The 142,967-nt window shown below is 46.9% G+C and overlaps 6 protein-coding genes across 19 annotated transcripts in view; 3 read left to right on the top strand and 3 right to left on the bottom strand.

Moving 5' to 3' along the window:
* The window catches only part of LOC120541282, a 10,720-nt gene extending 2,910 nt beyond the window's left edge, over window positions 1–7,810 (top strand). The window contains exons 6-12 of the mRNA XM_039772769.1: window positions 1–64; window positions 155–288; window positions 596–654; window positions 6,199–6,344; window positions 6,437–6,540; window positions 7,174–7,263; window positions 7,455–7,810. The exon at window positions 1–64 is cut by the window's left edge and continues 76 nt beyond it. Coding sequence (XP_039628703.1) covers window positions 1–64; window positions 155–288; window positions 596–654; window positions 6,199–6,344; window positions 6,437–6,540; window positions 7,174–7,263; window positions 7,455–7,463 — 606 coding nt within the window. The 3' untranslated portion in view covers window positions 7,464–7,810. The remainder of the gene's footprint in view (window positions 65–154; window positions 289–595; window positions 655–6,198; window positions 6,345–6,436; window positions 6,541–7,173; window positions 7,264–7,454) is intronic.
* A 20,847-nt stretch (window positions 7,811–28,657) lies between these two features.
* LOC120541087 (probable GPI-anchored adhesin-like protein PGA55) lies at window positions 28,658–46,086 on the top strand. Of its 4 annotated transcripts, XM_039772388.1 has the most exons (17): window positions 28,658–28,735; window positions 32,804–32,877; window positions 33,310–33,658; window positions 36,165–36,358; window positions 37,881–38,340; window positions 39,046–40,378; window positions 40,552–40,616; window positions 41,728–41,882; window positions 42,369–42,496; window positions 42,582–42,646; window positions 42,721–42,863; window positions 43,922–44,046; window positions 44,124–44,182; window positions 44,653–44,798; window positions 45,087–45,181; window positions 45,298–45,375; window positions 45,720–46,086. In XM_039772388.1, the coding sequence occupies exons 2-17, from the start codon at window positions 32,838–32,840 to the stop codon at window positions 45,729–45,731; spliced, it is 3,447 nt and encodes a 1,148-aa protein (XP_039628322.1). In that variant the 5' UTR covers window positions 28,658–28,735; window positions 32,804–32,837; the 3' UTR covers window positions 45,732–46,086. The 4 variants fall into 4 exon arrangements, with proteins under 4 accessions (XP_039628322.1, XP_039628319.1, XP_039628321.1 ...); XM_039772385.1 differs by lacking the exons at window positions 36,165–36,358; window positions 37,881–38,340 and adding an exon at window positions 34,026–34,324 and having other exon boundaries at window positions 33,310–33,728; window positions 38,395–40,378; XM_039772387.1 differs by lacking the exons at window positions 36,165–36,358; window positions 37,881–38,340 and adding an exon at window positions 34,463–34,489 and having other exon boundaries at window positions 33,310–33,967; window positions 38,395–40,378.
* Window positions 46,087–55,336: 9,250 nt separating this feature from the next.
* LOC120541086 (uncharacterized protein PB18E9.04c-like) lies at window positions 55,337–82,291 on the top strand. 7 transcript variants are annotated; one of them, XM_039772382.1, is made up of 25 exons: window positions 55,337–55,489; window positions 61,170–61,231; window positions 64,135–64,233; window positions 66,606–67,126; window positions 67,619–68,371; window positions 69,204–69,268; window positions 70,178–70,329; window positions 70,476–70,585; window positions 70,748–70,809; window positions 72,684–72,820; window positions 74,304–74,428; window positions 74,508–74,566; window positions 74,641–74,786; window positions 75,089–76,098; window positions 76,431–76,495; window positions 77,658–77,806; window positions 78,055–78,158; window positions 78,236–78,297; window positions 78,385–78,524; window positions 79,832–79,962; window positions 80,050–80,108; window positions 80,182–80,327; window positions 80,502–80,599; window positions 80,915–81,004; window positions 81,092–82,291. In XM_039772382.1, the coding sequence occupies exons 2-25, from the start codon at window positions 61,192–61,194 to the stop codon at window positions 81,095–81,097; spliced, it is 4,329 nt and encodes a 1,442-aa protein (XP_039628316.1). In that variant the 5' UTR covers window positions 55,337–55,489; window positions 61,170–61,191; the 3' UTR covers window positions 81,098–82,291. The 7 variants fall into 7 exon arrangements, with proteins under 7 accessions (XP_039628316.1, XP_039628312.1, XP_039628318.1 ...); XM_039772378.1 differs by having other exon boundaries at window positions 55,338–55,489; window positions 66,606–66,724; window positions 66,803–68,371; XM_039772384.1 differs by having other exon boundaries at window positions 55,338–55,489; window positions 66,606–67,011; window positions 67,864–68,371.
* A 41,898-nt stretch (window positions 82,292–124,189) lies between these two features.
* On the bottom strand, window positions 124,190–128,785 carry c12h15orf39 (chromosome 12 C15orf39 homolog). The gene is made up of 2 exons (XM_039772374.1): window positions 128,050–128,785; window positions 124,190–125,243 (listed from the first exon to the last, which is right to left on the bottom strand). The coding sequence occupies exons 1-2, from the start codon at window positions 128,576–128,578 to the stop codon at window positions 124,303–124,305; spliced, it is 1,470 nt and encodes a 489-aa protein (XP_039628308.1). The 5' UTR covers window positions 128,579–128,785; the 3' UTR covers window positions 124,190–124,302.
* Window positions 128,766–136,100, bottom strand: LOC120541083 (uncharacterized protein C15orf39 homolog). Of its 4 annotated transcripts, XM_039772372.1 has the most exons (3): window positions 135,962–136,100; window positions 135,045–135,356; window positions 128,766–131,057 (listed from the first exon to the last, which is right to left on the bottom strand). In XM_039772372.1, exons 2-3 carry the CDS (start codon window positions 135,148–135,150, stop codon window positions 128,785–128,787), a joined length of 2,379 nt encoding a protein of 792 aa, XP_039628306.1. In that variant the 5' UTR covers window positions 135,151–135,356; window positions 135,962–136,100; the 3' UTR covers window positions 128,766–128,784. The 4 variants fall into 4 exon arrangements, with proteins under 4 accessions (XP_039628306.1, XP_039628307.1, XP_039628304.1 ...); XM_039772373.1 differs by lacking the exon at window positions 135,045–135,356 and having other exon boundaries at window positions 135,962–136,099; XM_039772370.1 differs by lacking the exon at window positions 135,962–136,100 and having other exon boundaries at window positions 135,045–135,923.
* A 5,356-nt stretch (window positions 136,101–141,456) lies between these two features.
* ppcdc (phosphopantothenoylcysteine decarboxylase) overlaps window positions 141,457–142,967 on the bottom strand; it is a 9,415-nt gene continuing 7,904 nt past the window's right edge. For both annotated transcript variants that reach the window (XM_039772376.1, XM_039772375.1), the window contains 2 exons: window positions 142,281–142,348; window positions 141,457–141,923 (listed from right to left, as the gene is read on the bottom strand). In XM_039772376.1, the coding sequence (XP_039628310.1) occupies window positions 141,885–141,923; window positions 142,281–142,348 (107 nt within the window). In that variant the 3' untranslated portion in view covers window positions 141,457–141,884. The remainder of the gene's footprint in view (window positions 141,924–142,280; window positions 142,349–142,967) is intronic.

Below are 142,967 nucleotides of genomic sequence, written 5' to 3'. Positions count from 1 at the left end.
ATCAACAACATCCTGCAGAGCAGCAGTCCGGTCCCACTGGTCAAGTACACGCTGACCGTCAATGGTACGTACCTGGAATTGCTTTGTGTCCCCCTCAGTGTAATTCTCAATATGAGCTCCGAGATTTCTTATGGCGTTCTCTCATCTTCCTCAGCCATGCCAGCTGTGCCACTCGCTTACAACATCTTCACCTACAATCTGAGGATTCTTAACAAGCAGTTCTCTAGTGACATGAGTAACCGGTCATCAGCGGCGTTTGCTGAGCTCAGCACTCAACTGAAACAAGCGGTAAGAAGTTCTTTGATTGCATGGACACCTCGCTAACGGACCCCCTGTTATGTTATAGAGCACCTTTCATAATCGCTGAACAAGACGATCTCCAAACAAGAGGGTCTCCACTCCTGCCCCTGCAGTCGTATCAATGTCATGTATGTAGAGTGTTTGGCTGTGTGCCTACTGAGAGTGTAAGGAGCTCTAAAAGAGGAAGGAGCCACTGCAGGGCACAAAGTGCAGCTTTCTAGCACCCGATTCTTTGTCTGCGGCCGCACGTCCGCCCTCAAGTTGCTAACCCGCTGTCTCCTTTTATTTTTGGCAGCTCCTAACGCTCTTCCAAATCAAGAATGGCTTCACTGACCTCTACGTCACGGACATGAAGTAAGTGACCGCCTCGTGCTGACCTCTTCCTCCATGGCTTGCACTCACGCCAGAGCCCACCCATCACACCAGGGGCCTCATGCATAACGGCATGTGTACGGACAAAAGCAGAAATGTTCGTATGCACAAAAAAATCCAGATGCATAAATCTGTGAGAACAGCAACATCCACGTTTCTTCTTCTTCTTCTTTCAGCTGTTCCCTTTAGGGGTTGCCACAGCAGATCATCTTCTTCCATATCTTTCTGTCCTCATCATCTTGTTTTGTCACACCTATCACCTGCATGTCCTTTCTCAGCACATCCATAAACCTTCTCTTAGGCCTTCCTCTTCTCCTGTTCCCTGATAGCTCTATCCTTAGCATTCTTCTCCCAATATACCAAGCATCTCTTCTCTGCACATGTCCAAACCAACACAATCTCGCCTCTCTGTCTTTCTCTCCCAACTATCCAACTTGAGCCGACCCTCTAATGTCCTCATTTCTAATCCTGTCCATCCTCCTCACCTCCAAAGCAAATCTTAGCATCTTTAACTCTGCCACCTTCAGCTCTGTCTCCTGCTTTCTGGTCAGTGCCACCATCTCCAACCCACATAACACAGCTGGTCTCACTACCATTCTGTAGACTTTCCCTGTCACTCTTGCTGATACCCGTCTGTCACAAATCACTCCTGACACTCTTCTCCACCCATTCCACCCTGCTGGCACTCTGTTTTTCACCTCTCTTCCACAATTCAATTAATCTGTACTGTAGATCCTAAGTATTTAAACTCATCTACCTTTGCCAATTCTACTCCCTCATCCTCACCATTCCACTGACCTCCCTCTGATTTACACACATGTATTCTGTCTTGTTCCTACTGACCTTCATTTCTCTCCTCTCTAGAGCATATCTCTACCTCTCCACCCTACTATCGCTACAGATCACAATGTCATCAGCAGACATTATAGTCTACAGGGACTCCTGTCTATTCTTGACTGTCAACCTGTCCATCACCATTGCTAATAAGAAAGGGCTCAGAGCCAATCCCTGATGTAATCCCACCTCCGTGACTTCTACTGCAGACCTCACCACCATCACACTTCCTTCGTTCATATCCTGTGCCATTCTTATGTACTTCTCTGCCACTCCCGACTTGTCATTTGCTTTCTCCAGGTCCACAAAGACGCAATGCAACTCCTTCTGGCCTTCTCTAAACTTCTCCATCAACATCCTCAGAGCAAACATCACATCTGTGGTGCTCTTTCTTGGCATGAAACCATCCTGCTGCTCACTGATCATCACCTCACTTCTTAACCTAGCTTCCACTACTCTTTCCCATAACTTGATGGTGTGGATCATCAATTTTATTCCCCTGTAGTTACTGCAGTCCTGCACATCCCCATTATTTTTAAATATCGGCACCATTACACTTCTTCTCCACTCCTCAGGCATCCTCTTACTTTCCAAGATTCCATTACACAATCTGGTTAAAAACTCCAGTGCCATCTTTCCTAAACACCTCCATGCTTCCACAGGTATGTCATCTGGACCAACGTCCTTTCCATTTTTCATCCTGTTCATAGCTGTTCTTACTTCCTCCTTGCTAATCTGTTGCATTTCCTGATTCACTATTTCCACATCATCCAACCTCTTCTCTCTCTCATTCTCTTCATTCATCAGCCTCTCAAAGTACTATTTCCATCTGCTCAACACACTCTTCCTCACTTGTGAGTACGTTTACATCTTTATCCTTTATCACCCTAACCTGTTGCTCATCTTTCCCAGCTCGGCCCCTCTCTGTAGCCCACCGGTCCTTTTCTCCCTCTGTAGTGTCCAGCCTTTTCTTTAGCCTTCACCACCTCTCTCTTCACCTTGCACCTTATCTCCTTGTACTCTTGTCTACTTTCTGCATCTCTCTGACTATCCACTTCTTTTTTGCCATCCTCTTCCTCTGTATATTCTCCTGTATTTCCTAATTCCACCACCAGGTTTCCTTTTCCTCCTTCCTCTTTCCTGATGTCACTCCAAGCCCCCTTCTTGCTGTCACCCTTACTACATCTGCTGCTGTTTACCAGCTGTCTGGCGACTCTTCACTGCCACCCAGTGTCTGTCTCACCTCCTACCTAAACTCAACCTTGTAGTCTTCCTTTTTCAACTTCAACCATTTAATCCTTGGCTCTGACCTCACTCTATTTACTCGTCTTGGTCTCCAGCATCATCCTACAGACCACCATCCTATGCTGCTTAACTAAACTTCACCTGCCACCACTTCGTAGTCTTCAATCTCCTTCAGATTGACTCTTCTACATAGGATGTTATCTACCTGTGTGCATCTTCCTCCACCCTGTGCTCCTCCCTTTTCTTAAAATACGTAGTCACCACAGCCATGTCCATCCTTTCGGCAAAATCCACTATCTTCTGACCTTCTTCATTCCTCTCCTTGACACCATACCTACTAATCACCTCCTCGTCTTCACCAACATGTCCATTGAAATCCGCTCCAATCACCACTTTCTGTTCATCACTTCATCCAACTCACTCCAAAAATCTTCTTTCTCACCCATTGCACACCCAGCTTGTGGAGCATATGCACTAACAACATTCATCAGCACACCCTCCAATTTCCAGCTTCATCATCATCACTGTCTGACACTCTTTTCACCTCCATACACTCTTGACATGCTGTTCCTTCAGAATAACTCCTATCTCATTTCTCCTCCCATCCACACCATGATAGAACAATTTAAATCCACCTACCGATCCACCTGGCCTTAGTCCTCTTCACGCACAATATATCAACCTTCCTTCTCTCCGTCATATCGGCTAATGCTTTCCCCTTACCAGTCATACTGCCCACATTCAAAGTTTCTACTCTTAGTTCCACTCTCTTTACTTTCCTCCTCTCCTCCTGCCTCACGTCTCCCCTCTCTTCTTCTCCTTCTTCTTCTTCTTCAGCCAACAGCAGCCCAATTTCCACCAGCATCCTTTTGACTAACAGTGCTGGTGGCGGTCGTTGTTAACCCGGGGCTCGACTGATCTGGTATGGAAATTTCTATTGTTATATGCATATTGACTTGGCAAACTTTTACACCAGATGCCCTTCCTGACGTAACCTTCCCCATTTTTCTGGGCTTGGGACTGGCATGAAGAAACATACTGGTTTGTTCATCCCCTGTGGCCAACTTCCACGTTCCTCCACTACATAAATCCTGGTCAGCATGAAAAATAACACACATGCACGTGCCTGCTGTCCCGCCCCAACTCCTCCCAGAATTACACCTCTTTGAATATGCAAATCAATATAAATAGCCCTTAAGTGCAGCCTTCTGTTAAAAGACAATGGCAAAAGCGCGGGGGAAAATAGAAGAATTTCAGCGAATAGCAAGTGCAGGCAAAGAAAACAGTGGTATAAACAAGAAAAGGAAGTTGATCGAGTGACATAGCGTGTCGGAGAAACTCGACACATTGCCCGAAATAAAAAAGAAGTTGTCAGATATCAATGTCACGGTGAAAAGGCGAGTTGTAGCCCACCGTCTGAGTGTCATATGAAAGCTTATTAGGGTACAGAGGCAAAAAAAAGGACACAGTGGGGAAAAAGCACAAAATCATCCATCCAATCCACTACATCATACCTACAGAGTCACGGGCGTCTGCTGGAGCTAATCCCAGCCAACATAGGGTGCAAGGCAGAAAGCAAACCCCGGGCAGGGCGCCAGCCCACCACATGGCACACACTCGGGACAATTTAGAATCACCAATGCACCCAACCTGCATGTCTTTGGACTGTGGGAGGAAACCGGAAACCCATGCAGACACAGGGAGAACATGCAAACACCATACAGGGAGGACCCGGGAAGCGAACCCGGGTCTCCTAACTGCAAGGCAGCAGCACTACCCACTGCGCCAAAGTGCTGTCACAAAAAGTACGAAATGCCAACTTTAATCTCGAAAGTTCCACTTTAATCATGTAGTTTATTTTGTCATTAAAGTAGAACATCATAATCTTAAAATTGTTTAATTCACTAGTTTCTCAAATCCCATCGTAACTGAAGTAACACATTAAATGCTTTGTTTAGTATTTGATCTTCTATGTGCTCTGTGTGTGTGAATCACTACTTGCTTCTTAAACAGGCTTTCTCTTCCTCTGACAGGACACAGAATCCATGACATTCGTGATATTCCAGCTCTCTGTATAATAAAAATACTGAGATGTATACGTGATACCATTTTCATGATGATAGGAGTTAAAGCCTGATATTAAACATGGGCACACGGTGGCGCAGTGATTGTTCCTGCCTCACTCAAGATGCTTGCTGCGCTGTGCGCGACCTTCAATTAAATAATTTACTGTAGCAGTGCTGTCTCTCTCAAACGTACTAATGTCCAATTCCTGTCCTTACTTTTCTTTCCCCAAATACCCAATCGCCACGCAATCAGCTCTGTAATAGACGTTAAGCCATCTGTAAGCTTAGAATGCCGATTCTTCAAAGGTTTTAAGGAACATTGAAATATCTTCATAGTATGTGTTTAATTATTCTATCCATCTATCCTTCCAGTGTCGCGCCAGCCTCAGCAAATACACAGCGTGAGGCAGAAACAATCCGTGAACAGGGCGCCAGATCCTCGCTAGCACTGCGGCACCGTGTCCTCACATGTTTAAGTATTAACAATATAGATCATTTAAATTAAGTTAAAGTTTTATCTGTAAAATATAATAAACATATTTTGCTGTATTTCATCTTAAAAATGATATCATCATCATATGTAAATTTATAAAGTGGCTCAGGTTGTGTAATATTATAACTGTATCTCAAGTTTCCAGTGAGGTGATTGTACTAATAAGTTCTGCAAGGAGCACCTGATGGCTGACTGAGTGCGTTTAGAGTTCTTGGGGTAAAACTGTTTGTGAACCGCGAGGTCCGCACAGGAAAGGCTCTGAAGTGTTTAACTTATGAGAGCAGTTCAAATAGACTGTGCTTATGGCTGAGGTAGCGTGTGCTTGATGCTGTATCCTGATAATTCTCTTTCCAATCGGCTGCTGTGATTCCACACACAGATACAGTGATATAAATACTCCGAGTGGTGCAGTGACAGGAATATGGAAAAAGATGATCTGCTGTGGCAACGGGAGCAGCTGAAAGAAGAAGAAGAAGGTGCAGTGAGAGTAACAACGCTAAAGCAGTTCTGGTATTTAGAAAAGTCTGACCATTCTGTGCACCATTATATTGTTACTGGTTAATTACAATCAGATGCGTTACACTAATAAACAATATGCGGTTATTTTCGGTGTATTTATAAAGCCACGTCAGGAATGTTGATCTGAAAAAGAAAGATAAACCACACAAGAACAGTAGCACTGCTTTGACGCTGAGTGCCACCAGTCTGCAAAACCGAGCTGAGAACTTGCATACGACAGGGTATGAGCTACCGTGGAAATGTGCGTGGATTTACGCCAAGTTTAGGTTTTATACATTGCTATTTCAACGTGGAAACAGGAGTACACAACATTTTTGTGCGTACGCACCATTTATACATGAGGCCCCAGGTGTCCACTTCTCTTTGCAGGATGGGCTCAGTGATCACCAGCACCACCTTCATGTACAAACCAGACACAACCACCAGCAGCGATGTGACCAACACCCTCCTGAGTGGAATCTCCCAGGTCAACCTACAGGGAATACAGCTGGACCCCTGGTCCATAGTGGGCAGTGGTGAGTTCAGCGGGCAGGGACAAGTGGGACCTGAAAGTGTACAGGGTCCTGAGAATGTCCCAGTGGTAACCTTGATTTTGGTTTTCCTCCAGCCACCCCGGTCCCACCAGCTCAAACGCCCTTCCCAGGCTATGCCATCGCCATCATTGTGCTCTGTAGCTTGCTCATCATCCTGATCCCAGTGGTCCTTGTGGTGGTAAGTGCAGTTCAGGTGGACCTCCCTGTCATGGAGCACCTTTCATATCCTTCTCTGTTGTGCTGTCTGCTCTTTCTGAGGTTTCTACGCTTGCAGTGCCTTTCACAGCTTTGACCTTAGGGAAGCCATCTAGTGTCAGTTTGTGTCACCCAGCTCCTCTGCTTATGTCCCTCTGTTTCACCTTGTTGTGCTTTAATGAGCCGATGAGTATTTTTAATTCACTGAAGATGTCACATCTAAGGGGCAGTGCCTGCGCAATACTGGGAGCCACCATAGTAAGGAGTGAATTAGCAGAGTAGTCGGTCCGAACAACTGGAGTCACAGGGCTGTGCTAATATGGTGGAGCCCAATGGTCACCAGATCATAACACTAGCAGCAGATGGCCACACAGATATAGCGCTTGACAGTAAAGGCAGGTGACCACCCTAACAGAGCGCCTTTCTCTACAGCCTCAGTATATGGGAGGCCCCCTAATATAGCGCCATTTACTACAGTCAGATGGCCTCACAGATGCAGCAGCTTTCTTGCCCACGTCTCCAAGCTCATTGAATTGTGTCCTGTCTGAGTTCCTTGTGTCACACTTTGTTGGCTCCTCATTTGACTCCTGATGTCCTTTTCCTTCTCCCTCCTCAGGCCCTGAAGACCCGCCTGTTCAAGAAGTTGGCACGCGCCTGCTCCCTCAGGTCACCTGACTCCTTTGACCTCCGCGCTCGTCTTTACGAAGTAAGTGTGCTGCTCGCAGCTCTGGAGCGCCCTCTGCTGGGCCCCCACCATGGCGCTTTGATCTTTGATCAGTGGAGTCCTCTAAGGGTTAGACAGACAAGATTTAAGAGCAGCATGGAGTCAGGGGTACCAGCAGAAGGAGCCCTGCGGTGATTTGGTGTCCTCAACTCTGTGCCATTGTTGTTTTGCAGGCCTTCTAGTAGCCAACAAGCTTGTCCTCTGACCTGCCAGGACCTCTGCTTATCATGAAATATTGTGGGCAAATATGAAGTCGAGGAGCACCCGGGCTGTCAACTACACGTCTAAGGGACTTTGATGGACAGATGGACGAAGATGGCCACTTTTGTCCACTCACTGCCTTCTTCCTTGAAATTGAGGAGAACTGCATGCCTCAGGAAACGTTGCGTTTACAAAAGAATTCAAATTCTGCACTTTGGTGTCTCGTCAGACCTTCAGGAGGGGCTTGTAGAAGTGAAGGCTCCTCAAGTGTCCTCCCGAGGGGCTGACAATGGTGGCTGGCTCTTTGGATAAAGAAATGCACTGCTTTATATTTTCTTACTGAAATAATGATTGAGATTTAATTAATTTATATATTCTTTATTATAGAATGTATTTAATTTATATCCAATAAAGTCAATTAAGAGAAGATGTGGCCTCTTGTTTTTATTGGAATCCGTCACTAACATGTGACTTCGAACAGAATAAGAGATGGCGGGGGGGCTAGGATAGGATGGCACCTCCCACCTTCTTTGGGAATATCATGAAACAGCAAATCAAGCAGAAGTTAAAACAAAAGGACGGACCCCCATGCCAAGCTGTGTGTCAGTTTTCAGACCACTGATGAAAAAGAAAGAGTAGATGACCGCTTCTTTCCCTGTCACATTCTTGAATCGCCATCTCCTATGGGCACACTTTGCTGGACTGGCTATCACATCGGCTGAGGCCACAGCATGGCAGCCATTGTGAAGATGTGGGAGTTCGTTCAGTTTGACACATCTGTTTGGAAACATGGAGGACAAGCAGAAAAGACGCTAAATGAGCCTCCGCCCTGCCCCAAACATCCAGCCCCTCCCCTTTCTACAATACAATACAATACAATACAGTTTATTTTTGTATAGCCCAAAATCACACAGGAAGTGCCGCAATGGGCTTTAACAGGCCCTGCCTTTTGACAGCCCCCCAGCCTTGACTCTCTGAGAAGACAAGGAAAAACTCCCAATAAAAACCTTGTAGGGAAAAATGGAAGAAACCTCGGGAAAGGCAGTTCAAAGAGAGACCCCTTTCCAGGTAAGTTGGGCGTGCAGTGGGTGTCAAAAGTAGGGGGTCAATACAATACAATATACAGAACAGAACAATTCCTTAAGACAGCATAATAAAAATTTTAGAATTACGGTTTAACAGTAGATGATATGACATAATTAGGTTTGATATTTTTAGAGTCCTGGAGACCTCATCCATCTAGCTGCCTCCCCATTTGGCCATGCCACGGCTGAAACATTGCTCCGATGAAAGGACCCTCTTTCCCATGATTCCTGTGATCCTCCATCAGGGATGACTTTACCATAGGCAGGCAAACAACTTGGCAGGTGGGCCGTGGCACCAATGGCCACATTTGGGTACCGAGAAGAGAAACAGAATAGGTGAGGGTTAGTATTCAAATATAATTATCATGTTACTTATGTTTAGTGCTAATGACTAACAACAGAGATGCAGTCTGTACAGTTAATCAGCAGCTCTAGTCAGGATATGCTAAACTGAAGTAGTGAGTCTTCAGCCGGGATTTAAAGGCTGAGACTGAAGGGGCATCTCTTATGGAAGCAGGAAGACCATTCCACAGTTTAGGGGCCCTGTAACTAAAAGCTCGACCTCCCACTGTTATTTTATTAATCCTTGGAATCCTAAGCAGACCGGCATCTTGAGATCTTAATGTGCTCAGGTTTGTAAGTCATGATAAGTTCAGACAAGTAAGCGGACCTTGGCCATTTAATGCTTTATATGTTAAAAGGAGGATTTTGAAATCTGCCCTAAATTTAACTGGGAGCCAGTGTAAAGATTTAAGAACTGGGGTTATGTGTTCATATTTTCTTGTTCTTGTAATAATTCTTGCAGCGGCATTTTGGATTAACTGGAGGCTGTATAGAGAACAGTTTGAACAGCCAGTGAACACCGCATTGCAGTAGTCAATCCTACTAGAGATAAATGCATGAATTAATTTCTCACAATCCTGTTTATTTAGAAAGCGCCTTAATTTCCTAACATTTTTAAGATGGAAAAACAGGTTTTGGACGACTTTGTAATATGTGCTTTAAATGAGTATGCTAGAGTCAAAGATAACTCCTAGATTGCGGCTGATTCAGTAAAATTAATTGGGATTCCAACTGAGTTAAATGACGACAAAATATTGCTGTGATCAGCGTCATTCCCTCCAACAATTAACATCTCTGTTTTATCTGTATTTAAAGACAAGTAGTTCTCATTCATCCATTCCTTTAATTCACTAACACAACTAATTAAAGACAACATCGGAGAAACTTCATTTGATTTAAATGAAAGGTATAACTGGGTGTCATCTGCATACGAGTGAAAATTAACATTATGTTTCCTAATGAGAGATCCCAGTGGAAGCATGTAAAGTGAAAACAGTAAAGGTCCCAGTACTGAGCCCTGCGGACACCATATTGAACTTCTGTGTATAATGATGGAGTACTGTCAGCACATTTCTGTACATACTGGAATCGATTTGATAAATAAGAACTGAACCAAGCGAGCACGGGGCCTGTAAGCCCAACATCGTTTTCTAGCCTGTGCAGTAAAATAGAATGGTCAATGGTGTCAAACGCTGCACTTAAGTCCAACAACATAATTACAGTGGAATTTCCTTCATCAGAGGATATCAGAATGTCATTTACAACCCGTGTTAGTGCCGTTTCTGTACTATGACCAGTGCGAAAGCCAGACTGGAATTTCTCAAATAAATTGTAATGCGTAAGGTGTGACTGAAGCTGACTGGCGACTACTTTCTCTAGTATTTTAGAGAGAAATGGTAAATTTGAAATAGGCCTATAGTTATTTAGTATGTGTGGGTCTAGGTCTGACTTTTTAAGTAATGGTTTAATGACTGACACTTTTAGTGCATCAGGTACGGTGCCATGCAGTAATGAACTATTGATAATGTTTAGAATTGGTGCTACAAGAACATCCATTGCACTTTTTACTAGTTTTGTTGGCACTGGATCTAGGGAACAAGTAGTGGGCTTCATTTTCGAAATTAAAGTTAAGACTTCCTGCTCAGTTACAGGATTAAAATTATTAAAGTGCTGAATGCAATGTGCAGGGTCTGCTAAGCTAGTATTTGGTTTGTACTGTGATGCTGAGATCTGTGATCTTATATTTTTAATTTTCTCATTGAAGAAGTTCTACAGGCAGGTCTGCTGTTGGCTTTTGTTGCATTTCACAGCCTTTGCCAGTAGATGGTGCACAAGTGCTGCATTTCAGTGGTTCTGAAGTTCTGCCCTGGCGCCCACCCCCAACCCCCCGTGACTACAGGCTTTTATCCGAACCAATTTCGATAATCAGTGGGCCGTTTTCCCTTTGAAATTAATCACATTGTTTTTTTAGCCATTTCTCTTCTTTTGCATCATAAATGAATGTGAGTGTTACATTTACATCAAACACCCTTAGATTTCACTCTCAATTCTCTTCAAATGCAGATGGCTAATGATCAGCATAGTGGACCCCGGGACAAGTGACCCCAGCTGCAGCAACAATGCAGCCCACCACCGTCCGTCAATGAATGAACTGATGTGCTATGGAGGAGAGGAAAAGAAAAAGTCAGTCAGTGCAGCTTCACTGAAGACCACAAGACATAACTGACAAAGTCACACACAGAGTCCGACACGGGTTCAAACTGAGTCCACTGGCCCACGGCTGGACCTCATGGGTCCTTACTGACCCCAGTTCAGGCGACTGTGATGTCAGAATTTCTCCCCAAGCCTTTAGTGTATTGATTGGCCATCTTGACCTGTAGTATGGATGAGTTTTACAGTGTGCTGTGAAAAAGACTTTGCCCCCTTCCTGACAGCTTTTTTTTTTTTTTTGTGGCTTCAGATCTTTAGACATAATGCTATATCAGATTACGAGAACTCAAGGAACCAGAGGACACCATTTCTAAATGATTCCCCGTATGTTAAAGTCACAAATTCTTCCAATGCCTGCATTGCTTGTTTGAAAAGGCAATTAGATTCTCACTTTGACACTTGACCATTCAACACCACTGACTGGACACAGCCAGGCCTGTCAACTGTAAAGCTACCCACAAATTGACCCTCACCACGAGACTGAAGTCACCACCACAAGAACACCAGCCCTCAATCAAAGCAAATAAAGGAAAAAATATTGGAACTTCCCAATCAAGAATGTGTCACAAAGCATCACAGTGACAGAACATGGAGAACATTGGGTGCAGTTGGCAATTTTCCCAGGAAGGGACAGTCTGTAAAAATGACCCAAGAATGCAGCAATGACTCACTCAAGAAGTCCCAGAAGAACATCTAAAGAAGTGTGGGCCTCCACAGTGTCCAGGATTCCAGAACAAGGAAAAATGGGACTCATGGGAAAGGAACAAGGAGGAACATCACAGCAAAGAAACCATGGGATGGTCACTAAGCCTTATGGAATAAAGACATGCGAGTCAAACATTGGACCCTGTGGAGGCACTCAGTCCACTGTGTCTGGCATCTGACCTTCAACAAAACATGGCGGAGCTGAAACTGAAGCATTATTGGGTTATACAGCAAGAGAAGGAGCCAGTTGACAAACAAATGTCTCCGACATGGACTGAGCAAGTCAATGTCAGATTTCTCCGCCATAATACCTGTGCTGAAGAAGTCCTCTGTCTCTTGCCTCAATGACTATCACCCTTTAGCACCCCCACCAGTCATCGTGACCACCTGAACACTGGACGTAACACATCACATGCCTCCCCAGTTTCCCAGATGCCATATCATCTACACTTCATCTGCTCTGCCCCATCAGGACATGACAGACACTTGTGCTTTAATACTTTTCATTTACTTTGATTGAGCTTCAACACCATCATAACTCAGAAGCTCATAGAGAAGTTGGGTCTGCCAGGCTACAACACTTCCCAATGCAGGTGGATCCTGGACTTCCTGACAAAGAGACCCCTGTCAGTTCACATCAGAAATACCATCTCCAGAACCATCATGCTGAGCACTGGAGCCCCCAGGGCTGCGTACTCAGCCCACTTTTGTTCATTCTGCTGACTCATGATTGTACACCATCATTACGTTTGTGGGTGACCCAAGGGTGAAGGGTCTCATCAACAATGGGGATGAGTCAAGAGCACCAAGTTCTTTGGTGTTCACCTGGGAGCTAACCTTTCTTGGTCAATTCACACCACCTCCATAGAAGGTGCAGCTGCTTCTCCACTTTCTTCAGTGGCTGAAGAAGACAAGCCCACCACCCCCCGTTCTCAGCACATTCTACGAGAACACCAAGGAGAGCATCCTGACCAGCAGCAGCACCATCTGCTTTGGGAACTGCAGTGTCTCTGACCATAAGGTCCAACACTGCACAAAAGTTCATTGGGTTATCTTTGCCCTAAGATGTCTTCATTGAGCATGGCCTCTGCAGAGACAACAGCATTGTGAGGGACCACTGCCACCCCTCTCATGGTGTCTTTGTCCCACTTCCATCTAGCAGAAGGTACCGTAGCATCTGGACCAGAATCAGATTCGTTTCTGCAAATCCCTTGGTAGTCCAGACTCTGAACTCTGAGCAAAAGGCCCCCTCAGATCGGCTCCTAGTTTATTTATACGTAGAACATGTCATCATAATGTTGTTTTTATTGATTTGTCATTGCTGGTACTTGTTTATTACTGTCTAGTCATTTACCTTTTCTTTCTTCTTTAATTATAGGACAGATCTTTACCAGTCTTGTCCTTGTCCTGTATTTAGGAAGATGTCACACTGTGATGTCACAGTGTTCCATGCTGTAATGCAGTGTTTGGGTGGGATGACAATAAAGTCCACCAGAGACTGCCACAAATGACCAGTCGACACTCACAAATGAATCTGAAGTAAAGCAAAGAAGTGCAGATGATGGGAAGGGCTGGCCTCAGATTACAGGAAGTGATTAGCTGGGATTACTTCTGCTAAGGATGTTGCCTCCAGGGATTGAAAGTTTGGGGGCAATGACTTTTACACATGGATGACGGGGTCTTGGGTAACTTTGTACCTTGAATGCTTTACAGACTGCCTCTTGTGCTCGCTCGCTCACTTCCCTTTCTCGGTTACCGACCTTTGTCAGAAGGTCTGAGGCCATTCTTAGCGACAGATGTGCAGAAGCAGAGGAGACGGCTGTTTTGTGGGCTCCATTAATATTAATATTAATCATACATGTTGTTCATATAGCGCCCTCCCCGTGCTCATTCTTCCGCTCCACTAGTAAACGTCTTTGCTGGCCAAGTGCTGACTAATTTCTACTTTCTGCGCCCGTGGCGATTTACACAGAAGTTCAACTTTGGTATTTTGCCGCCCCGCACTGCCGTTCGCTTTCCGCGATGGCGCAGACGTGTCGCTTGTTCGCCATCTAACGGCAAAAGTGCGCAACTGTCAGGCGCAAAGAAATTTCCATGCAGGGTCGTATACTGTATATACTATATACATATACACTTATATGGGAATAATGTATTTTTCTTCTTTTTAACAATATTTTCTTGATTTTCATTCTCCTTTTTCAGGTGTTCTAATTGTTTAATTAATCCATTATTTACTAATTAGTGGGTCTGACGCTAAAGTAACTGCAGCCTTTCATGGTTCAGTATTGTTTGCCAGGCTGTCTGCTCTGTTCGTTTTTAATTGTCATTAATTTGATACAACGAAGAGAACAATATAATGAAATCAAGAACGGGGAGTTAAGCATTTAAATCTATAGCAAAACAGAACTATTTCTAAATGTCTGATAGATGTAAAATCATGCTGCTCTGCTTTTTTGAATGTAGAATAGAAGGAAAAAATATCAGCTAATTAGAAGAGCTGACGGTGATCAGGTGTTGTCACTGATTAGCCCGAGGGGTCCCCGAGTTTGGGAAGCACTGGTTTAAATAAACGCGCGGGTTCGATTGGATTTTCTGGCTTGGCTGGGAAGTTCGTGCAGTGAATTCCTTCCCTTTGTGCGGCTCGCTGTCTGTTCCTACGCATTTTTATTTGGGTGTGTTTTATGTTAATATTGTGATGAACTTGTTGATGTAAACCCACTGCGGCTGACGTCCCTTGATGAAGGTGAATGTTTAAGGCTGGGGGCTACAAACGATGACGGCCGGAACTCGCTGCGTGAAGGCGAATGGAGACGACGAGGCTGAGTGAGCGGCGGGGCTCGGCGGGGCGGGGCTGGGCTGGGCTGGGCAGGGCGTGGCTGGGCGGGGGGCGTAAACTTGAACGAAGTTGGTCACAGAGGAGACACCTGCTGCTGCTGGGGGCGGGGTCGCAGATTTCACTGTAAAAACGTCACATTAATTGTTTATCTTCACAGTTAAAAGTGTAAAAAGGTTAAAATCTGAAATAAATAAATACAATGAAGTGGCGCTCGCTTCCATGTGCCAGGAATTTTATGAATGACTGCTGCATCGCAGTAAACTCTTTGGACTGAACTCGAAATCTGCATAACGTTGCTATTTGCATAAGTGGACGCCCCCTTTTCATTAAAACTGAAGACTCTTCTTTATAATCCTCGTATTATTGCTTTGGGGGAACAAAATTTTAATGAAGGTTGGCAAAATCAAAAGCTGATTTACGCAGAGTTATTTTCAATATGCTGGGCAAAGAGTAGCACAGCCAGCATCAGAAGTCCCGATTGTAATGATGTCCGATGACGCCAGGCGGCGTCCAGGTTCACGAGGCGTGCGCTCAAAGTGCAGGCACTGAGCAGTTCAGCTTGAGATGATGTGATTCGATGTCACTGAAAGAAGTAAACGAGAGTCCCACTGCAGGGTGAGGTGTGCTGCTAGGGTGACAGTGGGATTCCATCAAGGATCGGCTCTGAGGGATTTCCTGTTTGCAGCGGTGATGAGGTCCAACAGGGGTCTCCACAGACTATGATGTTCATGGGCGACACTGGGCAGCAGGGTGAGGTCAATCTGGACCGGTGGAGGTACGCGCTGGAGAGAATGGGAGGTAAAGTGAGTGGGAGTAAAGATGGAGTCCATGTGCCTGAATGAGAGGAGACGTGCAGATGTAAGGAGCAGGGGTGGTAAAAGTACACAAATGTAAATCCTTGGGTCCAACGGTCCAAAGCTACTGAGAGTGCAGAGGAGAGTGCAGGCAGGGTGGAGAAGAGTGCCAGGAGTAATTTGTGACAGATGATGATGACCTGTGAGAGTGAAAGAGAAGGTCCAGAAGTCGGCAGTAACAGCAGGCATGTTGTATGGTTTGGGGACGGTGGCACTGACCAAAAGACAGGTGGCAGAGTTGAAGATCCTACGAGGAACAAGGGATTAGCAGCGGGTACATTAGAGGACAACACAGCTATGACAATTTGGTGACAAAGTGACAGCAGCAAGACTGAGACAGTCCGGGCATGCGCAGAGAAAAGATGAGGGGCACATCGGGGAAGGAATGTGGAGGAGCACCGGGCAAGAGGAAAAGGAGAAGGCTAAAGAGGATGATGAGGGCAGAAAATGATGTGAAGGGCAAAGAGAGATGGAGACCCCTGAATGGGGGCAGCAAAACGAAGAAGAAGAAGAAGAAATGAGAAATCGAATGAAACACTTCAATAATTACGATGACAGAAATCTCATTCTTGACTGCGTTCAACTTACTGAGACGAGAGGCAGGCGTTCTGCTCTGACTGTGCTTGATGGTGAAATGAACGGCAGCCATAAATTACAACCACATGGTGTGCGGCGTCCGTCTGTCAGAGAAGGGAATTTGATTTTAATTTCTAGGTGTGTGAGTGTGAGAAGGTGAGGTGTGTGTGTGTGTGGTGTGTGTGTGAGGGTCATTCAAAGGGTTAGGGTGTCTTTAAGGAGGTCTGGCCTCTCTGGGGGTCTTGTTGTTTCCTTTGTCATGATGTCATTGTAATGAAGTTCTTAGCCGCGACTTCTCAACGCTGCTGATTTGCGTGTGGTTTTCAGCCCCACACCTCTCGTTATTAAAACGCGGCTTTACGAGATTTATCGTATTTGAATCTAAAGTTTGCTTTATCTAAATTGCTCAGACTCTGACCGGACCGCTCCAGTGATGACAAAAAGGTGACAGCAGCAAATAGGACAGTGGGACAGTGGGCACAATCCATTGGCTGCCTACAATAATCCTGCATACAATGCTGTCGGGGTCCTCACTTCGGAGTGTTTCACTGTGCAGTTCCCTCTGGCTCGGTGGGCTTGCTAACTGGATTTCTCTCGAGAACTGAGCATGTGCGCTATAAGACCCCTGTCCTAAAAGCTAATGCAGCAGAAAGTTGCGACCCGCCAAAGAAGAGACAGGATGGCACTTAGGTCTGACATTCATCCTCAAGGATAGAAGACACGGCGGCTTCATCTTGAGGTGTGTAACGCACCCCAAAAACAGTGGGCTGTCTGTGTGTCTCGCATTTACGAAGCCCATGGAAGTGAGTTGGTCTTTCAAATAATCCACCTGAAGCGCTCACAGTCCTAGCCGGTGGTACTGAAGGAGACCCCCATTAAAATGCTGCTGCGCATGAAGCAGAGCTCACTTGTCCAAAAGGATGTGTGGCACGTTTTTTGGTTGGGCATTTAGTGTTCTCATCTCGTCCTGAGTGTGCCAGCGGTGCTTTGGCTACTCTGTGATCTTTCTGTTGGGCACCTTGAAAGTTTTGTCTTTTCTGTTTGACTAAACCACAGGAAGAAGCTTCATGTTGTCCCGTTGAGACCTGTGGTGGTGAGCGTTTATATCGCGCCTGCCCTGCGTGACCCCTAAGGGCTGCCAGCAGCAGCGGAGTCCTCTTAGCAAAAAAGAAGAAGAAGCGTGCGGCCTCCTCAAAATGGAAAGTCTGTGTCCGCACAAAAAGGGACTCAAAATGTGCGTACAGAACGATGGGAGCGAAAGCCATGAGCAACATGTGGGAGAAACCAGGAAAGGATGCCACCCTCGATGAAGCAGGGAAGTGCGGCACCAACCACTACATGACGACTCGCACGGGTAACAATTCAGCAGTTCCCAATCTTTTTCAGGCCAGGAGTCATTAGAAAGTTATGGCCGTCCACTACAGGGAAACGCAAGACAAAATGAGTTCTCACTGCGTGAACCTGCTTTCCAGATTGGTCAGATTTAGAGGTGCCCTGCACCACATCTTGGCATTGACATTCTTCCGTCGCGCAGCTAGTAAAGTGCAGAGAGGCCTGGTCTGGTGGACATACATGACACATGACACATCATAACAGCCAGTTGGCGGCCATGTCTGCTCCTCCTAAGGTAACTGGAGCAATCGAATGTCCTCCCACTGCAATAAGGGCGACAAGCAGGAACAAACTGGCTCCTGTGAACACTCCATTAACACACCAGTCATCCCAGATTGAGCCGGTGGTCTCGGTCAGCCTGCGATTCATTTATTTGAGGCAGAGCAGCCTTGAGAGATGTGACAGCTGGCTTGTTGGATAGGTGACTGGCTGAAGCCTCCATGTTTCATCTATCATTGTCATGGCAATCACATCATTTCATGTGCCAGGTGCCTATATACCAACTCAGACAGCTCCAGGACCCCCAGACACACAGCAGTGAGGCGCTCTAATGCCATGGGTGGTCTTGTGTGCTCTCAGTTGTGGAGCGGAGCCACAGGCTCTTGAATGCAGGAGGGGGGTCTCGATGCATCTGGTGGGAGCTGCTCCACCAGCCAATGATGTTCTGCAGCGTCGTGTTTGCATATGTATGAGGCTGATTAGCATATCTGGCTGTCTTGGGGTGGGTGGGTGTGTTCGAGGGGCGTTCACAAAGGGCTGGGCTTCATAAAGGGGAGATGGTGTAGAAATGAGCAGACCCCAGGCTTGATTCGATAAATCTGATTGTTTTCTGGCGTGCACGTGTCTTCACAAAGTTTTATAAATGAGGCCCACGGAGGGCTGCCATGGCTGTGGGTTTCATTCTGACCTTCTGCTTAATCAGTCCTCAGGTTTTGCTGTTCATTCTTGTCCTTGTGTTTTTGAGGCTCTTGTCTTCTGAGTTACTTTGTTTTTTCCTTCAGCGGCACCCAAACAGGAATGAGATGTGACTTTAGTGACGTGTCAACTCAGGGCCGCAGCCTACCGCCACGGTCCAGCAGGTGGAGCTCTTGGCCCACCGAAGCAGCCAGCCTGGGGCACTCGGCGCACATTCTGCTGTCCCGTAAGAACCGGGGCGTAGGGCGCTATATACCAGCGCTCTTGAGGTAGCTTGAGCCACCTGAACACCCCTGAAAGACCTCCAAGGTTTCCAAATGAAGCTAAAGACCCCTCAGCCTGGCAAGCCGCCTGATGGACTGGGTGAGCAGCAGCTTGAAGGGGGAGAAGGGGCACAATACGAGAGAGGGTTTGTTACATTTCAATCCTGGACACAATTTTAATTTCAATGGAAATGTAGAGGTAACTGCGGGGCCATTGTAATATTGACAAACATTTAAGAAGTCAAAAGAGCGGGTTCAAATATTTAGAAGCGACCGTCTGACGCCACGCAGATTGTCAGCAAGAAACTGAGGTTACGGTGGGAGCCTGCGCGGGACACCACAGTGTGCTCGATGTGTTGGGATCTCAAACAAAATCCTATTATTACTGCAGCCAGTAAGAACAATAATGCTAATAACAACGGTAATGACAGTAATAACAATACCTTTGGCCCTTTTTTTAATTTCTAGGTGTCGTCACCTTTTGGGTTTCAGTTCTGTTTACTTGCAATGGAAGAAATGGGTGAATACAAAGAAAATAAAACTAAAGCTAACATCGACATGTCAGGTCCTTCAAAGAGGTCCAACAAAGGCAGGTGACACTCCAGAAATGCACCCCATCTCGAATCGTCACTTGGATAGGCTGGCACAGTCCTGTCACTTCATATCGCTTACAAAGTGACTTTGTCACACCGCGCTCTTCTGACATTTAGTGTTAATTAGCAGGGATGTTACGCTAATCTTTTCAAGATGCTTTGTTTCTTCTTTTTTAACCACCACCAGAGTTGGAGTCCCCATTAATTTTACTCAATCAGCCTGCAGTCTCGGAGTTCTCTTTGACTCTAGCAGGTCATTTAAAGCACACGTCACAAAGTTGTCCAAATCCTGTTTCTTCCACCTTAAAAATGTTAGGAAATTACTGCTTAGGATTCCAAGGATTAATAAAATAAGAGTGGGAGGTCGAGCCTTTAGTTACAGGACCCCCTAAACTGTGTGGTGGTCTGCCTGCTACTATAAGAGATGCCCCTTCGGTCTCAGCCTTTAAATCCCAGCTGAAGACTCACGACTTCAGTTTAGCACACCCTGCCTAGAGCTGCTGATGAACTGTGCAGACTGTCATTAGCGCTAGAACAGAAGTAACATGACAGTTCGAATTTGTCACTAACCTTCACCTGTTCTCTTTCTCTTCTCGGTACTCAAATGTGGCACTCGGTGCCACGGCCCACCTGCCAAGTTGTTTTGCCTGCCTAAGGTAAAGTCATCCCTGATGGAGGATCGCAGGAATCGTGGGAAAGAGGGGTCCTTTCATCGGATTGGCTGGCCCAGCACTGTTTCAGCTGTGGAATGGCCAATAGGGTGTGGCAGCTTAATGGATGAGGTCTCATGGACTCTAAACAAATCCAAATCATATTATGGGATATCATCTACAGGTAAATTCTGCTACGTACTTGTAAAATTTGAATTTTTATACTGTATTGAGGATTTGTTCTGTTCTGTGTATTGTATTTGTATTGGCCCCCTACCTGGTAAGGGGTCTCTCTTTGAACTGCCTTTCCCAAGGTTTCTTCCATTTTTTCCCTACTAAGGTTATTTTGGGAGTTTATCCTTGTCTTATTAGAGAGTCAAGGCTGGGGGGCTGTCAAGAGGCAGGGTCTGTTGAAGCCCATTGTGGCACTTCTTGTGTGATTCTGGGCTACACAAAAATAAATTGTATTGTATTGTATATTCCCACCCCGGCCCCCAACTCCCAGTTCCCCCGCTCTGGGCGATGGAGACATTAATGACAGTTAAGGGGCGCTCTCTCCGACCCTGCCCCGCCATTTCTGCATTATGGACACCGAGGGGCGCCGTTTGGTAATCCCAGGGGCACGCATTCTGCCTAGGGCTCCATTATGGGCTATGACGGGCACTGATGTCTATTCAACAGGCACTGCTGACTTGTCACCGGTCAGCTCTTCACAACAGAGGTCCCGTAACACCGTGACAAGTCAGCACATCTTGTTTGTTTGGCCCCACCAGGAGGACGTTGTCGTTGAGCTCCATTTGCCTTCATGTTCAGATGTTTTCAGCTTTCCCTGTCCATTAAAGATATTGTGAGAGTGCAGATAATAACGCACACTAATTGTAAGATTTGTTTGGTTACAAGTTAACTGAACTTACACTTAATTCATGTACAAAGTAAAATCCCATCATCCTGCCTTGTGCCCCTTGCACACCAAGTGCTGTTTATCGCTGCTTTTTTCTGGTTTGTGCCACACAAGCAGGTAGGCACTTGTGCTTGAAACGATCAGCTGGGTCAAAACGAGCACTTGGGCTAGTGAGTGGGCAAAGGGGCAGGGGCTTGAGCCTCTGCAAACCCCCTTTGTGCACGTCCCCAGACTGCACCTGCCAGTAAACATGCCAGCAGAGGGCAGCAGAGTACCACTGACCAGCTCTCTCTGCAGCCATCAGGGGTCTATACAAAGATGGCCACTCTACTCGGAGAGGTGCCAGCAGCCCACGTTGGCGCCAAAGCTGTTGGGTGTAAAGAGGCCTCACTTTTACAGTCTGAACCTGAAACATTTTTTATATAATGCTCTCCATCATATAAAGAGATGTCGCCGCTGGCACCTCACTTCAAGCAGAGTGACCCAGGTGTTTTGACAGTTGGCAGATTATTGAAAGCCCCTTGAAGAACATGACAATGATGCCAAGTATGCATGACAGCCTAATCAAAGGAAACGTAGAAGATGTCAGGAAGTCAGAGACTGACAGGAGGTGCCCGAGGAGGAGGTTAAAGGTGGCAGCCCATGCCACAACACTTGAGTTGTACACGTGTAAGTACAGACCAGCCTGGGCATGGTGTGGAGACACCTGAATGTGACGTGCAGTCTGAGATGTCCATTGGCAGACTGGCAGAGGGCTGGGCAGAGTGCCAGCACAACCACCCATTAAGACCTTGGAAGCACACTTCTCATCCACACGAGTAAACCTAACATCGTGCTCATGGTTGTCATGTCCACCTTTTTGGAAATGCAGCAAAGGAGCATCAGTAAGAGAGAGCGTGTGACAGACCAACAGGTGGCACACAGAGTCCACTTAGCACAACGCTGCCCACCTACAGGGCCTAAAATGTCATCAAGAGAGGAGCGGCAGGTCAGCGTTTGGGTTCTCATTCCACATTTTCCTCTGTGGAGAAATGAACCTCTGACCAAAGCTTCGTGGCGCCCCCTGTGTCCTGACTGAGAATGGCCTCTAAAGTGCCAGTTGGCATCCATCTGCTGAGTGGAGTTTTGTCACCTCCTTAAGATGGACATCTCTCGTCCCCATTCAAAGCCTCCTTTAGCGCCACGTCTGGTCATTTTCAAGTGTTTTAAAATGTCAGCAGCGTTTTCCTTCTTAAGAGGCTTTTGATTTGCTGCCATTCTGTGAGATGCTCTTCATGGTTACGGCCGTCTTGTTTATGGCGCCTTCACAGTTTAATTCTTGTTTTTCAGTTTCTGCCTAAGTGCTGGGGATCACCGTCAGAGTAATGGGTGGATCGCCTTTGTGACGAATCTCTCAGTTGTTTTGTCGGTGACGACCAGACTGACTCGGCTGAATTCCTTTGCCTCGCGGGGTTGTCGAGGAATATTTGGCGAGCCCCTCCCGCCAGGTCTCTCGCGACTCTGAGCCGCGCCTTTGCTCTTTTCATTCTCTACAATCCCAAATACGTCTGAGCAGCTCTAGGACTTTATCTAAAAGTAGCAGATTTCTAGCAGGACTTGCTGAAGGCAGTAAAAGGAGAAGAAGATCACCAAGTGATGAGGCAGGAGGCACGGCTCACCATGATGATCTCCACTCCACACCATGCAGGCCCCCATGGGACTGGAAGCAAGGCGAGACTGGCCCCCCTCATTCAGTCTCAAGGCTGACCGCCAGGTCTCTCTAATGTCGGTGACAAACATACTGAAGGAGAGTGGAGGCTCGAGCATCCAGCACAGCGCTCAGATCTGGTGCCACCTGCCCTCTAAGCCTCTCCTCGAGGTGCCATCCTGGCACAAGAGGGGCCTTGCATGAATCCCCTTGTTTTTCAGCGCCCTATTGTTTGCACATCATGTGATTTTAGGGCTGTCAGAGTGGGTAGAGTTTGCTCCTGTAATCCTTTGGGGTCTTTTTGTTTGTTTTCAAATAGCAGATGCTCGTGTCCAAAGTGACTTACAAAAAAAGCCACCATAATCAAGCAGACATCAGTCAAGGAGACAGTTTGTGAACAAGTGAGACAGAACAAGATGATAGAACTCATGACCACAAGTGAAGAGCTCAGAACAAAACTCAAGCGAGTTACAATTCTCAGATTACATAAACTTAATTCACCAAACCAGGGGTCTTCAAATGCTTCCTAAACACATGGAGGGCATCAGCAGTTCAAATGGAGGTAGGCAGATCATTCCACCAGTCAGGAGCTGCACAAGAAGAGAGTCTGGACTGAGATTTGGTGCCACATAGAAGTGGCATTACCACATGCTGTTCTTCAGTATGTCTGAGTGGTCAGAAGGAAGCTGAAGACCTTGCAGGAGCGGACCCACTGACAACTCTCCTGGGGAGCATCAAGGAGTTGAAGCTAATATGAGCTGCTAAAGGGAGTCAGTGTAACCATCTGAAAGGAGGAGTGACCTGTGCCCATTTTGGCTGGTTTAACAGCATTGCATGGATTTGAACAGGCATCAGAGATAAGGAGCCGAGATGGGGTACTGAAAGACAGACAAGCTGGGATAACAAGAAGGTCAGTCTTTGCCAAGTGAGGCTGGTGATGGTGCTTCTTCATCCAGGTTTAGACGCCAGTGAGACAAGTTGAGATTCTAGCGGATGCCACGTGGTCCACTGGAGAAAACCACAGTCGTGGGTATGTATGTCTAGCATAGCACTGGATCCTCTCCTCATCCTGTTTCTTTATTTTTTTACGCTGCCATTCTTTGGTTGTCCCATTGCTACCACATGATGTCATTAGAGTGTCACTATTGAAGATGGCGGCACACTTCCTTTTTTGTGTAGCTGTTACTGTTCCAGATCTTTTCAGTCATCGAGCTTGACTTCACTTGGCTTCACTTTTCACTGAGTTTCGACTTTTTGATTGTACTATCATTCCTATTCTTTTCCATTATAGTGCTACCACAGCAGCCATTTTAGATGTCATTGGTTTGTTTCTTCATAATTTGTTGATTTTCATCATTGTGACTGTGATGTCATATCACTGCCATCTTGAGTCATCTTCTTCAAGGTTGCCACCCTTTGGTTTATGGTTTCTATGCTGGTTGTGATTCTTCAATCAACTTTGCCTGCCCCTTGGCCACAGGTTGTGACACCTGACTTGGACACAGTGTGCCCAGTGCTGATCCCTCTGCCATTGAGCTTGCTTCTGCTTTTGCCCTCTTGCCCATGTGGTTTTAGGCTTGCAGGTAGTGCTAGGGCATCTTTCCTCTTTTATTTCTCTCCTCTGTTCTTACTCCTCCAGGTCACAGGTGCAGGTGGTGCCCAACCCTAAACACCCTAGAAGTGCCAAGTGGCCCCTGCTGGAGAGAAGCTGCTGAGACCTGCTGAGGGTCACATGCCCAACTGATCCACTTGATGTGAGCGTCCAGAGAGTTACAAAAGTGTGCCGAGGGGTGTATGCATGAAGGGGCTGCTGCGGTAGCACCTGTCGGGGATGGGGGGTGCTGTCCTTGCACAGCTGATCTCATATCCAAGCGTTCAAGTTCATCTCGACTTGGTTTCGAGCCCCTGTGACACGACTAAGACTTTGTTACATCGATATCTCGTCTTCTGTTTGCCACTGTCAGTCCAACCTCAATGTTCTGATTAATGGAGACACTCCGATCCACTCGTTTGTCATATTGGCTGACTGCCCATTGTGTCGATGGACTCCCGCTCTCGCCCGCCTTGGTGTTCTCCCTCCACTCTTTTATTATTCATGTAAGGCTGACTGCTAACAGGTTTGGCATGGCACTGCCACAGTGGTGCCATAGTGCTGTGGCGCACTGCTCCTGGATTGCCCTTCTGGTCGACATATTTGTGTGTTCAGCATGCTCTCCCCATCTGAGGTTGGCTTTTCTCAAGGGTCTCCAGTTTTCCTCCTAGGGATGTCCTGGATGTGAACTGGCATCTATTCTGGGGTTGAGCTGCCAGATCAGGCTTGAGTCGCCGGTAAGCAGGTCCAGCAAGTGTACGTCCCTTCCAATACACACTCATGGTTGAATTCTCCCTGATGTATAGATCACCAGGGTCCCTCCATTCATTCTTGCCACACATTCGTTTTGAATGTGCCAGGCCGGTGTGACATCACCAGGACTCCTGACTGAGGTGGGACAAAGTTTGGGATTAAAATGAGAAAGATGGGAAGTCATGGTGGGCATCCAGCAGGTTTGGGAGGGGTGACTCAAAGCACAATTTTGCAATGGAGGGTGTCACTCTTCTGTCACCTCATTGCTGTGACACCACATCCTCCTCCAGGAGATTCTCTTTTCCTTGATGACATGTGCGGCCTTTCAGTTATCTTGTCATTGTCGTTTGTCTACCTTTTAACTCTTTAGTTCCACTTGACTTGTGCTAAACTCCATACCTCCTCTCTCCTCCAAAAGACTAAAAGTAAACCATGAGAGCTCATCCTACACCAATGCAGGACCCACCTGGCCAGCATGGCACTAAAAAAGATTGGACACTTCAGTCTGATACTGAGCCACTCTTGCCCTGCCTGGCCAGGTACGACACAGAGAGCACACCACCTCTCTAAAAGGGCATCATGTGAGCTGCTCCAGCCTAGTGATGCCAATCTCACGCTCCAGATACAAGCGACCCCTCAGTGAACTGTGGGCATAAATCAGAAAGGTCAAAAGCACAGGTGGCACCAGGGTGACGTTTGGAGAGAAAAATCATTTCTTGAACCATTTTTAATTTGGAGTACGGGTTAATAATACAAGACGGGGACTGCCAGGGCAAAGATGCCACCAACAGAACATGGAACACTTGGAACTCTGATCCCTGATAGAGGCAGAGAGCCACAGGTGTAGCCAGTGAGGGAAGACAGGGCTGCTAGGGCATGTAAGTCCTGACATCATTCATGGTGCCACAAAAAATGGTGACATGTGGTCTCTGGCTGGGACCGGAGAGTCAGCTTGTTAATTTTAAGGGATCTGGCAGCCTTGGAGGGTTGGCACTTTAGGCCAAGGAGGGCTTGGATGGCAGGGACACCAGGGGCCACTAGAGAAGAGCTGGCCTTTATAATTGACACCAGATGTGACCCTTCCATGATGTTTAAAGGTCACCTTTGGCAGGAGCATTTTCAGGGCTAATGCTTTTTGGTCTCTGAATTCAAGTTTTCCTCAGTCTTCTCTGGCTCTCTTCTCAGTCTTTGTTACTCAGCCACCAGCCTACTAATCATTGGGGGTGTCCACAGCTGTCACAGTCCAATATGTAGACAGGTGCCACGTCCACTCGGCTTCATAGACCGCCAGGTCCAATCCAAATGTAAAGTAGAGGCCTGTGACATCTCATTAGGTGCCCTGCTGACCTCCCCCAAGCATGGTGCCTACAGCTGCCTTCTCGATATCTTCCTCTTCACCCTGCCATTTCATACCAAGAAGGTGACCAAGTGTGGTACCATATACTTTTACTACCTTTTACACGAAGGGGTGCCCTCTGTTGGGCTCATTAAATGTGTGGGGATCCAATAGTCATGGAGGGTGAAAAGGCAACCAGGGGAAGTCAAGAAGACAGCAGGCGTACAGCCCTGGCACAATGGCTGTCCCATCTCTGTCATATACACACAAACAAACACAGAGGCGGGCGGAGGCACCTGACACTCTTCATTCTTTCATGATGACATGTTAGTGAACTGAAACTGTGTGCTTGAGGTGTGGCGCTCAAAAAATTATTTTAACTGCAAACACAATAGTAGGTGAGAGCCCACGTAAAAAGTGACCGGTGGCTGACGTCAGACAGCCGCTCTGCACACACAGACAGGTAAACAAACAAACAGACAGATAGACACGGACCTGGCGCGTGCACACGCACACAAACATCATCTGATAACAGAGCAGACGTTGGCATGGGTCACTAGTGTCCCCGCCCCGTGTTCGGCACATTGATGAGATTTGAAGAGCCAACACTGAGCTCCTCGATGACTTGGACTGCGGCCACTTCATTAAAGGACATCCACTTGTAATCGAGAGCAGCCACATCAGCAGTGCTCCGATTTCGTCATAGACGACTCTGTTTGATCCAAAGCCCTCAAATCATCGAGTCTTCGTTTAGATATTTGTCCCATGTCCCTGTCTCTGTCCCACCCATATTTGGCCTCTTCTTATTTCTTTCGGCACCAATTACAGCTCCTCTTCTTCTCCTGCTTTCATTTTTATTTTTGTTTACCTGATTTTATGCCAGCTCACCTAAGTACTTCACATGAGGTGCTTTCCGTGTCTTCACAGAACCCCCTGCAGATTTTATTTTTATCTCCAGCCATCTGGAGTTTTTTTTTTTTATTATTTCTGTCCTCCCTGGCCATCGGACCACCTTACTTTTGTTCTATGTTAATTAGTGTTCCCTAATTTTAATTTGTATTTATTTTGTCTTTTTTCTCTTCCTTCATCATTTAAAGCACTTTGAGCTCCTCATTTGTATGAAACTGTGCGACAGAAATAAATGGTGTTGCTGTTGTTGTTGTTCCTCTGACTGTAGACACTGGCAGCTTTAGGCGAGGAGCCATTACCTGACTTATGAAGGCCGACATGCATCCGCCTGACTTGTTGAAGAGTGGCACAGAGCAATAGGACTCTGTGTCACCTCAGATTTGTACCCCAGGGACACAAGAAGCCATTCATTACTAATTAAAAGTTCCAATTCACTCTGATCAACTTTAAAAACTAAACTAGAAATTACAAAAATGCTTCAATCACATTTATTTTACAGGAATTGTTAGGGGTGCCAATAATTGGGGCACACGTGATTTCATGTAAAAATGTATTTCTTAATGTGGGATTTTTTTCCCAATGAATAAATGAACTTCAATTAAAGGTTGGATTTGTCTCTTTTTTGTGTTGTGAGGCTAATAAGAATTTATTAGAAGCCTAAGAACACATCTTAACTGGGGTGCCAATAATTGTGGAGGGCACTGCACCTGTGCCCCTCACTTGCCACCTGCATCACTCGCCTGTATAACTTAGACAATGTACCCGTACTACCAGCCTCATCATTTACCTTTCCTAGCTGCCCCCATCTGTCCTCTTCGTCACTCACTTGTATTACCTGCCGTCCTTACCTGTCCTTAAGTCCATCTACCTGTACTACTTCATCCTTCTCCTGTCCTCTTCATCTCCCACCCTCTTCATTAAACTACCCACTCCCTTCCTTGCCCTCACCTGTAATGCTTGCCTCTTTTACCTGTTTCCCATAAGCTGGTTGCCAGCCGGACCTTCAAGAAAGAAACAGCTGATAGGAGTCATCTGCTGACCCCCCTATTCATTCCGCCACACTTGCCTAATGACCACCGAGCTGATGAAGAAGGCACACTCTGGCTGCATGTGTCTGAATGACAGGGATGGGCAACAAGCCCATTGTCACAATGCATTTTTGTGGTGACAGTGACTGTGACATATCCCATTGTGTTTGTCTCCATTGCTCCAGCTACTCCCTAGCCTTAGGAGCAGACACGCCTCGCAGTGTGGATGTGGTGCTGTGTGGCACCTGGGAAGAGATTTCAACTAGCCAGCTCAATGTGCCAGTGTATAGCGCCTTTGTGACACTCACAAGGGGTCCACTCTATAAACCTTTAATTAAGTAAAAAACCTCACACATGCACAAGGGGATGAATGAGGGCCCCACAGGAGTCCCACTCTAAATGACACAATGAAGGTGAAAATCATCCTGTCAATCACATTGTAAGCTGAGATAAGGGTGGCACACAAAGACACAACACACCCCACTGGGCTGGGTCTCTTTTATTTGACTCCCTGAGGCAGAGCAGAATCCATCACTCATTCAGTGAAGAGCAGCAGAGCATCTCGTCCAAAACGCTCCTCATCGAGTCCCGTGCCAACAGCCGAACAACACAGACAGGCTCAGCAGGTGAGTGTCGGGGGCGCCGGGCTAGCATTGCACTACGTTGTGTGTCTTGAGGCACTCGGTGAGGGGAAGGCTTTCAGGCAATCAGAGGGTGCCTCTGGGTACGAATGGCACTCTTTAGTGGGCTTGTGTGGCACTCTACACTTTGTGTTAGGCAAATCCTTGTGCATTTGTTGTGTTACGCTGGTCAACCTGTCTTGGGTCCATTTGCACTGTCACACATTGTACTTTGGTGCCTTTGGCACGTTGTTGTGCTGCAGATTGTCACTTGTAGGCTTTGTTCTGTGGCCCTGCCACCTGCTTCACATTGTGCCCTTTGTCCATTTTGCCCGTTTTTTAATTTCTCAGCTGTGTGTGCCTGTGCTGCGTTGCCCTTCTACACATTTGTCACAACGCACTTTTGTACTTTTGCTTTGTTGGAGGTCTGCTTGTTTGTCACACACATTGGTCACTTTTGTCACATTATTCTTTTGTTTGCTTTATGTTGTGCCCTTTTCTTGCTCATTGGATTTGTTGCAGTTTTAGATGTGTTATCATTTTTGTGTGTTTCTTATGTCTGGTCCTCTTCTTCACATTTGTTACATCACACTTGTGTAATGACATTTTTGTGTTGCCCATCTGCTCATTTCTTGCCCCGTCCTTTTGTCTACACCTGGCTTAGCATTTTTGCGTGTCGGTTGTGTTATATGTCTGGACTTCTGTCACATGTCAATGTTGTACATTTTATGTGTTGCCACTTTTCTGTATTTGTTCTGGTATGCTTTTGCACATTTGTCACATGATGCTTCTGTCCATTGGGTTGTGTTGCACTTTTGCCCACCTGGCATGTCATGAACTTCTTGTTTCCCTGCCGGCCAACTTCTTATTTTGTATTCTCATCGGACTGCCTGAGCAGACACGCACACACTGGGCACTTGGTGGCTGATGAATGCCCAGACTGGTGACCCTGCCTGTCATCTTTATCCATGTGGCACTCTGGACTAGCAAGTGACACCTAGCAAATCCCACAGGTGCCAACATCTTGGTTGTCCAGACTCCCAGATGCCTCTTCTCAGTGGCTTCTCCCCACTGCTCTTACACCCACCACTCATTCAGGAGCCATCTTAAACTGAAGGAAGGCACAGCCCTGTCACTAACTCGCCAAGAGCTCCTCATCATCAGTGGATGTTAATGACCTGGGGATTGGCAGCTCAACAAGGGTGAATCTGACCTGCCACCTACTGCCAATGTAGACTGTAATGAGATGTTGATATAGTGCCATCCAGTGGGTTCTCCCCAGCTGCTGCCCAAACTTGTTATTAGGAGGATGTCCCGCAGATAGACAGTGAAAGATGCTACATATAACAAGAGATGGGCAGTGCAAAGTCAAGTAAACTTGATAGATAATGAAAGGCGCTATATATATATATATATATATATATATATATATATATATATATATGATAGAAAGCTCTACAGTAGGAAGGTCACCAAGGAGCTGTTCCATGTCCATCCATGGTGGAGGCGTTGACATGAAACTCCTGACATGCTTTATAGTTGCAAACTCAAGTTTTGCGGTAAGCCCCCCGAGCCCCAAACCCAAAACAGTCAACTGGTACCTTTTATTAACCAAAACAAGGAAGGAGAAACAGATACGGGAAATAGCCACATGGTCAACAGCCCTACCATTGTCCAGGGGGTGGCCTGTCCACTCGTTCCCTTCTGAATGAGGGTCTCCTGCTCACCTTCTATTCATATTAAGTGGGCCATTAATGGCAACATCTAGGGGCTCACATGAAGCAAAAGACCACAGGGCTTGAAGGTATCTGAAGGTCTTCCTCTACACACCCATGGCCTCACACAAGTGTTAAAAGTGCTATATACAACAGACAGGTGGATGTGAAAGGCACTATATAAGGCTGACTAGCACAGGTGTGACATTCTGCTTCTCACCTGGTTGCTCAGGTGTCACTGAGACAGATGATTTGCCGATGATAATCTGCCCCCAAGGGTGAAGCCATGTGGTGTCATGTTACAGAAGTGCACACAGCCAGACATGTAGATGGCGTCGCATTTCTCGACACACTTCTGCTGAATAAATTTGTTAGCTGAAAGTCCTCTGTGTTGGTGCGTCAGACAGAGGGTGTGCAGCGTTGTTCATAATGGCACTCAGCTTTGTTTTAATTCTGTAGTAAAGACAATGCAGGTGTGCAGCTGCTCCTTACATGAACATGTGGATTACAATGCTGTGCCAAAATTCACTGGAGATCCAACAGTGAGCTGAGCCCACCAAGGTGCCAGTTTTCTTTCATACGGATATTCCAAGTTGCACAAGTGAACAAGTTTCCCTCGTTTTTGCCTGGATGGTGCCACCATTTAGTGGAGGATGTTGGCACACCTTTGACTGAATGATGCATTCAGCCTTCCAGGCTGTGCCTTTGTCCCTGAGGGTGGCCATCGATCTTCTTTGCTTAAGGGGGTCTAAGGAGTTTGGTCGTTATTTGATCTGCTGTTCTCCAGCTCGTGTGCCTTGTGACTCCACCAAGTGCGGAATGCCAGTAAGACACTATGAGCAGTGGCACTGTGCACTCAGCCATCATGCCACCAATGTGAGGAGCATCCACACTGGCATATGAGTTGGCTGTTGCTCTTTCAAGACTACAACCACAGATTACATTTTTTGTGGGATTTTTCCAGTGACATCATAGGACTTTGGTGTCCTTATCCTCATTGACAGAAGTTCAGTTCACACAACCACTAAAAAGCCATACTGCAAAGTAACATGTCACAATGAAGACCTTTAGGAACATATAAAAAAAGGAGGGCATGGTGGGGGCAGAAAGATGATCTTCAGCCAGGGCAAAACAAAATAAAAAAAAAAAAATAGGCACAAAATCCCAGAGTGCCATTTTGGGATTAGGAGGCTGTTGGGCTTCAGGGGCGGAGACACTAAGGTGTAAGAGGAGAAGGTAGTGTGACACAGAGGAAGAGAACAAGTGGAAATCTTCTACTGACCCCTATATGACTCTCTTGTGTTTGGTGCAGTGTTTATGGTGATGCGGCTAAGGTGGCCACCCGCTTGACCCAGCAGAATTGCTTCAATTCAAAAATGAATCGTGGATTTGAGGACACCTAGTGGAGACTAAGTGCAAGGGCATACCATGGCAGGGTACACTCAGCTGTGTATGGTCGACTTAACATGGCAAACTGGACATGTTTAGGGATTAGGGCAAAATCTGACTATGTGGGGAAGGCTAAGAACATGCAAGGTCCACCTGGCAGTGCCAGGCTGTACATCAATATGCCGCCCAATTATGCAGGGCATTATCGGGGATTTGATAGGTGAATGGCTCAGTTCTAATAATGAAGGCTAAACATCGACAGATTCAAGTAACTGATGTGCCAACAGGCAAAACAGACATGCCCACATGTAACCCACTACATCGCACTGTACTCACACTGAGAGTGGCTCTCCATGTACAGCCATGCCTGATGCTGCCAGCTGCTTTCTACTCTTAACAAGTCCATCACATTTTTCTGCTGTTTTTTTCATGAATCACAAAGGCTGGTGGCACTTCAGGACAGAGTGGGTAACATGATGGTGCAGCACTCTGCGTGTCCCACCATGCCATATGCTCCTTGTCACAAGTGCCAATCCATTTTCTGAGCCCACCTTGCCATCTGATGGCAATTTAAATGACACAAAGTAGCCGAACATTCGCTAATCCACGTGGAGGCTGCCATGAGGTCCACAAGCACCCACTTGTTTGATCATACAAACTGATGGTGACAATGACAAACAGAATGGGACATCTGGGATGCAACAAGAACAACAAAAAACCATAAGGACAAATATTGGACTGGAAGTTACTGCTGGGACTGAAACGGAAATGTCCATCCTCTGGTGTGGCACCACTTTCACTCTCAACACACTCTCTTCCCAGCTTTGCGGGCTCTAGGAGGGGCACAGTGGGCAAACCTTCAAGTCCTTGATGGCACTTCAGTGTTTGATTTTTGGTACACAAGCACAGACTGTCAGGTGAGCAGACAACACAGACAAGCCAAATAACGCTGCCTTTCCTCTTATTCCAGGTCACCAAGCGAACCAACTGCAAGGTGCAGCACCATGGAGCTGCGGAGTGTGTCCCTCCTGCTCCTAGTCACAGGTATGTGTGGTGCTAGACCAAGACCACCTTCTGTCCAAGAGCTTCTGCTCTGTGAAGTATTGCATCCACAATAGACATTCCTGCCTTCCAGAGTGCAGGCAGCACAGCTCTGTGTTCACAACTTGACCCACCTACCCATTGCTGAGCAAGAACCATGGAAGCTGAATAGAAAGTTCCAAAACCAAAGGCTCAGCATGACATCCTGCAGTCCCCATGAGTTGTGGCAACACCTTCTCTGGTCACAGTGGCTGCATGTAAACACCTCCTCAGCTAGATTCTCCCCTTAGAACTGAAAATTGGGGTGGGGATTGTGGGCATGGACAAGAGAAAAGCATAGCGCCCACAACAAGAACAAGACACTCCAGATGAAAGGGATAGGGAGTTGAAAACAAGAGGGCTATGGCCAAATTAAACATTGTATTTCTCTAACAGCATGTGCCACCGTGATGAGAACTGCAGGCCAATCTTCAATGACTGCCATCAGTGTACAAGGTGGAGCAGTGGCCTCCTCGGCGATTTCCGCCACATCATCATCTTCCTCAAGTACAAGTTCATCATCTTCTATAGCAAGCCCTGAATCACCATCTTCATCTCCTAGTACAGTTTCCTCATCCTCCTTCTCCTCCAGTACCAGTTCATCATCTTCCTCAGCTAGTCCTGTATCCTCATCCTCCTCAGCTAGTCCAATTTCATCATCTTCCTCTGCCAGTTCTATAGCCTCATCATCCTCAGCCAGTCCCGCATCATCCTCTTCCTCAGCTAGTCCTGTATCCTCATCCTCCTCAGCTAGTCCAATTTCATCATCTCCCTCTGCCAGTTCCATAGCCTCATCATCCTCAGCCAGTCCTGCAACATCCTCTTCCTCAGCTAGTCCTGTACCCTCATCTTCCTCTTCTAGTCCAATTTCATCGTCTTCCTCAGCCAATTCCATATCCTCATCATCCTCAGCTAGTCCATCATCCTCTTCATCTGCCACTACTCTTTCCTCGTCCTCCTCTGCCAATCCCGGATTGTCATCATCCACAGCTAGTCCTGTTTCGTCATCTTCCTCACCTAGTCCAATTTCCTCATCTTCCTCAGCCAGTCCTACATCATCCTCTTCATCTGCTAGTCCTGTTTCCTCATCCTCCTCCTCCTCCAGTACCAGTTCATCCTCTTCCTCAGTTAGTCCTGTATTCTCATCTTCCTCTGCTAGTCCAATATCATCATCTTCCTCAACCAGTTCCATATCTTCATCATCCTCAGCCAGTCCCGCATCATCCTCTTCATCTGCTAGTCCTGTTTCCTCATCCTCCTCCTCCTCCAGTACCAGTTCATCATCTTCCCCAGGTAGTCCTGTATCCTCATCCTCCTCAGCTAGTCCAATTTCATCATCTTCCTCTGCAAGTTCCATATCTTCATCATCCTCAGCCAGTCCCGCATCATCCTCTTCATCTGCTAGTCCTGTTTCCTCATCCTCCTCCTCCTCCAGTACCAGTTCATCATTTTCCACAGGTAGTCCTGTATCCTCATCCTCCTCAGCTAATCCAATTTCATCATCTTCCTCTGCCAGTTCCATAGCCTCATCATCCTCAGCCAGTCCCACATCATCCTCTTCATCTGCTAGTCCTGTTTCCTCATCCTCCTCCTCCTCCAGTACCAGTTCATCCTCTTCCTCAGCTAGTCCTGTATCCTCATCTTCCTCTTCTAGTCCAATATCATCATCTTCCTCAATCAGTTCCATATCTTCATCATCCTCAGCCAGTCCCGCATCACCGTCTTCATCTGCTAGTACTCTTTCCTCATCCTCCTCAACCAGTCCCGGTTTGTCATCATCCTCAGCTAGTCCTGGTTCATCATCTTCCTCACCTAGTCCAATTTCCTCATCTTCCTCAGCCAGTCCTGCATCATCCTCCTCATCTGCAAGTCCTGTTTCCTCATCCTCCTCCTCCATTCCAATTTCATCATCTTCCTCAACCAGTTCCATATCTTCATCATCCTCAGCCAGTCCCACATCATCCTCTTCATCTGCAAGTCCTGTTTCCTCATCTTCCTCTTCTAGTCCAATATCTTCATCTTCTTCAGCAAGTCCCGCATCATCATCCTCATCTGCAAGTCCTGTTTCCTCATCCTCCTCCAGTACCAGTTCATCATCTTCCTCAGCTAGTCCTGTATCCTCATCCTCCCCAGCTAGTCCAATTTCATCATCTTCATCTGCCAGTTCTATAGCCTCATCATCCTCAGCCAGTCCCGCATCATCCTCTTCATCTGCTAGTCCTGTTTCCTCATCTTCCTCTTCTAGTCCAATATCTTCATCTTCCACAGCAAGTCCAGCATCATCCTCTTCATCTGCTAGTCCTGTTTCCTCATCTTCCTCAGCTAGTCCTGTTTCCTCATCTTCCTCTTCTAGTCCAATATCTTCATCTTCTTCAGCAAGTCCCGCATCATCATCTTCATCTGCTAGTCCTGTTTCCTCATTCTCATCAGCAAGTCCCGGATTGTCACCATCCTCAGCTAGTCCTGTTTCGTCATCTTCCTCAGTCAGTCTTGCATCATCATCCTCATCTGCAAGTCCTGTTTCCTCATCCTCCTCCAGTACCAGTTCATCCTCTTCGTCAGCTAGTCCTGTATCCTCATCTTCCTCTGCTAGTCCAATGTCATCATCTTCCTCAACCAGTTCCATATCTTCATCTTCCACAGCAAGTCCAGCATCATCCTCTTCATCTGCTAGTCCTGTTTCCTCATCTTCCTCAGCTAGTCCTGTATCCTCATCTTCCTCTGCTAGTCCAATTTCATCATCTTCCTCAACCAGTTCCATGTCTTCGTCTTTCTCAGCCAGTCCTGCATCATCCTCTTCATCTGCTAGTCCTGTTTCCTCATTCTCGTCAGCAAGTCCCGGATTGTCATCATCCTCAGCTAGTCCTGTTTCATCATCTTCCTCAGTCAGTCTTGCATCATCATCCTCATCTGCAAGTCCTGTGTCCTCATCCTCCTCCAGTACCAGTTCATCATTTTCGTCAGCTAGTCCTGTATCCTCATCTTCCTCTGCTAGTCCAATGTCATCATCTTCCTCAACCAGTTCCATATCTTCGTCTTCCTCAGCAAGTCCAGCATCATCCTCTTCATCTGCTAGTCCTGTTTCCTCATCTTCCTCAGCTAGTCCTGTTTCCTCATCTTCCTCTTCTAGTCCAATATCTTCATCTTCTTCAGCAAGTCCCGATCATCATCCTCATCTGCAAGTCCTGTGTCCTCATCCTCCTCCAGTACCAGTTCATCATTTTCCTCAGCTAGTCCTGTATCCTCATCTCCTCAGCCAGTCCTGCATCATCCTCCTCATCTGCAAGTCCTGTTTCCTCATCCTCCTCCAGTACCAGTTCATCCTCTTCATCTGCTAGTCCTGTTTCCTCATTCTCATCAGCAAGTCCCGGATTGTCACCATCCTCAGCTAGTCCTGTTTCGTCATCTTCCTCAGTCAGTCTTGCATCATCATCCTCATCTGCAAGTCCTGTTTCCTCATCCTCCTCCAGTACCAGTTCATCCTCTTCGTCAGCTAGTCCTGTATCCTCATCTTCCTCTGCTAGTCCAATGTCATCATCTTCCTCAACCAGTTCCATATCTTCGTCTTCCTCAGCAAGTCCAGCATCATCCTCTTCATCTGCTAGTCCTGTTTTCTCATCTTCCTCAGCTAGTCCTGTATCCTCATCTTCCTCTGCTAGTCCAATTTCATCATCTTCCTCAACCAGTTCCATATCTTCGTCTTTCTCAGCAAGTCCCGCATCATCATCTTCATCTGCTAGTCCTGTTTCCTCATTCTCATCAGCAAGTCCCGGATTGTCATCATCCTCAGCTAGTCCTGTTTCATCATCTTCCTCACCTAGTCCAATTTCCTCATCTTCCTCAGTCAGTCTTGCATCATCATCCTCATCTGCAAGTCCTGTGTCCTCATCCTCCTCCAGTACCAGTTCATCATTTTCATCAGCTAGTCCTGTATCCTCATCTTCCTCTGCTAGTCCAATGTCATCATCTTCCTCAACCAGTTCCATATCTTCATCTTCCACAGCAAGTCCAGCATCATCCTCTTCATCTGCTAGTCCTGTTTCCTCATCTTCCTCAGCTAGTCCTGTTTCCTCATCTTCCTCTTCTAGTCCAATATCTTCATCTTCTTCAGCAAGTCCCGCATCATCATCTTCATCTGCTGGTCATGTTTCCTCATTCTCATCAGCAAGTCCCGGGTTGTCATCATCCTCAGCTAGTCCTGTTTCGTCATCTTCCTCAGTCAGTCCTGCATCATCAGCCTCATCTGCAAGTCCTGTTTCCTCATCCTCCTCCAGTACCAGTTCATCCTCTTCATCAGCTAGTCCTGTATCCTCATCTTCCTCAGCCAGTCCTGCATCATCCTCCTCATCTGCAAGTCCTGTTTCCTCATCCTCCTCCAGTACCAGTTCATCCTCTTCCTCAGCTAGTCCTGTTTCCTCATCTTCCTCTTCTAGTCCAATATCTTCATCTTCTTCAGCAAGTCCCGCATCATCATCTTCATCTGCTAGTCCTGTTTCCTCATTCTCATCAGCAAGTCCCGGATTGTCATCATCCTCAGCTAGTCCTGTTTCGTCATCTTCCTCAGTCAGTCTTGCATCATCATCCTCATCTGCAAGTCCTGTGTCCTCATCCTCCTCCAGTACCAGTTCATCATTTTTCTCAGCTAGTCCTGTATCCTCATACTCCTCAGCTAGTCCAATTTCATCTCTTCCTCAACCAGTTCCATATCTTCATCTTCCACAGCAAGTCCAGCATCATCCTCTTCATCTGCTAGTCCTGTTTCCTCATCTTCCTCAGCTAGTCCTGTATCCTCATCTTCCTCTGCTAGTCCAATTTCATCATCTTCCTCAACCAGTTCCATGTCTTCGTCTTTCTCAGCCAGTCCTGCATCATCCTCCTCATCTGCAAGTCCTGTTTCCTCATCTTCCTCTTCTAGTCCAATATCTTCATCTTCTTCAGCAAGTCCCGATCATCATCCTCATCTGCAAGTCCTGTGTCCTCATCCTCCTCCAGTACCAGTTCATCATTTTCCTCAGCTAGTCCTGTATCCTCATCTTCCTCAGCCAGTCCTGCATCATCCTCCTCATCTGCAAGTCCTGTTTCCTCATCCTCCTCCAGTACCAGTTCATCCTCTTCATCTGCTAGTCCTGTTTCCTCATCTTCCTCAGCTAGTCCTGTATCCTCATCTTCCTCTGCTAGTCCAATTTCATCATCTTCCTCAACCAGTTCCATATCTTCGTCTTCCTCAGCCAGTCCTGCATCATCCTCCTCATCTGCAAGTCCTGTTTCCTCATCTTCCTCTTCTAGTCCAATATCTTCATCTTCTTCAGCAAGTCCCGCATCATCATCTTCATCTGCTGGTCATGTTTCCTTATTCTCATCAGCAAGTCCCGGGTTGTCATCATCCTCAGCTATTCCTGTTTCTTCATCTTCCTCAGCCAGTCCTGCATCATCCTCCTCATCTGCAAGTCCTGTTTCCTCATCCTCCTCCTCCAGTACAAGTTCCTCATCTTCCTCAGCTAGTCCTGTATCCTCATCCTCCTCAGCTAGTCCAATTTCTTCATCTTCCTCTGCCAGTTCCATATCTTCATCTTCCTCAGCAAGTCCCGCATCATCATCTTCATCTGCTAGTCCTGTTTCCTCATTCTCCTCAGCCAGTCCCGGATTGTCATCATCCTCAGCTAGTCCTGTTTCGTCATCTTCCTCACCTAGTCCAATTTCCTCATCTTCCTCAGCCAGTCCTGCAGCATCCTCCTCATCTGCAAGTTCTGTTTCCTCTTCTTCCTCCTCCTCCAGTACCACTTCATCATCTTCACTAGGTAGTCCTGTATCCTCATCCTCCTCAGCTAGTCCAATTTCATCATCTTCCTCTGCCAGTTCCATAGCCTCATCATCCTCAGTCAGTCCCTCATCATCCTCTTCATCTGCTAGTCCCCTTTCCTCACCTTCCTCTTCTAGTCCAATATCTTCATCTTCCTCTGCAAGTCCCGCATCATCATCTTCATCTGCTAGTCCTGTTTCCTCATTCTCCTCAGCCAGTCCCGGATTGTCATCATCCTCAGCTAGACCTGTATCATCATCCTCCTCAGCTAGTCCAATTTCATCATCTTCCTCTGCCAATTCCATAGCCTCATCTTCCTCAGCCAGTCCCACATCATCCTCTTCATCTGCTATCCCCGTTTCCTCACCTTCCTCTTCTAGTCCAATATCTTCATCTTCCTCAGCAAGTCCCGCATCATCATCTTCATCTGCTAGTCCTGTTTCCTCATTCTCCTCAGCCAGTCCCGGATTGTCATCATCCTCAGCTAGTCCTGTTTCGTCATCTTCCTCACCTAGTCCAATTTCCTCATCTTCCTCAGCCAGTCCTGCATCATCCTCCTCATCTGCAAGTCCTGTTTCCTCATCCTCCTCCAGTACCAGTTCATCATCTTTCTCTGCTAGTCCTGTTTCCTCATCTTCCTCTTCTAGTCCAATATCTTCATCTTCCACAGCAAGTCCAGCATCATCCTCTTCATCTGCTAGTCCTGTTTCCTCATCTTCCTCAGCTAGTCCTGTTTCCTCATCTTCCTCTTCTAGTCCAATATCTTCATCTTCTTCAGCAAGTCCCGCATCATCATCTTCATCTGCTAGTCCTGTTTCCTCATTTTCATCAGCAAGTTCCGGATTGTCATCATCCTCAGCTAGTCCTGTTTCGTCATCTTCCTCAGTCAGTCTTGCATCATCATCCTCATCTGCAAGTCCTGTGTCCTCATCCTCCTCCAGTACCAGTTCATCATTTTCGTCAGCTAGTCCTGTATCCTCATCTTCCTCTGCTAGTCCAATGTCATCATCTTCCTCAACCAGTTCCATATCTTCATCTTCCACAGCAAGTCCAGCATCATCCTCTTCATCTGCTAGTCCTGTTTCCTCATCTTCCTCTGCCAGTTCCATGGCCTCATCATCCTCAGCCAGTCCTGCATCATCCTCTTCATCTGCTACTCCTCTTTCCTCATCCTCCTCAGCCAATCCCGGATTGTCATCATCCTCAGCTAGTCCTGTTTCATCATCTTCCTCAGCTAGTCCAATTTCCTCATCTTCCTCAGCTAGTCCTTTATCCTCATCCTCCTCAGCTAGTCCAATTTCATCATCTTCCTCTGCCAGTTCCATGGCCTCATCATCCTCAGCCAGTCCTGCATCATCCTCTTCATCTGCAAGTCCCGCTTCCTCAAATTCCTCACCCAGTCCTGCATCATCCTCTTCATCTGCTAGTCCTGTTTCCTCATCATCCTCCTCCTCCAGTACCAGTTCATCATCTTCCTCAGGTAGTCCTGTATCCTCATCCTCCTCAGCTAGTCCAATTTCATCATCTTCCACAATGAACTCCTCAACTCCTCCACTTGATGTGATGCGTCCTTTGCACTTCAGACTTCAGGAAACTTTCAATCCCAAGCTCAATGACAATAGCTCCACAGAGTTCCGAAACCTCAGCTCCACGGTGACCCAGTCTGTAAGTCCACATGTTTTCCTTTGTCCAGTCTTTATGTTCCTTTCTTGGTCCCTTGTGCTGGCCTTCAATGGCCAGCTCAGTTCTCCATCTGTCCTTTTTGATCTTAGCTTGGACATTCTCAGGAAGTGTCCCTGCAGGATGGTGCTACTAATTGCCAATTTCTGTCTTCACAGATTGATGCCATCTTCAGACCTCAGTACCCCAACACTTACGTGGGATCTAAAGTGAATAGTTTTCAGTAAGTCACCAGCATCCTCTGCAGCGCAGACTGGGTGGGGGTCCAGGTGGACGCTGGTGCTTGTCTAAATATGCATCTGGGCTGGGGGGCCAATGTGAAGTCCGAGGTGGCGTTGCAGCATGGCACAGGTGTGCTTGAATGGTGCTATAAAGCCATTGTAATCTAAGTGGTCTTTGTGGATGTGCTTTGAGCTGGCATACATCAGAGAGGGTGTGGCAGCACTGCCACACAGATGCCACTATTTGGAAATGGGAGAACACAAAGTCGTGTGTGAGCCCTCCTGCCTGGCGCAGAAAGTCCTTATCAAAGTAAATGTTACGCTGATTCAGACCAGCAGGTGTGCGCCCATGCCACGTGTGCAGTTTGACCCATCCCAAGGGGCTGTCACTCCATCACATATTGTGCATGTGGTGGCCACATGTGTACCACTGGACACAATCAAGTGGAAGTGTAATTTCTACAGACACGGGGACAAACAAGTGGGCATCCAAAGGGGACATCCATAGAGCTGCCGTGCCGGTCTTGCCCACTCTGTCTTTCTCCATCCCCACCTCTTCAACGTCATTAGGCCTGCTGTTCACAGCTGGGCTTTCTGCGGACATCAGCTGTGGTGTCACGTCTTCCCCCTTAGCTCTGTCTGTCAGCTGGTAATCTTAGAAATGGGAAGTGAAGGAAACTGGCTAGGTGGGCATCACTTCGCCAAGGCACAAACAGGACAGTGCAGGCGAGGACAGTGGGACTGACCAGAGCACACCCACTGTGAACACAGCCACCTACTTCCTGTCAGGTGGCGCCATCTTGTGGAAGTTCTCCACACACATGGCTTTACTGGTGACTGAGACACCAAACACTGATGTGACCAAGCAGAGCACGCCAGTGCAGTTTGTCTTCCAATGGTAGGTCATCCATATGGCGCCCAGATGTGCTGTCACCTGAATTGGCCAATGACAAGCCAGACAGGCCCATTTGGGCCCTTCTTTCCATTTGTCCCACCCAGCTGAAGGGCCAGCATGGCATGCAGTGTAGGCACATGTGCCAACCACAGTAGATGAGCCCACTGACCTGCACGCCTTGGCACCTCATCTTCTCTCTGATCTGTCTTGTATTTCAGTAATGGCTCCATCATCACTGACATGACCCTCACTTTCAAGGCCAACAACACGGCACCAAGCAACACCGAGGTGGTCAACACATTGTACAAGATGGTCAACACATCCGGATATGCAAACGGCTTGCCATTGGACAGAAACAGCATCCAGTCAAACGGTAAGCACAGCGATGGAGTCTGCAGGTTGCCACTTCGTGACATCATCGTGCCACTAAGCGGCGACCTGACCTTCAAAACTCAGATGGGCATTTGGAAAACTTTTCTTTTGTATCCCAAATGTTTAACACACACAAGGGGCATCACCCACACCTCCTGGGGCATGGTCAGGGGTCAAGTCAGGTGGCATCCCTTGCACTAGCCCACCAGGGGGAGAAGGTCGAGTGTGCCATGTCACTGCATAGCCTGATGCAGCGAGTGCCCAGTTTTCCCACTGTGCCAACCGCTGACCCTACGCATGATCCTGCTCCCCAGGTTACATCCACAGCAGCTTGCAATTGCAATGCCAATCCCCTGCTCTCTTGTGATGGTCCATTTGGGGTGGTAATTCATTCTCATCCAGCACACAATTTTCTGATGCCATCCTATCTCTTGCCATGTCAATCAATCTATGACGCCCTCACCTCACCTCCATGCTTTCTTTTCAGATGCCAATGTGACCAGTGCCTTCCCCTGGTACATCACACAGTTTCTTATACTGCAAGGATACACAGAAAGCCTGTCTAACAACGCATCGGTGGCATACCAGCAGCTCAACCAAAGTGTCGTTAACTGGGTGAGGATGGCATCACGGCACAGCCCGCCTTGAGCGGACCCTCGGCACCCACTGACTTGTTCACTCTCTGCTTCTTCTGTTTCAGCTGCAGCCCATCTTTGGCAGAGTTCTAAACGCAAGCCTGACGAGTGTGCCATCCTGCTCCTTCAGGTAACGTCACCGAGCCGGCGGGGTGGGCAGCTGCGAGGCGAGCCCCCACTCACAGTCTGGGTCATCTCTTACAGCAATTCCAGCAACTGGACACAGGCCAGCCTGATACTGCAGCTGTCGGCCAAGCAAGCGGCCAGCACCCCAACGATCATCTCCAACATCCTCGCCACGCCGAGCCCCTCGCTGACGTACACTGAGGACAGCCTGCAGGTCAACGGTACGGCGAGCGACGCGCTGTAGCGATAGACAGAAATGAAAGGCACGATATACTGGAAGAGGCAGATGGGAAAGGGCACTACACAGAAGAGAGAGACAGAGAGGGCACAGAGACGGGCAAGGCACTAAACACAACTGACAGAGTGGCAGAGAGACGGGCAAGGCACTAAATACAACTGACACAGTGGCACAGAGACGGGTAAGGCACTAAATACAACTGACAGAGTGGCACAGAGACAGGCAAGGCACTAAATACAACTGACAGAGTGGCAGAGAGACGGGCAAGGCACTAAATACAACTGACAGAGTGGCACAGAGACGGGCAAGGCACTAAATACAACTGACACAGTGGCAGAGAGACGGGCAAGGCACTAAATACAACTGACAGAGTGGCACAGAGACGGGCAAGGCACTAAATACAACTGACAGAGTGGCAGAGAGACGGGCAAGGCACTAAACACAACTGACAGAGTGGCAGAGAGACGGGCAAGGCACTAAATACAACTGACAGAGTGGCACAGAGACGGGCAAGGCACTAAACACAACTGACAGAGTGGCACAGAGATGGGCAAGGCACTAAATACAACTGACAGAGTGGCAGAGAGACAGGCAAGGCACTAAATACAACTGACAGAGTGGCACAGAGACAGGCAAGGCACTAAATACAACTGACAGAGTGGCAGAGAGACGGGCAAGGCACTAAATACAACTGACAGAGTGGCACAGAGACGGGCAAGGCACTACAGTACATGCTAGACTGATGAGGAAGGTGCTTTGAAGGATGGATGGATGGATGGACGTGAAGGGCTCCATATTGAATAGGTAGATAAGCGCAGTGTGGTACGGTCCCTGTACATCCCTGTAAATGGTCAGACACGCAGATGGGAAGGGCGCTATATAAGGTCAAAGTGGCAGAAGAGCAAGGACTGAACAGACAGACGTGACAGCTCAGTAGATGTGAAGGGCCCGGATAAATAGACTGACACCTGAAAGGCGCTATATCATTCAAGACTAGACAATAATATTCCTCTGCCTCTGCCGTTGTGTGTCTCTACGCAGGCTCCCAAGCGCCAATCCAAGTGTTCCCCTTTGACCTGCGGATCCTGAATAAGGCGTTTGTGGCCGGGATGTCCAGTCAAACGAGTTCGCTTTTCAAGGATTTTAGCAATCAGGTCATCCAGTCGGTGAGTTGATCTCCCACGGAGTGGGGTCCATCCCAGGGGGTGAGCGCCTGCCCTAAGTGTCCCATCTCTCTCTGCAGGTGACAAGTCTGTTTTCAGAAAAGGCAGGATTTTCACAGGTTTACGTGTCACAGCTCAGGTGAGTCTTCCTCCTCCTCCTCCTCCTCCTCCTCCTCATTTTTTGCTCATCTTCCTGGGGTCAAAACGCCATCTGACGGGCTGAAGACAGGGTGTCTGTAGAGACTGCGGTGAGACGCTGACCGCCACTTGGGGGCAGTAGCCCAGTGCTGAGCAGCCAATTATCCACATACCTGGACTCAGCCCTGTGGACCAGTTGGCCTTCCACACACAGGACCCTCAGGGTGAAGGTGACGGTGGGCTGAGACGCTTGCTGTTTTATGTCAGATTTTGTGCCTCTTTGCATTCTTTCCCATTTTATTTTCCATCCTAATGGCTTTCTGATTTAAATTTCCAAATGTCCACATTGCTCTGCCAGGGTGGCACAGGCTTAAGGATGGGCTGCTAATCAGAGTTGCACATTGGAATGTATGCCCACTGCAGTGCCAAGATGGCACCATTTCTAAATTTCTTCTTTTTGTCACCACGCAGGAATGGGTCGGTCATCGCCAGCACAAACATCAGCTATGCCAGTGGGACCAGCAACAGAGACAACGTGGCACAGGTCCTGTACAGCGGAATTACTCAGCTGTCGCTCGATGGCCTGGAACTGGACCCCGCCTCGGTCACCCCTGCAGGTACGCTCGTCTGTCCTCTAGGATTTCAGGATCACATAGGTGGCCGGACGGAAGTCTAACTGGTCAAGGAGTGCCACATGGCTGGCCAGCGTGGCCTAAGGCTGACAGCTTCTTTGGCCTCTGTTTGGCACACCACTCAAATAAGCTCAGCTGCTGGCTGCCACCCCGTACCAGCCGATGGATCGTTTCAGCTACTCTTGGCCACTGCGCCACCTCTCTGTGTCTTTTCTAGAAGGTGTGAGCTATGCCAGGATGCCACCTTAACTTGTGCTTTCTGTGTCTCCTTAGCCACCCCGTTAGCACAGCCGTTCCCAGGATTTGCAGTGGCTATCATTGTGATGTGCAGCTTGGCCATCCTGGCCATTCCCATCATCCTTGTTGTGGTGAGTGACAAAGCCAAGAGGGTGCGAGTCTCCCGTGCCACGTGCTGTCCCAGGCTGGTTGCCCACGGACTGCACAGTAATCAGATCAATCACTGATGCCCATTCTCATTTGACAGCTCCTGAAGACGAACCTGCGGCAGCGCCTGAGCCGAGTCTTCACCATCAAGTCGCCCGAGTCCTTCAGCCTATTCTCAGTGAGTGGCACGAAGGGGCGGACAGGGGGTGGAGGGTGGCATGGGGGTCGGGAGAGAAGAAAGCAGTGTGAGGAGTGGGCCAGACAAGACAGAGGGAAGGGGCGCTGAGATCGAAGGGGATGATGCAAGGGGCATTCAGAGCGAGATTAAGATGGAGGAAATGGGCAGAGTGCAAAGGAGCTCGGACCACTAAGAGCTTTCACGAGACCTGGAGGAAGGTGGGTGACAGGGTGTGGGCCCTGGGGTCATCTCAGATCAGCAGGCTGGCTCCTCAGTTTCCCCATACGAGTGTTGACCAGGTGGGCCATGACGCCTGACTGATGTCTCTTCTCTCTTCCTTGCAGGACCGCGACTGAGCCCCTGCAGTGCAGCCATGGGATGTAAAGAACGACGACCATCTCGGTGACGACAGAGCCCACCATTACCGGATGCCATGTTGGCACTTGTTCTCTGACTGGACTTTTTTGCTCTACCGCTCTCCTTCCTGGCCGTCTATCCAGACCACGGGTGGCACGCCTGGTGTGCATCGTTTGATGAATCGGCTGCTGCCAGGCAGTGAAGGGCCTCTCATGCTGATAGCTCCTCTTGCCAGGGGCGAGATTGGACTGAATGAACACTCTGGGGGGCCGTGATGATCTGCCTGGCCGCTGTGGTTTTCTGATGTAAGCGTCGCTCGTTTGTGTTGTGGTCAATAAAAGGCTTCAAAGCAAAGCAGCCTGATGCTCTCTTTATTTGGGCGTCCTGATGTTCTTCCTTGACATCCAGCTGGACCTCCGCAACGTGGCTCGGACCCCCGGCATCTCGAGGTGAGTATCTCGCCATCCAAATGCTCATCTCCTTTCTGCCATCTGCTCCTTTCAGCCCTCCATGAAAGAAGACGGGAGGTGACGGAATGGCCGGTGACAGCCTCAGCGCCACGAGGTGCCCAGACGCGGAGCAGCGCGCCAGATAAGACGGTGGGCCGGCAAGGAGGTGTCCTGACAAACTACAGACTGGGCGGTCAAGGAGACGCCGAGGAAGCGGAAGGTTCCAGAAGCGCAGACCTGCTGCAGGAGGCCAGCTTGACCCTCAGAAGTCCAAAGGGACGATAAGAAGGTACGTCGTTGGCTTGTGTCTTGTATTCTTGTACTCGCGGGGTTCAGGTGGGCCACTCGCTCTTCTCTTTGCCTTTTGGGGTCTCTCATTGGCTGCTGCCCCCGTCTGCTTGGCGGCGTTTCCTTTTCCTTCCTTATTTTTGGAGTTTTGTTGTTTTTTTGATGTCGCCTGTAAACTGCCGTTTGTCTTTCTCTCGGGATTTCTTGTTTCTTAAGTTCAGAGCGGCAGACAACTTCAGGGACACGACTTGATCAATAAACCTGCGCCTCTCCTCGGGGTCCTCTATAGCCAGCGGCTCCCCTCCCCGGCACGTTCCCCTCCTGTCCGCTTTTTGAGTGCCCCCCGTGGCAGACGGCCCCCCATCGCCCGCACAGTCGCTCGCCTTGTGCTCGTTGTGGGCTCCACGTTTCCTCCTTTATTGTAACGGTAGTACGTTGCTAGGGGGCGTCACCCCGTTGTCATCAGTGAATGGGATTTTCCTTTGTCATGCTGTAGGTTGGTGGTCTCTCGCTCTGGCGCCCTGCCAATGTCTGGCCTCGCCCCGTCACCTCTCCCTTGAGCCCGTCTATGGCAGAGCAGTGCTGGAGCTCAACATCGGGCGGGTGAACTGCAGAGCTGAGCACACATCTGGACTTTGATTGCTCTGATCCTCTCTGCGGCTTTTGTGGCCGGCGATTAACGGTCTCCTGGCTTACAGCAGAGCTTCTGGAACTCCAAATGGGGTCCTGGTGGGTCGTCACACTCTTGTGTTGTCCGATAGCTGCCCCCCGTCACTGGCAGACGCGTTCTCTCAAGAGCAGACCTTTCTCGTGCGTCCAGATTAATTTCGGGGTCCCCACTACCCGTCCGATGTTTGCTAGGCGCACTTTCAGTGAACACGGACCACCAAACATGTTCCACATCTCTAAGTGATGCTCAAAGAACGCCTTGTCCTGGGGGCTCGCTCTGCTTTTATTAACTTGATGTTTGCTGCCCGCTTGTCCCCTTCACTCTTTGTATTTCAATGCCACTGTCATTTGTCAGCATGTGGCTCTGCTGTCATTATGGTAACAATCCTCTTGGTGGCTCCACGTTTGAGTCCTCTGATTTAAAGAGCCCCCCGATCGATTGAATAAAAGCAATTAAGGATTTATGGCATTGCAGTCTTACATACAGTATAAGCTGGTGGTCCGCAACCTACAGTATGTGTAGTTGGAGAAGTGCTCCATTCGGCACTGATATACTGTAGGACCCTCTTCTCGGTTCTCCAGGGGTCTTCCCCCAGCAGCCTTTCTGCTTGTCTTTCTATTTAAAAGTTAAAGTGCCAGCTGGTCATTTGTCTCCTCGGCCGTGTGGCACGTCTGGTGGCAGAACCTTGGCAGATTTTCTAATGCCCGCAGTCTCACTGATTAACAGGTGTTGCGCTTTCTATGGTGGCAGATGAGTTGTGCCCGACCTCTGAGGGTAAACCAACTGCAGCAAACTCCCCAACATCTCCATTATGCCATTAAACTATTATGCCATCTGTGGTGTGCCAACCCCTCAGTGCCACTCACTTGAGCTCTGATGACGATGGGCGGGTCGAGAGTGATGCCAGTGGACACAGGCTGTAGTTACAGCCCTCTTTACCAGGCCAGAGTACAGACAGATGGATGTGTTGGCAGAGCTTTTGGGCACCCTGGACTCCCTTTGCTTGTCACATCCTATCTCTACCCATTAAACTCTCGGGTGGCCCTGGTGACATTGAGCTTTGGGCACTTGCTGATTTTTCAAATGGCTGATTTAAGAGAACAAAACTGCCAGCTTAATGGCCACCCTTTAAGGGTTCATCTGGGGAGGGCTGGCGCGCAGATTGAGGGCACCCTCTAACCGCCAACCCTGCACTCCCGATAAGCCCTGATGCCCCTGGGATTTCTCCTTACTGAGCATGAGATGACCCTCTAAATTCTCGCAGGTGACGCCACCAGACTCTGAACGACAGACAAAAAGAAATCAATGCTTTACTTTTGGAAAAAATAAAATGAAACAAAAGACGATTAGCTTTCAAAGAATAAAATGCAAATGAGGCTGTAATGAAGAATTAAGTTGGTTCAGCATTAAATTAGAACCGCTGCACGCATCCGGTCAGAGATGGAAGAAGATGGTCAAATTCTGTGTATTCATTTCTTCCAAAGTTATACAAATGTGAAGGTGCGGTCTAAAGAAAATCATAAGCATAAATGAGCTGTGCCACTGTCGTTCTCTTAAATGTGTCGACGTTAACGTCAGTCATTAACAGGTACTTTATTTATCCACTAGATGGCGCACTACACTCAGATAACATTCATATCAGGAAATTGCTAGAACGTTAAACCATAAAGTATTTACTCGACTTAAATAAGTCATTTATTCTGACCATATAGCAGCATATTACAGTATACATGAGCAGACCGAAACACTGCAGTTCTACAATAACAAGCAAGATGCGTGAAACTCTGCTCCACTATACTTTAGCTTCCTCAAAACGTCTGTATTCTAGAAACTGTGCTAAAGTAAATATTCAAATTACAAATGTAAACACATAAACAATACACTTTAAGGACAAACAATTAAATTCCACTCACTTTATATATAATTACGCAAACTTCCACATTTAACAAATGAAGCTCCTACTCTACTGCTAATCTATTAGGTTCAAAGTGAAGCCCTGTGATTGGCCGAGTTCCTACCCAGCACAGGCCAATCACAATAACTAATAATTCAAGGAGGAGGACAACTAATTCAAGGGAAAAAACACATAAATAACACATTGCCTTTTCAACGTAGGCATTAAAACCAAGTTAAACGTTTAACGTGAAGCTCGTGGCGCAGGCTCGTCTCAAACTCCGTCCCGCCTGCTCGAAGGCACCGTGCAGACCCACGAGACGACGCCAGGGGTCCACAAATGACAAACAACTCACCAAACGGCGGCATCGCAGTAAATACGAGGCGCTATACACGTCACAAATACTGGCCATGGAAGAAGGATAATAATAACGCCGTAATATGTTACACTTACTGTATATAACAACCCTCAAACTGGCACAGAGCAGCAGAGTCAGACATGGCAGAGTCAAATGCCGCCGGACGAACACCACGGACTTGAGGCTCGGAGGTGACCTTCCATGGACGCCACTGTGAAAACATCGCACGTCCCGTCCTCGGCTGCCCAGCAGACGGTGTGGCCTGGTGGTGAAAGCGTTGGGCCTTATGAGGCTGTGAGCTCTGCGGGGCCAGCTGGTCACTTCACCTGCCTGTGCTGTACTTGCAAAGACACCAGTAATGTCCCCAAGTAGGCAGCCATGTCACTAGCACTTCTGAGCAGCTCATCCCCGTGAGGCTCAGCACGATCAGGCCCGGCCAGTGCGAGGCCCACCAGGAAGAGTTTGGGTTGGTGTCGGTGAGGTCAGCAGGGGGCGCTCACCCTGAGGTGTGTGTGTGGATCCCAGCACCCCAGTGCAGTGACGGGGATAATGGGCAGCAAAAATCACATGAAATGTAAAATCAAAGTCCTGACTCTCTGTGGCCATTAAAGATCCCTGGACCTCCTTTGTAAATAGTAGGTTGTCCCCCGAAATATCCAGACTAAATTGCCCACTACATCCTGGTCATAGGCAGCATGGTGGCACAGTGGGTAGCACTGCTGCCTCCCAGGTAGGAGACCTGGGTTTGCTTCCTGGGTCCTCCCTGTGCGGAGTTTGCATGTTCTCCCCGTGTCTGCGTGGGTTTCCTCCCACAGTCCAAAGGCGTCCTCACAGGTGGCACAGTGGTAGTGCTGCTGCTTTGCAGCAAGGAGACTGTGGAAAATTGAGGGTTTGCTTCCCGGTTCCTCCCTGTGTGGGTAGCGCTTTGAGCACTGAGAAAAGCGCTATATAAATGTAATGAATTATTATTATTACATGCAGATTAGGTGTATTGGCGGTCCTAAATTGTCTCCAGTGTGTGCTTGGTGTGTGTGTGTGTGTGTGCCCTGTGGCAGGCTGGCACCATGCCCATTGTTTGTTTCCTGCCTTGCGCCCTGTGTTGACTGGGATTGGCTCCAGCAGACCCCCGGTTGGATAATGGATGGTCATGCAGATCCCTTCATCAGCCCCTGTCTCTGATTGGCTAACTGTCTTTCTCACCCCTTCACCACCGGACACTCAATGTGCGGTGAGTGCAACAATTGCTGTCGTGACGTCATCCAGGTGGGTGCTGCGCATTAGCGCTCTTGGAAGTGGCTGCCCACTCACTGAAGCGCATTGAGTGGTGAGAAAAACGCTATGGAAATGTCCAGAATTATCATTATTAGCATATGTATTATGAACAGGGAGTCGACGAGTCCACTCTTCACGTTCGCTTCTGTGAAGGCTCGAAAACTGACGGCGTGCATTCATTAATAAGTAATGAAGTTGCGCAATTTGCCAACGTATTGAGCTGTTTGAGGGTCCGCGCTAAACAAACGTTGACCAGATGACCGTAGTGGCCGTCGCACTGAGTCAGTGGGCAGATGAGCGAAAGTGAGGCGGCACTCCGTCCATCTCAAGCTGACACAAGCGGCAATAAAATCGGCAGGCGGCATTCGCGGTCATTCGCGCGAATCTTCCGACGTCCGTGCGGCTGCGCAGCGCCGGCCTTTTATTTGCGTGTCTTCTGTTTAGCAAGTGAACGGAGCTGCCGCGTCTCTGGCTGTTCGGTGCACCGAACACTCGTTTTGCAGTAACTTCCATCAACGTGTCGGACAGGTGGTCTCTGAAAGTGTTTGAGATTAACGGCCATAAGTCTAATAAGAGAATAACAAGTCACCAATGAATGAATTAAACACCGGTGCGGTTTTATGGGGGAGATGTAATGCTGACACTGTTTGGGTGGTCGTTGCAGTTCTGCATGTGTCCTCCCGACAACCTCAAGCCCCCCTCGCTGGGGTCCACGCCCCCCGTTTGGAGTTTGCATGTTCTCCCCAAGTGCGCGTGGGTCTGTTGGCACGCAGGTGAGGTGGTCTGCTGTGCGCGTGCGCTTGGCGTTGTGTCTGCGTCGGGTCTGTTTATGGCTGGGAGAGGCTCGGACTTTGTGAAATGATAAGATGGTGTCTCGGGGACCCTCACGAAGAGCTTATGGTGTGGCCCTCGTGTGTGTTTCTTTTTGATGACACACGGAAGTCCGCTGTAATTCACGCCGTCCCTCGTTGTTTATTTATGTATTGCGCTGTGGTGGCACCTCCTTCAGGTGACCGTTTTCCTTCGCGACGTCTTTATAATAATAATAATAATAATAATAATAATACGTTTCTTGGGAGTGTTTTTCTTGTCTTCGTAGAGAGTCAAGGCTGGGGGGCTGTCAAGAGGCAGGGTCTGTTAAAGCCCATTGTGGCACTCCTTATGTGATTCTGGGCTACACAACAATACATTGTATTGTATTCTATTGTATCGTACTAATGGAAATGCAAAAACCAACGCCGTCACAGGCGATTGGACGAAAGATAACCTCCAACTGCCACGGACTGCCGCCTTGCGCCCCGGCGACAGGATCGATCCAGATTGCGGCGCCAGCGATATGCGTTCTTGGTGACAGGGCTGTCGCCATCGAGCAGATGACTGTGAATCGGTAGTGGCGGCAGTGCACCCCATCAGACCCTCATAACAAACCGTGCGAGTGAGCGCCGAAACAGCTCGGGATGAGCTCAGCAGAGTCTGGGGGCGGCTGCAGAGGGGTCTGCCAGTGGGCCCTCTTGAATCTGTGGCGCGCTCAGGTGGCAACTCTTTGCGACAAACGGCGACTTTTGCGTCACTTTCCAGCTACTGCCCGGCCTTGCCTGAGTTTCCGCCGTCAAAAGTGTTCAGTGCAAGACTGGCAGCTGGCCATAGTGTCCGACCGAATACAGCCGACAGAGTCATTTCATCAAAAGCCCCCTTTTCTCATAAACGGGGGAGCGTCTTAAAAAGACAATCGTATGGACTCGAGAGTGCGTATAATGAGCACCGCGTTCAGTTTCCGAGGGGGTCATTTCTGGTCACTCTGATTTGCTTTGTACTTTAAAATCCTATGTGACCGACACGCGACATTTTGTCCTATCGTCAATACTGAGCTCTGTCTTCTTTGCTCATTTCTGCCAGGCCTGTTAGTAATGGGCACCAGTCTGCAAGGCACTCACCCATCACAGGGCATTTTAGGGGCACCAATCAAGCCCAGCTGGCAGACCATTAGGATGATCTGCATATCTCTGTACCTGGGCTGGTATCTCCATTTCGGATGCCACCACCATCTGCTCTTTACTGACGTCTTCCATTAGCTTTACTATTAAGAAACGACAGAAAGACCAACGTTGAGGGCACAGGTGGGTTAGGACTGAAAGACAGCAGTGACCCGCACAAAACTCCAATGCTGACCACAACCAGCACTCCCTTAGATGGGCACATTCAGTGTGCCAAGCAGCGCCACCAACAGCTTTGCACATTACTGGCTCAAATGACTGCGTCACCCGGGCTGGTTGCCTCCCTGACGGGTGGGCTCAGGAGCTCGGGCATCGAACGCTGTTTGTTGGTCCTGACGTCCCACAAGCCGGGGCGTGGAGTGGCAGTGGCGTTGATTCCGTTGCCCGTCGTCATTCTGTCAAGTGTCTTGCACAACATCAACTCGTGTGGCTTTTTTTTTTTTTTTTTGTTTGCTTCCTTTACAATAAATGAGAACCTGACGGGCAGCTTTAGTGAGGAGCCACGTCAGAGTCTTTGAATCAGAGAGCAGAAGCCAACAAAAATAAGCGTCTGGCTGGTATGTGCCAAGGAATCAGGGCATAGGGTTAACCTAAATGTCATATTGGCCTGGAGTGGCACCAGCAATGTGACTTCCAGCTTGAATGTGGCACATACCTTTACATCATGTGTAGTGCCTTTCGCTGCTTGACATGTGTGGCATGGATGACAAACACAAGGGGTGCCCTCTTTGCCACACAGTTCTGCTCACAATTGTTTTAACGCCCCTGAGCCTCTTGGTCCAAGACCCGGGTGACACAACGTGGCCACTTGTCACCATTTTGTGTTGGATTCCACGTTATTGTTACAGCTGAATTCAAGTGGCCGTGCCTATCGGGCTTCAATGTTGTGCCCTTTTGCTTACAGCACCTCTTAGCATTCACAACTGGGGACAGGAGCGCGAAGGAGGGCAGCTGTGTACCCGGCCAGCCCCTGGGTGTCTCCACGGTTGGTAATGCGACAGGACCACCACTGCCCCTGACAAGAAGACGTCATCCTGAAAGGACACATGGAAGGAGAGGTGAGTGTCCTGCCAGCAGCTGTCCTTGGTGTTATCGGTGCCAAAACTTTCTGGTCCTGACTGTTGGATGAGGCGGGTACAGAGCTGAGTGTGCAATGCCAACCTCTAGAACTTGGTGTGACCCACGTGGACCTTTGAGACAAATTCAGCTCTAAATGAGGACAATGACCGCTCTCCAAAAGTAGGTAACAGTGCTCCATCTTCTGAGACTGCGAGAGACAGTGGCTGGCATTGGTGCCCAGCACTGACTGGCAGGTTCCCTTCTTCATCATTAATTGTGCTGCCATTGTGGAAACTGAATGTTCTCTTCGTTCCCTTGTACTAATTCATGTCTGAGAAGTAGGCTTTACTAAACCTTGTAACAGCCTGCTTTGTTTTAGCAAACAGAAACTATTTGTGCAGAGGACTCAAGGTCTTCCATCCCACACACGAGTCCGCCTTATCTCGTTGTCCCTTAGCTTGCATCTGAACGCCATAACAAAGGGGCCAAGAAGTGAAGTTTTACAAGGGGCTCAAGGATTGTGTATAATAACGTGTCGACTGCTACATCTCATAATGATATTAAATCACGCATTCCCCACCCAACAGACGGGTTCAGAAGAGCCCTGGCGCTGTCCTGTACCTTTGATTGTCTGCCTTTCTGAAACTCTTCTCACCGACTCTGAACATAAAGCTGCTTTGTAACCACACCTGCTGTCGGGTCTGAAGCCTTCGTCCACACCATCTGTTGGCCTGAATTGCTGGTCACCCTAACAGGCAGAGGCTGTTCCAGAGTGCCCATATTGTGATCAAAGCAGGTGCCATGGCATTGGCAGTTGGGTGTTTTCCGCTCCTAGAGCTTTGCCACGTTCCTGATGCCCGAGCTGTTCTGCAGCTGTGGCCGAGGCCAGAGGAATGTCACTGGGTGTGTCGGCATCGCTCAAAGCTCGGGATAAACATGGCACTCATCAGGCTTAACATCTCAGCCTCGTGCGTCTTTGCTTGCGTGTGCAGAGTCAGCGGGCGCAGTCGTCATGCCTGAGCACATCATGGCCCCTACTGGGATCACTAGGGTGGCACCCTGGCCGGCCCCTCGCTGACCTGCACCATCGCAATGAGTGCCCCTCACCAACTCGGGGTTCTCATTTATTCTCATTTTGTGCTGTTCTGTTGGCACTCTGCGGCATTGCCCACCTGTGCCCATTCAATAGGTCGTGTAGTTTGATTGCCTGCCGAAATGTCACTTCATTGAAGGGTCAGTGGGAGGCTAATGGGGGCTTGGGGTGGGCACTCACTTAGTAACGGGGTAGTGAGAAGCAGAGGAGTGTGCGCTCCTCCTGAAAGGTGCTACTGTATATAGAGGGCATTCACAAGAAGTGGAAAACAAACAAGAAGGGGCATGAGGGCGAGGGAGCCACAGCTCTTCTGTGCCCACATTGTCACCCTCCTCAGCATCCTCAGTGTCGTGGCATCAGACCTAGATAAGCTCCTCCCGCAGGCTGTTTGCTAAGACCTTATCTCTTTTCTCACTGCTTCAAGGTGTGTCACCTCAGGCATCTCTCTGGAATGTCACTCTGTCACTGGAGGGGTGGCCAGGAAATTTCTCTCCCTTCACAAAACTCACTCCTGGATGCCTTGTGTCTCAGTGACACTTAGGATACGCTCAGACTTGTGTGATTCCCTGAGGTGACCTGCAGATTTAACCGTCCACAGAAGAAAGTTGACGTTGTGACACAAGCCAAGGGGCTGACAGCCTGACAGAGGACATCGGTGGGAGCTTGCTCATCCTCCGGAGGTAAGTCGGTCGCCTAGCCCAAGTGGCCTCTCTACTTTGTATTGTTTGTGATAGTGGCATCAAGTAGCCATCAGGACACAGAGGGGACTGAATGGTGACTTACAGATGCAAGCCACGTTTCCATTGGCTGAGGGACATGAGGAGCGCTGCCAGTGCGCCCCCAGCCCATCTCCGTCTTGATAAATGGATGGTCCTACCACCAGATGTGCTGCTTTTGGCTGCCCTCAGCCTGTCTCTTGTGCTCTCATGGGCGACCAAATGCCAGCGGGCAGGTGGCATCTCCAGTGTACAGAGCCCACTGATTCTTCACCTCAAAGGAGACAATGGGAATGCAGAGGGGGGACAAGTCCGAGGACACCAGATGGCCACTTGAGGCAATCAAACACCAAGCCATGGATTGACACACGAGGTCAAGGTGGGGACAGTGTGACGATGAGGTGCCATGTTTCTCAACAGACTCCAAGTGACTGGATTACACCAGATGGTGCCCATCCCCAGACATGCAGACGCACACTAAGAGGTGCCCACTGTCTGTTAATGCCAGCTTTATGCATTCATTGACATGAATGGAAGGAAAAACCTCGAATGTCCACACAGCCGGGGCAGACACCTCGAGGCTTTGGAGTGGGGAGATCGATGAAGCGGCCCATCCCACCCGTCTGGTCTTCTGGTGTCAAAGTGGTCCACCGCGTCAGGAAGGCCCCGTCGGAATCTTTCAAGGATTCTCCTTTATTCATGCCTGCTGTAATGCCACCTTTAAGAGCATCTGGCATGGGTTGCCATTGAGTCGCCAATCTTTATTTTTCAATAGAGCCATTCCCAGCTGGCACCACCATGCTCTACTTTATCTGAGTGATCAGGACTGGCACACAGCGTCCAAGTGGGCACCTCGCCAGACTATCAGGATTACAAATAAAGCAGGACCCTGGATGGCACTTCAAGAGTCCAAGCCTAAAGAGCAGGGCGGCATGGAGTCCGTTAAAGTGGCGTGCTAGTGTCAGGAGGGCAGGGAGGAAGCCAAGGGACCTCGAGAACGAGCGCCTTAGGTGGAGCCCAGCAACCTGCTTGTGATCCAGTCAGACAAGTTACCCAGGATGCCGAGGACTTCATGGTGGCCTTTGTTTTCTAGGGGTGGGTGGTGGTGGTTATGGGAATTTCAATACGTCTGTTGTGTAACTTGTTTAAGTTGAAAACCTGCACTGCCTGTTCACGGCTCAGTGTGGCCGCCACCGCCTGCCAGACGCAGCATCACGTGACCCTCTTGTAGGTCAGAGGACAGCGCAGGGTCCAGCTTTGTGGCCTCACAGTGCGACTCTCCACCTATCACTTGGGTTTGTTTGCATATCCTAAGGATGTGTGTGTGTGTGTGTGTGTGTGTGTGTCACATTAGTGGGTGACCCTAAACGGCCTGGGAGTGGGACAGTGTCTGTGTGCGTGATTGAGTGCTGGACGCGTGTCACTACCAGGACAGTTGGACACCACAAGGTGTCTAACCCTAACCCTGTCTGCTCTTCACTCCACTCTGTACTCCTGTGACTAGAAACATAACAGCAGGTCAGGTGACCGGCAGAAACTCTCAGATGGGGCACACCTACGAGTACATGGGGGTCCAAAACAGGTACAGGCCCACTGGGCAAAAGCTAATTAAAAGGCAAGACTCGGTTACGGGACACGCCCTGGAAGTCGTAGAAAAGGAGGGAACTAAAAGCAAACTGAGCGCCATTATGAACAATGATTCACGTCCGCTCGCTGACACACCAGCACCGAGGACTTTCAGCCTTCAGCAGAAGTGTGTCAAGAAACGCAATGGGGGGCTCCTTTACACAAATGGGAATATGTCGGTATAGCGCCCCCCGGGGGTGGGCCTGCCAAGTCAGGACTTTTGTTCTGTTTCAGGCATTCTGTGTGTCTTCAGACCTCTGTGCGTGTCTATCTATCTATCTCTCTATTATGTAGTGCCTTTCATCTATCTATCTATCTATCCATCTATCTTTTTTATTAATTTTATTGTAATCATTCCATACAAATCAATCAAGTTTTACAAAAAGTAGCATTGAAAACAAGTCGACCCCCACCCTGGCAGAGAGCAATGCCAACGGAGTAAAACTTAAGGCTGGTAAACAAACCTAAACTGATGAGTTTGATAGGCCAATAGAGACGGATGGAGAAGAAAAGAAATTATTCTAAAATATCACTGATGAGATCCTGCCGGGTTATGAAGACATTCTGCGCAGACCCTCTGACTGAGAATTTGATTTTTTCCAATTTCAAATAATATAAAACATCGTCACCCACCGACTTAAAAGAGGAGAGTCGGGATTCTTCTAGTTTAGCAGAATAAGTCTGCGTGCCAAAAGTGTAGTGAAGGCCACCACAGTTTGTTTGTCCTTCTCCTCTTTAAGCCCCTCTGGTAGCCCACCAAACACAGCTGTTAGTGGGTTAGGAGGGATTGGGACCCCCAAGCTGTCTGAAAGGCACTTAAACATTTTGGTCCAAAATGAAGTTAATTTGGTGTCATGTGACCCAGTGAGGCTGGCACTTGACTGCAGCGTTCGCAGGTTGGATCTCGTCGTGGAAACATTTTGGAGGTTTTGGGCGAGACAGATGTTAGATCAGATCGATCATTTGGAGTTGAATAATTGAATGCTTTGTGCATATGGAGCTCGAGTGAAGTCTCTGCATTGCTGTTTTCCACTCCTTTTCTGAGATGGTGATCTTTATCCGAGTGTCCTCTTGGATCTTTGAAAGGAAGGGACTGTAAAATAATTTTATATATTGCAGAGATGAGTCCTCAAAATTGAGCAATATTTTTTTCCATCATGGACGAGGGTGCAAGATGAGGAAAATCGGGAAGGTTCTGTTTAGCAAAGTTCCTGATTTGAAGATAGTGAAAGAAATGTGAAGCTGGAAAGTTAAATTTGGAATGGAATTATTCATGGGATGCAAAGACGTCGTCTATATAAAGATCTCGAAGCAAGTTAATCCCAAATCTTTTCCAGATATTAAAAACTGTATAAGTTTGCGAGGGTTGAAAGAGGTGGTTCTCCTGCAGAGGTGCCACAGATAGAAGCTTCTCCGTCTTAAAATGCTTTCTACATTGGCTCACATTCTGAGTGAGTGGAGCACAACTGAGTTATCAGTCTATTGGTGACAACGTGTGTTTATTGGGACACAGAGCAGGGAATATAAAGAAGTACTGCAGGATTTTACTTCCAGGCCTGTGTGTGTTCATCTATTGGTGTCCAGGTTTTTATCGCTTGTACGTTTGCTGCCCAGTAATAAAACTGGAAGTTAGGTAGAGCCATGCCACCTTCTGCCTTCGGTCTTTGTAGGGTCGCTCTTTGGATACGTGGATGTTTTATCTATCTATCTATCTCTTATATAGTATCTATTATATAGTGCCTTTCACATCTATCTCTTATATAGTATCTATTATATAGTGCCTTTCACATCTATCTATCTATTATATAGTGCCTTTCACATTTATCTATCTATCCATTTAAACAGCTTCTGTAAGAAACAAATCACTCCCTAGGGATACATAACATTTTATCTAATATCACATAATGTAAGATAATATGACATAATAATCTGAAAGTTTTCATGTAATACAAAAAAAAAATCTGATATGCAGACATTCTTAAACTTTTAATCTGAGGATCCAAACAAGAGAAGCCGAACTGTACTGAGACCCACGGAGAGGAAAGACAGCAGAGCCATAGATAACAATGGCCTTAGAATAAAAGAAGAGTCCACGCTTTTCTTCTAAACACACACTATGTGTCACGTGAAGATCACTAAAAGAGAAAAGTGGAGATGAAAAGATGATTATGACATAAAGCGGCAGGCTCAAGATGGCAGAGGTGCATCACTGCCAGTGCCAGTGCTCAGTGTGACCCTTCAGTACAACTGCTGGCAACAGAAACCAATTTTTGGACGCGAGGATTTTGCAGAGGTGAAGAGATGAAGGGTCGCATAACTCATGGCGCCGAATGGGGGACACCGCGCATGGTGCAAAACAATGAATCACTGCCTGACAGTCTATTTACCTCATCTTAAATGACACCATTAAAGTAACAATAATGATTTCAAATGAGCTCCACCGTCATCAACAGTACATTACAAACATTTCCACATATCGCGCTTTTCATTTAACAATTCGATAAACGGAATAGAGAAGTTGATCAGTTTTCCCGACAAACCAGTTATCCGGTGACGGGATTAATCGACCTTGATGAATAATCTGGTGAAGTGTCCCGTCAGAAGGGTTTAATGCCGACATTGTGCTGAAGGTCTACCGCTTCTCCCCCCTGAATGACCAACAAACACACCCAGTTGCACATTAGCTGCACATCGACATGCGTCGGACCCCCGGACCAAACCTTGGTGGGGCCCCAGCCCATAATCTAATCTAATATAACTAGGGGGTCCCCTGCTCGCCAACCTCCCCAGCCTGCGCTACGTGCCAGTCACTTCGTGTCTCTGCCACCCGCGTGTGTGGACTTCACTTTCACCAAACGACAAATCTTTTCGTTCTCGCGGATCGGCCTCTTCATTGGTAAGACGCACGACTGAGGGCAACACGAATCAGCCGATCTGCAAGTCTCCGACTTTAGCTTGAAATCCAAACGATAGATTTGATCTCTTTTTGCTGTTCTGTTATTTCACTGAGTAATAATTTCTGTTTGTTTGCACTCATGTGATCTTTACTTTCCTTTTTTTGAGACTTTCTAGTTTTCCTTCTTCCATTATCTCTAACCTGCTCTGCATGTGTACCGTGCCAACATTTTTGAATATTTTATGACGTTCTAATTTGTCATCTACTCTTTGTCTTTAATGTCCGGCCCCGGGCGTGATTAAATCTCTTGGCACAAAGTCTCGTATCACAGGACATGTGTCTCTCTGAGAAAATCACGTCTCATCTCCTTCCGAGATTGTATTCATATAATATAACAGCACACACACAAAGACACGGTGGAGTGCGGTGGCTTCTCTGCTGCATTACAGTGCTGGCCCAGTCATTGCCCCTTTGGAGTTGGCATGCACCCTCCCATCCACATGGGGTTTTCAGCCATGAAGGTTAGGAGGACTGGCAGGTTTCAACTTGGCACTCTGTGAGTGAAGACATGTGTGCCAGATGAGTGGTGGAGCTGGTTCATGCCCAGGCTCCTTTTGATCCTCTAATGAGTACAATGGCTTCAGAAAACGAATTTGTGCAATGCAGCGATTGTGTGACAGGGAGGGCTGAGCAGTGGGGGGCCATAAAGCCAAATAACTCAGTGGGTGGGTGTGTGAGGGTGCGTGTTAACGGGCGCACATCCTATTCAGCCCTAGGATGCTGCACAAGGCAGCGGGCCTCTGGCACATCACCCTCCATCACGCCACCCTCCATCACGCCAGTATCGCTGAATCGCTCTGTCTGGCGTCTCGGGTTCAACAGGTTGCTCACCGCGGGCCTTTGTTGCAGTACATGAATGGAGGGGTCTGTCTGGCATTGCACTGGCATTTGCCAGTGCCAAAACTCATAGGCAGACATGTGGAGAGGTATGCCATGCAGATGAGTGTACAGTATATGAAGTGTCTGTCCAAGCGTGGTGTGTGGCACAGCGTTGCTAATCCTGATCGCTCGTAATCTACATGCCCGCTTCACCTGTAATGCTGTGTTTGTGCTCTTTCACAGAAGTCCAGTTCGTGGCAGAAGAATGGGCCGTGGAAGAGCGGCAAGGCTCCTGCCACCTATCGGTGAGTGTTCAATGGTGCCAAGTGCAAGGGTTGGGTGCACTGGGTGCCTGTGATGCCCAGAACTAGGCGGCCCGTTGGTCACTCTTATAACTTAAGAAGACAACATGTGGAAATAAGTATTTCTTCCTTTTTGTCAGACAATTAAGAATCAAGACAAAGGTTGGGCAATGCGACGAGTGTCAGTGCCAGTCACCACAGCCTTGGGGTTCCTGGTGGCCTTCCTTCTCACTTGCACCCTGCTAATGTAAAGTATTAGACCTAAGAAGTTAAAATGCTAGGTCGGCGTACACAATGGGGGTCTGACCCGTGAAAGTACACCTTGTGACAAGGACCTAGGAGTCATGATCCAGTGGGCATGCAGTGGACATGAACAAGGCGCTGGAGCCCCCGATAAGTGCACAACGTCAAGGGAGGTTGTCCTTCGGCTACAAAGCACTCTTTGTGCGGTTTTGGTCTGCTTATTTCAAGAAAGACCAAGTAGCACTAGAGAAGGTCCAGAGGAGAGCAGCAAGACTGGTTAATTAACGGAGGTATGAGTGAGGAGGAATAAAAGGTGACCCGAGTGAAGAGGAAGCAGGGCAGAGGACCAGGGCCGTCGCTTTAAAACGGGTTGTTCAACAAGAGCGCGGAAACATTTGGGAAATTCTCAAGGGCAAACTTCACAGAGAGGTTAAAAAAGATCGCTAACTAGAGACAGCTGACAGACGGGAGTGCCCGAGTAGGCCTGTGGGGACCTTCAACACTTGACTTGATGACATGAGGTGAAGCCCACTGGTCTGCTGAATGTTCTGTTTTTGTCCAAATTGTTCAAACATTCTAAAAATCCTTCAGTGACAGTGACAAGCACCTGTTTCAGGTGACACACCTCCATCAAGGTCCCTTCAAGAATCACCTTCCATGTAGCCGAGGAGCCAGCTGTTCTCATCCAGCACAGCCTTCTGACAAACATGCTCGGCTTTAGGGGTCTCCTCTCTGCCCCAAGTGACCGCTAGTGGCCCCAACCCTGAATCCGTGCCCATGTGCTCCTTGAGACCAGAGCACCCGTATCTTCTGAAATCAGACGCCACGTTTTCGACACGATGACCACTGGGGTTTTCTCTTTCTGCTGTGACTTGTGTGCTATCTGTAATGCACGTCTGTGGTGGAATATTTCAGACTCATTTGAATAATCATAATTGATATATGAGCATCAATGATTACATGTCTCACAATATGTTTGTATTTGTGCCTTCCACCTTTAGGTATTTATTGAGTCGTCTTCTTATTGCAGTGTCCTCACACAACATGCCAAGAGCTTTGTTGCTTTCACTCACCAAGGTTCAAGGGCTGCTGATTGGTCGAGCAGTCCTGAGAGCCCCGCCTCCTGTGATGGCTCCCCAGTTCACAAAGCCAAACCCCGGGGCTGCAGCCTTTTACTTGTTCCCTTTTCACGAGCGAGGATGGTAGTCATTCTTGGCTGTCACCAATTCTAAGAAATCCTGAAACACTTGCAGTTTTGCCAGAACTTTAAACCTTCAAGTTTCGGTTGTTTTTCTCTTTTCTGGAGAGTTTGCTGCCTTCATCCTACCCAAGTGCTGGCAGGAGCAGCGACTCGACTCGAGTGCCACACTGACGTGTCCGCACAGGCAGGCAAGCTGTGTATGGTGCTGCCCTCTTGTATTCAGTCCTGTCTGCTCAGCCCCTTGTGAAACATCAGCGCTTGGGTGAGCAAAGTCCAGAGACAAGGCCTCGTCAAAAGAGAGGAAAACGGCAAAGGAAATGTAAGCATTAAAGGTCCATGGAGGAAGGAGCAGACACATTTGTGAACACCAAACTAGAAGATCAATTAACAGTAAGAGTGATGCACCGATTGTGAAACTGGTCCAAAGGAAGAAAGTACCATCAACCAAGGAGATCCGCAGTCCAATTGGACAGGCCACTGCCGCACTCACCTCACTCGAGTGGTGCCTGTGGAAGAAGCCCAACATCATCCTGAACACCAAAATGTCACGCTCATCCTGCCGAGTCTGCCCTATGGATGCTGGCTCCATGGCTTCAATCGGACCAGAAGCAACTCGAGGTATTTCAAATGTGACGCCTGCCAAAGATTCTCCACAGCTCAATTTGCGATCGTATCCTAAACGGAGTCATCCGGAAAACGTGCGCAACAACCGACTGTAGATGAGCAGATCCAGCAGCGGCCGCTCAGATGGTTTGGTCAGGTCTACTGATTGGGTTCAGACCGCATCGACTCCTGTGGACCCAATGGACAATACAACAAACTGCACCCAAGAAAACGTGGCTCTAGCATCAAGCACGTTCTGCAAGACTTGAGGAGCCAACGGCTTGTCCTCGATCAGGTAAGGACAGTTGCTGTGGACCGCGAAGCATGGAAAGGCACCTACAGGTCGGCCACCACATCTAGTCAACAGCTAAGGATCTGAGAGAGACAGTGAAATTGGGTGAGCGACATAAGGCAAGCAGTGCGCAGTCACCAGCAGGCATCTGGCAGTGGGCACACTCCAAGGTTGAGACCACAGAGGTCTGTGGTGGGCAGGAGTGCTCAAAAGGGTGCCCACAATTCTTGCGTGGGGAGGCTGCTTTCATTTAAGAAGCTCTGAATTCATCATCTCATCAGGACTCTGATGGTCGAAAATCTACTCCTGGAAGAGGACGCACCAATCAAACACTGAGCAGCCACTAGAGCCCACCCGCTCTAAGGCATGATGGGTGAAAGCGACAGTTTCAATTTCATGTTGTGTGTGGACGTGTAACATTTGCATAGTGCAGTTCTTGAATCAACATCTTGAATTATTCTGCCACACGTGCAGTGTAAACCTGTCTCTCTAAATTCACTTGAACAGTAAAGAGCCACGAGGGCGAGTCCGCCTTGGACTAACACTTCCTCTGCTCTGTTCACACAGGACTCGCGTCAATATGGTCGCTCTTGATGCTTTCTACCGTCACGACGCAAGCAGTTTCCACGCAGTGTGACAACTCGACGATCAACGCCACCTCAACAAGTAAGTAACGCCGACCTCAAACCGTGACATACTAAAAGGGTCCCAGCAAAACAAAGACGGCAGCGCAGCGTCAACAGTGGTCATCTATACAGAAACAAGGCCATTAGGGGCGTCTAACTGAGGATGCTGAGTTGTGGGGCGTAAATGGACTGAGACCCAGGAGCTCAGATGGAGACAAACCGGCTAAGCACACAGACACCCGTTATCTGGCCGCGTAAACCCTTAACTGGGCTGCAGTTAAGGACGGTCGAGTTGGAGGGTCTCCGGCCGCCAGTCGCATCATTCTGAACAAGACAAGGAAGGTGGGACGGGATAACAGCAGATCCACAATGGCAAAACCCCCCTAATGCTAAATCAATCCCACGCAGGAGTATCGCATCCTGACTTGATTAGACAAACGAAAGATGAAACACAACGGGGATGTTTGGAAGAAACAGGAATGGCTGGGGTGGGCTTCACAAGGTCAGAGGAGCAGACATGCAGTACGTGGAAAATGCAGGCCTTCCATTTTGTCGGTCAGTCAGTCATTTGTCCAACCCGCTATATCCTAACACAGGGTCACGGGGGTCTGCTGGAGCCAATCCCAGCCAGCACAGGGCACAAGGCAGGAAACAAACCCTGGGCAGAGCACCAGCCCCCCGCATGGCACACACACACACACACACACAAAGGTAGAACGTAGGACCGCCAATGCACCTCACCTGCATGTCTTTGGACTGTGGGAGGAAACCCACACAGACACGGGGAGGACATGCAGACTCCACACAGGCAGGGAGGACCCGGGAAGCGAACCCTTAAGGGTCTCCTAACTGCGAGGCAGCAGTGCTGCCCACTTTGTGAAACTGCTCAATTTATGCTGGTGAGCTGAATGTAGAGTGCAGAGTTCAGCCGCACGTCTCAGGGGGCACAGGCTCCATGCTCAGTTTCGGTCTCACGGCAGCCAGTGACGACTTTTAACTCTTCTTTGCACGGTTTCAAGACGTCAGAGCATTTTGTCAAGGCAGAACTCCAGATACGGTCTCGTGTACAGTATGCGTGTTTCAGAATCCGGGGCTCTGCCTTTACTGGGTTGGTCACCTTGCCCAATTTTGGGCGTGCATGAACTCATCACCCAGGTCTGTGAGCAGAGCGCCCCCTTGCAGGCCCGGCTGTCTCTGCATCCCTCAGCCCAATCGATACTCTTGTACTGAGCGGCACACTCCTCTTCATGGACTCCGCTATACCAAAAACCACCATCTTACTTAGAAGGACAACATTTTGGGATCACATGCAGCCCCCGATCGGCCAACTGCCAAACATCCCCGGTCTGCGTCTTCAAGCTCCACAAAATCGAGTAGGTTCAGTGTTGGTAATGCACTGTGAAAAGTCACTGCACCATCAGGATACCCACAAGAACAACAGCCAATAGCAACATAAGGTTTACATGGAGATTGGATGGCAAATCATGCCGGGCTCAGTCCACGTTAGGCTCTGCTGGGAAATGCCATTGGATGTCAGCAAAACGAACGCAGCCTCTTGCACTCCAACACTCGCCGTCCTCTCGCTTCTTCACTGTTAGCTGACGTTCTCTTGGTGCTCCAGACCCTTGCTGTTGGCATGTAAGAAGTTCAGAGGGCTTTGGTTCAAAAGTCCCAGCACTGAGCAGGTCAGCAGTTGTGGTATTCCCATTGTCTTGGGGCCCCTGTGCCAGGGTGTGCCCACATTTTTTTTTTTTATAAGTTTCAGATAATAAAATTAATTAATCTGGGCAACTTCACTACTTCTTTGGCTGGAAATCTTTCAAATTAAAAGAACTTTCTCAGCACTTTTCCTGGCACTGCCCAGAAATACAAAGATGGACATAGGCCCTAGTGAGCATACAAAGCCAACAATGTGAGATAATAATAATAATAATAATAATAAGTAGAAACAAAATCAACACAGGCTATGAAAGACTAACAGGCTCTCCGCACGAGTGCCACACTCACTGAACACCACCAGGCTTTGGTGACACCCTGAATAGGCAGTGGGCTGCATGGCTACCAACAGACTCAGAGCTCGCTTATTGTGAGGGGCACAGTACACCCACCGCCCTGCGATTACACCCGTCAGTCTTTAGCAAAGTCTGACAGCATTCCAGTGCCACTCTGCTCCCTGGCATCACCTCCCCAAAAGCCTGCGCAGCTTCAAACCAGACTGTGGGCCTTTAGCAGACAACACTGAAACGATGCGCTTACTGGCTTAACGGGGGCACCTCGTGGACCTCTTCTTACCTTCACGGTTCACATGAAATTCAAACTGGCCACTCGATGAACTCATTTGATCTGTAAAGCCGGCATTTCCTCAGATGCAGCACAGTAATGATGGTCCTTTAACTTTCTTTTTCTTCACAGTCTCTTCAGGAGTTTGCAACGTCACCTCGGCTGATGAATCCCCTAACTGCATGTCACCCAACAACACAACCTGCTCAGCTGATTCCAGCACGGCGTCTTCTAATACATTCAGCCAAGACATCTCTCCCAGTCCAACCAGTAGCGCATTCAGCCAAGAGGTCCCTCCCAGTCCGACCAGTAGCATATTTAGCCAAGACATCTCTCCCAGTCCAACCAGTAGCGCATTCAGCCAAGAGGTCCCTCCCAGTCCGACCAGTAGCGTATTTAGCCAAGACATCCCTCCCAGTCCAACCAGTAGCACATTCAGCCAAGACATCCCTCCCAGTCCAACCAGTAGTGCATTCAGCCAAGAGGTCCTTCCAAGTACAACCAGTAGCGCATTCAGCCAACACGTCCCTCCCAGTCCGGCCAGTAGCGTATTTAGCCAAGACATCTCTCCCAGTCCATCCAGTAGTGTAACCAGCAGTGCATTCAGCCAACACGTCCCTCCCAGTCCAACCAGTAGCGCATTCAGCCAAGAGGTCCCTCCCAGTCCGACCAGTAGCATATTTAGCCAAGACATCCCTCCCAGTCCAACCAGTAGCGCATTCAGCCAAGAGGTCCCTCCCAGTCCAACCAGTAGCGCATTCAGCCAAGACATCCCTCCCAGTCCAACCAGTAGCACATTCAGCCAACATATTCCTCCCAGTCCAACCAGTAGTGCATTCAGCCAAGAGGTCCTTCCAAGTACAACCAGTAACGCATTCAGCCAACACGTCCCTCCCAGTCCGGCCAGTAGCGTATTTAGCCAAGACATCTCTCCCAGTCCATCCAGTAGTGTAACCAGCAGTGCATTCAGCCAAGACGTCCCTCCCAGTACAACCAGTAGCGCATTCAGCCAACACGTCCCTCCTAGTCCAACCAGTAGCACATTCAGCCAAGAGGTCCCTCCCAGTCCGGCCAGTAGCGTATTTAGCCAAGACATCTCTCCCAGTCCAACCAGTAGTGTAACCAGTAGTGCATTCAGCCAAGAGGTCCCTCCCAGTCCGGCCAGTAGTATATTTAGCCAAGACATCTCTCCCAGTCCAACCAGTAGTGTAACCAGTAGTGTATTTAGCCAAGACATCTCTCCAAGTCCAACCAGTAGTGTAACTAGTAGCGCATTCAGTGAACACGTCGCTCCCAGTACAACCAGTAGCGCATTCAGCCAACACATCCCTCCCAGTCCAACCAGTAGTGCATTCAGCCAAGAGGTCCCTCCCAGTCCAACCAGTAGCGTAACCAGTAGCGCATTAAGCCAAGACATCTCTCCCAGTCCAACCAGTAGCACATTCCACCAAGAAGCTTCTCCCAGTCCAACCAGCAGTTTGTTTCCCAGTATGCCCAGTAGCACACTGCCTCCCCATCTATTAAGCAATAGCGCCTCTCCCAGTCCACCCAGCAGCACACTGCTTCCAGCTTCTCTTAGCAATGACATATTTTCCAGTTCGCCCAGTAACACAGTGCTCCCCACTCCAATAAGCAATGGAACTCCTCCCAGTTTGCCCAGCAGCACAAATCCCCACAGTGTATTCACTAGCACCAGTTCTCCCAGTCCTTCCAGTTCCAGTGGCCCCACTGACTTGTCATCCTTCAGCACCAGCTCAACAGCTCCACCAACGGTGACCAGCACGCTGCCCCTTGTGGCTGCCCCCGTCGTATTCAAGATGAATCAGCAATTCAAAAGTGAACTTTCCAACAGGTCGTCCCCAGAGTTCAAGGTTCTCAGTGATCAGGTCTCGGGCGAGGTAAGTGTGCCCCTTCATCATGCCCTGGTATCTGTCCCACACGCTTTATTGATGTGATTAGTGCCCACTCACTCACATAGTGGATGAAGCAAAACCTAAGAGAGAGAGTGAAAATGAAATAAGGAATGGCCTTTAAAGGACAAGGATGCCAGTTCAATCGCTGGCACTGCCTTGTGAGGGAGTCCCACCACCTGGCAGTGCATTCATGTTAAATGTACCAAAAATGTGTTGGCTACAGACTGGCGCTATATAAAATAAAATGGGTCTCTGTATAAAAGGTGGTGTTCTCCTTCTGTCTGATATTTTGGTGGCCATGGCTCTATCTGGCTGCTTGTTGCGCAGTCTGATCTCAATTTACTCCTGCTGTCAGCACAAGGGGTGGCACTCCCTGGTACCTTGTGTTTGCACTCCACTTCTTGGAGGTCACCAGCTCAGTCATCCCTTAAATTTCTAGGTTGGCCGCCTTCTTAGCCAAGGCTGCACTGGCTCCAAGACTAAGTCCTTCACACCATCCAGATCTTGGGCCAGGGTGTGCCTCCAGCCCAGTGAGTCTGCCTTTGATGGCTGAGGTCTTTTTCTGTGACGAGAACGGTTTGGCTTAATGCGAGGGAGGCCAAGGTATACGGCCCAGTAGAAGTGGATGTTGCCTTTGTTGTAGGTGGGTTCAGAATTTGAGAGTTAGTCCTGTTATAAAAGATGAGTGGCACAGCTGATAGGTATGGGGTCAAAGCCACCTCCAGCCATGCAGAAAGTAAAGACTTCAGAGGTGCACGTTTGTGCCCACACACTGGCACTGCACATCATCCAGCCTTTTTGTTTTTGACTCTTTCAGCTGACCAGTGTTTACAGAAAGCAATTCCCAAAAACCTTTGAGAGAGTGGACATCCTCAGCTTCAGGTAAGCATTCAGGAGTGATGTGAGCCTGGAATTGGGGACATTCACCAGAGCAGCTGGCAGTTTTGGTAAAGCATGGTTGTCTGGTCCAAGTGAGACTGAGCCCCACACTTGTGTTCACCATTACCACAACATGTTTGTAACTTGAAATCACTTGGAGAATGTGCCCATTCTCATCTAGCTGTTTTCTTTGGCATTTTTGGCACCATTGGCACTCCTACTTTGCTCACTGCTTTAGGCTGGCTGTACAAATATGAGATGGAAAGCATTGAGGAACAGCAACCTTAAGGCTGATTGCTCGGAGATGAGGGCACTGCACAGGCCAAGTGACCACCAAGCACTAAGAAGGTGCCTAGCAGTGGCAGTATGCCAAGTTCTCTTGCACAGCTGGTCAATCCACCTCTTCCAGAGTTTACTTTGGAGATATGTGAACATCACATTTTTCATTTAGTGTAAGGCTTGGCTGCTTCCCTCATCCACTCGTGGTGTATGTGTCCCCTGTTAGCGTGCCGTGTATGCTGGTATAACAAAAAGAGCAAAAGTGCTCCGATCACCAAGACCACCCCCAGCACACATTTTCACAGATCCAAAGTTGAGCTTTAAAAAGCTCAGTCCAGTTTGGTGAAGTTTCAATGTGATATCAGTCAACATCATTAGCTGTAGAGGGGTTCAGATAGTCATGGGAAGAGGTGGAGTTGGTGGTACCAACAAACCTTCAGTTTTCGATCACCAAGACGCAGAAGATACCCTGAAGAATGCCAGAGTTCTATGTACTGCCAGCAAACTACCAGGGCCAAGTTCCTCCCTTGTATGCCCAGATGGCCAGCTGCAGTAGGCTTGTGTGTTTGGACGTGTTGCAGGCACTGAAGGCTGGTCATGGATGGTCAGTAATGTTTCTCTCATTCCTTGCAGCAATGGCTCCATCATCACGAATGTTAGTATTATTTTTCAAACAGTCACTACTGCCCCATCTTCTTCAGACATGGTGAGGACACTGGCAACTGGAGTACTGAGTAACGCCTTGGGCAACCTCAGTGTCATTGCCGATACGATAGCGTCAAACAGTAAGTCTTTCTTGTGTCAGATACAGTATGATGAGAACCGTCATGGATACACGATCGGCGATGGGCCACCCTGCCACTTCTCCTCTTATATTTGTTGGGAACGTTTTGTTATCTTGTCTACAATCGACTGTACTACCTTTCTTTAGGTGTGACACTCGGCTCCCTGCCTCCTCTCGCTGTACAGATCCAGATGATCGTCCTCACCAGCTTTGGCACCCCAGAATCAGACAACTTGACCTCCATAATCAAGCAACAGGTACGCTTACTTTATTTGACCGATGTTGTGTGGTTTGTTCACTAGTGATTCTGCTGAACCACCATCACTCTGCTCTGTGTGTTCAGATGGCCTTGATTTATGGAGACATTTGGTCATCCACAACTCATCCCGCTCTCTCTCTCTCTCTCGGCTTGTTTCTAGCTAATGGTCATCCTCTCATTGGCCTACAATGGGACCATCATCAACAGCAATGTCAGCACCAGGTAAGTGGCACTAAAATGTTGTAAACTGCATACACCCTTCACCTGTCCAGGCTGCCAAGTAGCTTGGCTACTCCTGAACTCCACCATATCTTGGGGACACTCCAGCTCACTTGTAGATGGACACTTCGGCAGGGAGTTGTGTGCTTTACTCCACAGAAGTAGATTTCTTTTGTATCTTTTACAGTAATCCCTCCTCGATCCCGGGGGTTGCGTTCCAGACCCCCCCACGATAGGTGAAAATCCGCGAGGTAGAAGCCATATGTTTGTATGGTTATTTTTATATATTTTAAGCCCTTATAAACTCTCCCACCCTGTTAACATTATTAGAGCCCTCTAGACATGAAATAACACCCTTTAGCCAAACGTTTAAACTGTCCTCCATGACAAGACAGAGATGACAGTTCTTTCTCACAATTAAAAGAATGCAAACATATCTTATCTTCAAAGGAGCGCCGTCAGGAGCAGAGAATGTCAGAGAGATAGAGAGAGTGACAGAAAAGCAAACAATTAAAAAATCAATACGTGCTTTTAAGTATACAGAAGCACTGCGATAAAGCGGCATTTTGTAGAGGAGCGTCCGTATCTTCTGTGCAAACAGCCCCTCTGCTCACACCCCCTCGTCAGGCAGACAGAGTGAGAGAGATAGAGAGAAGCAAACAAGCACCGCGCGGGAAGCATATCTTATAGCATTGAGGAGTTTTAGTTAATATGCAATACATGCTCTGATTGGGTAGCTTCTAAGCCATCCGCCAATAGCATCCCTTGTATGAAATCAAATGGGCAATCAAACTGAGGAAGCATGTAACCTAAATTAAAAGACCCATTGTCTGCAGAAAGCGGCGAACCAGCGAAAAATCCGTGATATATATTTAGATGTGCTTACATTTAAAATCAGCGATAGAGTGAAGCCGCGAAAGTCGAAGCGCGATATAGCGAGGGATTACTGTACTTTGCTCACCCCATGTTGTGTATCAATGGGCAAAGAAAAAAAAATTATTAATCTCACGTTTTTATGGAGAACTGAAATAAATAAGTTCCCAACACAATAGATGATCGAGTAGCAAACACTCAAAATGTTCAATAAAAAAATTTCAATTGACGTGTGTTGTACAATCCTGTCAGACAGCCAGTCGTATGGCCCGTGATGTCCCAGACACAAAATTCTGTTAAATAAACATCTGGGGAATCCTTTTGTAAAGGGCTGAAGACCCGCCTCCCCAGCCATCCATTGGTCAGGAGTGCTGACAAAGTCACAACTCATTAATTGGCCACTACGGTGCTTCACATCATCAGAACATTGTGGAGTGTGGTCTGCCAGAGGAGTTCAATTAGATTTGAAAACACGACCAGGTGGAAGGTAGCCCTGCATTTGTGCAGATCCCAGGAGCTTCAGCAAGCAGAAGGTCAAATCAACAGTGCAGTTTCAAAAAGCCAGAAATACGATGTTACGGCCTAACAAGCACCGGCGGTGGGAAGAGGCAGGTGTTCATTTCAAAGACTCGTCCTGTGTAAGCACGCTCCCTGCCTTTCATGAGAGAACTTTCCAGAAATGGTTTGTTTTAGCAGAAGTACTTGTGTGTGGGATGTTGTAGCAAACAACTGCTCATCTGACTTAAGGGTGACGCAACACGTGGATGTGGAGTTTTTCAGGGACGTTAGAGCAGTACTGGCATGCATTGAAGCCTACTGTGTCGGGAATGCTGTTATCTCCAAGTCCATAAAAACATGAGATCAAACATTTTACAGAGAGATGTGGAGAAAGTAGCAGATTAAAAAATGCTCATTTTAGGTTGGAGTGCACTTTAAAGCGATTTTGTAAGATCAATACTTAAAAGTGTGGACTGAGCAGGTGTCCTTGTGTTTTGCTGAAACAGCAACAGTAATGGATGGACACTGATGACGGCAAACTATGAGCTGAACACACCCAACATTCAGCCAGAGTCCGTGGTGCTGCAGCAGATTCACTCAAACAGCTCGGTGAACTACGACCAGACGTCCCTGGTAGTGAATGGTGAGTATACGGCCCACCCGATTTAAGGCCTGCAGCTTGATATGGTCACCTGTCTTCCTCGGCCAGTCCCATGGACACAAGTCAATTTCAACCATGAAAGCAGACACAATAATACTGTCAAGGATACAGAGTACAGGCAAATTGTCACTTGATCATCCAACATAACGTGTGCCATGTCGCCTCCCTCCAGAACCAATAGGCACTATAGAATAGGTGAACGTGGCACTCTATAAAGTAGATAGATGAGCAGTAAACAAGAAAAGGCACAAGCCATTAAATACTGAGGCAGGTACAGCACTCTTATATAGACAGATGGTAAGAATGTAGCACTGGCATGTGTTCAGAGTACAGAAAGAGTGTAACTTGAACATATGAATAAAATGGTGTCACCATTCTCCAGTACCATAATATCAAGAGTGCATTAAAGACACAACTCCATTTTATTTTAATAGAAAATACAAGTCACCATTGTGAATGGACGTGCCTTTCAAGCTTACCATTCTATCTCATATGGGCTACCACTCATTTTTTTCTATTTCATCTATATATTGTATATAGCAGTAGTACTGCCATGAAAACTGCTTTGCTGTCACCGCAGTTGTCCCCAGTGACCAAGTGAGTCTCGTCAGTATGGTCTGCTACAGGTGTAAGCTCAAAGGTGTTCACTAAGGGCTTCCTGCTGCCCCTTTCACTTCCTCGTGGCACACCGTTTACAGCACAAAGTGAGGGCAGCCAATGCAGGCCACAAAATTCCAGCCGTGAGTACGGAAGGTGCCGTCATTCATGAAACCTCCACTGGAGCCCACAAGTCACACCAGTGAAGCAGCAATGTTGAAAGGCAGTAGTGTGACCTGGAAAGCCAAGACATTGCAGTAACAAGAGCACTGACCATTATTCATAATGGATTCATTTGTTACCAGGAGGAGGGGTAAAGCAATTATTACCAGAGGACCATCTGAGTTGCTCATATCAGTAACTTTTTACAGATTGTAATCTTTGCAGAAATGTGAACGCACAGAGACTTTTACTGTCTATAAACCGTTGATACAAATAAGCACAGGTTCAGCTGCAAATCAACAGGTCAGTAAAATCCCAGCATTTCAGTGATTTGAAGGTGACTAAAATTACAGAGGTGCTCTGGGGAAAAAATGTATCCCTCCTGCTGTTGTAAAGCTAATCCCATCCAAATAGGGCTTAAGGCTCATCATCAGACAAATAGGAGTTGCTGTTTCTTTGTGTCCACTTTTGAAAACGGCTATCCATTAACCTAGAGGTGAAATTCAGATGGCCTGAAGTAAAGCAACTCCAAGTTTGGTCCATCTATCAGTGACTCGGTGACAGAAATTCAAAGACAGTACCGCCACTTTCATCCCAATCTGTGACACAGTCAAACGTCTCCATTCTGTCCAGTGTAGTCCACACAGCACCACACGAAGGGCTACATGCAGCAAGTGACTGGTCTTCTGTTGATTGTCACCCCCAGGAGTCAACACAATGTTCAGTAGCTTCTTCTACTCTCTGCGAATTACAAGCCTCAACTTCACAAACGACCTTACCAACAAAGGGTCCGCGGAGTTTGCTGCAAGCTACTCGAAAATTTACAGTGCTGTAAGTATTGCAGAGTCGTGTGAGACACCTGGGCATTGCACGGCATCTCCGACTGACATATGGTGTCTTCACTCCACAGCTGGCCTCACTTTTCCAGTCCCAGAGTAACTTCGTGCAGGTCTTCATCAACAACTTTACGTAAGTGTCTGCCACGCTCATTGGGCTTGCTGTCATTCTTTCTGACTAAACACCAGACTTTCTTCTCTTCACAGCCAAGGCTCGGTAGTTGCCAATACACAGTTTATCTTCAAGCAGAACACCATTTCTGATGCTCAGGTGCAACAGGTCATCTTGAATGGAGCAAGCAATTTGACTGCAGATGGTATCGTCATTGACCCGGCCTCATTCAGCACCTTTAGTAAGTTCAACTTTCCTGTCATATTCTTCCTTGCAAATCTCCCACCAACTAGTGACAAGAACAGGCAAGGAATTAGACAGCAGATGACAGACACAAACAGCATGGCATGCAATGGTCAGGGCAAATGTGGATAAGAGAGAGTGTGTCTCATTCTTAGCAAGAGGCCAATAAACATAAGGGGGTACATACAGACAACAAGTCCACAGTACAGTACAGCCAATCATGTGAAGCAGAGAATCAAAATGAAAACCTACTCACCGCTTTGAGTCTGTTTGTTTGCTTTGTCTGTTTTGGTCATACAGGTACAACAACTACAAGCACCAGCACAGCCTCGCCCAACAGCACCAGCTCTGCACCTCAGGCTACACAAGCCAATGGAACTCAACCAGCAGCAGCTACACCAACCAGTATGGCACCTGCTAATGGGACTACACAAAGCAACACAACCACCATAACTGCAGCTCCAAATAACCACACAGACTCTGCTTCTTCACAAAACAATACAATGTTTACTAGTGCAGCTCCAAAGAACAATTCAACGTTAATAACTATGCAAGGGAACATCACTTCTGCATCACCACCTCTGAATAACAGCACAAATTCTACCGTTGCACAACACAATACACCTACAGCTCTAAACAGCACAACCTCAACAAGTGTGCAAAACAACACAACCTTCACAACTTCAGCTGCAAACAGCAACACAACCTCCATGACTGCAGCTCCAAGTAACACAACCGCTACAGGTAAAGACAACACAACAGCCTTTACGACCGCAGTTCCAAATAACGCAACCTCAACAACCATCCAGAACAACGGCACAAACTCCACAGCTACACAAACCGTTGCCACAGCTACACAAACCGTTGCAACATCTGTGACGACCGCCAACGGCACAAACTCCACAGCTACACAAACCATTGCAACATCTGTGACGACCGCCAACGGCACAAACGCCACAGCTACACAAACCGTTACGACGTCCGTAACGACCGCCACCAGCACAAACTCCACAGCTACACAAACCGTTGCGACGTCCGTAACGACCGCCACCAGCACAAACTCCACAGCTACACAAACCGTTGCGACGTCCGTAACGACCGCCACCAGCACAAACTCCACAGCTACACAAACCGTTGCGACGTCCGTGACGACCGCCACCAGCACAAACCCACCAACCACCAGCACACCAAGCAGCAGTGCCAACTCAACTGTGAGTCTTCAGTTCACCATTATGGACTCTTTCACACCTGACCTTAACAATCCGGCTTCAGAAGCATACAAGAACATCACTGGTCGGATCATCAGTGCAGTGAGTGCCTACTTTTCTACTCCAGTTGGATAGCTTTGGGCTCACCACTCAGAGCTATGCCTTGCCATTGTGTTGCACTGTTTCTGTCTATTAATGTACACAACAGTTGTACAGTTAAGCTCTGTACCTGGAGAGGTGCAATTAGCCATGTGGTTCAATGATTGCTTCTCCTGCCACACAATATGCCTACAGGCAATTGGGCACCAGTCCAGTGAGCTTGCCTGTGCTTTCTGGCTGAACGGGTGGGGTCTCGTTGGATTTGTGTGCTTCTTTAGAGCTGATGTTTCATCTTCTGCGGTGCATCACTAACTTTCAGCTTTTACGTTTTCTAGCTTGATAAGGTCTTCATATTCCAGTTCAAGGAGAAGTTTAACAGGACTGAAATCAGGAAACTCAGGTAAGAATGAAGGTGGTGCGTCCCAGTCTCAGTCTTTGGGCGTACCACATAAATAACTCGGTCTCAGATGCTGCTGCACTTCATGATTGAAGTGCAGTTTGAGATTCAAGTGGACTGAACAGCAGAGAAGACTGCATCTCAGATTGCAAAGTTTCTAAAAAGCCACCTGTGATGACAATGTCATCAGAAAAGAGGGGATGAAGTGACAAGGACCTGACACTTGAAATCTCTCCCCTCTGTTTGCACCATCACTTATTTTCATACAAAAATCAAACATGGCAAGCAGATGGACAGTGCTGTCTGTGTCCTGCCCAGAACAGTGTTCATGTGAGACGGGACACTTGTGTCTTTGAGTGCACTCTTTCCCAATTTCATCTTGACCCTGTTAGACAATTAAATGGCTTCCCCTTTTATATGATGCCTACTGTACATACACACTTCTACTTTGAATGAGAGATGGGCAAGGACACGGTATAGGGATCTAGTGACTGTGCACCTTTTGATATTCTGTGCCAGTCGTGTTCTTTACACAACTTTTGCCACTTAACATATTACAATTCCACATTACTAAAAGGATAAGAGTCTTTGTGTCCATCCAGTTGCTATGTCTCTGCTATTCCATCAGATGGCACATCACAAATATTTGCAGTAACGTATTTTATTACTACAAATGTGTGTGATGTACCATCTATTCAAATGACAAATGCAATGCTTATTATTCCTACAAGCGTAACAATTTATATTCCAATAGATGGTTCACTGCAGACGTTACTGCTGAAGTCTACGTTGATTACTTAAGATTACACACTCTCTTAGACGGGTAGCACAGCCGGTCAGTTTCGGGGCAGGTGAATCACCACTTACACCTGTGACACACACATCACTCCTCAAGAACACCTGAATCAGTGAAACACATATTGTACCTATCAAGCTGGAATTCTTTTTCTGAAAGACAAGAGTCAATGATGGAGATCCCAAGGGGACAGTCAAAGATGAATGAATCACAAATGGCAAAGTGTGCCTCAATTGAGTTGGTACTATGATGAAAAAAATGGAATAGTAGGGGAGAGTAAAGGAAAGGCAAGCACGCTGGGAGCCCTCAAGGAAGAGAAGCCTTTGCACACACAAACTCCAGCAGTCAACTGTTTGTGTTTTTCTTCAGCTCGGGGTCCATCAAAGTTGAGGCTGACTGCATCTTCAATGCCAATACCAACGTCACCAGTACTGAAGTGGTTCGAAGTGTCGTACAGGGAATAAACAGTGGTGTGCTGAGCACCCTCAACATCAATGAGAGCACCATTTCTTCAAACAGTAAGTAAAGTATGCTGCCTCTGCTCCTGAATGGGCTCTGGTCCAGCAGCATCCAGCCCAGTTTTTAAAATGTCACAAGTGCCCAGTCCCTTCAACTGTTGTGTGACTCTGATAATCACTGGCAAATCAAGCCAAAATCAATTCCCGGAGAAGTGAGCCGTGGATGCTTTCTTAATATAACATGATTCGGTCCTGTGAACTCAACGCCCAGTAAACGAGCCCTTGGGTTCTTTTGTGTCTCACTGCAGATGTAACTGTGCGGACTCTGGGGCCCATCACTGTGCACATCGAGCTCATCGTCCTCATTGGCTTTTCAAGTGCACCTCAGCTCAACAGCATCTTGGACAGCTGGGTAAGAACCGTGAAAGCACTTGCATCTCGCCATGTCCCACGTGGCTTCTAACCAGCAGCTTGCTTTCTTCCTTTCAGCTGCAGCCTTTCCTGATGGCAAAATATAATGCAAGTAGTGTGAGCGGCAACTACACCTACAGGCGAGTATCACTGCCGAGTGCCAAGGTGGCTATGGGCTGCCTACCACACTTCTCTTCTAACCACTTGCCTTCTCCTTTACCCAACAGTGACAGCAACGGCTGGACCAAAGTTGTGACAGACAAGGTGGTGAACACAACGCTCCAGCTCCCAGATGACAATGTCTTTCAGGGTCTTGTAGCCAGCACAAGTCCTGTGCTTTATCAAATTTCTTCTGTGAAGATTAACAGTAAGCATGCGTTTGCCACTGGCAGACCCAACACACCTGATTTGGATGCCATACCCCAGGTTGTTTATTCATCCACATGAAGCTCGCTCAGTTAATTTCATTCAGTTTCAATGAGGCCATCTCATCTGTCACACCGCACTTGCACATGCACCATATTCTTCTCTTTTATCCTACGCCATAGTCAAGCAACCGAAACAGTGGCTACCACGCAGCCTCACTCTGTGTTATGTGAAAACTTAAACAGTTCAACAGCCTGACATCCCAATCAAGGAGCCGACTAAACAGCTGCTCTAAAACCTCACATGCCAGGGAACGCAAACCCTAAGTCTCCTCCACACGAGCAGTGCTGGACACCTTAATCACATCCCCAGATCTCTCTTCTGTGAAAGCTGGTGCATCTTCCTCATATACTTCACTTGTGGCCAATGTTTCTTATCTGCTGTTGATGGCAGATGTCACCTCGGTTCACTTGACGATTCCAGCAGGTTCTTCCATTTGCTTTTTCTTTTACTTCGGGCTGATGGCTCAGCTACCACATCTTGCTTAGGACTGTTTTCTCTCTCTGATCTGCCCATATCCAAGTCAAATTGTCACTCAAAGCCTTTGTTCTGTCCGGCGTGGCCAAGGCCTATAGAAAGGTAATCTCTTCTTTGAGATGGACGTCCGGGCAAAGCAGTCAGAGAGGAAGGGCATCTAGTAGGAGGCAGACGTGCTTCCTTGGACTTCCTAGGGTACATTCACATGGCAGCTCAATTCGGATTCTTTTCCAGTGTTGCTATGATCTTTCTTTAGATTTCGTCTGGATTTAGACCACTTTGGTGTGAGGTTATAAGGCCGATACAGGCACATGTGACTTGAATGTGACCTGTGCTTCTACACTTGAATCAGGATTTTCTGGAAACTTAAGACTTCCCAAATAATTGTATGTCACTGTTTATGTGACCTTTGTCATATCTCTGTGCTGAAAATCAAGATGGAGTTCAGTGCTGACTAAGCACGCAAACAGAAAATGAGAGAAGTGCTTAAGTGTTTGGGGCAACTGTCCCCTTCTAATACAGCCCAATTGCTGCATGTTCTCTGATGGACATGGCACACGTGTCCCCCAAAAGAGTCTTACAGAAGCACATTGATACTATGACTAAGTCATTTGAACAGTCAGAAAAGAAAGACAATGATATGTGCCAAAAATCTTCCAAGTCCCTTTTAACTAAGGTGTGAAAATAGCCAAAGGGGGCATATTCATCATCCCGCGTACACACATGATCCCGTGCTGCTGCCTCTTGACTTTTGTTCCCTTAACTCCGCAGATTTCATTGCACAAAGCCAGTACCAGACATTCCAACAAAGCTTCCGAATAACTAACAAGAATTTTGACTCCACACTTAGCAACAAGAGCTCTGCACAATTCATGAGCCTCAGCCAAGAGGTGATAAATACGGTGAGTACTGTTCACATGGCGTCTGTGCATTTCTGTCCTTCATAGTAGGACTGCACATCTTAAAGCTCTGCGACTTTGTCCACACAGGTATCCGTGCTCTTTTCAAACCAGAATGGATTTCAGCAGTTGTTCATCAACAGCTTCACGTGAGTATTAGCTGCTTTGTCAGATTGTGTCAGCACTGCCTCTGCTGTGTAACACTCTTGTTTGTCCTCACAGGCCAGGCTCCGTCGTGGCCAGCAGCAGCTTTGTATTCAGCAGCAACATAGGCTCAAGCTCACAGCAGATACAGCAGACTCTTGCAAGTGGAATCAGCATACTCTCCTTATCGGGACTTGACATCGATCCTGCATCACTTGTTCCTGGTAATAAGTTGTATGTCTGTCTTGTTGGCAACATGGCACTGTAACTGTGTCTCCAAGTGACGTGTAGTGGGCTGGTTTTGTACATTTGGCTTTCCAAGTTCTCCTCACCTATTGGCTTTTTGTCCCAACAAGACAGCAGTGCTATTGGCTCACATTTCATTTGTTTTTTTCAAGTGACTCCATCCACTCCAAGGCCATTCCCAGGATTTGCTGTGGCCATCATCGTGCTTTGTGGCTTGGCCATCCTGTGCTTCCCGCTAATCATTATTGCTGTAAGTGCTTAGAAGTTCATGCAGAACAGAAATATTCATTTTAGGCTGAGTCAAGGATGAGTCACTTTACTGTCTTTTGGTGTGGCACCCAGAAAATTGCAGCAATGGAATTTATAGAAGGGGAGGATGTTTATTTTTTGTAACATTTTGGCCTTAAGGAAATGTTTACTGGCACGTTATGACGAACAAAGTCATATACCAGTTTTTGATGATCACTATAGTACCGTGCATTACAGTCCTGAACAGAATGCTTTTCTGTTTCTCATTCCATATACCTGTACATCTTCTCCATATTCATTTTTCGTCTTGTTTCAGCTCGTGAAGACTGGTGCTTGTAGGAAACTGTCCCATGCTTTCACTCTCAAAACACCCAGCAGCGCGGACCTGAGGATTCCTCTTTGGGATGTAGGTTTGTCCTCTGGCTTTGAGAATTGGAGATTCCATAAGACTCTGTATATGTAACTACCTTTTGTTCTTCTCTATTCTTTGCAGGATTAGGAAAGGTGCACTGAAGACATGACTTCTTTAAAAATACTTAGATGTTTACTTTGTCCTAAACTTGCACAAAAGAAGACGAGTTCTAATTAATTTAGATTTCTATTATTTGTACTGCCACAGATCTTGAATCCTTTCCCTCATTCTCAAATGTCTCTTCAGTGATCCAGCTCAAAGTCTGATTTCACACACCAAATAAATAAAGCTAAGAATCAATCACAGAACACTGGAATTCACATACTTGCAAACTGTAGACGCTATCCCCTATTGTATACTTCCAAGTGTTTCTTCAAGATGTTTTAATAAATGACCCAGCAACAGGCACATTTGACTGCATGTCAGTCTTACCAGAAGGAGCTTTGCTAAGCCAGTAGCCCTTCAACTCACTGAGTGGTTGGTTATCAAGCCCCAGGTGACATGTAAAGGATTGAGAAAGTCATAGCTGAGGGTCAGTCTGCTGCTCATCACAGCAGGGTGTCACTTCCCTAAGGTCCACATAAAACTGAAGCCAGCTCAGATTCTACCTGCTACACCATGCATGTTACTCCATGATTTAAAGAAACACCAAATGTTTAATTTCACAATACAGAAAATAAGCAGGATTGACAACAATGTCTGTTTATGCCTTTGGTCAGCTCATTTTCCCAGCTTTGTTTGCACTTGTCACTTATACACTGTCAATCATTTTGAGAGACTTTGTCTCTCTGGATTCCTCGGTCAGACAAGAGTGTTAAATTACAGCACTGCGCATTAGACTAAACGTACAGTTCATTTCTGTGAGATAGGGAAAAGAAACTAGGGGGCCAGGTCCCTGAAGGGACATGCAAGACTGGCGTCAAATCAATGAAGGATGGGGGGCACTGATGACTCGCCCAGTCTGCTAGTGGGTCAGAAATGGTGAGAATTTCAAGATACTACAAGAGAAGTAACCAAATCGTACCTCTCAATCTTGATGGATGATGAACCACTGAAGACTCGCAGACAGGAGACGGTGACTGTGCTTAGGAAGCATAAAGTATCCCTCCGCACCTGTGTGTTTAATAAGTTGATAGCGCTCTGCTGTTTTTCTGACTTGTATTTATTTGTTTCATACACTAAGTGCTTGAGGATTGCTGAAAGTGTTATTTAGTTCTGATGTTATTTGCTAACTTAAAAGCTTTGTATTTTAATAAATAAATATTAGATGCTTATATGTTTCATTTTACCAGCATGTAATTTCCTGTCAAGTGTCCATTTCTCCAAACCTTTATCATTTCATCTAAGTTGCAAACTGTTCATAGAAACTTTAGCTTTGATTGAGTTCTTTAAAGAGCAGTTGATTTGACCCAGTAGTCAGTGATGGAGGGGACTGGGGTCAAACCAGGGGTCATATTTGTCTCTGTCTTACCAAGGTGTATGTCAGATTTTCTCTCCCACATCCAGTAAACCTGCAGAACGACTCCAACTGTATGTGGACAAGATGTCTGTGATAAGCTTACATCCGTTCTACTTCTGGTAAAAGACTTAGACAAGCCCTCTGTGAAACTGAATTTGACAAAGGAGGTGAAGAAAAGAAACCAAAGAAAACTGTATTCATTTTTAATATTTTAAACTAGGGAAACCTTGCCTTTCTGAGACATATTTCCTCCAATGTCACCATAAAAAGTGGTACAACCTGGAAGAAGACTTGGAATCACAACGCAGGAATGGCAAAGTATTATTTTTGAAGCATTAGAGAAAAACATGATCTGTCTTGCCAAGATGGCTTCTTTTTCTAAATGGCTCATCATATAGTGGAATACTTTCCATGTGTATTTAGAGAGTACTAAAGTAACTGATTACGAGGGGAGAGCTGCTCAGTAGACATTTGAGTGAAAGTGTAAATCTAAACTGATGTTTGGCCCAGTCATCACTTTCACTAGGTTCCTCAAGTCGGATATTTTTCATAATCGTGGCAACCATAACAAGGTTATCAATATGCTTCTTTTAGGAAGAAAGAACAGCACAACCAACCTTGTCAACATTAAAACCAGTACATACAGAACAATAAAAGAATAAAACTGGTGATAAAAAAAAAAAAACCTCGGGTGCAAGAAGCACAGCACATAATTCATCCAGACCAGACTGGCAGAAATGGATGGGTCATGTTCACAAGGCAAAGGGTGCATGCTATAGCCATGGACAATGGGATTCATCTGAAAAGCTCTATTTTATTAGACCTTAATTTAGAAGTGTGGTATAGACCCGTGTTTAATAATGTTAAAAAGGCAAGTTTACAGGGGGGTATTATAATCATTGGGGACGTTCTGACCTAACTTTACAAAAGTGGAGTACAAGAACAGGAGATAATAGACATAACCACTGACTTTTTTTATTAAGACGCCAGTGTTGGGGAAAGCCCGTCTAGATTTAGTATTTTGTAATAATCAGGATAGAGGGTTTAGAGATGATTGAACCAATAGGGTCAAGTGACCATAATAGAATACAATTCTCATTATTTTGGCAGATGCAAAGACCAAAACTGTTAAGTTTATCTTTGGAACGGCAAATTTTGGACAGATGCACCATCTTTTACCTCTCTTCCACAATCCCCATTACTCTGTACTGTTGATTCCAAGTATTTAAACTCATCCACCTTCACCGACTCTACTCCCCTCGTCCTCACCACTCCACTGACCTCCCTCTCATTCACACATATGTATTCTGTCTTGGTGGTCCTACTGACCTTCATTCCTCTCCTCTCTAGAGCGTATCTCCACCTCTCCAGGGTCTCCTCAACCTGCTCCCTATTATTGTTACAGATCACAATGTCATCAGCAAACATCACAGTCCATGGGGACTCCTGTCTAATCTTGTCTGTCAACCTGTCCATCACCACTGCAAATAAGAAAGGGCTCAGAGCCGATCCCTGATGTAATCCCATCTTCACCTTGAATGCATCCATCACTCCTACCACAGACCTCACCACGGTCACACTTCCCTCGTACATATCCTGTACAGCTCTTACATACTTCTGTGCCACTCCCGACTTCCTCATACAATACCGCAGCTCCTCTCGAGGCACCCTGTCATATGCTTCCTCCAGGTCCACAAAGATGCAATGTAAGTCCTTCTGGCCTTCTCTCTACTTCTCCATCAGCATCCTCAGAGCAAACATCACATCTGTGGTGCTCTTTCTTGGCATGAGACCATACTGCTGCTCACTAATCATCACCTCACTTCTTAACTGAGCTTCCAGTACTCGCTGTGGCTCATCAGTTTTATTCCCCTGTACTTACAACAGTCCTGCACATCCCCCTCATCCATAAATATCGACACCAGTCCACTTCTTCTCCACTCCTCATCATCCTCTCACTTTCCATGATTCCATTAAGCAATCCGGTTAAAAACTGGTTCTTCTGAAAGCTCAGGAATACGAACTATTTTATGATACGTGAATCATTTTCTCCCTTTGTGGAGGCTTATGAATGAAGAGAAAAAATCTCGTTAAAAGTACGATTTAAGGCCAGTACTAAAAGTGCCAGAGAGCTGGCTGAATCTTGGCTATCAAACGAAAATGCCATTAACAGACATTTGGACATGAACCCAGCATATGCAAACTTAAGAAGAACATCCTCATAATAAATAAAACTTAATGACCACCACCCTCTTAACCCTACCTCATTACTCTAAATACCCACCTTATTTTGTTATATATTGCCTTTGATGCTTGTATGTCTAATCATTATCCTCTGATGATGGCCCCTGGCAGGAGCTGAAAGCTCAGGAATAAAAACTACTTTATGATCCGCGATTCATTCTGTCCCTTTGAGAAACTTCAACTACAAATATATATATATATATATATATATATATTAGAACATTAGAACAATCTAGACGAGAACAGGCCATTCAGCCCAACAAAGCTCGCCAGTCCTATCCACTTGTTTCCTTCAAGAAAACATCAAGTCGAGTTTTGGAAGTCCCTAACGTCTTATTGTCTACCACACTGCTTGGTAGCTTATTCCAAGTGTTTATATATATCCTCTTTAATAAAACCCTTGAGTGCGTCCAGTGTCCGTGTGTGTGTCTTCTGGTGAAGTGCGCATGTGCGGGGCCACACAGCACGTGTTCAGTCTCTTCCTATGCATTCCCTGTGCAGAGAGATACACACACAGGCACGCACGCACGCGCGCGTGCGCGCGTCTGTCTGTCTGTCTCTGTCTCTGTCTCTGTCTCTGTCTCTCTGTCTCTCTGTCTCTCTGTCTCTCTCTCTCTCTCTCTCTCTCTCTCACACACACACACACACACACACACACACACACACACACACACACACACACACACACACACACACACGTGAGACAAACAGGCACGCGCGACAGAAAGACAGACAGACAGACAGACACACACACAGACACAGAGGCATGCGCTTAAGAGACACACACGAGACACACACACACACACAGGCACGCGTGCATTGTTTCAATGTTACTTTTCTTGGTTGTTTATTAAATTACAGATTTTTCAAATGTTCATTTTTTCCCCTGTGCTTAAAACTCATTAAAAAAAGAGTTTTTAGCGAGCGGGTCATAAGGCTATAGCGCAAATTCTTGCAGTGTTAGTTTTCTCTGTTGTTCAAGGTTTTCTTAGTGTTAGTCAATGTTTTACATTTAGTTTACTATTACGCTGTGCTTTCTATGGTATAGTTAACTATATTTGTGCCTAAAAACTTAAAAAAAAATATATTTACATACAGTTCATACGGTCTGGAACGGATTATGGTCGTGAACCGAGGTTCCACTGTATTACTGTCAGACAAAATTACAGGCATTTCACGGAAATACAAACCAGTATTACTGAGAGAGAAAATTAAAGGCACACAATACAGTGACACATATTACAGCCACATACAAGGTCCCTTGCCATTTAATATTGACTGTTCATACAAATGTTTATGCACTACTGTTCTAGCGCCTGTTATTTTAACGGGCTTAATGTCTAGTGTACAGTGGTGTGAAAAACTATTTGCCCCCTTCCTGATTTCTTATTCTTTTGCATGTTTGTCACACAAAATGTTTCTGATCATCAAACACATTTAACCATTAGTCAAATATAACACAAGTAAACACAAAATGCAGTTTTAAATGATGGTTTTATTATTTAGGAGAAAAAAATCCAAACCTACATGGCCCTGTGTGAAAAAGTAATTGCCCCCTTGTTAAAAATAACCTAACTGTTGTGTATCACACCCGAGTTCAATTTCCGTAGCCACCCCCAGGCCTGATTACTGCCACACCTGTTTCAATCAAGAAATCCCTTCAATAGGAGCTGCCTGACACAGAGAAGTAAACCAAAAGCACCTCAAAAGCTAGACATCATGCCAAGATCCAAAGAAATTCAGGAACAAATGAGAACAGAAGTAATTGAGATCTATCAGTCTGGTAAAGGTTATAAAGCCATTTCTAAAGCTTTGGGACTCCAGCGAACCACAGTGAGAGCCATTATCCACAAATGGCAAAAACATGGAACAGTGGTGAACCTTCCCAGGAGTGACCGGCCGACCAAAATTATCCCAAGAGCGCAGAGACGACTCATCCGAGAGGTCACAAAAGACCCCAGGACAACGTCTAAAGAACTGCAGGCCTCACTTGCCTCAATTAAGGTCAGTGTTCACGACTCCACCATAAGAAAGAGACTGGCCTGCAAAACGGCCTGCATGGCAGATTTCCAAGACGCAAACCACTGTTAAGCAAAAAGAACATTAGGGCTCGTCTCAATTTTGCTAAGAAACATCTCAATGATTGCCAAGACTTTTGGGAAAATACTGATGAGATAAAGTTGAACTTTTTGTAAGGCAAATGTCCCGTTACATCTGGCGTAAAAGGAACACAGCATTTCAGAAAAAGAACATCATACCAACAGTAAAATATGGTGGTGGTAGTGTGATGGTCTGGGGTTGTTTTGCTGCTTCAGGACCTGGAAGGCTTGCTGTGATAGATGGAACCATGAATTCTACTGTCTACCAAAAATCCTGAAGGAGAATGTCCGGCCATCTGTTCGTCAACTCAAGCTGAAGCGATCTTGGGTGCTGCAACAGGACAATGACCCAAAACACACCAGCAAATCCACCTCTGAATGGCTGAAGAAAAACCAAATGAAGACTTTGGAGTGGCCTAGTCAAAGTCCTGACCTGAATCCAATTGAGATGCTATGGCATGACCTTAAAAAGGTGGTTCATGCTAGAAAACCCTCAAATAAAGCTGAATTACAACAATTCTGCAAATATGAGTGGGACAAAATTCCTCCAGAGCGCTGAAAAAGACTCATTGCAAATTATCGCAAACGCTTGATTGCAGTTATTGATGCTAAGGGTGGCCCAACCAGTTATTAGGTTCAGGGGGCAATTACTTTTTCACACAGGGCCATGTAGGTTTGGATTTTTTCTCCCTAAATAATAAAAACCATCATTTAAAAACTGCATTTTGTGTTTACTTGTGTTATATTTGACTAATGGTTAAATGTGTTTGATGATCAGAAACATTTTGTGTGACAAACATGCAAAAGAATAAGAAATCAGGAAGGGGGCAAATAGTTTTTCACACCACTGTATGTATATATATATATGGGTAAGAATAGACTAGATTTGGTTAAGTTTACAGATGGATTAGCATCTGTTAAATCATCACAGAGGGGATTGGACAGCCTACAGGCTTGAATAGATTTGTGGCAGATGAAATTTAATGTAAGTAAAATGTATCATATTACAAGTAGAAAGTAAAAATGTTAAATTTGAATGGACAATGGGAGGTCTGCAAATCAAAAGTATACCTTATGAGAAGGATTTCGAAGTCATAGTGAACTTGACACTATCAAATTCCAGACAGTGTCCAGAAGTCATTAAGAAGGCTAAGAGAATGACAGGTTATATAGTGACCTGATGTGTAGAGTACAAATCCAAGGAGGTTCAGTCCAAGCGTTATAACACACTAGTGAGGTCTCATCTGGAGTACTGTGTAAAGTTTTGGTCTCTCTGCAAAAATGACATAGCAGCACTGGAAAAAGTCCAAAGAAAAGCAACCAGGCTGATTCCAGAGTTACCTGGAATAAGTTGTAATGGAAGATTAAATAGCTGAGCCTTTTCATTTAAACAGAAGGAGATTATGAGGAGACATAATTGAAGTGCTTAACATTATTAAAGGAATTAGTACAAAGGATTGAGACTGTTACTTTAAAGTGAGTTCAACAATAACATTGGGACACAGTTGGAAACATGTTAAGGGTAAATTTCACAAAACAGGTTTTTCTTCACACAGAGAGTCACTGACACCTGTAAGAAGTTACCAAGTAGTATGATAGACAGTAATGCCTTCAAAACTCAATCTGATGCTATTCTGGAGGAATTAAGTGGATAGGGCTAGCAAGTTTTATTAGGCTGAATGGCCTGTTCTCACCCAAATCCTCCTAATGTGGCTCTGTCTTTACCATGAAGTTGCTGACTTGACAGAACTGTACTAAAGTGTCTATAAAAGCATGACAAATACCAAGTAAAGTTGGCCAACTTACTGCTGGTTCTCTTGAATAGATGGACTTCAAATCATTGTGATACTAGCAACAAGCTACTGATTTTCTTCAAAAATACCCTCCACACCCCTCCAGTTTTTCTGTAAACTACAAACCTCTTACTGAGACATTAGTGCGCTCCCAGATATTTTGAAGGCCTGTGCAGAGATTCATGAGACAATGGCCTTTGGCTGATCCTGTTTGTCTGTTGAGCTGGTAAAGAAAGAAGTGGAATGTGGAAAAACTGGCTGCAAAGCATACAGAAGACACACCCAAATTAGGAAAGCAGGAACTGTTCAACCCGAAACAAAGCAAGGAGCAGAAGATCAAGCTCAACAACAAAAGTGACTTAATTGGGCAAGTGTGGCATAGGTAGGAAAAGAAAAGTCAGCACCCATTTACAAAGAGCAAATCTGCTGGAAAGGGGGCATTAAATATTCATCAAAAGCAGATTATAAAAGTATAATTCACACATTACTCATTAAATGGATAAAAATAAAAAAAATGGAAAGAAAAAAGATAGTGTTTTTGCCCTGGGCTCTCCCGTTTACGATTCATAGCAGAATGTCGTAACACACTAGTGCACCACTGTTAACAAGCAATCAGCCACTCAAACCCTACATCACAAAGGCACTACCTGAGGCCAGATTCATTCAAATGACTCCTTCTGTTGTCTCTTTAGAACCGAGGATGACCCTCTGGTAGTCCTGCACTATGCAGTCTGTTCTTCATATGGTTCTGATCCAGTATTATCTCCAGTGTAGTGCAACTGACCCAAAACATTTCTCTCAACAACCTAGGAAGAGACTGTACTATGCCTTTTATTGTTGGCTATTTGTAGCACCTTATGCACCTCTTGCAGGAGAGTGAAGCAGACATCTTACATCAGTTCTCTTTCCAACAAAACAGCACTTTTCTCGATTTTACCGTCTCCCCATATCTAGTCACATGCTCACCAGATAAGCTATACGATTTCATAAAAGTATGTACCCATGTTGTCTGCTATATGTACTACCTATAAAAAGTAAAGACATCACTCAGCCACAGTGAAACCCAATGTTTCCGTTACCATTTTCCCATCCTTAGTAGCAAGCTCAGTGGTCATTAAATAGAATATTGTGATTTGCAAGCTGGACCAGGAACCAGGATAAATAATGGATAAGATAACAATGTAAAAGAAAAGCAGCTCAAGAATGAAGACAGAAAGCATTGGTCACCACATCCACACCCGTTCAATTTGTCGTTATATATTAGAGTAAGGGTATGTTGCTGGGGCAGAATCTTTACAAGACAATGTAGCAACAATACAATGCCACAGTGAAGCAGAGATTACAAAATACAGATTAGGAAATGAAAAGAAGGTGGAACTCACGTGAAGCTGTATACATGGTGCCCTCTAAATAGGATAAGCAAATTAGTTATGGAAGCCACCAAAATATCAACTGCAACTGTAAAGAAATGAAAGATGACAGAAGGCAACAAATCCCAAAGAAAAAGAAAACATGAAGACTCCAAAGTATATGAAACCCAAAAAGCTCCTACTTGATTACAAATGCAAGTGTGTTGAAGCAAAGAGGCCATTACACAATAAAACCCTCTATTGCAGTGACAATCCTTTTAGGCATTGACCTATACAGTTCCTCGTGGTCCAAGTAAAAGGTGTACTTTGAATACTACCAGTTGTCATTTGTTAGATGCTCTCTGACAGAAAGGCAAGAGTCACTCTTAGACTACTAGGGACGTGTGACAAAACCCAGACAGAGAGGAGGTAAATATACTAGCAAGGCAAAACAATCCTCACTTGTCTGCATAATCCCTCTATGTGTATAAATAACAGTAACACACTCATGACTGTGTGCATCTGCTGCACAATGCATTATGTGTCAACTGCTCTTTGTGTATTGACATTCTTTCTACACTTTAAGGATGCTTCAGAGTAAAGTTTCACTCTACCTGGACATGTCGAGGAACAGTGGGCAACTACCCCACTAAGTGCCTTCATTATATTAAACCTTTATTAACACTTACATTTATTTATATTAAAATTTCTATTTCCTTTGTAGCCATTTTGAAGAATATAGTGTGTATCGAAATCAACTTTGTAACCATGTGCACCCTGTGCCATGAATTCCCTTATGTTTCAATTTGATGACAGTTCTCTATTGTGGTGACTTCGCTGTGTTCATTTAGTTCAGGCTCTGAGCACTTACATACATGTCACATGCTATGCTACTGAAACATGAAAGGGACTGTGTACTGCTCTAGTGGACAAGGAAGATCTGCCCTTTAACCAAGAATGATGGGTGTGACGGTGACAAAAATGCTACCAGGAAACCCAGGGACAAATAAGTTTTGCTTGAATTCTCTGCTTTAAAGGGGAAGATTCTCCCAGTTCCTATAAATGAAAAGAAGATCCCTGTTCACCGGTAATACCCAGTTCATAAGTGATGGAGACTGAATTATCTGCTTGTCATGGGGCCATCACAATTTCTTTCCCTTACTAATAGCGGGTCACTTTTAACTACATACAGTATATTTTACAACAATGAACGCCAAGTGATTGAAGCCGGTAATGGCCGCACACTCATGTGCAAGCCCTTGAGATGAGGTGTTCAAAGGCCTGTGGATGAGAGCATTCAAAGCACAACAGACATGTAGTACGTACAGTTAGACCTGAAACAGGTACAAGAGCATATGCAACTGAATCATTTCAGATGAAGGCATCTTTCTGTTCCAGCCTTGCACTCTTTTGTAACACAATCGGCTGTGCAAATACTGACAGAAATGTCTGTTACACTCACATTCTGTTATTGTGAATTACTACCAGAGCAGGTTCAAAAGAAAGACAAGAAATGAGGTGAGGTCATTTAAACCGTTTGGGTGGTTTGTGTGTAACCAGTAAAGCACTCAGAGCTTTCTTTCTCCTTCTATAAACGTAACCAGCAGGTTGCTTCAGTGCTCCAAAAAGCACAATTAATTTTTTTTTTAAATCTGAGCTTTTTCAAGGTGGGATAAGCTGAAGATTTTCCTTAATATAATTACCTACACTGCCAGTGGTGGTTTTGTGGAGTGAGGTCATTTTTCCTGCTAAGGATTTATGTGTGCAGTATCCCAAAGAGTTCAGCTTCCTATTTCAGCTCAGTATGAATTTCATGAATTTGAACACTTATATTGACTGATATTTGTTAAGGACCTACAAATGAATCTGTTGTAATAAAAGCTGAGCATGGCAAGCACACTTGTAAAGATTCACTATGCATATGAGATTACCCATCCAAAATGCCATTAGCTAATGAAGACAGACGTCAAGGCATTGGACATTTACCCAGAATCTTCTACAATCATAACTCACTTCTAATAGAAGCACTCACAAAACATTTTCCAAAATATGACCGACTTAAACTTTCAACTTAAACGATTAAAATTGTCATCTAAACGATTAATACATTTCAACACAAAACTCAAAACACAAAATTGCTAAGAAGTGCTTCTTTGGTACTTTTGTGAATCAGCATAATCACTCTTTAGCTTGAAAGAAGCAACTGGCACTTCCCAGACAGGAAATTCCCTTCTGCATTTGAGAAATGTTACGATGTGAATGAGCAGCTCCACCCGCTAGTTTAAAGAAAAGTACTGAAGACTGTGAGGCATGATGAACGTCTCTAACCTGGACAAACCTGCTACAAGTTACACAACACATGCACATGTTTGCAGGCTCTCCAGTTACAGGTGTGTGAAAATGGTTCTCAACCCTCAGGAATGTTTGAATTTCAGCTTTAAATGTCAGTTAGTTTCACATAACAGAATATTGCTGGAAGTTTTAATGACACAGATGGGGAAGCATTATTAACCAAAATGATATTAGTATTAGAGAAAATTAAACAAAAAACAAGTAAAAAGGGTCAAAAGTCCTCTACTTGGATAGCTCAATATACCAAAAATAAAAAGGACGAGAATAACTCCTAGTATTTCTGAAATAAACCAGGCAGGTAATGCAAAAGTAAAAGGTTTTTCCAATAAGTTGATAATAAAACTAAATTAAGGAATGATGAGGTCTACGAAAAGCCAAGGAATGTTTGCAGAAGGCTTCGAATGCCGAGATATTTGGGTTAGGGATAGCCCCTGACACCCTCAGTATTTTATCTGAAAGAGTAGTTCACATTAATCCCATCACCAATGCCCTTTAGACTGGTAGCATTTGTGAATAAAAGCCAGTTTTAATATTCCAATAAAGTTGTCTCTGAAATTTCCATAAGTCAAGGCCTTGTCAAGTCCCGAACATCAACCACTTGGGTGTACTTTATGTGTGAAGGAAATCATAAAAAGGAATGTTTCCAAACATCATGTTGCATGGACAGTAAAGAAGTGAAATTATCACTGGGGAGAGTCACAGACGTGTGTGACTGAACATTAACCCCAACTTTGAATAACACTATATTTCAGGGACTGATGACAATGTGGGAATTCCAAAGTGTTATGAAAGTTTACCCCCTGCTTCATTGTCATTCATTATTATGATAGAATTAAGGGAACAAACTCCAGAGAAAAAACAAATTTGAACAGGAAAACAAATAGTTGGTTTAAAACTATGGCAAAAACCCCGAACTACTTCATGTTTCTGTGTATGTAAACTTCATACTGCTGTTCTTTTCTGAATCCTGAATAAGGGAAAAAAAACAACAACAACAACATTTATTTCTGTAGCACATTTCCATACAAAAAGTAGCACAAAGTACTTTACATAATGAAGAATAGAAAAATAAAAGACACAGTAATAAAAATAAAATAAGTCAACATTAATTAACATAGAATAAGGTCCAATGGCCAGGGTGGACAGAAAAAACAAAAATAAACTCCAGACAGCTGGAGAAAAAAATAAAATCTGTAGGGATTCCAGACCATTAGACTGCCCAGTCCCCTCTGGGCAACAGCTAATTAAACCATGACATCAATTAGAAGGAAACGTACTTGGTGAAAATGAAACAAGTAGAACAAAAAGGACTAAAAGTCCTGTTTTTATTTATTTTTTTGGGTACAAATACACCCGCAGCAACGGCATTTTGTATTGTGCATTTCCGTCTGTAATCAACAAACTGTTGCCCTTCTAGAGTTCTTAATCTAACATACCATACATGCTTGCTTAGCTAGCATCTTTATTTTTGCTCTACAACACAGTCTCTGGAAAATATGTGAAGATGGTAACATTAACCTTTTAACACAACAACCTTTACACAGGGGTAGACAACATTAGTCCTGGAGGGCTGCAGTGGCTGCAAGTTTTTGTTCCAAACCAATTGCTTAATTAGAAACCAATGATTGCCAATCTCAGACCTTACAGTATTTAATTGCATGGCATGTTAGTCTGCTGTTCTTATATTGCAGATTTTTTTCCTTTCTAATGAAATCATCCAATTAATTTGAAGCCTAAATGTATCATGTTCAGTCATTCACATTTTTCTCTTACTCGTTTTATTAAACCAAACAGTGCTTGATGAATCCACACAGGTGGAAATGGAAACAAGTTAGATGGAGAACTGCTGGCTCCTTTGTTATTTGCATTTTATTGCTAATAAGAACCCATTAAAAATACTGAATGCAGCTGTTTAAGACAGAAATAATAAATTAACAAGTGTGACCACTAAAATGAAGCAGAAAATGTCACTTGAGCGATAAGTGCTTTATTAGCAATAACTGACTTCTCATTAAGAAACTGGATTGGAACAAAAACCTGCAGCCACTACGGCCTTCCAGGAGCGACGTTGCCTACCTCTGCATTACAACAACACAGAGCAGTTACAAAATGTGGACACAAAGAACAAGTACTAAAGCAGCAATCCGTTTCTTGCCTCACAAGTGAATGGCCACAGCACAAGCTCTTAACTGCACTTTCCGCCTCCTTCCTAATTCTGCCCCCTCTTTCACCAGCCAAAAACTGTCCCTGCTCCTCTGTTCCTCCCCTAGACATTTTGTTACTCACCAAGTGAATCGTGGTGTTGAGGGGGTACAATGTAACTATGCTACGTTACACGTTTCCAAACAGTTCTGAACAAGTTTTTACAATGTATCCTGCTTGAAGCTGATCAGCATTGTACAATAATGCCCTAAAAATGCAATACTGGTTATCAGGAGGATTTGATTTCGTATAGCCAACTAGCAAAATACCCGCACTTCGCAGCGGAGAAGCAGTGTGTTAAAGGAGTTATGAAAAAGAAAAGGAAACATTTTAAAAATAACGTAACCTGATTGTCAAAGTAATCGTTTTGTCACTGTTATGAGTGTTGCTGTCATCAAGGATTTGATTATCATTATTTCTTTCAATCAGGTTCATATTTGGAGGACATGTTGTGTTCAAGTTACAGTCCGCATTTGTCAGCTGTTGTAAAGATACAACAGGTTTCATTGATAACTTTGAGTCCACGTTGTTGGAGTTGAAACATTCATAAACATCGAAGTGTCCACTACCCAGTGTCCATTGCCCAGAGGGGACTGGGCCGGTGGTCTCATGGTCTGGAATCCCTACAGATTTTATTTTTTTCTCCAGCCGTCTGGAGTTTTTTTTTTGTTTTTTCTGTCTGCCCTGGCCACTGGACCTTACTCTTATTCTATGTTAATTAATGTTGACTTATTTTATTTTCTTATTGTGTCTTTTATTTTTCTATTCTTTATTATGTAACGCACTTTGAGCTACTGTTTGTATGAAAATGTGCTATAGAAATAAATGTTGTTGTTGTTGTACCCAAATCGCTACACGTGAATCTAAGATGTTTAACTGGCATTTCCGGTTGTCCAAAGGTGTAAAATATTTCCCCATTTCTATACACTTGAAAGCGACAACAAAACAATTGCGCAGCAGCTATCAGTTTGCATGCAGAACCATACTGTAGGTTGACAGCTTAAGCATTTCACTGCTCTAGTGGTCCCGTGTAGTAGAATTGTCTCCTATACCGTCACGAGTCCACACCTTGAACCTGTCCCAGTCATTCAGTACATAAGACACAATGTCTCTGCGGATATCAAGGTTGAGACTGAAATGGCCATTCAGTAAGTAAGAGAGAGAATGGAAGAGGCAGGCGTAATCTCGGGCCATGGAAACTACTGGGTACGGGTCGGTGAAATTGTGATCGACGGTGATCACCGGAATAGACAAGTGTAATTCGGTGTAAACTTGCACCCATTGAGAAAGAAAGAAAGTACGAAGGAAGGCGAGAAGCGGTGGAGCAGGGAATCAAAAGAAGAAGTCAGCACCAGGAAGACATACAGTACGTGAGCAAGAAAGGAAGTCCAGCAATGACAGCCTTGAACGGTGGAGTAAAGAAGAAGGGAGCAGTGAGCACGATGAACAGCTGAGGAGAGTAAGGAAACGAGCGAGGAGGCACATGAGTGCAGGATGTCATTAATGTATATAGGCAGGGAGCCAACCACGTGGTAGGTGCACAGACAGCGGCCGTGTGGAAAAAGGAAGGGGGAACATAGGCGGTCCTTGTGCATCTCTGTCGTGAAATAAATTGTCTGTTAACGGAAATTAGGAATGAAACCACCAAAAGGAGAGATTAGTTCCGAAAGTTCCTTATGGCATAATGGCGACAACCGCCAAAAAGAAGACATTATTTTCGGAAGTTCGTTACGGTTCATGACGTGAAATGAAACATACTTAATGTTTGTAAGTACAGTGTAAAGGATGAGCATGGGAAATTTGGGCTTCCTACATATACTGGAAGTCACAGAAATAGTGAGGAGGGGTTTCCCCAATCTATACATACTGTTTAGGGGTACACCTGTTTCCCCCGTTGGGTGTTGTAAGAAGACATGAAACATACCTAACTTTTTAAAGTACACTGCAAGGAATGAGCAGGCGAAATTTCAGCTTCCCAGCTATATGGAAAGTGGGAGAATTAGTGAGGAGTCAGCGAGGGCTTTGCCTTTTATATGCAGAGATGTTTTAATAATGTGCTGTCATGACTTTACCACTGCGAAAGATTCAGTGTGACTGCACTTTGGTATTTGACATTTGCTGAAGTGAAGACAACTGTGAAACCTTTCACTTAGAAGAAACATATGAACAACCACAAATAAAATCCAGATAACATTAAGGTTAATTTGTTAATGAAGTAAGCAAAGACCACAGATAAGATTAGTTCTTTTGTAACACACAAAGATAAGTAGTAATTGCCCATACATTTTGAACTAATGTGCCTCTGAAACGTCTACTTAGTCAACTGAGCCCAGGTCTTGCACTACCAAGATGTAATTATCTTCTCTGGGACCCTTCCTGGACTTTAAGCATGGACCTCCAGGTCTACTTAAAGAGCCGTAAGTAATTTCACAGATTGTGCCAATTTCACTGAACACTGCTCGGCAGCTTCCCGTTCCATCTTAAAATATAACACACAATGCAAGGTCACACACCAAGCTGTGTTTAAACTCCATTTTGGATATTCTGTGTGTTTCCTTTTTTTACCTGCCAGAATCTCAGACACTAGACTTCATTGAGTGATTACTTCTGATGGCCCCCAAGCAAACAATTGTAATTATAATCCTGTTGGCCTGTTTCAATTGATTAGTAAAGTTCACAAAAAGTAGCTAAAGAGAAACCACAGAGCTGACCAATGCCTTTTGAGTACATGACCTGATTTACAAATATAAAATAGTAACAGGAAAAGCAATTCTTCACTGTTTCTGCCTTTTGACTTGACAAAATACTGTCAGAGGGTTTATTGTCAAGACAGAAAGAAATACCTGGGCTCTCAGCAAAATCTGCTCTGAGGATGTATGCAGATGTGAACACCCTACTCCAAAGAGACCTGTCTGAGTAGCACCATGGAATAAGGTCTGTTTAAAAGAGTAACTGTGTGCGAGTCTGACTCAGCTGGGAGTGAATGAATGAATGAATGAATGTGAATTGCATTGGGGTGTTTATCTATAAGGTTTCAGGAAACGTCAGCATAGAAACAAACATAAGTATCACATGAGGTATATAGAGCGGTGTTTTCCGTTACTTAAAATGAAGCTGTGCATTTTAACCCATTCCAGGTTATCATTTCACTGGAGACTGGCAAATTGTTGCATTACCTTTCCACGTGTCACAATATTAATACTACAGCTACTATACTAAGACTTTTCTGAACTAAAAATAGTAATCCATTTACTGGTATGGTCTGTTGTGGACTTCTTTTAAGTAAACGTTCTGAAGTCATTCTGTATATGTGTATTTATTTATTCATTCAACAGATCTATTGGAAAGCAGCAGTGAATTCTTCCGTTTTCTATAGACCAGGTAACGACTAATATCTAGACAGCAGCTGCTCATCCTATGGACTGTGAAAAGAAGTAGAGACTTACAGTAAAGAACTTGTCACATGGCATTTTTAAAGTGACCCTGGAAGAAGTCCATTGTTCAATACTGTAAAATCAGCATAATGAGAGTATACATAAATAGAAACTGGTTTTATATATTGAGAAAAATCCATTAAAAAAATATATTAAAAAATGTTCTACAAAAGGTAGAATTTTACCATTTTTCTCCCATATAAGGTATGAATGTTTTAGTTTGCTTTGGCCAATTTAAACTACAAATTAAATGACAAAGCAGAAAAGCACATGCTGTTCTTCATACACAGGGTCTGTTAGCTCATAGCAGCTACTGTATCTGATCTTCAAAATGCTATTAATTATAGTTGACCAAAAAATGGCTACATGGACCCAATTTACATTGTTTGTGAGTGGTTAGTATTTTTCAGGATTGTTAATCTATTTTTGCAAATTCCTGCTGCACTTCTCTTAGAACAGTATCACCTATATGAATGCAGAATTACTTTATGAAAATCAATGCATTAAATTGAGGTGTTTCAATGAAGAGTGATTTGAATAAAAGTACTGCTCTGCTCTACTCTCTACTCGTGCTCAACAGAGCAAGTGTCCTCCAAGGGACAGCACACCACAGGAGGACACTACTCATGAAAGTTTCTCCTTAGCCCAAATTACAAATCTGCCTTTTAAGATTTTTATCGTCAAAAATAAAGGGCAACTGTTCAATTGTCTTTGTTTTAAAGACAAAAGCAAAAATATATGTATCAGACCCGAGTGGCTATAAACAAATACATTATATGGCATCACATTTTACTTTAAACCAGAACTGGCTATACCATGTACAATTATGGGCAAACAATTAACTTATTAATTATTTATCTGGAACCTGTTTAATGTCTAGGAATACATCACTAATAAGTACCTCATTTGATGCTCCCCACCTGACAGAATTCAAGACATAAATGTGCTCCAAAGAGGCATGATGCTTACAGTAACCAACTACTTGAGTTGGAAAGTGACAGGATGTGCTCAGGTCTTCAGAACTCAGAGCAAGACCAGGAGAACTGGAGCAAGTGCTGATGCCACCTGCTTTGACTGGGGACTCACACTGCCCATCCCTCTATTAAGTACTTTTCATTGTCCCTTTCTTTAAAACAAGCATTCAACATTCCCTTCAATAATTAACAATGGGACATTAAATAATGAAAATATACCATTAGAAGAAAAACTATATCAGACTCCAAAGGAAAAGTTCCTTCGCATTCACACAATTTAATTCAGATCAGAGAAGACTGAACATAACCCACAATGCAAATGAAGAAAAGGCTTCACAAGTAAAACGTGTTTTCAATAAACACTCATATCATTGAGTAAATCAGCTGATGCAGAGAAGGACAATCTTGCTGTGTGTAACACAATGTTTTACAACATTGGCATCCAATTTCCCCAGCCAGCCACACAGACATAACACTTCAGCTCACAATTATGGCTCAGTAATTCAAGGCCGTGGGGCTTCACTCCATTTTTATGTTTTCTATTTTTTACCTGTTCATACAGTTTGGCTCTCTTCACTATTGGAGCCTTCAAACTGTGTCAATACAGAGAAATCTCAAGCAGACTTTGGCAGATTCAAGCTACTCCAGCTGCTCTTCATATCAAACACAATGCAGCGGAGTAAGAGGAGTCTAGATTACGAATTCCAAACTACATCTAAAATGAAAAAGATGACATAGGTGACAAACATTTCTGCCAGCATACTGCATGGCCCACTCAAACAAGCAATGAGAATTGATGTGGCCTAAGCTTTTTATTTATATAGCGCTGTAGATGCCCCAGAAGATACGTGGGCGTACCACCCAGGACAGAGGCGAATTCCTCACCTGGCTGGGATGCCAGAATGGAAGGATGGAATATTGTACAGTCATTGTTCAGATTTCACGGCCTCAGTCATTCGCAGATTTTTCTAGCTAATAATTGTTTGTGGAAACCACAAATATTTGCCACAATTTTTATGGCTTTTTTCGTGGCAATACTGTACTATAGACAGAACAGGAAGCAACCGTAGAGGAAAACGCACCTTGGGATGGTGAAAGTAGCCAATAGAATTTGAAACTGCAACTCCCAGCAGTCCCTACGGTGGCTCTGATTGGTCTTCTGCTGCGGGTGCAGGGGCTGTTGGGATCAAAGGATGTCAAAGCGGCTTTTGAAAAGGTGGCTGATGACCAAAAGCAAAAAAAAGTTTTTGTAATTTGTGTTTCAAGTTTCTGTCTGTCTGTCTGCCTTCTGTTGTGTTACCTGCAGTTATTCGTTTTGTCCTGTATCATTCCGTGGTTGGAGTCTGGATTATCTGCCATCTGTCTGTGTACATGAGAACTGTAAGTGGATTCATGGCCATCCTGTGAAGAAAGGAGCGCTCCTGAACCCATCCACCATCTTCACCATTTCACCATTCAAAGTGCGGATCTCTGGACTATCTATTTTCATCATTAGTGGGTGGTCCAGATCTAATTATACAATTTTCATTACGCTAGAACTTATCAAGTTTATTACATAGAAAATCACCCGAAAAATCCCAGACCATCAAGAAGTGTGTGAACCGACAACATGAAGAATCATCTTCGCGCTGATCTGGAATCGTCCCCGCATAAATCAAAGTCATCCAGACGATCTGGATCTGCATAATTAGACCTGGACCACCCTGTACATTTCATCCGTTGCCGTTTTTTATGGACTTTACTGTGTGTGTTTTGTTTGTGCTTGTTGTATTTAATGTGTAATCGCCATAAGGGGAACAGGGGTGGTATCGTTGTTTTTGTTTTACATTCTTTATTTGCTGTTTGATTATCGGTTTGCTTTGTTTTTGTCTCTGTTTGTGAGTGCGAGCGGGTCGGGCGAAGGCTGGGTGCGTCCCTGGAATCGCCACCATAAAAAAAAATAAATCACCATCTTCGACGGTGTGAATCTTAGCAGCACCGGACCGCTACAACGTTATCCATTTCTCCTTGCTGCTGATTGACTGCTGCCCCGTGACACATCTCCAGCTGAATGTTTTTGTGTTTTCCGTTTTGTTCTTCTTAAAGCCCCAAAATGCCACAGAAACGCCCTGCACCTTAAGGGTTCTGCCAATGATAACATGCTTACATGAATGACAGTACATATAGCGATAATATCCATATTTTACATTCTAGCACTGCGGGAGACATAGCAGTACAGTACTGTACAGTATACCGGTTTACCTTTACAGTCTTTTTTTAGGTAATGTATTACGCTGAGTTTGAAATGAAATTAAAGTATGTTGGGGGCATATTTAGGGTTTAAACTATAAAAATAGGCATTTTTTTTAACCACATCCAAAATCTGCAGTTTTTCACAATTCGTGGGTGCTCTAGGAACGTAACCCCTGCGAATTTTGGGGGTGTAATGTAAATGAGGGCAATACCTGGCCAGGGTGCCTTACAATTCCATGCTATGTGGCAGAGTCTGTCAGGTACAGTCCCAATTTGGATATCTAAAGGTTTGCATGAAAGATGGAGTCCGGAAGTGCTGCCCTGTAGTGTTCCTTAGGGGAACAGTAGAGGGTGATGTTGGGGGAGGATCTCTCTGGCTTTCATGTAGCCCAGATCGGCTTCCAATTGGCCACAATGTCACTGGAAATACTCTCAAGTTCGCCTTAAAAGAATTCCACTTCCACAACTTTGAGAGTCAGAGTTGGGAAAAAGTGAGCAACACTTAGCTGGAGGATGGAAGGAGGAATTAATTTAGAGTCATGTGCCGCTGGCCCTTCTAATCCCATAGATTTCCATGGAGGGAATAAAACAGACTTTCTGACATGCTTTAAGAATAATCAGGAGAAACGATGCTATGAGTGCCACAGAAAGGGTTATTTGTGGAAGTCACGTCCATTCAGACAACAAAGTGGTGCCAATTGGACGTGGGAAGCCTGTTCTGATTACTCTGTTTCTCTCCTGCAGGACCTATGGAATGAGGGATCATCAAGGTTCCTCAGTATGGACTGCACTCCCATGGGACTGGATGTTGAGCCCCATAAGTCTCAGCTGAGGTTGGAGCTATGTAGATGCCCAAAAGGATGAGTGAGCATTGCACTCAAGACTGAGGCAAATTCCTTACCTGACTGGGATGCCATAACAGACGGATGAAATAACTGGGGGCAATACCCTGGCGGGACGGCTAACGATTACCGTCCTGATTGAGAAGCGCAACAACATCAGGAACCACCAGGGGAGCAATTCATCCCCCACCATTCTAGGTGCAAGAATAGGAAGAGGTGCTTTGGAATAATAAAATCCTTTATTTTATTCATTTAATGTGTGGTGCTTTACTGTGTCGGCGGTTTAAGGATCCCTGGTGGATCTCTCCTCATGGTCACAGCACTTACAGCAATAGCCACATGAGTACAGAAAGAAACAAGGTGGACTAAAGAGGGCCTGTAGGTAGGTGGCAGGCCTGACAACAGCATATTCACCATTGGCCAGTTGAAAAAAATACAACAACCAGCAAATCATACAGAGGTAAAGTTGCCCTTAAGACAGCATAGTCACACTGAGGTTATTAGGCATCAAAGTACATGTTAGCCACCAGAGCCTGCTGCCATATCATTAAATTTAGTAAGGATAGCTCACATGATTGTCTTGCCGTCAATTGCACTGTGCAGATAGTGGACACCTCCTTACATCTCCAGCCTCTGCCTCTGCAAGCTTTTTGGCAGCTCTACACAGTCCCATCCAAACACCTGGGAGAAGAAGAAATAGAACTAAATTAGGCTACACAGCACATGCTTTAGTTTTCTTTGAATGAATCATTATAGGTACTGAAAGAGAAGAACTTAGCCATGGACCTGGGTGGTACAATAGAGACAGTAAGACGAAGTGCCTCCATTACGACCACTCACAGCCCTCTTACCAAAATCTAAGCTCAAATCCACATATCCATCTTTCTGGCTCTAGTTTGCCCATGAAAAATCCCCACCCTCACTTCCACTGCAGACCACTCATTACTGGTCTTGCCACCGTGTAAAAGCCCCACCACAAAATGAAAGGCTATTATACATTTCTTGTGAGCTAAGAGTCAAAACTGAGTGTCTGTCACCAATGTGTCACCAATGAACAACAGGTTTTAAATACCATTTCTTCTTGACCTTTTGGCTGTATGCCATCACTGGATCACCCAGAGTGTACATTTGCCTTTTAACCTCACACACTTAATAAATTAATTAAAAACCACTCAAGTGCTGCATCTCCCTCATCTGGAGTGCACTACTAGAGCATGGCTTGTCATGTTAATGAATGTAAAGTGACTCACAGCTAGCAGATGAATTGGCAAAGAAGTCAGGGCAAGGCCACTGAGTATGATGATGGCCACCCCAAATCCTGGGGAATGGACTGGTTTCCAGGATTCCTCCAGTTTCACATCTGTAAAAGCAGAGAGCAACAAATAAGAGGAGACGGATCAGGCAAGCACAACAGCAAATGAGGAAGCAGCACACCTACCTGCAACAACTACAGAGTTGGGATCCACTCACAGGGATGACCCACCCAGTGCTCCATTGGAGGTCAATGTCAATTTATTTATATAGCACATTTAAAACAAAAGTGCTTTACAATAATTGAATAAAAGAAAAAAAAACAAAAACAATAAACAACAAAACGTAAATAGTAATAAAATATATGAACATAACATAAGATAGATAAGATGTCAATTTATTTATATAGCACATAAACTGCTAAAAGGTAACTGCTCAAACATATCAGTAAAAACTGTTCAAAAATATTATAAAAGCAAAGAGAACATAAATAAATAAATAGTAAACACTCGCACAAATTCAGAAGCTAGCCAGTGCATCTTTTTGGGATGTCGGAGAAAAACACGTCACTCAAAAGGAGAACAAGCAACTTCTACACAAAGACCTGGTGCCTGATTCTCTCAGCATTTACCATTGCACCATAAGCATTACTATAAAGAGCAATCAGTCTGGTGGGTTACATTGGCAGAGACACTTTAAGGTAAACCTTTATTGTACTGACAGAGGGATGAAAGTCTGCAGTGTTAAAAAAATAGTTGACTTAAATTGTTTTTTCACCTGACTCATTGTTTTTCTAATGGTCACCATATGTGTGGAATGCAGAATATAGCCTGATACATCAGGAAAATCGGGTATGCTATAACAAAACAGACAACTGATGACCCAAACATCGGGAGTTATAAGAAAGAGGGCCCATCAACAGAAAACATAGTTACTAAATTTGACAGACAGACCAGTCAGTGCCTCACTACCCTAAAGAATGGGCTTGGTCTTCCAAGTGACAGAGAACATTTTATTTATTCATTTAATGTAAGTGTTTTCACCTTCAGACGGGGTTTTTCAGCTAAGTTGCCATTCTACGCCATTCAACGTCAATGAATTAAACAGTGGAGCAACACTGCCCCTCTGTGGTACTGCACAGTCATAAATGACAACAGCAGAAATTTCCATCCATCCATCCATTTTCCAACCCGCTGAATCCAAACACAGGATCACGGGGGTCTGCTGGAGCCAATCCCAGCCAACACAGGGCACAAGGCAGGAACCAATCCTAGGCAGGGTGCCAACCCACCGCAGGACACACACAAACACACCCACACACCAAGCACACACTAGGGCCAATTTAGAATCACCAACAGCAGAAATTTACGACTAGATTTCAAATAAAATGTTTTGTTAAAGGGAACCAGCGGTCTGCTTCAAGTGTGGGTGCACCCTGTAATGAACTGGAGTCGTTCTGTTTAACCTTGGTTGGCTGGAAGAATGGATTAAGGGAGATGTAAAGGAATACAGCTATGCTTGAAAGGCTGTGAACCCTTTAGAATTTTCTATATTTCTGATTTTCTATAAATCATCAGATTTTCACTCAAGTCCTAAAAGTAGATCAAGAGAAACCAGTTAAACAAATGAGACAAAAATATTATACTTGGCCATTTATTTATTAAGGAAAATGATGGAATATTACATATTTGTGAGTGGCAGAAGTATGTGACCCTTTGCTTTCAGTATCTGGTGTGACCCCCCAATAACTACAACTAAACGTTTCCGGTAACTTTTGCTCATTCCTGCACACCGGCTTGGAGGAATTTTCGCCCATTCCTCCGTACAGAACAGCTTCAACTCTGGGATGTTGGTGGGTTTCCTCACATGAACTGCTCGCTTCAGGTCCTTCCACAACATTTCGATTGGATTAAGGTCAGGACTTTGACTTGGCCATTCCAGAACATTCACTTTATTCTTCTTTAATCATTCTTTGGTAGAACGACTTGTGTGCTGAGGGTCGTTGTCTTGCTGCATGACCCTCCTTCTCTTGAGATTCAGTTCATGGACAGATGTCCTGACATTTTCCGTTAGAATTATCTGATATCATTCAGAATTCATTATCCATCAATGTAGGCAAGCCATCCTGGCCCAGATGCAGCACAACAGGCCCAAACCCTGATACCATCACCACCATGGTTCACAGATGGGATGAGGTTCTTATGCTGGAATGCAGCGTTTTCCTTTCTCCAAACATAACGCTTTTCATTTAAACCAAAAAGTTCTATTTTGGTCTCATCCGTCCACAAAACATCCTCCCAATAGCCTTCTGGTTTGTCCACGTGATCTTTAGCAAACTGCAGACAAGCAGCAATGTTTTTTTTTTTGGGAGAGCAGTGGCTTTTGTCGTGGCGAAAAATTCATCATCAGAAGACTTTTTACCTAAAAATAAAGGCTATTAGGACATGGGATAGACAGACAGAGTTTTAAAGCTTTATCGCAATAAAACGACACAAATAACAACACGGACTCAACCCAATACGGCCAAACTGAGCTGAGCCCTGAACATTTTTATAACAATTTCTTATCATTTTGACCGTCATTCGATTACCCATTCTGCACCTGGCTATACTGTCTATTATTCACTCCAGTTTCTGTTTTGCTTATTCTTGATTGGTTCTTCAACTGGGAAGATGTTCTTTATTCCATATTTGGTCTTTCATGGTGTCACTTCCATCTCTATCCTTTCATGCTATGCTATAATGGTGGCTTAAAGTTAAGTTTTAATTAAAAGAAATATGGTATATGTTTTTATTTAATCATTTGCTTGGCATACTTGATTTGTCTTAATTTCTACACTAAAGTTCATTTCTAATAGCCTATATTCTTCTAATATTTTTGCTAATGTCTGAATTTACTAAGAGTTTCATTCATGCATTACATCAGTGTGGCCTTGCTTACAGCGAAAGCCTTTTGTTTCCTGTCTGCCGATTCCCCAATCCAGCTGGTTTCGCTACGTGCCTTCCAGAGCCATCTTCTCTGTGTTATCGTTTCCTTAGCTTCCTAGCCTTGGACGCAGGTGTTCTCAAACTCTTATCCTGTTCTAAGTTGGTTTCTGTACGTCAATCTCTGTTCTTTCTCACACTAGAAATTTTTGCTGTATGCTTAAAAAATAATGCAATACGATATGACTGTTTTTTTATTTAACTATTTCCTTGACCTATTTTCTTAACATTCTAATTTATGCTTAATCTAATGTTTTAGAAGCTTTTAATTACTTTTTATGGCTCTATATGCTAATTTTGTTATTTTATGCTAATATAAAAACTTTTCCTTCTACACTTTCGCCTTGCAACCCTGCCATGCACACCATTGTTGTTCAGTGTTCTCCTGATGGTGGACTCATGAACATGAACATTAGCCAATGTGAGAGAGGGCTTCAGTTGGGGTCCTTTGTGACCTCGCCGACTATTCCACGTATGCCTTGCTCTTGGAGTGATCTTTGTTGGTCGACCACTCCTGGGGAGGGTAACAATGGTCTTAAATTTCCTCCATTTTTACACAATCTGTCTGGCTGTGGATTGGTGCAGTCCAAACTCTTTAGAGATGGTTTGGTAACCTTTTCTGGCCTGATGAGCATCAACAACTCTTTCTCTGAGGTCCTCAGAAATCTCCTTTGTTGGTGCCGTGATACACTTCGACAAACGTGTTGTGAAGAGCAGACTTTGATAGATCCTGTTCTTTAAATAACACAGGGTGCCCACTCACACCTGATTGGCATCCCATTGATTGAAAACACCGGACTCAAATTTCACTGTCAAACTAACTGATCATCCGTGAGGTTCACATACTTTTGCCATTCACAAATATGGAATATTCGATCATTTTCCTCAATAAATAAATGACAAAGTGTAATATTTTTGTCTCATTTGTTTAACTGGTTTCTCTTTATCTACTTTGAGGACTTGAGTGAAAATCTGATGATGTTTTAGGTCATATTTATGAAGAAATACAGAAAATTCTAAAGAGTTCACAAACTTTCAAGCACAACTGCAAGCTCTCTTGTTCTTAAAAACAATATATCATCCATGGAATAAAGAAAAAAACAAAAACCTCATGTTGCATAATCCACACATCATTATCCATTCGTATAGTTAAAAAGTGTGTATTTTTTACTAAAATGATATTAACAGCTACTTCCTGAAAACTCTGCATTGAATGTCAACAGGACAGATGTCATTCCCAGAATACTGTGCATTTGAATTGAAGACAGGATTCTTAGAGGCAGATGTTCAGTTCATATGCTCTGTATTGTTGACATTCAATATATATACGCACACATATCTATATATACGCACACATATCTATATATATATATATATATCTATATATATATCTATATATATATATATATATATATATATATATGTATAAATATTCCTTTAATTCTGGAAAAAGGAGGCTTGTGGTGACACATATAGGTATTATAAGGGAGCTCCTACAGAGTGTCCCTAATCCATTTGCTACATGCATGTGGTACTCTGAAGACAAAACAGACGCACAGAAGCAGTGTTCACTTACCATTGTCAATGAGGCTGGTTAGATCTACAGATTGGCTGGCCAAGCTAAAAAGCTAATTGCACACAGCTTCAGAATGGACATGGGTAGTGGTGTTAATAAAGATAGCGGTGTTAATAAAGACAGCTCCATGAATCTCAAGGCTCCTATGCAATCTATACTAATAAAAGGCAAAGCCCTCACTCACTCACTCACTGACTCACTGACTCATCACTAATTCTCCAACTTCCCGTGTGGGTGGAAGGCTGAAATTTGGCAGGTTCATTCCTTACAGCTTCCTTACAAAAGTTGGGCAGGTTTTATATCGAAATTCTACGCGTAATGGTCATAACTGGAAGCAGTTTTCTCCATTTACTGTAATGGAGATGAGCTTCAACGCCGTGGGGGCGGAGTTTCGTGTGACATCATCACGCCTCCCACGTAATCACGCAGTACATAGAAAACCAGGAAGACCTCCAAAAAGCGCTCAAGAAAACATGCATTATATAATTGAGAAGGCAGCGAAACAATAAGAAGCGAGCGAGTGACATATACAACCATATTCATGAGTTCTGCTACTTCGGAAACAAAGCACGGTGTAAACCTACACTTTAAATTAAGTTCATAGACAGGCTGCGCTGGCGTTTGTAATTTAGTGCCTGCCCATATAAGGCCGTCCGTCAGCGGCAATCCAATAGCAAACTGCCACGGGTAAATATTCACGGGTGAAGGACTGTGCTTATGGAGAGGAAGATGAGATGGTCAGGGTGGTGTTTGACACAAACTCAGCGAAACTGCGAGAGAAAGTTTTAAGTGCCAGGACTAAGGTAACATTAAATACAGCCATGGACATAGCACGAGATGGCACCAGCACAGCTGGGAACCTTCGATGCATGTACACCGAGTGGCTCACGTGAACTGACAAAGTGCACAGATAAAAGCAACAGTTCCAAAGAGCTGAACAAAACCGAATTACACAATTGAAAAGGCAGCAAAAATATGAAGCGTCTGATAAGCATATTCATAAATGCAGCTACTGCGGAAACAAAGCACACGGTGGAAAAAGTCAATGTCCCGCTAAAGGAAGACAGTGTAAAAAAAACACGTCCATGCAAGAAGACGAGCTGTTTATTGATGCAGTAAGAAACGAATCGATGAAAGAAACCTGTCATCTTTACAACGATTGACAAACACGGAATGTAACTTGAACACAACACATCCTACAAATATGAACCTGATTGAAAGAAATAATGATAATCAAATCCTTGATGACAGCAACACTCAGTAACACTCACAAAACAAATACTGTATATTGACAGTCATGTTACGTTATTTTTAAAATGTTCCCTTTTCTTTTCTAGCTTTTTAACACACTACTTCTCGCTGCGATACGGGTATATATATATGTATATATATATATATATATATATCCCGATCTACATACTCGAATAATGGATACTTTATTCGCCATCAATGATTGTTTTGGTAAAGCCATACTCAGTGTATTCATTAGATGAACGGTAAAAAAGTAAGAGCGAGGGAAGGATGCAGGCTGTAGTCTTGCGTCAACTCTATCTGAATTGCGTGATCACATTTGAAAAATATATCTTTTCAAGTTCTATTTAGTCCATATGTGTCAAACTCAAGGGCAGGGCCACATCCGCCCGGCTGTAATTATATCCGCCCGAGATCATTTTATATACTGTATTATTGTTATTAATGGCCCAGGTATATGAAGTGCTGGTAACACAATAAACTACAGATCCCATAATGCAGCGCTTCAGCTGCCTTGCCGAACACTTACCGCTTTAATCAAGTCTAGCTTATGATGCTGCAAGTTATTGCGAAGCTAGCTCACATGATGCTGAAGAGAAAAGTTGATTCTGAAAATAGAGCCTTTAAAAACCGATGGGAGGCTGAGTATATGTTTACTGAACCCGTGTGTCTCATTTGTGGAGCTAATGTGGCTGTAATTACAGAATTTAATCTAAGACGGCACTATGAGACAAAACATCAGGGTAACCTGAATGCAATGCAGAAGATACAGAAAGCAGAAGAATTAAATAAGAATCTGACACTTCAGCGGACGTTTTACCCGTGCACAATCACAAAGTGATTTCAAGTGAAGCTGCTTTTATGGGAGACACAAATGCACCAGTGCAATTTGCCCCATTTTCCCTGTTGCCAAGTAATGTTAAACCAAGTCGTCACTACGGTGTTCCCAAATACGCACTTTGCTGATAAACTGAGCGCACTGAGTTTGCACGGCGCTTTGGTGACTTTGAAGAACAAAAAAAGTCCGTCTACATGCGGCTCGAACCTTGTGCATGTTTGGTAGCACATATCTGTGTGAGAAGCTCTTCTCAGTGATAAAGACTAACAAAACAGCACACAGGAGTCGCCTCACTGATGAGCACCTGCAATCCATCCTGAGAATCTCCACAACACAGAACCTCACAGCAAACAGAAACGAACCTGTGGCCAAAAAAAGATGCCAGGCGTCCAGCTCTAAAATGACATATGAGCAAAGACAACTGAATGATTTGATTTGTTATTGCTGAAAGGAACACATTTTATTTATATTTCTAGGTTTTGTTATGCAGCATGTTCATATTTGAATTTGTATAATTTTGACAGGATATATTTTTATGGAGAGCAAAATCTTTTGGGATATTTAAAATCTAAGTTTATTTTTTATATAAAATTACATAAGAGTAAAGAAATTTGAATGTTTGTTCTTTTAACATTTACTTTATTTCTAACTTGTATAATTTAGACAGGATATATTTTATGGAGAGCAAAATATTATAAGTTGTTTAAGGTTTGAGTTGATTTATTCAGGAATAATATTCCTGTCTGTTTTTACCATTCCTACCAAAGATATTTCTGTCGACTAAATAAAAATTCCTTCTATTTAAAATTTAAATAGAACTTGAACAAATACGATAGTTCATAATATCCACGCAGACTTGCACGTAAGAGCGGGAGTCATCCGTTTTAACAAGCAGCGTATTGCACTGATACGAAATAGCTGTGTGTGTATATATGTAGATATGTATGTATATGTATATATATGTTTATATATGTGTGTGTGTATGTATATATATATGTATTTGTGTGTATATATGTGTGTGTATGTATGTATGTGTGTATGTATATGTATGTGTATATATGTAGATATATATGTATGTATATATGTGTATATGTATAGATATGTATATATATATGTTTATGTGTGTGTGTGTAAATATATATATATATGACAACAACACTCATCACTCACAACAGTGACAAAACAATTACATTGACAATCATGTTACGTTATTTTCAAAATGTTTCCTTTTCTTTTTCATTGCTTCTTTAACACACTACTTCTCCGCTGCGAAGCGCGGGTATTTTGCTAGTCTTCTATAAAATATAAAAATAAAGTAAAATTAATGAAGTTTCCGTTTAGTGGTACATGAAGGAACAGAAATGTAGCTTGTCAGTGACACAAAGTATCACAACAGAAGCAGAATGTTCCTCATGATAAAGGGATGACACTATAAAGTTTAAGTAAGAGTGAAGCCCATTCCCATATTTGTTCAACTACCAAACTTACGGAGGAGAAAGTCCAATCAATAGAGGCTACATAAACACTTTTTAATGGAAGAAAACAGGAGTAATCGGACCTAGTTTCTCCCCTAGTTTTCACAATTGAGATTTCATCCACCAGAAACTTAATTTCAATGAGTTTTTCAATCTGTGTGTAGAAGAAAAAGCAAATTCTTCCTAAGGTCAGCCTCACTTACCCAATAATCCTACTTACACCAATTACAGAAGCCTCAAAAGTATCATACAACCAAAATTTAAAAAGCTATATGTCTATGCGGTCTGCACCAAATTCCACATTTGTTATTAAACCTACCAGTAAAAAGCCACAAAACTCTATAAATCAATGGGCATAGTAACTAGGTAATTTGCTTCTAAAATGTGCAATAAAAACAGCACAACAGACAACTTCAAATGTGAGGCAGAAGCAGCAAAAAAAGGTTAAACGTAGCAATTGGCTTCAGTAAACAACCCTGCATTCATTAGCTTGTTCTTTAGTTGACTCAAGATGCCCCCTTGGCTTTCCATTCTGCTGAACAAAGCCTCATTTAAATGCAAAGTGATAAAAGAGACCAACACTCTCTCAGGTTGCAGGTTATATGCAGTAATACCTGTTGACACAAACACAACATGGAAGTACACAAGTTAATGCAGCGGCAGCATTTGAAAGAGTTTCCCTACAAGTCGAGCCGCTCTGCAAGGCAAGGCATACTCTAAGGTCGGAAGAACTCCACGTGTGCTTCAGCAACAGTAACAGCTAAAAAACGAGCAGAGGGTGAAATCAAAGGTGCAGGATTAGTTATTTTTCAGAGAAGAGACGATACAGCAGAAGAGATGGTTTTTTTCTTTTTTTCTTTGGGGTGAGGAGGGTAGGGCTGTTTTGACAGGAGACATTATCAAAGTCAAAGCAAACTTTATTGTCATCTCAACCATATACAAGTATACAGATAGACGAAACTGCAAAGCTCAGAGTTCACAGTGTAACAGCATGAAGTGCAAATAATAAATTAAAAATAGAATTAAAACTAAAATGTAAAATTAAAACACAAACAAGACAAGACAAAGAAGTAGCAGCAATATTGGAGATGCAAAGGGGGCATAGTTGCTGGCCTAGGGCAACAGGGCTTTGGGGACAAATAAGGGTTCTGTTACCTCTTAATGTCATTATTTAGTAACTTCAGTATCTAATAGCAAATAGATAAGCTATTAAAATATGCCTTAAAACACCTCATTTATAGGGCACTGGCACACTATAAATACAAAGATGCTTACCATCAAACTCAACTGAAGCAACATCAAATTTCCATTTTTCTGCTTTCAACACTGGGTCAGCTACCCATGTCAGCAGTGTTCGAACTATGTCCGATTTGGTAGGTGTCTGCCCGCCCTGCTGGAATATAGCTTCCACCTTTTTTATATTAAAGCCTTCACTCCTACAATAGTAGAATACGTTTATGAAGAGAAAACAAGCTTTCTAATACTGTAGCTCTGCAGGTCTTCTCACTGCCTGCATAAAATACATCTCCTGAGCTCTAATTTGTGATTTCCGAACAACTCTCTCTGTTAAATACAACAAGCTTTACCTCCTGCTGTGGGGGAATGCAGGATGAATCTAAAAGACTACATATGTACAAGAATGCACATGACATGGAAGTGAGGTATCACCCTGAAAAGTAAAAGATATGAACACATCAGGACAGTTTTATAAAGTTTACAGGATGTGATACAGTGAAACCAGCCTGACAGAAGTCATCCATCCCAAAACCAAAGTTTCAAAGACCATCACACAAATATACATTCACTTCAATAAAATGAATACTTTTGGAGAAAGAATGGTAAGGGGGCAAATAAATTCATGTAGCCCGTTACTCTTTCTATTATGAAACAATAGTAGTCAAATAACAGCTAAAGCTCACACTTACATAAACAAGTGATGTTTAGCTCCATACTGGCACTTAAAGCACCACTCCACCTGGAGATACACAACAGGCAATGTCAACTCCAACCACCAGAGGGAGACACCTGCCTCAGAAAAACTGAATTCCACTACTATCACCTTGGTGAAAACTAAAACACAAGCGCATTATGTTAAAAAGAACAGAACACTTGACACTTACAACTCGGATCTTAAGGGTCTCCTCTTAAACAACAGGGACATCTTGTATTTCTGCATTTTCAGCTATAGGCTACTCCACACAAACTGCACTGGCAAAACAGTCAAGGGAACAGGTAGCACCAAACGAGACGTTGCATTTTCCATTACAGGTTCTACTGAGGTCCTGGTCATTGATGGTTCTAAAGAATTCAAATGTTCCAGAGTTGTGGGAGAAGGCCTGCTCACCATCTCTGTAGACACAGGATGCATCCCTCCCAGGACAGTAGTGTTGATTTCAAAGTTTTGTGAAGTGGCTGTGAAACCATCAGTGGGCTTATCAGCAGCTGAATGAGATGTAAATTGTGGTTGAGGCCACACAGTAAGATTTGTGCGAGACCCATATGAGCCTGTAGCTCTTGTGACACCAGTCAAAGATGTACAATTCAGTGTGAATACAGCTTGTCTTATGGAACTTTTAATGGATGATGTGACTTGTGTTGTGGTTCCAAGAAATCCAGACAAGGACACATCATGTTAGACTGGTGGATTTGTGAGGTATTTAGAAGATGGAGTGTCTTGTGTTGAGGTGGTAGCAGGGATATTTGAGATGTTATCTTGGGTTGGATGTCCTGAACAGTTTGTACAAGATGATCGACCCCATTCAGAAGTAGTAAAAAATATATCAGAATGAGGTTCATGTATAGGTGGAAGACCTGAAATGTCTTTAGATGATGAATGATCTTGGGGAAAAGAGGAATATAGTGCTGTAAAGCCAGTTGAAAGTGATGCATCTTGCAAAGATGTAGCAGAAGGGACATTGGTGTCAGATCCTCTTCTGGCTGGACCCAGTGTAAAGTCGGTTGAAAATATGACCGATTTTTTTCCTCAAGACATGCAGTAACGCCATAGACAATGGTCTTGCAAGCTTCTGTATACGAGATGTTATCACAGTCGATGTCTTGCCTTGTCTAAAATGTAAGGTATTTATGCCTTTTGTAACAAAGTGCTATCAGCTCCAGAACCTGGTAAAAATACAATATGAGAAGTGGGGCTCTTGGCAAGGATGTTATTTGTAACTGACCCCTAAAGAAACGTCTTTAAACAAGGATGGATGAGAATCCTTTAGTGATAAACACTTGGCTTTGGTTATCGGAGGAGCTATACTAGCAGAGGGATGATACAAACTTACTTCAGTTTAACCGCTATGCCAAATCCATAACCATTAGGGCAAATTTTTGCTCTTGGAATTTTTTTCAGTGTTTGAGTCATAGAAAAAAAAAAAAACAATAAAACACCACACAACTGTAAGCACAGCTTTAAAAAAAACTTTATAAGGATGAGATCAGTGGATGCATCAAATGGGTCATTTGACACATCATCAACTTGGACTGTAAACTCTTCTCCATCTGAAAGTTTGCTCTAGCAGAACTTGGGATGATAAACACACCAGTAGAACGTTCACTGAGACCAGGGTGATTTGCTGTATGGTGAGAAGAAGCCTTCAGATCCATACGATCTCCAAGATAGATAGATTTTTCTAATCCATCATCCAAAAAACATGGTTCATGTAGTTTTAGCTCCATCTGCAAATGGAAAAAAATTAATATTCTTTCCCAAACTTTATTCAGCCAAATATATATATGTTCTTTTTGTACTTGGGAAAACTCAAGAGGGTCAGAAGCCCTCTCCCAGGGTCTTTAAGGGGATTAATATTCATAATCTTGCATAAACTTACACTTATTCGATGTTAATTAATGTTGATTTATTTTGTTTTCTTATTGTGTCTTTTATTTTTCTATTTTTTATTATGTAAAGCACTTTGAGCTACTGTTTGTATGAAAATGTGCTCTAGAAATAAATGTTGTTGTTGATAAGAAGTGATTTCCTCAAAACCCATGTGAGACCTGGTACTTGTAGGTCAAAGCCTTACACAATACAAGCTCCAAGGCAAAAGGAATATTCAAGAAGTGGGAAAAACAGTCCAGAGGAATTGGTATGGAAGAAGAAGAATAAGGAGGAATATGTGAGAGCAGCAGCACAGGTCTTTATAAAAGGTTTCTTTAAAGGAAGGACTAAAGTCAAAGGATGGCTGTAGAGGCAGTGCTATCCCTGTCATGTTTTAACTTTTAGACACACACACTTTATATATATATATATATATATATATATATATATATATATATATATATAGTGGTAGACGGCAAGGGCCCTCACCCCTCTGGGACACCTCTAGAGTGGAAGGACCAGGGGAGAGAGCCTGCACAGGACACTACCTCCTCCAGAGCACTGGGTTGCAGCGGTTCCTTGGATTCCCACAGGGATTCATGGGAGTTGGAGTTCAGCACAGCCCTGTTTGCTTCCGTGGGTGCCGCCAAGGCGCCCTACTGCGCTGGGTTTCTGCCACACCCGAGAGTACTTCCGGATCATGCTGATGGGCCAGCTGGAGAACTGCCAGGTGGAGCACAAAAGGGACCGCCTCACTTCATTCAAGGCGCCCGAATCAGGAGGAAGAGGATGAATCTTGCTGGGAGGAGTGGAGGCAAGAAGAAAGTTCTTGTGTGCTCTTGTACTGGGCAGGTGGAAAACAGTTTTGGAGCTTCAATGGATTCACATCGAAATCTTGCATTCTCATTCTCAGGCACAAGCAATAATAAATAAGGTAACAAGAAAGCAATTTGCAAGAAACGTTTAAAATGATTTCGGAATGTCTTTTCTGTAAACAAGTTGTTTAATTCAATGTAAGAATCTGTAAAAGAACCCAAAATCACATGTGATTGTTTTTTTGATCTCGGAAACAACTGGGGTCTTTGTAAAGATGATGAATGCACCCTGTCCTTTGGATTTTCTTGGTTTGCCTTTGGTAGGGTGTCTTCATGCTGCAGGCCATCCAGAGTTTTTTGTGGTGACTGAACTGTTTGCTAAAATTAAAAGGATACCCAAGCAACACAAGTGCCACACCAGTTCTGAAAAAAATATCCAATTCCTTTAAAGGACCCAACTGCAGAACTTCTTTAAGAAAAGTAATTGAAAGATCGGAGCTTCCTGTTACATGCTGCGATGTCACACTGCAAGCTGTGTATCTTCCTCATTTAAAACACCCAGGCTCAGGATCTAAGCAAGTGAAGGAACAGTTACTTTGTGAAGCACACACACGTTTTAAGATCTTGATTTTGAAAAGTTAAAAAGACTGAACAATGCAGCACTGCAGTAGAAAGATGAGATACTGCAGCCACCACATGCGTCATCACAATGCCTTGCAAAAATCTCACCTCAGTGCAGACATCAAATAGCATATTGGCTGATTCAAACAACCCACTGCGATGTGTGTGTCACATATGTTCATTTTTTATGATAATAATAGGAGTTATTAATAGCAAGAAGTAAATGTCAATGCTGTACAGTGTCCTTAAACATAATGCACACTGCCTCTTGGTTTGAAGCTGGCATTTGTGTATCATAATAAAAGGTGTCATTTTGCTTGGCTCTTCTCTGTATCATAATAAATATTCCAACATTTGATGACAAAGTGGCCCAAAACATTACTCTAGTTTCCTCCACTATAATGAAGCTTTATGGCCCGGCGCGTTTAAACACCAACATCGACCTCACACTTAAGCAATTACTGTATGTTATATTCACCAGCATTGCATCCTAATAAGTGGTGCAAGATGGCATCCTTCCTGAATCAATGGCAATATTACCTCACCGGGGTCATAGCAACTGCATAGAGTGGGCAGGAAATCACCTGGTCCATCACGGGCCTTTGTTTTTCCACAACATCTCCCATAGTTTCACATTTACCAATCCATGCAGTAAGCGTGTGCGATTTGAGAGCATTCACTTTCAAACCCATTGCTTCTTAAACTGTGGGTCGTGACCCAATGGGTCACCAAATGACTATGTAGTAATGTCAGTTGAGAAAGCCCAAGCATGAATTATATACGGTGTGGACTGGGACCCGGACACAGGCAGACGGACAACATGGTTCCACCGCACACCGCTTATTTACAATACTATATACACGTTTTTGTGCACTCACACACCCCAGTGCCTCCAGCACCGATTCCCCCAATGTCCAGGGCACACTCTTCCAGTGCCGTTCTCCTGGCCGCCTCTAGTCCTCCCTCCAGCTCCGTCCTCTGCCACCCGACTTCTGCCCCTGACTGGAGCGAGGCGGCCCCTTAAATGGGAACCCGGATGGGCTCCAGCTGCTTCCCGGCAATCAGTCCTAGCCACAACCCAGTGTGGCGGAAATGCCGGCTGTGCACCCGGAAGCCGTCCGGGTGTCCCCTGTCGTTTCCCCAGCACTTCCTGGTGTGGCGGAAGTGCTGGGCTCCAGGGTTCCTCAGGCACCTGGGTGCCGCCTGGCGGTGGCCCCCAATACAACCAGGGCGATCGCCTCGCGGTCTGGAGGAGGCACAAGCCCTCCTCTGGTCCTCCTGGGCATCCCGGCCAGGCTCCAGCCCCGGCTGGGAACCACACGGGATATTCCGGTACCGGGGTGCCGCCTGGCGGTGGCCACGGGTCCCTACAGGGCTGGGCTTCCAAGCCCTGTACCCGAGGCCCCCAACATAACCAGGACGGACGCCCCCTCACGGTCTGGAGGAGGCACAAGGCCTCCTCTGGTCCTCCTGGGCGTCCCGGCCGGGGCTGTGTGAAACACTCTTAACTCAGCCCAGAGAGCTCTTCTCAAGACATCGCCTCCCCGTTCCAACCAGTGAAACAGTCAAACTGAGGTAACGAACGAGACAGGCGACGAAGAGAGACGCAGGTGACGGAACAACAACGCTAGTTTGAAACGTCAAAATGGAATTAGCTGATGTTGCACAAGAACGTGGCTGTTTTAGGGGTGTTAGGAGGGCCGAGTCAACTGGATTTGGGTATACATGTTGAATACTAGCAGCAGTGTCAGTGGCCATGGCCGACAATTCATGGTGTGCTTGCAGTGCAGGTATAAACTGAATCAAAATCTGTAGCAGAGAAGATTCTGCATTTTGTTCAACGTGCCTCAGTGATGAAGCATACCATCTTGTCATGCTATTCTACAATGCGTTGATAACGTTGAATCTACCATCAGTGTGAAGGACATGTTCTGACCATTGAGAGCCACTAGAATACCAGAGAATAGCAAAATGTTGAAGCAAGGCGTAGACATTCAGCACAATGGCACATACAATACAGGAAGTACATTTGTTGGGTTTTTGTTTTTTTAAATGTAGATACTTTTTTATTTAGTTTACTTGTGAAATGAAAATCTGATCATTCATTTTTGAATTCATTTAGAGATACTGGACTCTGTTTTTTTTAAGTCAGCACACTTTTCAAAAATGTTATTTGAAAACAAGTGTGCTATTTAAAGACAAGGTAAATCAACTGCAGTGATTAATTATTTTTTAAATATTGTATTCCTTATCAGGCACCCATAATGAAGTGGCTAAGTTAAGTAATCATTCAAGCTCTACTTTCAAATATCATCAGATGTGCATCCCAAGATTTTCTCTCTTCCATCTTTACTAAAGCTTACACTAAGCATTTACACCGGCAGTGATATACCTCAGGAATTAATTCCCTGTTTAGAATGATAATTATTGTTTCATTAACAATACGTTGACTTACCATTCTTTTCTTTTTTTTAGAACTGTGCTTGAAAAGAAGCAAAAACGTGTACTGTGTATTATTATATGACCTTTGTTATTTGTCTAATTAGGCCTGCTGTCATGATGGTAATAATCCTTTTCGTGAGTCCCAGTATGGTACTGATTTTCTTATTTGGTTTCTCAGATTTAAAAAAAAAAAAAATGTAAGAACCCCTCCATTAGACCAAACGACAGACCCTGCTATACATTTTAACTGCAGCGGTTATTTATTGGTCATACAGTTTGAAACTGTGTGACCAATTAGCACTATTGAAAAAAAAATGCAAAAAAAAAGAAGAAACAGACAGATAAGTGGACTCATCAAAGAATTTTCCAAAAAGAAATCTAGGAAAAAAAAAAAGAGAGAAAAACAAACACTCATCTAATGTGACTGAGTAGCTAGTTTTCCTATAGGACTGGCATTTATGAGAACATTTTTTTGTTTTGATTATCATATTCAAGTTATTAGTTGTGAGTATTAACATGGAAATAGGATTAACAATTTTCTACTTTGTGTGTGTGATATTAAAATAGAATTTTTATAAATTGTAAATCATAAAATGTGAAAAATAAACTAATAAATTGACTTCAAGTAATAATTCAATGTTTGCTTTCCATCAATAAAATACACATTAAAGAAAATAAGATATAAAACAGGGTGGCACGGTGGCGCAGTGGGTAGCGCGGTTGCCACGCAGTTGGCAGACCCGTCTGGGTTCGCTTCCCGGGTCCTCCCTGCGTGGAGTCTGCATGTTCTCCCTGTGTCTCCGGTTTCCTCCCACAGTCCAAAGACATGCAGGTCAGGTGGATTGGCGATTCTAAATTGTCCCTGGTGTGTGGGTTTGTGGGCGTGTGACCTGCGGTGGGTTGGCGCCCTGCCCGGGGTTTGTTTCCTGCCTTGCACCCTGTGTTGGCTGGGACTGGCTCCAGCAGACCCTCTGGTTAGGATGTAGCGGGTTGCATATAAAACAATAAAGTGTTCACGTCTCCAGAGGCGCCCACTAAATAAAAAAATATGTGCAGCAGTAGATTTACTTTGCATTAAATCTTCCTTAAAATAACCTAAAAATATTTTACCCAGTATTTTAAGTTACATATCCGTGTTTCTGAAATAATGCACTTACGGCTTTTACACAAAAAATAAGTATCTGCTGTACAAACACTTACTTTCATGACACTGTGTATTCAATTACATTTTACTAAACCTTATTCTTGAATTCTTTATATTTCTTTTCCTTAATATTATGTAGAGGTCACACGGTCCCAGATGCACATTACACGGGAACTGCACGATCCTCTGCGCACTCAAGCAGTACGGCACTCGTAAAAAGGAGCAAAGAAACCAGCCGGGTCTTAACTAACCCTGGTGTGACGGGGTACAAAAGACTCACCTTCGGGTCGAGAATGCCTGTCGTCGGCCTCCGTCTGTCCGGACCCGCCCTTCGGAACGCCAACACACACAGCCGGATTCCCGCCCGAGTGACGCGTCCATTTGCTTGCTCCCAGTTTTCCAGATTCCTCAAGAACTCCAGCTTCCAGCCAGGCGGCTTCACTTCACTGTATTGTCAGTTAACTACTACTTCATCTTTTCGGTGAAATACGTAACTTACATGACATTGTAACGGAGTGGACTGACGCAACTGAGCAGAAACCGCTCGGGGTTTCAAACCAAACTTTGTGCAGATCGGCTCTTGGCGGGAACGTTCAATACGAGGTCACGCTGGGTGGGCGGGGCTAAGCAAAACTGCGCAGACGCACTGCAGTCATTCCCAGCTGCGCATTTGGCGGATTGTGAGTCGCAGGTGGCAGGCTGCACTCAAGAGCGCCACTGCAAATGTCGAGTGTAAAGGAAAGCTCCGGATTTGCTGTTCACTTCACCGGCAAGTTCACGTTGGCACGCTTGGCCGCTCAACTGTCCGAACTCCTGCCTTAATGAAATATGCCGTCGTTTGCCAGTTTCAGCCATTGTCGTGTCAATCCGGTAATGCTCAGCGGGGTTGATTTCCATCCGCCCCGTCATTGGCTCTTTGCTATTATTCGTTTAGAGTTGAAATTCTTAATGCAGTTAAATGGCCTTTTCTTACTGCAGTATCGCATTCAGAAATGGGATGTGTTCTTGTTTTTCAATAATCGGGAGCCTGACTTCAGTTTTTTCTTTTTCTTATTTGTTTTATAAAGCTTGGCTTCCAGATGAGTAAAGGACACCAGCACTAAACGCTAAAGTGTTCAAGAACTTCCGCCTCAAGATTTCAAAGTAAACCTCTCAGCAAAATCGCATGATCTAGAAAATGTAATCCTGGTTTTAAAAATGTTTTCTGCGACAGTAACAGTGTGCTTAATGAAGAAGGGGGTTCCCGTCCAGAAGCCCACTTTAATCTTCGTGTTTGAAATCAGTAAAACTTCACCCTAAATTTCAGGATGGCATTTTATGGCTTTTCCAGCATTTCTCCAAAATAATGAACAGGAAAAAATATTCAAACCCCACAATTTGTGTAGTTTCCAAAACATTTAACTTTTTTCAGGTCTTTCAGGTCAGTTCTGGCCCACTAATGGAGTGTCTGCTGCCTTCAGGGTAGTCGAGTTGTTCACAGCCTATAAAAACATCCGCCATGTTACTGTCAAGGCTTTCAGTTAAACACCCTGACTTTACAAAAAGATGCCAAGCGCCACATTTGTGGACAGCTGCTACTCGCCTTCAACACAGCCACGCACTTCGAGTCAGTCATGTCTGGCCCAACATTCTCCTGGATTGAGATTCTGTAAAGGCTAACATCCCCTTTGGGACAATAGAAGTGCAATCGATCAGGCACCCCAGCCACCGTAAAAAACCTCCGCCGGTGTCACTGTGTTGCTCACAGAGTCCCGAATGAGGCTCATTACCTGCCTGCATTGTGAGGGAGTGTCAGTTATGGCCGTGCGGCGCAATTACCCGAGGGTGATCCTCACTGCTGAGGACCCGAGTGGCTGGACCAGGCCGAGGGGATGCCCACGTCACACCTGGCGGCAGGCAGACAGAGGGTCATCCTGGACCACGTCTGCCGTTTCTTTACTCCCTCAACACCCCATCTGGACGGTTGTGGCGAGTGCCCTCTTCTACGTGGTGGTGTGCTGGGGTGGCAGCATGAAGATGAAAGACGCCTCACGCCTGGACAAACTTGTTAAGAAGGCAGGCTCCATTGTAGGAGTAAAGTTGGACAGTTTAACATCTGTGGCAGAGCGACGGGCATTAAGCAAACTCCTGTCAATCACGAAGAATCCACTGAACAGTGTCATCTCCAGACAGAGGAGTAGCTTCAGTGACAGACTTTTGTCACCGTCCTGCTCCACTGACAGACTGAGGAGACCCCACACTATGCGACTCTTCAATTCCACCCGGGGGAGTAAATGCTAACATTAATTTTAATTATTTTTTTTCATTTTTATTACTATTTAATTTAATATTGTTTCTTTGTATCAGTATACTGCAGCTGGATTATGTGAATTTCCCGTTGGGATTAATAAAGTATCTATCTAAATTAGCCCAATTCACTGAGGTCAGAAATGGCACACCCAAGGGCACACTTCCTTCCTGTTGGCCAATTGTTTTCCTTTCTGTCTCTCTGTCCTAACCCTAACCCCAAGCCTAACCCTAAACCCAAGCCTAACCCTAAACCTAACCCTTTCCAAACACCAGTTGTTGCTAACAACCCCGGGCCTCCGTCCACTATCTCCTCTCACTCAGTTTGGACAGACGTCAGGGCATTGTGATGTGCAATACGCGAGCTCAGTAGGCTGCCATTTTATAAACAAGAGTGTAGCGATGGCTTCTCCCTTTGTATTGTTTCAAAAGGCGTCGTGTGTGAATTCATCGTCATACCCTGTAAGCGGCCCAGAGTACAATGTCTGTCGCGATACGCACAAGCAGGCCAACTTCACTTTCAGTTCATATTGTTAGTCCAAAGAAATGAACGGCACCCAGCCAGGAGGTGGTGCCATCTCACGGCTGTTGAACCGATAACAAATGGCCCGCTCTGCCATTTTCCGTCAGCACACACTCTTACACGTTTGTCCTCTTAAATTCAGTGTGGCAGTAAGGCACCAGAGTTGCTCAGCCCGGCACCTGTCATAATGTGGCACATTGACGCGTCGTTGACAAGTCGTGAGATTTGAAATGCCAGCTACGCAGACACAGGACACAACTGCTCCCTCACTGGAAAGAAGTGAAGAGTCTGCGATCGATGGCACAGTTAAGGATTTGAACACAGGAGACACAAAGGGCAACGCCACTACCCATCAGTTGTGAAATGCAAGAGGGGCTTAGTGGTCCACGCACACATGTGCCCTGTGACCCGTGTCTTGTCCAGGGGTGCCAGGAGGCACGCTGGGCCCCACAACTCAGTCTGGCAATAGACAAGTTCAGAATGTGGACGGAGAAACCGATTAACAGCCCACTTTGCGTAAAAATAACCAACCAGGCCTGTGCCAGAGCCCTTCTGCTCGCTGCGTCTTTGTGCTTCCCCTCGTTTGGTAAAAGATGAGACCCTGCAGCGCCACAGGAGGGGAGGGAAGGGGCAGGCCGGCTGTCACAGCGATCCTCTGGTGGCAGACGCCGGGCACGCCTGGGCTCGCTGGCACCAGAGAGCAGCCCAATTAGCACATCCCACCGTGCTTATTTGTGAGCTTCGTTAAGGTTTCCTGATGTAAACACCGTGGCAGACGCCGGCAAATACTGTGAATGAGAGGAAAGCAGAATGGGTGGCGCAGAGTGTACGTGCGAGTGGAGTGCCCACCGTCGGCCTGTCAGTTTCCACTGCTCTGAAGCCTCCCCTTCCGTTCGAGGACAGCGGTGCCCATCCACGTATCCTCTTCGGCATCCGAGCCAGGAATTCCTCAGTGTGTGTGTGAGCAGTCGGATTATTTCAGGCCCCCCTCTTCTTTCCAAAAACTTCCCTTAAGAGAAGGGTTAGAGTTGACCTTGTTGGTCACTCATGCCACGCGATGTGCCCAAAAGTGAGCCCTGCAAGCAAAGGCCCGTGAGGGGACACCCCTTCCCCGTCAAAGGGCTCCTCCACCGGAACAAAGCAATGGCAGCCAAATGACACACCGGCCACTCACTGAAAAACAACACATTTATTGGACTTGTACAAAAATTGTCATTCACACAAACGAAAAATGGGGGCCATAGACGCACAGCTGGCGTCAACGTGGTGGAGCCGGGCAGCCGTCAGTCGTCCAGGACGAGCCAACCCTTGCGGTAATCCTGCAGCAGCTCCAGGTAGTACTGCCACTCGGGCTCGCTGTCGTATTTCACCTCGTAAACGGTCTTCAGGGGGTTTGGGTGCTTCTCGTGCACACGCACCACCATGCCCTGGTACCACACTTCCGACTTGTCTTTCTCCTCATAGAGGTGGCGAATGCGCTTGCCCACAAGGTCCGGGTAGCCTGCCCGCCTCCGGCCTCGAGGTGTGCCAGGTCGCAACGACAGCAGGCGGCGAAACTTGATCTGCACGACCGACCTGCGCAAGTGCAGGACCTTGGAGGTGCTGCGGGTGGACCGCAGGCTGCCCGCCACGGCGGAGGCACGCAGCTTTTTTGACGACAGGGCAGCGTGGGCCAACCTGGGCAGTGGCTTCTTTGGAGCCGGGCCACTTTGCTCGCTGGTGACCTCGGTGAGCTGCACTTTGATCCCACACGACTCTTGAGGCGAGAAGCCGCGCTCCCGGCCACCGGCCTGGCCTCTCAAAGGCATACGCTTCAGCTTAAGCACCAGGCCCGCCGCGCGGCTCTTCTCAAAGGCCCTCTTTTGCTTGGTCTTGCCCCCCATGCCAGGCTTTTTCTTTCTCCGGCCCCAGACGCCTTTGAGTAACTTTTGCGACTTTATTTGCTGCACAGTCACCTGGCTCGAGTTTCGAAAAGACGAGCTCCCCCTAAGCGTGGCAGCCTTCAGTCTGCCCCTCTTGTCCCTAACCCGGATGGCGGCGTCTTTTTCAGAAGCGCCCACAAAGGTCCTGTTCAATGGGTTTCGTCGTCGCCCCTTCCTTCTCTTTCTTTGGAAGTGGAGCCCAGGCCGCAGCTGCTTGGCTGTTGCTTGATGTCCGTGATGCGGAGGGGGGCTTGCTGGGGTCTCCGAGGGCTCCGTTTGGACCGGGGCGTCGCATTCTGTGCCTGCAAGAGAGGAAGGAGTCGGTCATTACCATGGCACGGCAAAACACTTAAAAGAATGCCAGGGGTCATCTTGAGGAGTCTAGGCGTCCATCTCCGCGCAGACCTACTAGAATCCCGTCAGCAGCTCACGGCGGGCACCCTCCCTCAGCTCATCCCCATCGAGTGGCCAAGCGGCCCCACTTCGGCATCTTCCTAACTGGAGGTGCAGTTCGGCGATCTTGACGTACGCGGGCACACCTCAACAGGCCGACACAATCGCTGCTCTTCTCTAAAAGACTTAAGCCTCCCATATTCTGCTTCCTGTCACTCCACAACCCTTGGGCCCCTGAATACAGGGGGCACCTCAACTGGAACTGCCGCTGTCACCCCAACTCCCAGCTTAGTCAGGCCACGCGTCACCCCAGAACTCCACTGGCCACCACAAGGCCCGCAGGCGGCTCAGTGGGCAGGGGCAGCTGTTGTAAACTGGCGTACTGCAGACCGCTGGAGGGCACTGTCTGACACACACACACACCAGGTGATACTTTCATTACAAAGTGAGCACCAGTAGGTGGAGCGACAGCTGCCTTGGGCCAAACTTTCCATCAGGGGGACTTGGAATGAAAGCAAAAGAGAAACACGAATGCTTGTGACATCCAGACATGCAGACGTGTCACCGAACTGACCTCTCCGTCGGAGTGGCTGCCACGGCCCCAACAGCCAACAGTCACCCACTGGGCTTCACCACACACCTCTACAAGACGAATGTGCACAGGGCTACAAGAGTGGGAAGATGGACTGGGCACGGGCCTCTAGGACTGGACGACACCCCTAAAGCCACCCCCCCACCCCAATCCCCCCGAAACCAACAGTTGGGTGAAATAGCAGGTACCTTGCCTCAGTTTTGGATGCCAGCAGGTGAACTGGAACCTGCAAGAAACAAATGGAATTCGGAATAAAGTTAAGCGTTTACACTTGGAGCAAGTCACAACCGTTTAGCGGCACTCGAGTGTTGAGCCCCCCTCGAGTTACAAAGGGGGGCAGTCACCTGACCGCACTTGTGCCTCCATTCAAAGACTACAAAGGGGCACAGTCCAGGACATGCCCCACAAAGCCACTCTGCAACTCCGATGCCAGGCAGTCTTCGCCACAAGTGCGTCAATACACATCCCCCACTACGGCCTCCCTGTGCGCGCTCATCTAAGGTGCCACTAAAGTACCCACTAGCTGCACATACGTTGGTGCCAGTGTGGCTGCTGCCCACAGACATGATGGCAGTGCAGTGCCAAGCACACTCACTCACAGGGGGTGCGGCGGCGTGAGCCCTAGTTTAAAAAGAGTGGTGCGTGCGGAGCAGTTAGTGGACGGGCACAGGGACGCTTGTCACTCGTCACGTCAGCAGTTTTTTGGACCAGGCAAGCATCAACACGACATCCTAGAACTGCCAGGGCCAGTGCCACTCCAAAGCACGAGCCACACATGGCAAGATGCTGGGCCGGTCTCTACCGACGTTATAGTAAGTATGCCAATTGGGACGATGGGCAATGCCACCCAATGCATCATTTCACATGGGCTAGCCTTTGTGCGAGAGTAGGGGATGGCGAAGTGTTGTAAGGGGAGGGGACAGGCGGTGTCTCAGAGTGACGAAGAGGTGGCATTTGAGTGGCAGCTGTAATGGAAGGACCAAACAAGTCGCTTCTTCTTCATCTTCTGCAAATCTCGCAACATTTCAAACCACTTCATCTCGGCTGCTTTCATTCCTGGCTGGCGCTTATCTCTTCTGTCATTGTGACGGGCATCAGGGTTTATGTGGCATGAGCGGGGAGACCCCTGACCCCTGAACCCAAGGAGGGAAAGCAAACCACAAACAAGGACAAGAAACCAAAACGGTGAAGGAGTGGTGGGGGTGGGGCAACATGACAAAGTAAAACGCTTCCTCCTCGCGCTGCCAGCTTAACGCACGTCCGCGCTCCACCCAGCTCAAAATGCAACTGGCATGCAGTCCCGCGTGATAAAAGAGCCCCAGCATCACCACCTCCCAACGCACAGCAGACACCGGTCCATCTTACTGGGCACTGACTGGACAACAAGTCTCCCTGCTGCCACCACCTAATATGGCACACCGCCCATCCGCCCCCCCCCCACTGTTATTCAAGTCAATCATTGCCCTCTTTCACCAGTGTATGTGCCAACTCGTGTCCCATCCCTGCCGGGTGCCCTTCCAGGTCTCGTCACTTGGTCCGAGTGGCACACCCAGACATATGGTCCCTGCCTTCTCCTAAATGATTGGACTTGCCCACGAGGCCATGCCATGCCCCTGCTCGTCATTGTTGGCTGGCATCTCCCCATACAGGCGGTGCGGCTAGCAGTGCGGACATTCCTGATAACGGCCAGGCTCATAAGTAAAATGGCAGCTGTTCTGACGTGTCACCAATTTATCGTACAGTCCTGGCTGAACCGGGCACATGCCAACTCAACCTATAGGTAAGGACTAGCTGCCTCACACACATGCAACGGGGGTGGGGGGGGCTTGGGGTCAAATCACGAGACACCAAGCAGAAGGGCGACAACCAAGGAGTCGAGAACGTGTAATGCCAAGCTGAGCGACGGTCCCGCAACCCAACCAGAAGCTGGCCTTGACCATCGACAACGTGGCCACTTTGTGGAGCCTGTGGTTAATGGGGACGGCAAGTGACATTAATTGTCCGCCCCATGACTTCCATAACCCGAGCCCACTAATGCATCTTTAACCTCATCGTGCAGCCCACCCACCCACCAACCAACCACACAGCACGGCAGCCCCTACCGGACGCCGTCCGGCACTCACCCAGGTGGGTCCGCAGGCTGGCGTCACAGTAGAGCTTCAGCAGGTCGGGGTAGATGCCGGGCAGGTGTTTGAGGGACAGCAGCCGCCGCAGTTTGGACGAGCAGCCACGCTGCTGCACCTGGGTGAGGTGGCGCTCCTCTGACAGCGTCGTGGGCCTCAGCTCCACCCGGTGCTCCTGGAGCACCTGGTCAACCAGCGCCCCCTCCAGCTGGGGAAACAAAGTCTCCTTAACCACCAACATAGGAATGAAGATGGTGCCCGTCCGGATCACGTGGGGGAACGGACACTTGCGAATGTAAATGTAGGTCTCGAGCTGAGAGAGGACGCAGCTCAGGGCAGACGAGATTTCCCCGCTCTTCGCCGACATCTCTTTTCCACGGGACGATCTGAACACCTCCAGAATTTGTGGAATGCTCTTGGGCTTGGTGGGCACGGCGTCCATTTTTGCCAGGATGCTGCCGAGCTCCTCCTTGCTGCACACAGCGAAGGCGCCGTCGATGAGCTTGCAGAGGGAGTGGTGGAGCTCCATGAAGTAGCGCAACGAGTGTCTCTGAGACTTTTCATTGACACTGCCATCTCCTACCGGAAGAGAACAATCTGGAACACTAGGGGGCGCCGTCTTGACAATATCGGGCAAAATGAGCTTAATGGCCGAGAGCTTGAGACACGGCAGGGGACTCGGCTCATACAAGGGGCAGACCTGACCGGCGCCGTCCGGCCGGGAATCTCTGAGGGTCAGCGTAGACGGCTTGAGCGCAAAAGGCACGCCCTTGGCGTGTTCGGCAGCACGAGGAGATTCGTCGGCGGCTTCCGCCTTGACCACGGAGAGCACTTGGCCATCTGCCGGCTTCTTGACTCGGAGGTCCAGTGCCGTGTCCTCCACTTTAATGTCACGTTCAAAGAGCCTCGGCAGGCCCGCGTCGCACGCGCCGCTCCTCCTGCTTCAGCGGTACCGCCGGCATCCTCCGTTTCCACTTCCTGCTTGCAGGGGCCCAGCTCGGCCCTCTCCGCTTCCTGCTTCGGACCGCCAGGCTCGCTGCGCTCCTCCACCTTTGGGCTTTGCAGGCGGGGCGCGCCATCCTTAATGTCGCTCTGCGAGGGCAGAATCCCAGAGGCCTCCAAGTAGGCTTTGTAGGGAGCCAAACTGAACACGTTGTTGATCACTGGCATGGGTGGCGAAGAGGGGCAGGCGGTATCCTCTTCTACCGGCCCCTCCGCCGCTTTCTGCTTCTCGTCCATCCTCCCGTCAAAGACCCCGGCGGCGTAGGCCCCTTCGGTGTCTTCCTGCGGTCGGCCGCGAGGAGAGTCCATCAGGCCCGGACCGTCCGCCTCGCTGCTTGGCCTTCTGCATTCCGGGAACGCGGCGGCACTCTGTCCCACGCCGGGGACGCCACTCCTGTCCGAGTAGATGCCAGCCTGGCAGTAGGCCGATGCCTCATTCGGGATGCGGGCGGAGTTGTCGATGCCGTAAGAGCCGTGCACGGGGTGGAAAGCGCTGGGGCCGTGCCGGTAGCTGCCGAACTCTCTGGAGGGGACCATCACGTGGAGTTTATGAGCCGCCACGCTCGCACCACGGTCTGACATCTCCATTTGTACTGGCGGGCCGGCCGTCTCGGAAAATGCCCTCTTCAGCCCCCCCGGGCCAAGGTGGTGCTTGTATGGGTAAGAGGGGAGGTCATACCGCCCGGCGGAGGAGAGACTCGGAGCGCCAGCAGGAATCACGGCATACGGGAGGGAGACGGCTGCGCTGTATGGTGGAGGGGGACTCCGGTAAACGTAGCGCTCCGACCTGGTGGGATACGAGCCCCTGACGTTCTGCGGGCTGAGGCTGGAGGACTCGTTCACAAACTGATGCTCCAGCACTTTGTAATTTGGAGACTTGTCCAAGTCCAGGGCGCCAGGCGGGCAAAGATACAAATGTCTTTGGGGCAGATGGGCAAATTTGGAAACGGGTGACCTCTCCTGATAGATGGGGGTTGGTAAGCGGGAGTGGGGTGCCACGTGCATCTCGTGGTAGCCTTTGAGAAGGCCAGCAGGCGCGTCATGGTGGTAGACGTCGGAGGGCTGCGAAACGTTGACACAGCCTTTGTGGGAGGAAACGGGCAACGCGTGAGGGGGGCCGTTAAAGGACACCGCGTTGTAGCCGGGCTCTGGAAATGCTGACACTGCTCCCAAATGACCTGCGGGCACGTAGCCGGGATGACTCAGTTCCTTTGACTGGCGGCGAGCGGCGCCGCTTGGCTCCAGCTGAAGCGAGTCGGCCTCCAGCAGCGATGTGCGCTTGTCCAGGGCTGGCAGCGCACCGTAGCACAGCGCCGAGCCGCCCCGCCAGTCTCCCTCATACGAACGTCCTTGGATGCGCTCGGCCTCCGGCTCCAGGGGCACACAGCCTCGCGTTTTACATTCGGCATCCGCGCAGCACATTCTCGTCTTGTAGAGGGGCTTGGGAATGGCAAGACTGCCCACCGAGTGTTCGGGGGGAGCGTTTCCTGCCGTGCCGCCGAGGGCCATCTTCCTCACGGCCACCGGGGCGTGCAGTCCAGGACCGTGGCTCACTTTGCTCTGCCTGTCCACAAAGTCGCCCCACTTGTCACCGAGCGGCAAAGGGGACGTCTTCTCCGGGGCAAAGGCTTGACCCAACTCCTTCTCTGGTCGGTACATCAGTCCAGGGGGCAAAGGCCTCTCCGAGGTCAACGGATGGACCACTGCGTTTCTTCTGTCATGCAGGTATGGGCCCGGGGGGCTCCACCGCAAGGGCACATCGGAGCCGTCCTGGCCCTTTAAATAATAAGCAAAGTAGGCGCCATTGTAGTTGAGCGGGTCCTCTGTGGAGTAAGGCGGCAGACCCCTGGCTTTACACAGGCCTGTGCTGCTGCCCTGCGGGTTCATCTTGTCCAGTCGGGCGACTTTGCCATGGCCCAAGGGCTCCATGTAGCTCAGCGTCCTTTTATTGCCAATCATCACGCGACCCGTGCACAGGGTGACCTGGGAGGGAAGGGCGGCAAAGCCTGCAGGGGAGAAAAGGAGAGAAACACATGAGAGTCGTGCAGAGAGGAAGGTGTGAAGAGAGTGCCTGGCAGCATATGATGGCGCACGCACGCACACACACACACACACACACAAACACACACACACACACTTGCGTGATATGGGGAGTGCCAGGAAATGAGCATACGGTCTTGTGAAAAAGTATTTGTCCCCTCATTTGACTTCCTCTCTTTGATGCCAAATGCTTTCAGGGCATCTGAGTAAACAAGCAACGCACAAACCTGAGCCACTCGCTGACTGAAGTTATGCGGCACCAGTTGGCGATGTGTGAAATAGTAACTGCCCCCTCACACTTTAGAACTGATGGCACCGCCTTGCCGCCGTTCACATCCCTGCAGAGGAATTCTCTCGTAGGATTTCTTGCATTTCCAAACCCTGGCAGACCCAGCATGCACTGCCACATCATTTCAAGTCGGCCATTGCAACAAGACAGCGAGCCAAAACACAAAGGCATGAGCCACACGACGGTTCCTTCAATTGCGGCAATTAAATTAAATGATGCAAAAGACAGGACGACACGCGAATGTCACGCCAGCGGTAAGCAACTGGGGACACGAACCTCCATGTCAAACTGAACTCCACGATGGGCAGCGGTGGTCCGTTATTGGGCAGTCCTGAACCCACCTGCGCCCCACTTGGAATCCTGCACCGAAGTCTTTCTGCCAGCTTGGTGAGTCGTACACCCCACTGAGCTTTAGTGAAGAAATGGAACCGAGCGCCAGCCAAGACGGCTGCCATGGGCACTTGGCAGAGTCTCCTCTCGCCCGGGCGACTCATTTGCGACTGATCAAGCCATTGTATTCGTAGCCTCACAACACACCCCGGGGCGCCGCCTCCAGCCGAGTCCTGGCCTAGCAGTTGACGGACCCTGCGGTGAGCGGACTTCTTGATCTCCCCTCTCAGGCTGGGGTCTCCCACCGCTTCCCCCGTGCAGACGGCCACCAGGGTTCAACACCCCAAACCCGTTCTCAGCCTTCAGCTCGCGGGTCCCAAGGCACAGGACATCAAAAATTCCGGTCCCCGTCCAATTGGCATGGATGGCGGTTTTCCCCATGTGATCGATTGCCACGGACGTTTCCGACTGTTAAGCGTCATCGTTTTTGAACAACCGTACTCCGGACTAACCGGGTGTATGGCACATGCCCCTCTGGTGGCTGAAGAGCTTGGTGATGATGCCCTGCCACACAGACTTGAACCCATCGATGTGCCGCTTCTCAGGACTTTCGTGGCTTTACACACACAGCCCGCCTCAAAGCCGATTAACCCCTGGGGGAGTGGTCAGGGGCGGAGCCAGCATCAACTGACCAACTAGGTGGAACTGCACAGCCCTCTGGGTAATATTCTTAAAGGAAAGGCTTACCCGTTACCCACAATTCACATCAGGCCCACCCTGCATGAGACAAACACGCCGAAGGGGCATCACGTTTGCGGAGTCCGTCTCTTTACATGGACTGGCACGGCTTTATGATACGACGTCTACATTTGTATACCAGGGAAGTCTTTTCAAAATCCGCCCATCATGTTGGGTGGGCTTCTTCTGGCTGTCAGCTGCTCTTCAAGTGACTAATCATAAAGCTGAATGTTGAGGGTCTTTCATGCAAAGGGGTCCTAATGAATATGCATCCTAACCCCCCAGATTCCTCTCACTGACTGCCATGGGGTCTTGACAGCCGACAACCCCATTTGCTCGTTTTGGTCTGGGGGGCCGCCTCCTTGTCTCATTCTGCTGGCTTGCAGCTTCCATTTTACATTTCAAGTGCGTTTTTGCCCCTCTTCCTTAGGATGGTGGTCTTACACGCACTTTTCTGGTCTCACCCGGATCCCCCTGTCCATAACATGCAGCCTTCCAGGTCATCCGGTCCCAAGACACCACAGTGTCCCTTAAACTCGCACGCACCTTGGGGTCAAGGACACAACACTCAGAGGTCTGGCCTGCGGGGCTGGCTGCCTTGCCTCTCTAATGACAGGGACAGCTGACCCCAAGCACCCTGCGCAAGACCCCCAGCTTTGGGGAAAAATGTCACCCCCAATAACACAGTTAACAACTTTACGAGCAACTCACTGAAGCCACCGTCACAATGTCCCCAGAGTGGGACCCACACGGAGCACAGTCTCAAAAACGAGATGCTGGTTGGATCAAAAGTCAAAAATCAATAAAAAGACAAAATGAAGCCAAAGCTCGAGTTTCTGTTTCACCTCCAATGCCATGTGCCACGGTCTTGAATAGGCGGAGCCTGATGACATCACCTGATGCAGCTGTCATGTGGTAGCAACGGCCAACCATTGCCAACAACAACATGGCCGCCACCATGAAAAAATCAAAATGGCCGCTCCATCCCGAAACTAGAAAACAAAGAGACGGTAAAAACAACAATAAAGATAAAACTCTCAAAACAAAACACTAAAATGATATTTGTGAAATATGCAGAGCGCTTGCCAAGAACTACAACAGGCACCTCGCTGGCACAGGCCAGGGGATGAGACCCCCTCATCTGCACGGGCCATCGATCCAGTCAGCTCTGCCCAGTGGCCCCCATTTAAGCAATTGGACCTGCGATGACGTACCACACAGCGCCTCAAGCCCCACCCCTAAACGGGAGCTGCAGTCAGCACAGGTGGGCATCATACCAACAGGACACCACATGGGTCAACAGAAGATCTGTGCCGATGACTGGCAGACATGTGCAATAGCGGGTGCATTTTAATAGCGGCCCATTGGCAGCCGCTGCCCAGCTCAGCCCCCTTCTCCTGCCTGACTACTGGAAGCAGACGTGCCAGATGCCCACCTCACACCCCCCTTGGCGATGCCATTACACAATGGCTTGTCTTGTAGTTTTGACTGATCCCATGTCACACGCCAATTCTATGGTCCCTTCTTGGTGAGCATCATAACAACATGGCATGCACGAGGCAAGCAGCCACCCTGATGAGGACCCTCTCACACATAAGGAGCCCCCAGAGAACTGGGCAGTTTGAGCTCATTTTCTTCTCCTGGAGACAATGCAGCTTAGGGTACTCACCTGTGCCACTTGCCTTCCCCAGTTTTTTGTGGATTACAGTGCAAGACACCATGGAGGAAGACCCCATGCCACCTGCGGAGACTCAAGCACAGCCCACCAGGGTAGGACATTGATCAAGCCACAATGGAAAAATGAATTGATGTGGCCACATATAACAGGTGGGCACAGCTCTGTCAATGCTTGCTGAACATCAACTTGATCTCCAGCAGCTTCACAATAGCACACAATTGGCAAAGCAGGCAGCAGGGCACACATCGCACGGGTCAACAAAACGTACCAGAGGCAGGTAGATGTGGCACACTGAATTACACAAACCAAACCAGTACACGTCAGCTCAGGTAAAATGGCATCTCTGCATATGCATAGGTTAGGTGTCCAAAAAGCTACAATATGTAAAAATGGAACAGGACCCCGGGTGGACACAAAGCCCCACAACAACACTTGCAGCCTCAACTTTTGCCATCTAAAATGTGCTGGACACAAATGTCACCTGTCCCATGGCCCCCTGTCCCACCAATTTCAACTTAGTGACACTCTATACACAAGGTGGGACGGCTCTCCTGAAGTCAGATCTAAAGGGGCAGCAGTAACATGGGCACAGGATGACTGGCAGCAACCCCAGTGACCTGGAGTACCCACAACCGTTACCATCACACACCCATCCTGTCAAGTGATTGTCACATCCATGGTCTTCACAGGCCTTGCGAAAGTCCACATGGAGTGAGTCAGTGTGCAATGCCACATGGCCATAGCCCACTCTCCAGAAGCACCTTCATGACACTGGACTGGGTTAGTCAGGGTGGTGCCCTGGGGTCCCTGCCAGCTACAAACCCACTGACCATCCCAAGAGGCTCTCAGCGCTGAGCTCATTGGCCACGCCACGCACAATAAAGCCATATTTGCATAACCCCGCCCCTCATGTCTTACCTGACTCTGTCAGCTCCGCAAGATGAAGCTCCCTGGACCGACGCAGCGTGGGCATCTGCGAGACGCTGGACGAGTGCGGGGCTTCCCTGCTCACGCGGTCCGTCATTAGCGGCGATCTGCCGAACGTCACACACCTGGGGGGTTCGCACCTCACGGTTTAACGCCGGGCGTCCAGGTGGGATGAGAAAGGCGCCATAAATATAAGCGCGACCTGCCCTCCCGTGGTTCTTTGCAGATGATGCAAATGAGCCTTTCGTTGACATCAGACGTGCATTTCAGGCGGTGGCGCTCCGACACCTCGTGGCCATCGAGCTGTAAAGGAGGAAAACGGACGTGGCGGTCACGAAAGTCAAACAAACAGACCCCGTCCTGACTTGGCCAAGACAGGGAGGGGGTTACGGCAAGAGTTGCCCGTCGCCTCGGCTTTTAACGCCCCTCGTAAACCGAAGTTACCAAACGTGACCCCGAGGGTCCCGGAACTCTCGACACGGACCGTTCTGCTCTTGTAATGCTGTGGTGGGCTGTAGAGCGCCCCCCGCGCGATTTCGGCAGCATAAGCCTGGAATCGCAGAGTTTGTCCCAGCGCTAAAAGTAAATCGGAGCACAGGCGTCAATCGGCGCGAGCCCGCCTGGGGGGCACAGGGTGTTGGAGGGGGAAGGCACGGAGAACCGCTCGCTCCGCTTCAGACAGGATTTCCTTCTTCTTATTTCCTCCTACACGCCGCCGCTCTCGTGCGACTGACTGGTGCAGGCGGGGCTGCTCGGGGTACGAGGCGCTGTCACCTCCACGCGCCCAGCGACGGCGAGTGTAACGCCGCACCTCACACATGCGGATCGCGGCTGTCCCACTCACGGAGACGCAAAGAAAACTTTTAGTCGGAGTTCCTCCCGGACGCGGCTCGGCTAGGCGCACTTACCTTTGTCCAGCTGCGCTCGCCCGTGTCTCCCCGAATCGAACTTTTCTCATAATAAAAACAAACGATTGACCGTCGGCGCGGAGATGACACCCTAGAGGCGATAAGCCCCGCCCCCTCGCAGCCAGCCAGTACCGGCAGAGGACTTGCACCCGGTCACACTGCACTTTATTGCTTCCGCAGCCAATCAGACGCAGACAAGTTAAAAAAAAAAAAAAAGTTGTCTCTTCCTCTTATCAGCGAGGAGCCGCGCGGCGGCCTCGACTCCCCTGCCTCTGCCCGCAGCCCTGCCTGCCCTCCATTGTTCTCCGCGCCCGAGTTCTTGCGCACGACTGGCAGGCGGGCAGCTACTCAGGTGCTTTGCATTGCAGTAGTCGAACAGTAGGCGGCGCAAGCGCACGGGTGTCATCTTTTCAGGATTAGCTAAGTAACGTTTGCGCACGGTGGGCACTGGCCGGAGACCCCAGGGGCACACGAGATTGCGATCACAACAGGGGTCCCAGCGCACTGCTTTGCCCGGGAGCCTGTGATGCTTTTAAGACGCTTTATTTGTCTGACTGTTTGGTCGAGTCGCTCATTGCATCAAAAGGACAACACTGCCAGTGCTTGGGGGCCAAGGCCGAGGGGGGCACACGTGTGTCTCTTTGTGTGCATCAGTCAAGTTGGGTTTGCCTCGGTGAAACTGAGCGTGAGGCCCACCGTACGGGCAGTGGGCACTGTGCCTGTCACGTGTGAAAGGAAGTGATACCATCAGAAAGTGGCATGACAGCACTGGGTGGGTGGCCGGATGTGAGGGGGTGTAGGCTGCCCGGTCACCAAGTGCCCTTCACTTAAATCACACAAATGTTACATTCAATGCTACAGTGATGCCACATTATGGGCACAAAAGAAGGATTTGGTCTTCATCGCCCCCAATGGTGTGAGCCAAGTTCAGGATGGCACTATATAAAGCCCAGCCATAGTTGTTGCAGATTCACTGTCACACTCAGCCTTGACTTGTTTTCAGGCTCTTATGATGCACATGATGATGCAATGTGTCTCGGGGGGCCGGTGACGACTGGCATCTAATGTAAGGCCCCCCCCCACGCGCCCAGGATTAATGACACGAGGAGAAGCGCCATTGTCACGGGGCCGGACTACCTGTCCTCAAGTTTCAAATTTGATTTTAACGGCTTTGCTGTTTATTTATTTTGGAGGGCGGGAGAAGACTGAACTCCCCCTGAGGAGACACAGACGTCCCAAGAAGGAACGGCGTCAGACAAGAAGGACATCCTCTGTGTGTCACAGGTGGGGCGAGGCTGAAGGAAGGCAGGCCTTTGTTCTCCACACGGGTGGACACGCAGCATCAGCCTGGGGCTGAGTCACCACCACTGCCACCACCTAGTCCCTAAGAGGAGCCGATTCAGTGCCAGCTGCCGGGGAGGACCCAGCCGTTAAATATGAATGCCAAGTAGCGAGACGCCATTGGTGTGCTGTGCTACAATTTTAATAAAACAGCCATAAAACAAAATCGTAGAGCTTTGGTGACAGTGCGACAAGTTGCATCTGCAGCAGCATCAAGGGACACTCCAAGGCCACAACTGTATGCCATGCGCTCCTTGCATTGTCCCAAATGTACCTGCACCTCTTTGTCCCAAACGGTGTCCCCTGTGCCGCTGCTGTGTCTTGTGGTTGGGTGGCAGCCAGTGAGTCTTCGAGCCCCTCTTATTACAAGATGCGTAACTCATCCGTTTGGATCCTCGTTCACTCTAGAACATTCCCACACACTCGGAATTCAGATGGCCCTGCCATGGCGCCACCTCGGGGGACTCGGGGATGTGGTCGTAAAGTCCGAGAAACACGAAACTGCGCGACGATCATGTCGCAGGTTCAGGATTGTTCGCCTGAGGGCTCCGCGGCCACCAACGGGCCACTTGATGAGCGGACGCAGAAGGCAGCGGCGCTGACGTTTAAGGACCCCGCTATGCCCAGTGACACTTTGGATTTTTGTTTCCCTGTTGCCGTTTGACTGCTTGTCCCACTGAGAGCGCGCCCCTCGTCACGCACAGAGGTAGGCAGTAAAGGCGCTATATACGGCTGAACGTGTCGCCTCCGTCCTGCTCTTATCTTACCAGCAGCGGAGATCTAAGCCAACAACAGTGAAGAAAACGAACGAGCGTCAGACCTGCGCAAGCCCGAGGGTCTGGTGGGGGGGGGCGGCGCACGCATAGAACGGAATACGCAGCGCGCTCCCGCCCCTCCGCGCACACGGCCCGAGAGGCTTTTGCTTCTCCCCGCTAATTGTCTCCGCCTCGGCTGGGTCCTCCGTCTAGACCGGCAGCTGCTCCCGCGGTCCCCCGGCTCTCCCATTCCCGTCTCCCAGTACGCGCAGCCTGGCAACGGCGAGAGGAGAAGCTGCATGGCGTCCTCGTCCATCCTTTCCGCTGTGCCAGCAGATGGGGGAGAATCACAGAGAGAGGCATCATAGCGACCCCCCCCCGTCCACCAAGTAATGCACTGGTGCCCCAGAAACATGCGTAGGCATCAGCAACACTGTGGGACCCCAGCCAGTGCCCATATGCATTGTGGACAGTGCCCGACCCAGGGGGCGCTTGTGTCGTCCAGTCCCTGCTGACTTGATGTGTCACTTGTCCCCTGCACAGTTGCTGAAGTCAGAACATGGCCGACGAAGTCGCTGGGCAGTGGTGGCCTTACACTCTCAGCTGTTCTGCCTCGCCACCTAATCAATCTCATCACGTTGCCCTCCGCCAGACCCCCAGCCCGTGTGGCCCCACACACTGAGCTCCCTGAGGCTGGAGGAAGAGGAGGAGGAGGACAGCAGCTGGAGACTCGGCCAAGTGACTGGCACTGGTCGGGCACATCAGTGCTGACAACCGGCTTTTCAAGTAATAAGCAAATGAAATAAACTAAAGAGCCCATCACAAAATGAAGAAACCGGAGAAAATTTGCAAGGCAAAGCTGATGTGCCAAGGCATGCAAATACCAGCGAGATGCTGATGCCACCCAGATGGCAGTGGGGTTGCATGGGCAGCTGTTTAACATGACACTTGCGTGCATCAGGCTGGGCAGAGAAGCCACCAGAGGGGTCCATGCAAACATGGTGGGCTCCACAAGAGCAGGTCTGACCCGGGGGGCACCACAGCGGCCAATGAGGTAACAGCTCCGGACTGTCCTTGGGTCAAAGCTCTGCAACATTCAGCCAAGCCCGTCCCATCTTGTCCATCCAAAGGGACGTTTCCTTGATGGCACGGTCGTTCAGCGCAGTCACTATTGTCACAGGGCGTCACACGTGCAGTCATCAATCCTTCCATCACTGAACCCTTGCGAACCAGCACAGGGTCTGCGGACCACCTTAAAGACTTTATCGGGGCTTTAGCTTGGTGGAGGCATCACACATCATCACCCTGTGTGAATGGGAACTGCTGGTATGAACAGAGACAGTCCCGGGCATCTGGTGGGCACTTCAAAGCAGCGACCCCTACTGGTTTTCAGGCTCCACTGTGCCACGTGACTCTGCCCCTTGTCCAGCCCATGTGTCCTGGTATGATGTGGACCAGCAACACTCAAAGCCAGTGGATTCGGGTTCAGGGAGGCTATTGTCCCATCTGCGTCACTCATGACGTGGCACAGCCACTGGTGCCAGTACAGGAATCGGAGTGACCTGAGGTATGAGCCGAGGGACCCTTGGACAGGTCAGAGGGCTCATCTGCCCAAATGACACGACCTGCCAGACTTTGCTGAACTTCATGCGCAGACATACTGTACCTGGGCAGCGCAGCACAGGTGGCACTTCCTGCCTGGTAAGGGTCGAGTGGACTTCCCACTGAGCATCTGAGTCACTGGGGGGCTGCGATTGTTGACGTCTGCTAGAACCTGATGAGCAGCCAGTGGTCCTTGGTGGTTTTGTGATCAGCACTTGTGCTCTCGGTGACCTCAGAGCAAGAACTTCACTTTGGGCCACCCGAGGCTCTGCCAAGGTCTTCAGACACGCACTGACAGAGTGGCTCTGTGAAGAGTGACAGGCAGCCAATCAGAATCAGGCTCTTGGAGCAATGAGCAGGCCGGGATTTGCATTTCCCCGCCCTCCGTCCTGTGGCCCTGCGGGTGGGTGCCGGTGGCACTTTAGGACTACAAGTCATTATGAGGGGGCCGTGCAGAAGGCGAGGGAGTTGAGGTGAAACACAACTTGGTGGAGGGCAGCTGCTGGGTGGGGTCCAATTTGTACACACCTGTAAAGGACGGGCACACAGAAAAGGGGCATCAGCCAACTAAATGTCCTCGTGGTGACCTCATCTGAGAGCGGAACTTTTCCTGTCCCGTTTAAGAGGTGGTCCTGTGCGAGGACGCTTCATTCCTGTCGATGCCAACACAGCCCGTTGTTTGGCTACTCGCAAGGGTGCCATGTCTTGACAATTACCTGACTGGCTGCTGGAAGGGCTAATCGGCTCAGCGAGGTTGGGGGTCCCAGGTGTCGCCTGCCCCCGAGTGTTGATGGCAGAGGAGAAGACCAACCGTGTAACGCAGGGCTGCTGCCACATGCCCTCCATCTCCAAGACCCCCCATTTACTGCATCAGACCCAAGCAGATGAGTTTGGAAGGTTCCAGCTTTGTGGGATTCGAATATGGAGGGCGAAGGACAAGAAGGGAATGCGAATCCAAGAACGGCGAGCGTCAGCCGACACTCCGCCAAGTGCAAAGGACGAATGCCTGGCCGCGTGCTCGCCGCTCTTCATTTTAGTGTCGTCTGTTCAAGTGACGCTTCAGGACCCCTGGGCCCAACACACAGGTGGGTTCAGAACGCTCCACATTCGGATAAAGGGGCTTTAAGGAGCGGCGTCCCCGCGACACACCACGTTACCTTCGCTTTTACCTTATTTTTCCTAACGAAGGAGCACCGAAGACAAAGCGCAGGCTCACCACGCGTCACGCCAGGGAGGCTCAGCTGGCATCAGTCAGGATGCGACATTTAAAGCACGTGTGCCCTTCCCAACATCAACGTCCTCCGGCTGCCTCTTACGACACGAGGGGGACAGCAGCCTCAGTGTGTCACCCGCTCCCAGGTGTCAGCAGACAGAACTGTCTTTGGGACAACGAGTCTGCAAAAGAGACAACGGCGCCCCCTCGAGTCTGCCTGGTCCACATGGTACCACTGGGCCACCCTTCACCCCAAGAGCTGTTGACCATATGAGAACAAAGGCTCACCTGTCGCCATGAAGTTCACTGCCCGAGTTGCTCTGCTCTGTGCCATCGGTGCCGCCGTCTGCAGGACCTGCCAACATGTCTGAGGCAGATGCCACCGGCACTTAGCCCAGCGCAGACCTTCACCTGGGACGCTTTAGCACAAAATGGTGGCACCACGGTGACCGATGCCAGGACACGCACATCTAACACAGCAGCCCAGTAAAAGACATCTGTCACACGACGAGGAGCTGCACGTCAGCCCGTCGGGGTCTCCGTGGTCACTCGTCACTCTTAACACCACCACCAGGCACAAGGAGTTCATTAAAAAACAGCAGCAGATGGCACAAAGCCATCTATGATTTATTACAATTATGGGCAACATCCCAACATGCTGCTCGTGACAGGCATCTAATTGGGGACACACGTACCACCACCCTATGGGTGACGTGCCACTCCAACGGTCACCTACTGTAGGACCCGTTCGGCCGCCTCCCTGATTTTGCATTTCTGGTCCTTTCAGACTTGGCGTCTCTTCAGCTGACCTGGCATGTGTAGCGCCAAGCCCTGCTGCTGCGAAGGTCAAATGCCACATCAGTCTCAAAGTGTCCTGCGGCTGTCTTCACTTAGCAACCGTCAGAAGACCCCTCACCAGGGCTGACCCCGTCGATTCAGATAGTCGTCGATAACCTGCTGCCCGTCAGTGCCGCTCTTGCCCAGTCCTGTTTCCATAGCAATGGTCTGCTCATCACGAGGATGTCATCGGAGGTGTCACCTCAGATCTCACCTGTGGGAAGAAAGTTGGGGCAAATGAACAGCAGGAGTCCGAGAGACCCTGGGGGCAGCAGGCCAAGCGACGGGGTGTCAGTTAAAAGAGAACAAGCGGGTCAAAGGGAACAAAAAAAGATAAAAAAGCTGGCATGGACACACAGATGGGTAGTCAAAGCTGTGGGCCAATTTACACAGACCCTACACTCGGGGGTAGAGGACCCCCGCTGATGGACCTGTAATACCCTGCATTAGACGGCGAGCGACGCTGATCTCTAGAGGGTCTCCAGTGAGCCAAGGGGACGGCCCGAACTCGGACAGTTGGACACCCAAACCCCCCCCTCACACACCCAGGATTAAAGAGGTAACATGTCACCTGAACAGAGCACAAGTGACTCTCCACAGCCTCCACGATCGTGCAAACCTCCGCCATGGCACCCATACCTAAAAAAGAAATACACACATCGGTAAGCCAGTGTCCACCCGTGGCAGAAATGCATGATGGAAATCAACTACAAGCTGCTGCTTCTTTATGTGGCCATGAAAACCCACAAAATGGTGGCCAAGAATGGCACCCTGCCAAGCCTCAGCACCTTCTGGTCCCATCACATGGCACAGCAAGCAATCGCTGTCCATTCTTCACCCACCTTGTCACATTAAGCTGCTCCTCTGGTTCAAGCCCTTCGCTGCTGCAGTCCCGGGAGCTCCGCAGGACAGCACCATGCAGGTCGTCATGCCTCCTGGGAGACTACCATACCCGTTGTCCCCTCCAAACTGAACTGCACAGACAGAAGATGCCACGAGCAGCCCACTGATGGGCAGGCCACCCGGCCATCAAAAGTAAAAGGCTGAAAAGACAGAATGCAGGCTGCCCACTCCAGCCACATGGTGCCGCTCTTGCCATGTAAAAGATGGGCACCCTAAACGCCAGGCAGACAAAGATCAGAAAGTGCCAAAGGCCACAGTGTGTGGTGAGCCAGGTGGCACATTGAGAGGCCATGCTGGGGCAGGTTTAGCCCACTGCCACTTAAAAGTAGCACAAAGGGGAGGCAGTAGCAACCCA

The sequence above is a fragment of the Polypterus senegalus genome, chromosome 12 (genome assembly GCF_016835505.1).
Source record: "Polypterus senegalus isolate Bchr_013 chromosome 12, ASM1683550v1, whole genome shotgun sequence".
NCBI classification, from domain to species: Eukaryota; Metazoa; Chordata; class Cladistia; order Polypteriformes; family Polypteridae; genus Polypterus; species Polypterus senegalus.
The sequence above is the reverse complement of the archived record's forward strand: the minus strand, read 5'-3'. Positions and strand labels throughout refer to the sequence as shown.

Bases quoted from the DNA above. Each gene is read 5' to 3' on its own strand.
- LOC120541087 (XM_039772385.1), top strand. From the start codon at position 32,838: ATGGAGCTGCGGAGTGTGTCCCTCCTGCTCCTAGTCACAG. The intron at 44,799-45,086 runs GTACGCTCGTCT...GTGTCTCCTTAG, and splicing joins CGCCTCGGTCACCCCTGCAG to CCACCCCGTTAGCACAGCCG. The intron at 45,182-45,297 runs GTGAGTGACAAA...CTCATTTGACAG, and splicing joins TTCCCATCATCCTTGTTGTG to CTCCTGAAGACGAACCTGCG.
- LOC120541086 (XM_039772377.1), top strand. From the start codon at position 61,192: ATGGGCCGTGGAAGAGCGGCAAGGCTCCTGCCACCTATCG. The intron at 80,328-80,501 runs GTAATAAGTTGT...GTTTTTTTCAAG, and splicing joins TCCTGCATCACTTGTTCCTG to TGACTCCATCCACTCCAAGG. The intron at 80,600-80,914 runs GTAAGTGCTTAG...GTCTTGTTTCAG, and splicing joins TCCCGCTAATCATTATTGCT to CTCGTGAAGACTGGTGCTTG.
- c12h15orf39 (XM_039772374.1), bottom strand. From the start codon at position 128,578: ATGGAGCTCCACCACTCCCTCTGCAAGCTCATCGACGGCGCCTTCGCT. The intron at 125,244-128,049 runs GTGAGTGCCGGA...CCTCTCTTGCAG, and splicing joins CAGCCTGCGGACCCACCTGG to GCACAGAATGCGACGCCCCG.
- LOC120541083 (XM_039772372.1), bottom strand. From the start codon at position 135,150: ATGACGGACCGCGTGAGCAGGGAAGCCCCGCACTCGTCCAGCGTCTCG. The intron at 131,058-135,044 runs GTAAGACATGAG...TCTCCCCTGCAG, and splicing joins TGCGGAGCTGACAGAGTCAG to GCTTTGCCGCCCTTCCCTCC.